This window comes from Diadema setosum, chromosome 17 (genome assembly GCF_964275005.1).
Source record: "Diadema setosum chromosome 17, eeDiaSeto1, whole genome shotgun sequence".
Classification (NCBI taxonomy): domain Eukaryota; kingdom Metazoa; phylum Echinodermata; class Echinoidea; order Diadematoida; family Diadematidae; genus Diadema; species Diadema setosum.
In genome coordinates, this window is record NC_092701.1 from 28,463,021 (window position 1) to 28,599,390 (window position 136,370).

At 41.0% G+C, this 136,370-nt stretch overlaps 1 protein-coding gene across 1 annotated transcript; it reads left to right on the forward strand.

The window, feature by feature from the left end:
* The first annotated feature begins 29,628 nt into the window (after window positions 1–29,628).
* LOC140240948 (LIM domain transcription factor LMO4-like) lies at window positions 29,629–121,267 on the forward strand. Its single transcript, XM_072320720.1, has 4 exons — window positions 29,629–30,070; window positions 63,448–63,721; window positions 105,008–105,269; window positions 120,614–121,267. Exons 1-4 carry the CDS (start codon window positions 29,998–30,000, stop codon window positions 120,620–120,622), a joined length of 618 nt encoding a protein of 205 aa, XP_072176821.1. The 5' UTR covers window positions 29,629–29,997; the 3' UTR covers window positions 120,623–121,267.
* The last annotated feature ends 15,103 nt before the right edge of the window (window positions 121,268–136,370 follow it).

Consider the following 136,370-nt stretch of genomic DNA (forward strand, 5'->3'; position numbering starts at 1 on the left):
AGGATGGGGGAATGGTGGGGAGGAGAACCGGAGTATACAAGACTCGATGCACTTGATTTTTTTTTTTTTTTTGCCTTTCTCAGCGTAATATTATTCTGGTTTTTAGATCAGATTAAAAGATTCACCAGGCTGAGCTTGATAACCTTCGTGGTGTTATGAGAAGGGAAAAGGTGAAAGGTGAAAGTTTGATCTACTCAAGCTGGTTTTGTGAGATTCATATTGTTTGTTTTCACAATTACAATTTACACAGCAATCGTTTCTTCTATCTGAACAGCAGTCGTGGGAAGAAAGAAGACGAAGAAGAAGAAGATAACCCTTTTTTCATTATCAAATTGCCAACCTCTCTCCTCACGTCATTATTAAGAAAAATTTGCTAGTATCCATTAAGGAGATCAAGGGACGGTCCATTATCTCTCACACAACCTCAGGCTTCGGTATTCCTCCGCGCGCCAGCCAACATCAGAGATTTAATCTGCATAAAGGGGGTGTGTGCCATCTGCAATTGCCTAAATTAATTGACAATTTTTTAACCTTCATTACGGCTGCAGACAAGAAAGCCTCTCTGCTAGATTACCCCGGAGATGGATCCAAAAGAAAACAAAGCCGCGGTTTCCAATCTTGTCTTCTGTCGACGGGCGAGCGTCACAGGCTCCGTTCACCGTGTGTGCGCCGTATGAAGAAAGAAGCGCGCGCAAGGGCGCCTCTCGTCACACAGCCGAAGGGTGCGCGGGGTAGTTATACGGTCGACCTGTCGGAGGACAATTTGAGAACGATTGAGCTTAATTGGTTTCGCAAGACTGTTGGAGGCGCTGCGATAATATCTGACTGCCTATCGGTGATCGTTAAAAAAGAAAACCGCGATATCGATATTGGTTGCCGAGTGAGTGTATGTGAGTGTGTGCGTGTGTGTGTGTGTATGTGTGTGTGTGTTTTCTCTCACGCACTAAAGCGTGTTGCGCTCGAAGGACCACGCATAAACATAGGTGTTGTATTCAAGCCGGTAATCTGATAGTAGAGGTTGCCTGAACGTGGTCGAGAAGTGTTAAATAACGCCAGATAGTCTTCCATAAAAAGATTTTTTTTTTTTCAAATGACTTAAGTTAACTGAAGGTCATCGCGAAATATTTACATGATATCCACCCACATTTAAACCACATTTTGATAGATTTCATAAATATCTATTATAATTTATGTTACTACACTCCGAATCACGTTTTGTAACCTCACTCTTCAACTTATGCGTCTTATCCCAACGTAGTACTGCGATAAAACCTTTAAGCTTTTGTATTTTAAAAGTATCGATTTGGTGATCTATCATATTGTTTCTTGTTTTCTCTCTATCTTCGTTTCGTCACGAGTGTCCTAAATTCATTACTTAATGCTAATTATTTTTAACAAGCAATTTTATCGTCATATTTCTCGTTGTCGGCATATTAAGTCTGCTGTCTCATTCCAGACATTGTAATCATTTGACATACATTGTGGATTAGGGTTTGAGCCTTCTTTCCGCGTAATACGCCGAAGCCCAGGGTAAGAGTCATTACTCATCGCGATAGCGAAGTTACGCGGCACAGTGTCACTTTAAGTCGAGGCATACATCTTAAAGATATTACATGCTTTCAAACAATTCCCTGATTTGATTGCCTCGGTGCCGTGTCTGGAGTGGAGTGACTGACTGACGTTTCTTTTAATCTTTTGCAATGTCTCGCACTGGGCCGCGATCACATTCAGTAAAGGAAGAAGCAAGGTAGAGAAGGGGGAAAAAAAAAAACCCTCACCAATCGCCACCAGCAATGAAAACTTTCGCTAATACAATTATGACTGAGAGAGCAGAACCCGGTTTCTTGTTCACATGCGAAAATTAATCCCCTTTGTACGGGCGTAAATCACCCGCGATCTAAGGTGGATGTTAAGATGTTATGCATGTCATACGTCCTTCACGACGCTACCGCCACACTGGCAAGTGATGCTCTATCGTGTAGATTGTTTCTGCATTGTAGTTATTTAATGGTGTTCATGGGTGGTGGTGGTGATGGTGGTATTGTTGGTGTTAATGACAATGATAATGATTATAATGATATGAGACTAATGACATTGATGATGATGATGACGATAATAATAATGATAATGATGATAATGATAATAATAATAATTGTGATGGATTCGTATGCAATCTCTTCAGATGGACACGTTGTTGTAATAAAGAACAAAGAAATCCTCGGTTTAACGTGATGTGGGTTCTTTATTCTGTTACACAGCATGTATCGGCGATGTGTAACTGTGCATACTGCAAACTTGCGCTTGCTAGATATTTATATATATATATATATATATATATATATATATATATATATATATATATATATATATATATATATATTCAACAACTGTGTTGGAACAAACCCTTTGGAATGAGTGGTTCCTTGGATTGTTGGACTTCGTCAGATTGTCCAAGAAACCCAAACTATAAGCAAACTGCTGTGGCCAACTGCTGAGCAAACTGCTGCTCTTGTGGAACGACTGACCGGAACTCTTTGCTAACAGTCTATAATTCAGACCCTAATTTTGAGACTCGTAGTATACTGTATCATTCCATGACAATAATGATAATGATGAATATTAGTGATAATGATGAAATAATGATGCTGATGATGATGATGATAGTGATATTAAAATGCAATGTTGATAAGATAACGATGATGGTGATAAATAACAGCTACAGTTTTGGCAATGAAGCCTTTTTAATAGTGTGATGCTAATAATGATGTAATATTTTACACCAACTGCTAATGCTGTCACTTGTTATAAAAGGTCTCTTATGATGATTAAAAAGAAAAATGTTTTACCAGAGATACAGAGGCAGTCTTTTCCATTCAGCACATCAGGACATCTCGTTAGGGATTTATTTTCTATTCATTTTCTATTTCTATTCAGGGGGAGTTTATATTTCATATCGATATTAGATGGAATGCCAGCACTAAGACATCACAGACGGTAATTGAAGATGTCGCTGGAAGTTAGAGTTGGTCGGTGGAGAACCAAGTCAACGACTTAACAAAAGTATTTTCATTTCCAAACTTAAACTTGATCATCTAAATTGTCCCCGTATTCCCTTAACCCCTCACGACCTCCCCCCCCCCCCCACGTTCTCTCTGCTGTATATCGACTAAAGACTTTCAGGGGTGTTTCAGTCAAACAACTTTACAGTGCTGTTCCCAAAGTCTGATCTACGCAATATGTCTGATATTTTCCATAGTTCTGTTTGAGCTACACTAAATGTAACTTGACAATTTTCATTTTTTTTTTTCACTTTGATCTACATCAAATGTCTGGTATCACACACAAGATCTGACCGTCACATGATTTGCGATGAATTTAGACCATCGTTTTGGACTTTATATGGACATTGTATTATCGATTTCAAACAAAGGTTTGCGTGGGGGGGGGGGGCATTATGGACTGTGTACATAGGTAATGTAACACAACATTGTAACACATTGTAAGATAAATTCATCCATTGATCATTAGAAAGAGGATCTAAAAATCAATTCTTCTACAAATTGTAAACGTCTTTGGGTAAAAAAACAAACAAACAAATAATTAAGGAGTTTTATCTTAGCCCATACTCTACGTACAAATGCTCATTTGTCAACTTGCACTAAAATTTAAGTGTATTGTTCAGTAGGAAGATACTTAACCCGAGACGTAAGATCTCGTTGAGGTGTTGTGCATCACCACGGGAGGCTGCTAACAATATTCCGGGTAAATATCGTTTGGCTTTTGCTTCCATTTCTTGTTCTTGATGCATCAAGTTGATGCTTTTTTAAAGAGCTAAAAAAGACTGAGGTAATAATGACGATGATTAAACAGCTATTGGTAGGAAAGACAACGTTAACCATTAACATGATTAAGATTATAATATAAGAGTATTAATGGCATCATGGTTGCCATCTTTTCAATCATTACCATGAATGCAGGTTGTTGAAAAGTAGATGACGCAATCACCATGCGCATGAGAGTAATAGGGTGTCTGAACTTTATGCTACAATGATGCATCCTATTTCCTTCAAGAAGGAAGAACAAAGGAAGAAAGCAAAAGAAAGTTAAGATAACAACCTTCTTTCTTACAAATGCGCTGGATTTACCGAATGATCTGCTTTCAGAATTTGTTGCTGAGTATGACAAAAGTGCGAGCGTGTGTTTATGTTTACTGATCCATTTGGAACATCATTATTTCTGTGAACCTAGGTTGGAGGCTGCACTGACAAAATTCAACACAAGACACATTTAATTCGACGCAACGAAAAAGAAAAAGAAAGAAAGAAAAAAGATGTAAGTATTAATCCGCACATAGAACAGAAGCTGAAAGGAAGCTTGAGGTAGTAAGATGGCACACCTGTCGTTAGGGGGAATGCTTCGGATCTCTGCCGTAGATGTTTCTGCCTCAATGTCACGAAACTACCTTGCTTAGCCTCCGAGTCACATCACCGTCCTCCTCGGTCATACAAGATTTTTCCTTCTTTCCCTCCGTCAGTTCTGAACAGGACCGATCACGTATCTCCTCTCGTCCAGGTGAAATTTCTAATTGCGAACATGTCAAGGCATATGTGATGACGGCAAGATATTAAAATTAGTATTTTTTCCCCCTTTGGTCGACGATATTACGGAAGGCTCTTTCTTTATTTCTCCCTTCACCCCGCAATATGAAATTGCATTTTGACATAATTTCTACCCGACGATGTAGTATGCTTATACATCGATATGTGGAAACTACTTAAGCGTTGCACTTCAATTAACTCCAAGTCGGACGCGTTGGTTACTTAACAAAATTGAATGTGTCCCGGTGACGGAACGAGGAGGGAGCGGCTGAGGGTTGTGAATCTTTGTTGCCCGGGTAATGAATCTTTGTCGAGGCGAGGTATGCGTTATTGCATGCTGATACATGTGGTAGGTTGATGGCTGGAAAGTTAGCTCGACATGGGATGGATGCGTGCGCACGTTGGCTATGGTTCATGTATACCTGTGTGCGTCTGTGTATGTGTTGTGAGAGTGCGGAGCTGGGGGGGGGGGGGGTGGCGCACCCATTCTTGCATCGTGGGTTCATGTTCTTGCGTGGTCATGTTGGGTCGCACTTTACAAGAATTGGCTAAAATCTATTACTATTTTCATTTTTCATGGCCTTTCAACAAAATGTTTATGAATTAGTTGTGGTATTTTGTGAAAACGTGGACGTGTTTTTAGTTAGTTTGATATTCTAAGCAGTGCTGCAGTTCAATGGCGTGTAACTCTACAGGGCGAGTAAAAAAACAACAACAACACACCAACTTACACTTAGATAATGACAATTTATTCTAAACACCAGTCATGAACGAACGATTGTCGCACATGGTCAGCTGATTGTTTGAAAGAGTGATTTACCTCGAATTATTTAACATAATTTTTGTGTGGTATGTGTTCATGAGATGAACAGGAGGCACTATTTGTAGAGACGGTGATGGTATATCTTGTCGATGACGCTGACAAAAAAGAAAAAGAAAAAGATAATTTGAAAAAAAAAAACCCCGAGAATGTTGGTGGTCAAAATGATCACAAAGACCAGATGGTCACAGCGAGAAAAGACGTTAACGGCAATAATGAAAGTGATCATATTATAATGTCGACGATCATGGCGTTGATAACATTAATAGAGTATCAGAAGTTAATGTTACCATCCTGTGCATCTCTTACTAAGTATATGGTTTCCCTCGAGTCGACAGTGAACCGCCACACAAGCCTTCTCTTTTTATATAGATCTTTTAGTGCCCGTTATTAGATTAGATGAAGGTCTTTTCTATTTTCTAAGGCGAGTCATTCATCTTATCTTGCTCTTTCGGCGGAGGGTCAATTAATACTTCAAAACAACATTTTTTATGAAGAATGATGACAAGGCCAAGGCAGGCAAAGTACTCGACAATTAATATGAACTATGAGAGCTGAGATAATTGAACGCGTGACATCGCATGGGCTGATCGTGACGTTGACGGGTTTATGCCGGAAATGAGCGGGATTAGGTAACGTTGAGTAATGAGGAGTGTGATGAAGCATATGAAGCAACTCACTGAAATTTGAATTTATCGAGCTAAGAGTAGAACAAAGCAAAAATAAGATAATTATTTTTAGTCGTTTGAATGCAATCTGTGAGTTAAAATCACTTTATGGCTGACTAGTTTGACTTGAACTCTCTTGACATTTTAAGCGCAGTCATAGCAACACAATCTGTAGTTAGAATTACATCAACACCATTCCATGAAAAATATATCTTCTTGTTGTTTTTATTTTTTGGGCCAATATTACAGGCTATTATCTATTATTCATGTGTATGTGCGTGCATAACACTAATGTATTGCAAATAAAAGAAATACATTTTTGGTACGGTAACCATGATAACTGGTTTTGGTGGAGGCTAGGATGGTGCGAATCTTCACAACTTGATGTCGAGCTCACATTGAGAGCCAACACGTACCCCGCCTTAAAATTAATTCTCCTTCAAGCCTCCACAATGACTTATCTATTCCCTTCCATTCGTGAACCTGCCGCTTCATCAGGTGTGTCTCTGTTTATGTCTGTATGTATTTTTGTCTATGGCCTTCGGAATCCATCTATCTACTGAGTATCTATAAAACACGTCGTACCTATCCAAAACGATGACGGCCACACCAGCTGTACGTTAAATACTAAAAAGCACATCTACAAATTGTGGCTACCACAGAAATTGTCGAGCTTTGCTTTATTCAACTGTATGGCGAGTCTCTAGTGTATAACAAAGAAAAGAAAACACAAACATATTCCAGCAGACAAATGTTTTGAGAAATTGTTGCCATGTTTAATAAATCTGCGAACGAATATCCATATGATGATAAACGGTTTACTGAATGGGTTATTTTGGTAATAATTTATTAATCTCAGTAAGTTGTTTTTGTTATTAGATTTGGAGTCGTTTTGGTTATGTAGGCCTATATTTAAAGAGACATTAAGCACCTAGGCTATATCATACATGATATGATGTAAAGTGATGTGAAGTTTTCCAAAGTCTGTAAGAGCGTTATATAGATGTAATGATTGTATATTGCATTGTATTGTTATGCTTAAACATAGCTCTGTGCAGTCAAATACAGGCATTCACTCTTTTTGAAAGCATTTAGCGTTCATTTTCTGGTCTAATTTCTTTTCATAATTTTAGATTCACACCATATCAGAGATTTTGGTAAGCATTTAGGATCATTCAGGTAATATTTCTTCATAAACTGGAAACGTGGTTGAACATTAATTTTCTTGTTCTAGATGCATCGTGGAATTCTAAATTATATTTTGTACATTGTCGTTACTCTCAACTTCATTGTACTTGAACATGTTGAAGGCAAGATATTATTAAAGCAGGGAGGCGAAAATGCACTGTGACAGTTTTTTGTCAGTTGTTAAACTCTGTACAAACGTATTTGTCAAATTGTAACTGTTAATCTCAGCCTGATTCAGAGCCTGGCATTTATACCAAGAGTGTCGTTTCCCTGCCAGCAACCATGGATAGCCCGGTGGTAGTGTCGCTGCCCGGAAAGCAGTATATAGGTGACATGTTTCAACTTCATTTTCCCCATTTTTTTCCCATTTGAAAAAAATATTTCTCTATCTCAACATCATCAATAACATATATGCACATTGTACGTGAAAATAAAGAATTTCAACACAAGTAATCAATAAAAAAGGGGTACAGTATTTGAATCCCACTAGTTCTTTTTCACGACATGTTTGTTGAACTATACATTTCTTGTACTTGTGTGAGACTTACAAGACGGCGTAAACATCCCACATACGTCTTCCTTCTTTCTCACAAGAAAATAAGGAAGAAATAAGAACATTATAAACTACATTCTGAGAATCACACTGAAGATCTCTGTCTCCTACGTGCAGATTTCATGAAATTAAAGAGAGAGAGAGAAAAAGAAAAGAATCTTGTTATTGTCAGTACTCTTTCCATCTGTCTTTCCATCCTTCCTGCTGATCCTTGGTGATCCTTCAAGGAACACTGAGCAAGGACAAATCTCAACCTTTCATGAAATGAAGATGACATTCAAAGTGTTTTCATTCGTCCATATTAGATTGGCTTTGTTGTTTTGTTTTTTTCCAGTCGAGTAATTCATAAGGCGAAGTAACATTTATGTATAATGCAATGCCCTTGTTGTGGGATCGGGCGAATCGAGCGTCGGACGGTTGGCCAGAGCTAAGGGCCCGGGGTATAGTGATTCTTGCCATTTCAGTCTTTACTTTGCAAGAATGATTTTGTTGTCTCGGTTTCCATGCGCACAACACGATTTTTTTCCTTTCTTCTCTTTAGATGCTGACGTTTAATACCAGGCAAGATAAAGATGAGCGTGTCGTGCCCCTTTTGGCGGGAAAACGAATCGGGTCGCATGACCTTCTTGAAAAAAGATGCGGATCGTGTCAAGCGATACCATGGTGATATTTGCTTTATCAAATCGGCGTGAGACATGTGGAATAGATATGTCTCTCTCGCGGAGCAATCCAAGCAAAACGGTCTCCAGAGAGAAAACGAATTACGGCATTCTACTATCGATAACGGCAAAGTAATTACGCACATGCGCTTGCGTCCTCGAGGAGAAATTGATACGTTTTGTTTTTTATCCACACTTATTTTGAGATGGTTTTTTTTATTCCTAATAATTATATACATATATATATATATATATATATATATACATATATATATATATATATATATATATATATATATATATATATGCACACACACGTACGATTCAGGACAAATATGTTGATTCAAATCTATCCTGATTTAATGACTTTTCATGAACTGATTCAGATTTTGACCTTCGAATTATGATTTCATTCACTCCTACAACGGCAGTTCTTCGCGAATAAGCTAAAGAGAAAGGGCAGCAATTCGTTTTCTTGCCAGAAAAGAAATTTACAGTAAGAACATATTTAACCTCTATAAACAACTATGTCAACATTAAGAATTAGAGTTGAAAGTAACATGCGTTCCGAAAGGAATTCGACAAAACTTTAGAGTATATTCGATTATTATTTTTTTTTTCTGTCAGGAATTTAACCTTCAAGGTTTGATTTCTTTTGAGAGGGTTAAACTTTGGATGCAGCTTTAATGGACCAAGTGTGCATAAACAATAAACAATCTGCCAAAACCATGATGTCATTACGTTTATCACAAGGATAATGATAGTCAGCGTAATGGGTATTGTGATTGAGATTTGAGAATGATACCTTTTATCATTAAAACTATAGGGAGCCCATTTTGTTTAATACCCGAAAGTGCACCCTGTGGTAACACCAGTCTTGCCTATGGCAAGAGAAGAATGATATATGCTGTTTGTTTATATTCGCACTGAATTGAAAACGTTTGCTAGCTATAATTATTCAGACATGTCAGACATTCGACATGATTTCATCTAATGTGATGGAACCAACAATTTCATGTACCACAAATATTGGAGAAAGAAATTGTGATAGTCTTAACCCCCAAGATTGCCTCACATGGTGAAAGCAAAGGTCATGTGGGCATGATAGAACTTGCCTCAAGACGTGTGGTTATTATCAAGTCATGAGCTAGAGAATGGTTGTAGTGCGCACATTCTTTTGAAAATCAAAATGCCTCAGCAGATGTTCGAACTTTCAAAAAGGAATCGTAAGCGTTGCTTAACATCCTCCCTGCAAATTCATATGCGTTTGTGTGTGAAAAAATTAATGTCGCTATCAGTTTGCGTGAGAAGAAAAATCATATCATAGATCAATATCATCTCGGTCACCATGATAACGTGACAGAATCTAGGAATAGGAGATGTAGTTATATAAAGGATTGTGGTCGTGATCCGGTTATCACATCTTCTGCAACCTTACAAAGTGCTTTCTCTGACCAGGATGAGAATTATGCACTGAAGATACAACACAGCACCGCTGGCTTGGTATAAGGGTCGACTATATACGTTTGAAGGTTGCTTTGCTCAGAAGAAACCTGGCTCAGGAACGTCGCTGGTCCCGACGGTTGCCCGTATCTTCCGTACGGGAGAGCTAACATCGCTGGGGCTTTTTTTTTTCTTCACGGTCCGGTGTTCGGCAAACAGAGAACGTACGTCATAGCGGGTATTTACTCTCTATGTTTTTAGCAATCCGCCTAACTGTGCAGATTCCCTCAAATTGAGTTTTTCCTTTCAAATAAAGAAAGAAGAAGAAGAAGAAAAAAAATCTCTCAAACATTACAGACGACATCTTCGTCCCCAAGAGCTGGTTCCAATATTCCGTTTAATATTCATCGCGACAAACGTAGGGAAATGTCATATTCGCTCACAGTTCGCTTGTCTTCACGATTAAAGTGGATGGAGCGGAATCGAAGGTCCTACATTCCACGTGGTATGAGTGATACTCGATCGACGCGGGAAAATGAAAAAAGGAACGTTATACTGCACATCGCAGTCGCAGGTAAAAAAAAAAAGTCAATAAAAAATCAACAACACATACAATACTGTCATTGATTCATAATACAATGTACCTCCATTTTATTTCCCGCGTGATATTTTCTCCTTTATGTGTCAGCTTCTCAGGATGCTCTGAAAGTTAGAATCTCGTGTTTGGAATGTCCTTCTATTGAATACATGTACTAGTATTGGGATTTTCCCATGGTGTATAGGATTAGATAGCATATGTGTGTTACTTACACTCATATCTCTGCCTAATCTTTAAGGCTCGGTTACAGTTCAGACACTTGGAAGCGTTGCAGCAATGTTTCTCTGGTTCATTTCTTTCTTTTTATTTAACACTAGCAAGTGTCCCACCAGTTCAAGCAGGAAGGAATGAATTTGAAAAATTGACCTATTGATTTATATATATATATATATACATATATATATATATATATATATATATATTATCAATAAACTGCCGAATCTGATAAGTATTTGTCCATTACTTCGAACCTCGAGTTATGTCGGAACATGATTTCTTTAAATGTAGTCCTGAGTACTTTTGCTACGTCTTATTGTAAGTGTAAGACTTTGTAGAACATTCATTTTAAAAAGTGATTTGCCAAATTTTACGTATCAGCGTGTTTTCTTCATTACACGAAATGTTTATAATCTATTTTTATGTATGTTGGTGGTTGGTTCTTTTTTTTCTTCTTCTTGTTGCACAGATGTTTTAATCAGGGCAGGCATCTTTCACTTCGGAAAATAATGAATAAAATCAAGGAACGTTGCTCACGATACGTAGAAGTGAGGAAGTAATGGAGAAACGCCATCCTTTTGAAGACCGACAGTTGATGACAATGTCTGATGGTTGTTAAGGTACCGCCATTTCATCCGCTAACGCGCATACTATTGACTGGCCTCGGTATATATATTTGAAAACTCATACTTTATGACAACTGTGTTATCTATTTAAGGTAATTTAGCCCTCCGCGCTGGAGAACATACTCGAGGAGAGACGAAGAGTACGAAATGACCTGGCTTTCAATTGAAACCTTAATGAAAATGCATCTTAGAGATCAGAGAGAATAATTCCGAGATCCTCCTGCACGGCTGATACTTCCTCATACCTGGCAAAGGGAATCTCCAGCAATAATTCGCCGCCCTGGTCTGCTGCGAAGACAAGAGAAGAAGACTAAGAAGATTCGACTCGCCGCTCACGCCGTAGATTGCCTCTGCACTTTCTATGGAGAGTGTCATGATCTATTGGATTAATCACCGTCGACTTGGTATGTGCTTTAGCTCCAACTCGACATGAGATGCGGGAATGAATTGGATAGTCAATGCCGGTGTCTCACTGGTGCGATTGTATACGAGTGCATCCAGGAGCGAGAATGGACAGTGTGGTAGACCTTTTTCTTTGCCAGCCTAAATTGGAATAAAAGCCCATTTGCTGACGCTTTGTTCCTTCCTTGTCAGTCACCTCACGGGATTCGAGTTCAGCAAGATATATGCCGTTGCTCGCACAGAAGGCTATAATAACTGAGATATCTACAAACTGGAGAGGGGATGTATAGGGGGAAGCAGTGTCCGATTTCGCTCCATGACTGTGATGGCTTACCCCCAGTATTGTCATCTTCAAACATTTTTTTTTTTTTTTTTTGCAAGAAGAAAACATGCGGAGCACTATAGTTTATCGTTTTATGCTTGTACCGGGTTTCAAAACGACAACATCAAAACAACATCAAAAGAGAGGGAATATAACATTGTGTGTGTGTGTGTGTGTTTTGCGTGTGTGAAACAGCCAAACGCATCTACAAACAAACAGAGATAAGGGGCATAGATTGAGAACGACATATCGTCAGAAAACAGAAATCAGATAGGAGAGACGAGAGAAAAAGTTCTTTAAAAACCCCAAACTAAACAAAAATATACAAAAAAAGATCTACCTGACAGAGCTTTTTTTTTTTCTTCTTTTTTTTTTTTTTTTTTTTTTTTTTTACTGCAGCCCTTACAAACAATCTCAAGGATTCATAACAAATTTCATGACAAGGATTCCCAAAACTGTTGAATTTGACTGTAGAGAACATGTGATGTTTATCCATCGCATTCCGTATATCTGCCTCTGCACGGTCCTGGGACCTATTTCCCGAGCGTCAGTCGTTGTAAGACAAAATAGTCCTTTAATATAATCTGCTGATGAATGGCTGAGACAAAACAGTCCGCCAATATGTTTTAAATGATGCGCATGCAAATGAAATATTCCATGACCTTGAAATGCAACAAACCTGAATGTGCCATGACTTCCAAACGTCTACATGGCATCGACATCATGAAGCTTCCATTGGAGAAAAGGAGAGAGAAAAAGGACTTGTGATCGACAACGATTACTGGCATCGTTCATCTACAGCTGATGTGAAACTACAGGGGGGCCGAAAATATAGACTGGACAAGCTTATGACATTGACCAAAGTTTAAATTCTATCACAGTTGAAGATCTTCTGAAGGAGAAATTACACCTTATATATATATGTATATATATATATATATATATATATATATATATATATATATATATAATAAAGCATGTATGTGTATGTGTGTGTGTGTGTGTGTGTGTGTGTGCTCGCGCGTTACGTATACTTGTACAGCTGTTAACCTGTGGTTTTGGGAAACTGGTGTAGGCAACATATCGTACGAAGTGGCCAATATATCACTTGTCAAAAGCCCTGGAAAACTGAAAGCGATGGCTTCTGACGAAGCTGATGAAGATGAACTAAACAAGAAGAAAAGGAAAATAAAGTTTAAATGGAACTGAAAAAAAAAATGGCTTCGCCTACCAGGAATCTTCCTCCAACTTCACCCAGCTTCTTTCAACTTTATTATAGTGATTCCTTCGAAGAGAGAGAACCTCTATAACTTCTTATCGATAACAAGACTCTCTGACTTGGGGTAATTAGATTGATTTTGCCATAGATACACTGTATTTGAAATTTTATAAGACGAGTAGAATCTGCTGGTACAATTGATGATGATGATGATGATGATGATGATGATGATGATGATGATAATGATGATGATGATGATGATGATTGATAATGATGATGGCTTCTTGTATAGCGTTGGTATCTGCCTTTGAAGGGCGCTCATGACGCTTGATCTAGAATGTCTCAACTCCAGCTGTTTGTATGACTTTTTGCAGTCGAAGCACCCGACAGCCGGCAGTGTTGCGCATCCTCTGTAAATTTTCGCTCGCGCAAGAAAACTTCGATCAGATTTCAGCAACATGATTGAGCAGTATATCACCTTCTGTTCTCGTCGTGACCATTATATGGTCCAGAGGGATCTAAACCTCAAACTGTCCGTATAGTTATGGAAGACACCAATAACACCTAAAAGGACATTGCTTTTCAGTGTTTAAACAAAAAGCACAACCATCATGACCGCTCTTGGAACTAGCGACAGAGGAGGCATTGTACTGTAAAGTAACTGTAACGAAACCTAATACCAGCCACAAGCAGTACTAATGCTTCGTTTAACATCCATTAGGATAAATTCTTTATGAGAGTGTGGATAAAAGTGTATACGGAGTGTGGATTTGGTGGCGTTTACGTATGGCCTACCATGGCAACAGCTACGACAAGCTCATAAAACCAGATTCATGAATGGTATTATGGGACATTTCTTGAAATTGCCATGTTTTGTAATCAGTTGTGACAGGAAAATGATATATACATTATATGTGAGGCCATCAAAGAAAAGGAGCGATAATGGAACGGACAGACGGAAACACAATATATTTGCAATGACGTATTATCTCATCTATCAATTTGAAGAAAACTAATAGATCATAGTCTGCGCACAAGACGCAGAGACCTAGATTTTCTCGAACTTCAGTAGTGTCGAGGTACGAGATCTGTGGCAATGGATTTTCAACAAGGAGCTCATGAAAATTCAAAATGATATACAGATTCAATCAACGTTAATGCTTTCCAAAGTATGAACCAAACCAGTGTCACTAAAACCCAATATCACTGTAGGCCATGTCCAAATAAGAACATGAAGAGTTGGCACTTTACGAAAAATCCTTTTCAAGATATAATCATGCTGGCACGAAAAAAAATAAAGATGCAATGCGCTCCTACAATCAACTTTTGTTGTTGTTGTTCTCAAAACTTTGATTTTAAATATAATTTTGATATCATACAGTGATTTCTTTTCTTTATACATGTAACCGAAATGTTTGCATTAATTCACATATAACTCCACACTGTTAATTCAGAATATCGTGTTCCAGGATGATTTTAGGCAGGATAGTCAGTTACTAGAAAGGCGATCTTTCATCGAGGTACGCCCGAATGTTACCTTCCAACGATTTTATTCTTCAGCCTTATACATCTACATAAGCAAATCGGTACGTCTATATCATGGACCCTACGTAGGGTCCATGCCTATATTAAGGTATGCCATACTACCCTCCTACTAAAATTTTCATGGCTTGGTGGCGTGACTGACCTGCAGCAACTTCGACAAATGTCAAAACTAATAGATATGCTAGCATGTGAACCAAAGCTGATTAAGCGAAGTTTTAGGAAAAAACAGATACATGTGTTTGAAAACTTTTACATATTATAGCATCGAGTGTTTACGCGTCCTCATATACATTCTTTCATTGATCAAATTGAAATTCTTCACATACATCATTCAAAATATCTTTTCATTATATCAGTTGATATCTAGCTAAAGCCCCCTTTGACTCCATTTTATATCAGTTGATAATACAAAGCGATATTTATGGAGTAATTTTACAGCTTTACTGCAACTTTAGGAATGCAAGACCAAGGTTTACCAGTGACAGACAGCGTTAACTAAAATAGACAGTGCAGTATCAATAATGTATTTGACGCTCAAGGCCAAGAAGTAATATGATAATCGTTTGATTGACGTAACGTCAATTATTGTATCATGACTACTCTTTGGTTGCCGCCAAAAGTTTGGAGCAAAGGGGCGGAACGAGGAACTAGAGAGGAAGAGCCAGAGGGGTGGGTATCAAGTCGGGGTCATTTTACCGTTTTCTCCTCGACCAGTTGCCGCCAGTGGCTCGGTTTACGTTGAAGGCACAAAGAAAAGACCACGGATCTACTTCGCTTTTCATAGAGCCAAGGCGACTCTTAATTACCGAAGCAGTAAATGTGTTTATTACTTGTTCTGCTCTTCATACTCAATGGAAGAATTCGAATCAGAAAAAGTTAAACGGGCAAGATGAGACGCATATTATGTTTACCCAGTCCAATTCATATCCGTTTCCATTGGCGGGGTGCTGAAAAAGTTTGCCGTTGATTGGAATTAGGCAATTACAGCGAGAGAGTGATCCTCCGAATGAATTTTCTATCTGACAATGCGAAAATCTGGTTCTATATTACCTTAGCACACTACAATGAAATAACACTCCAAAGAAGAAAAACTGAATTATCCCTTTTACTAACTTTGCTCATTTATATCAGCAAAACATGCTCACGAGTTTCATTGGTCGCAAGATGATGACTGTATCTTCGAGATAAAGTTAACGAAACGTCCACAACTACGTTAAATTTTAGTAACAGACATTCATTACTTTACCTCTTTCCAGTCATTCTCGTTGTAAAAAAAAAGAAAACTGAATAAACTGCATTTTCTTCGATCAAACAGCATTAAAGAGTTTGATCAAGTGGATCGGGGTAAGACTTTGTATACATAACTCTTTGTATGTACAATTGTATGTGATCAAGCAGCATAAGTGATTGGAATACTAACCGCATTTGTGCGTGTGTGTGTGTGTATGTGTGTGTGTGTGTGTACTTGTTCCCTGTGAATATGATTTTGAATTCATCGAAGGAAATTCGAATAAAGACAAAAAGACATTTTACATAAATTCTAGTTGCGGTACATGAAACAGTTCCTTATGTGAATGCGTGTTTTCTTCAATTTTTTAATTCTTTTTTGTTATTTTCAGATACAGAGTGGCAAATTAAGAACTTATATCCACTGTTTGGCTTAATCACTAAAATATTAAGTATAAGTTATTCTGTTCAGAGCATATTTACACAGCAATCTTTTGAGGGCATGGCCAGATTTTGTTCACTCAAGGTGATTTTGTGAGGTACCAAGGTGAACGCCACTGTCATGATCTGTTGTTTTCACTCGAGCCCAAGTCCATCAAACTGTGACTTTGGAGGGCTTACATAAGATTGTTTTATTTTAATCTTTGCTGACACCTGCAATACGTGTTTGATTCAGCTTTAACGGAAGCCCGGTTTTAACATTCTACTAAAAACGGTACATTCAACCCAAGGCAAAGGCAAGAATGATGATTACTACCTCCCCCCCCCCCCTTCCCTCTCTCTCCATTCTGTAAGAACATCCATGGAAAGAAGTCATGAAACATCTTAGCATGGCAGGCAATCATCCAACTCATTAATTGCCCCACCCTTTTTGCTTTATTCTAATTTACCTTCTGTTCCCTCTATATTTGTTAGTTGATTGGATGTCGTCGTTTCAACACGTAAGTTAGTTAAACTCAAAAGAATAATCTCGAAAAGCGTTTTCAGTCCAGGGAAGAAGGCCTGCGAAGAAAAAAAAAAATGAAATTAACACGACGGAAAGAAAATGAAGGGGAAGAGGAACAAAATACAAGGATGAGGAGCCGGAGTACATCGTGTCCCCTGTCAAGACCTTAATTTCCATATACATTCGTAATCAACTTAAGAGCAAACTCTGCTGGTTGCTGAAATGAAGGGTGGGGAGACAGCGTAGAGAAGACAGAGATAATTGAATGATCTGTGTACGTTGGCTGAATACGGGGAGAGGTAATAATGGCGAGTGATATGAAGTCGGGGTTTTTCTTGAAGCACTCTTAATTTCCTGGATCGATGTCTGGACCCAGCTGTCTTCGGAAAAGAAGGAGGTAGAGAATGGGAGAGAGGGAGAGGGAGAGGGGAGAGTGGGCGAGAGAGGAGCGGGGATATGAGGGGAGGAAAAGACCCCCTTGCATCCTCTCAGTAATATTGGATGGGGAATGTAGCTCGCTCCTCTCCGTATCACGTGCGTGTGCGTTCACCAGTGTCATTTTACAGTGGAGTCACGCGTATCCGACTCAACCGCCGACCATCTCCCTATACTGATGAGTCTGTACCAGTGCGAGTTGTCTTTCTTCTTCTTCTTCTTCTTTTTCATTTGATGAATCCAGCATCGGCAATACCTTCGTTAAGTTGGCCTGACAGTTGGGGCAAGTTGGCCAAGCATGCAATGTAGGGAACAAGGAAAAAAAAAGAAGTAGGATCGACAAGTTTTAGTTGATACTCTCTTACGAGATGGCAACTAATGAATTCGTTATTGGCGTTGGGATATCGGGTATGCCACGCTAGCACTTATAATTTTTGCAATATTTACGATGTCTGTACGTTATTGCCGACCGGCCCGCTGTTTTCATAGCCTTTACAAACCCGTCAACTTAATTACTTTTGGTGTGATTGCAGAATGTGGTAAATAATGAGGATCTCTCATTTCATGGCGAGTGTATTAACAATCGACCAGTCGTACGTCGTCATCAATCAAAAAGAGTGATGTTTTCCCGGGCCCGTCATTAAATCGGAGTTAGTCTCAGCTGCCCAGTCGCGTGTCGCATGTCACGATTGTCGCGCAACGGGACACCACCTAAATTAAACCTGCACCGATTGTCCCTGTTTTCCCGGCTCCTTGCACCCCGACCTGGCTCAGTTCTGCCTGCCTGAGATGAAGGAGGGGAAAAAATATCAAGGGATAATATTAGCCTCGTCTTCGATTTTGCATGCATGACATGCTGGAAATTTGGGAATGGGTTGGATCCCTGCAGCAAAGAGAGGCCATGCCTTGGCAGTCCCGCTGCACCATCTTGCACAATCGAAACTGCATTGGCGCTCGCGGCTACGTAACACGAGCGCGCGCAAAATGTGTGCGTTGAAAGTCGAACGTATTTCTCTCGCCAGCAAATAAAATGAGTATCGATCGTTGAGAATCGGTATTTCGCGAGCGCTCCCCTCCTCGTTCGAGGAAATAATTGTTATCGGACCTCGCCAGAGAAAAAGGACAGTAAGGGAAGTATGAAAAGCTATGTGTGACAATACTCGAATTTCGTTACATTGTCTCACTCTTGGCATATATGTTTTTAGAGTTCCGTATCGTTTTCGAAGAATGTTGTAGTATATTCTCTCATATTTTATACAAATTGACTTTTAATGATACTTTGTAAACATAGGTATCAGCAAAAGGTATACACTGATACACAGGAGCACTCACAAAGTTTCGTGCACTGACTATTCATATTACTTTTTGTATAAAGACGCACTAACGCTCTCTGCTCTCTGGATTTAATTGGCGAAGTGCCAATGCGTAAAGTACCCGCGACAAAGTTTGCTCGTTACTGCAAAGGCCCGTGGATTGTACGTCTACATAGAAAAAAAATAATACCATTTTGGCTTCTCGTAGCATGAAGGTGACAGGGCCTCTTTCGAAAAAAAAAAAGCCCAGCAACAATATAAAGTCACAAGAAGAATACGAATCGAACAGGGAGTGCAATATTCATACCTGCTTCGCCGTAGCACGCCAGACGTGCGCCCGCGGCGCGCGCGCCAAAAGAGCGATCTTCAATTTCTTCCTCTGCGCGGCAAGCCAAGGGAGCTCTGCTGCATATTATCACCTAGTATGGCGAACAAATTGAAAGAATCCACATGGATTCCTTTGTGCACTTATTTGGGGGTTCTTCCAGAAGGCAAACAAGCTCATTCCTTATCCCTTACTATCTTTCAGGGCTTAAACTCAAGCAAACAAAAATGGGGATATGGTGATATTCGGTAGAGTACAACATTAGTTTTTAGTACAAGATGATTCTAAAGGCTCCTTGAAGGGCCTTTCGTTAGTTTTTACTTGTGCCATATTTACTACACACTTGCTGGCCCATTGTGAACTGCTATAATGATGAAGAACTTACATATCTTTCATTCATATCAAATCTAGATTCCTGAAGCCAGTTAAGAACATAGTAGACCTAAATTTCATACGATGCTGCAGTAGCACAGAAAGAAACAAGAAATTTGTATCAGAGTCAGGGCATCTTGGGGGGGGGGGGGGGTTCATCTGGCTCTTGACCCGATGAAATGATGCCTGATGATGAATGCTTGAGGGGATTATGTTCCACAGGGACAAGCCGCGGATGCTGAAAGAACAAGGTTTCCTTTTAAGTTGAAGTAATTGGTTGGCATCCACTTCCAAAATCTGGCAAAGACGCCTCCAGGAGTGTGATGATTGCAAAGGAACATCTTCATCTGATTAATGAACCTGAATGTGTCATGTGTCACCTCCACCTGCGCGATATCCAATGTTGTGTCCGTGAGCATGGTGAATATAGGCTCATCGAGTGGCTGAGTGAATCAGAGAAAACAGTGGTCCACCAACCGTTTCCATGGAAACACCTCGCTGTAGAGCTAATGGGTCCAAGTTGATGTCACATCAGTGGTAAATGATGATGACCGAGCCGGTGAAGAGACAGCGTTGTGATCGTAAGTGTCTAGGAGCAATTAATCAAGGCAGCATGATGCATTTGAAAATAGGTGTCGATTGCAGATGAAACCTCCGTTACTAGGGTGGCGGCCTCCTTCTACCATCACGGTTGTCATGAAAAGTGGTCCATTAGACCTAGGAGGTACGTCCTCGCCTAGTATCTCATGGAAAGTGCTCCATTAGACCACGGATGTACTCATCCAGTTCCTCCTTGATAAGACTCGATCACGAGCATGGTCTCGTCATTGTCATTGGTTCTTGCAGGGCAGGCGGAGGGGGGGGGGGGGGGCGGGGGCCTCGGGCCCCTTTTTTGCATGATACATAGGAATATATAGGGTCTAACCAATTGGACCTCCCCTACTTTTTTTTTAAACCCTGGAAGTGGCACTAGAAAAATGCGGTTAAGACCTTTTTCCCTTGTCAGCTGATTAAACACGGAAGTGGCACCAGAAATATATACGAAAACTGCCTCCCCCACTTTCAAAAACGCAGCGCCGGTCCTGTCTTGTACATAACTCATGACTGTAATGGGAAGAATATTGCGGGGAAAGTGCACTGTAGGTATAAACCTGCTGGCCTGTACGACTGCGAGGAGGCGCAATCCAAACCTGGATCATTCACTGCTGATCTACTTTCAATCAGCGAGGTGCATTGATTCACTTAGAAATAGTTTGTCGACAGTCGAATGCGAGTGACAACTCGAAAGAAACGGCTAGAGCACTTACAGCATTTCAGGACTATGTCGGTGATAAGAGTCGAAGCCATCAACTGTTCCTGGTCTTCCCTTTGTTCCTATATGGCACGCCAAGCCCGATCTATGGGCTTGACTTAGCATCACTAGTCACCTGGGGCGAACTATATGGGTGTCTGGAGGTAACATTCACTCTTTTTCCTGGGTGGGTCAGGGATGGATAACGTCACCGGATTTGTACCCCGCTCTTAAGTGACAAAAGGGAAGCTTTTCTACATGTCAATCACTTGTGGAACGGTCACGAACTGGAGCTCCATGTTTACATCCTTACCTAGGAACAGCCGAGGAACAGAGCATTACTTGTCTCCTGATGAAGGGAAAGGCATTGAGGATTACTGATGATTGCCCGATGGCTTTCCCGGCTGATCTCATTGGTCGTTTAATCGGAGACGTCTGGAGTAAAGAGCAGACACGACATCATCTAGACGAGCTCTTCACTCATGTGGCTGGACTCTGGGGCTGGACAAGAGTGATACATGGCTAAGCTCCAAACAGGCAACTGTTATCACCGGGATACAGGCAGGGTCTCGGCAGACTTGGTCTCAAGGCTTAGTCGGAACTCGACTATTTCTGACATGCGGACGTGAAATCGTGTGCCAGGTTTTGAAAACAACAAGAACAACATAAACCCCTCGTACTTGGTCAGATGAAGTCGCGTCGTTTTTTCCTCGGGGGGGGGGGGGGGGGGAGGGACCACTCCCTTTGGACAAGATCCCAGTGACTTCTCGGTTAAAAACGGGAGATGGCACAACCTGTTGTCGTTTGATGGATCAAGGAGGTACTTGCATGGCCCCAGCTCTTTGCCTCTGACAACAGAGGGGGTCACACTAACTTTCCATCTACTAGTATCTGCAAATTTGCTTCTTGTGAGCTGTTTAAACTCTATGCCCTCTGTGTTTATTTTGTGGTAGTGTATTCTGACCCTCCCGAACTTCCCAGCCGCATGGCTGATGAGGACTTCACGGATGATAATCACCAGAGACCCTCTAAACAGGTGGGTTAGGGTCACACGTTTGACGATGCTTCGGGATGGATTTTTGCTGAAGTTCACCATGTCAACACTCTTTAGAGTACGATGAAAGTTTGCCAGGAAGTGTTGTCAAGCAAGCGCTCATGTTTTCTGATGAGAAGACGGTATTGAATTGCTGAATGGTCAAAAATACCTCTGTTCGACACATTGAAGAACATCACCGGCAGCTTCCCTTTCTAGATGAATTCGAGAAGGAAAGATGTTCTCTGGATCTTCATTGATGTTTGGAGGTGGGAAGGAAAAACTCATCCTCGTGATCGTCCACAAGACAGGATATCATCCGAACAAATTCACGAGCAAATGTGAGTCTACAGTTCACCATAATATGATAGATTATTTCAGATGTGACGATCAGGAAGAAATGAATGTTTTCATATTTTAAGCTTATTTGAAATGACCTTACATTTGTATGGTAAAGACGTAGAACGTCAGTATTTTCGAGTTGATCATGATTCCTTTCCGGTCATTCACACACACACACACACACACACACACACACACCACTTATAACCATATGCATTAAATTCACATACATGCAATCGCACATTCAAAGTGATGTAAATGTTAAGTTGGGGCATATCAAGAGAGTATAATAAAGTGAGGAAGTGGTTAAACACTGTACCTACCTATATGTGACGATACTATAATGTCTAAGCTGGAGTGATTGCTGAATGAATGAATTAATAATGTTTTTCCTCATTGGACGGGCATGGTATAGATCAAAGTAAATTGAAATTTATTAATTTGTAACTGAAGACAAAGGGTCGGTATGTATACATCTTCAGATAAGTCGCTGCATCCTGCATTTCAGATTACAAACGGCAAAGTTGTTTCGGTCGTTCCTGAGGTATATGATCATGATTTGGTTTCACTGATGTAACTTATTTTTCTTGTAATTTTTGCTGTTGCATCCTGTCTTGAGTTATATACGGCAACGATTTTCAGTTTTGTTTTTCATCCCATTGCGAGCCTCACAGCGTGCACACTCGGTCTGATTTGGGGGCCTCTCTCTCTTTTCCTAATCAATCAAGGTGTCATTAAATCTCCTTTCTGTTCTGTTTTTAGCACCAACGTCGTAACTCCTATCAGTCACAGCTACGTGCTTCTGTTCTGAAATTTTATTCCGTATTTAGGAAGTAATGACAATGTAGTTCCTCCATGCGTTTATGGCTTCATTAAAACCGCACGACGTCATGGCCATTAGAAACTTTAATGCCCCCCTGCTCATATTATTGTCCGTCCGGGGGATTCCGATTCTCATGCAACGATGCCACTCCAGTTTCCACTACGAAACGTGTTTGTCAGGCAAGGTTCTATATGTTTCTTGGAGATTCAAAGAGGAAGTCATGAGGATTTTTTTTTTTCTGTCTTTGTCAAATATAGCAAATAAAGTAGAATGCTAGACGAAGATAATCAATGTTTGGGTGGTATACGGCGTGTTTGTCGAAGTGGAGTTCTCATTAATCAACATTTCCGATATCCGTTACGTAGTAGTGGTATAGTTGTTGCGGAAAAGACAAGAAAACTTGTCATCTAAAAGTATCAATAATAGTGGTAGTAGTAGTAGTAGTATAGTTGTTGCGGAAATGACAAGAAAACTTGTATCAATAAAAGTATCAATAATAGTTGTAGTAGTAGTAGTAGAAGTAGTGGAAACAATTCGGTTAGCAGGACTCGGGGGCGGATCCATGAATTCTGTAAAGAGGGGGCGCCTTTACAAAATCAAAGGGGTCGCATGCACCCTCTCCATTTTTTCTTTTTACTTCTTTTGTTAAAAAAAATTAAAAAAAATAAAGGGGAGGCCCACGCCCGGTGCGCTGCCCCCTGGATCCTCCACTGGGACTGACATTATGGATGGTAGATAAAGAAACAGCAGTTACAGTAGGCCTATAATAGTCTTTGTTGTCACTGTTACTGACAGCGACATCAGTTGTAGTATCATCGATAAAAGTCAGTTAAAGAGAAGTTGTATCAGTAGTAGAAACGATGCAATCGTCACAGTTGCCTGTATTTTCCTCGAGTTCCTTTGTGTGTGTGTGTGTGTGTGTGTGTGTGTGTGTTTGTTTGTTTGTTTGTCTATTTGTCATCACGTGATAAACTGTCATGACAGTCATGTGGTTTTTCAACTCATATTTTCCTATAATATACATATAGTGCTATGTTACCGAATCCCGATTCTTTATTTTCCAACCCTATTATGCTTTTCCGAACTGTTGACATACTATGTTAGGCATACTAGATTTGCATCACTATAAATGAGTGAATTGATTTGATTTGTGTGCGGAAATTTGCATCTCTATAAATGAGTGAAGTGATTTTGATTTGCGTGCGAAGCGACTCCGCCACAAACCTGAAGAAACCGTAAACGTTTGTTAACGATGATTTTCTGGTGCATAAGATAACATCACTACCACACCTGCCTATTTCGTTTGGAATAATTCATATAACAAACTGTATAACACCCTGCTTTCTGTCCATATATTTTCATTTAATTTCCATTTTACAACAATAACGTGATTACCTCTAACCTTTAAAGTCTCCAATCCTACCCTCACCATCATCGTCTCCAAACAAGGTAAAAGTTTCTCAAGAGATCCGCCTCCTTTCTCCCTTACCCTCTCATCTCCAGCTTCTATGTCTCCCTCAACGTCATCATTTCTCATTTGCCTTTCGCTGGTGTCCTCGTCGTGTCTCTGTTCTACGTCATACACGTTTATATAATTATGTTTGTATATATATATATATTCATAGTTTTGACTTTCTCTTCTTCTTTCTCCATGGCTATGGGTATATGTTCATAAACACCTTTGGTGAGTGCATTCTGCATCACTCTCTTTGAACACCTCTCCTTGCATGCCTTTTTTTTTTTTAAGATTCCGCTCCTAAGTCTCTCTCGCTTCTTTAAATGTTTGCATTCTTTTCCGTCTCCCCTCTCTCTCTCTCCCCCTTTATGTTCTTCTTTCTGGCTGTCTGTCTCTCTTTCTCTTTCTCCTTCTATGTATCTATATAATGTATTCTTATTCCCATCCCTCTCTTTTTGCATATATGTTTGTATATTTGCGTATCTTTTTTGTTTGCACCTTCTCAATATAATATGCATCATTTATTCTTATATGTTTCTCTTTTCTTTCTTTTTCAATTTCTCTCCGTCAACATCGGTCTTTGACATGCCTTCCCTTTATATTTTCTATCTCTCCATTTTGATTTTTTTTTTTTGGTCAATATTGCTCCTTTCCTCCTTCCGACAACCACAATGGAAAAATGCACTTATGGCCCGGAAGTGATGCAAAACCTGTTAAACATACCACATGTCCAGGTATAACCTACATTCATCATGTTCATAGCCTTATACTTACATTTCTATACATATGTTTGTTTGTTGTTGTTGTTGTTTGTTTGTTTGTTTGGTTTTTTTTTTTTTGGTTTTTTTTTTTGATAGGGGGAAGCTTCTCTTATCCGTTTCAGTAGACATATTGTACGGTCCTGCACCTCGTCAAGCAAATTTGCTTTTTGTGACAGCACCTGGGACAAATTTAGTTGTATTCTGTGGTAGGAGAAAATAGTACAGTAATTTTAGGCAACGTAATGATAAACAAACGATTCTTTCTTTTACTTGAAAAATTTGCTTGAAAAAAAATTAAGTGCGTACATTAGACGTTTTCTTGTATCTCTTTGAATTTATCATTGTATACTTCATCTATGTATTATCTATTTACGTTAATATGTAATTTGCTCTTTAAGATCACTGCACTTTCTTTCCATTCTTGTATCATATAAGAAACCTGCAGAAATAAATGAAATGAAATGAAATGAGAATATTCTTTGGTCACATTAAGGAAACAATGTCATCCACGTGGTGTGTTGTGCTTGAAGTTATGTCTATGATGACATTGATACCACAGGCCTATTGAAATGGGCATTTTCTGATATGCATTGCTTGGTTTATTTTTTTTTATTTTTGGTTTTTTTATAATTTCTTCATTCATTTATCAAAATATCATTTTTTTTTTGGTTTGTAGTCATTCATTTAATGCTTTATATAATATACCTTGGATACCAATGGCACAGAAAACATTATAGCTTTATACACATTATCAAAAATCTCTGACGCAGAAAACGTTAATAAAACGCTTAAATGGGAATTATTCTCTGTCAACAGAAACGTATCAGTTGTGTCAAAGCAAATCACATTGTTTAAAATATTATCATAGATGAGCTGAAATTCTTCACTAGCAAATTTCACATGTTCCACGAATGTGCAAATCAAAAAATCTGAAACGCATGAAACGTTCAAAGTTGAATGTCCCTTTGATAGAGTTTTCCTCCCATTCTTTCACAACGTATCTTTATTCCATATTCAAATGACCGGCGCCTCTGTTTGGCGTTAGAAAGGTGATTCGTCCCATCTCTCGTACACATTATCAAACCAAGGGATGAATCCAAGTGTGCATGTGCGTGTGTGTGTGTGTGTGTGTGTTCTCACTGTGTAGATTGTGTGATTGAGTGTATGTGTGTGTGTGTGTGTGTGTGTGCGTTTTGTGTACACGTAACATGAGCGTTGCCGCGCCGCGCGTGGTGGGTGTATGGACGGCGATCAATTTTATTCTCCTGCGCGTTTCTCCTCGAAATCATGGAAAAGCATTGCGAGATCGCAAAATTTTCCTCCCAATTGAATTCCATTTCAAAGAGCAAACATTGGGAGAGCAAATGAGGAGAAAACGTCTTTTCAGCACGATTTGACAAGTCAGAGAAATTGAGAACGGCAAAAGATAGAGAAAGAGAGAGATGGAGGGCGGAGGGGGGGTTAACTAAGATGGCAGAAAGGGGGGAATGTGTGTCATTGTTGGCCGCTCAAATACCAGCTAAGCAAATTGCATTAGAGTGGTCGGAGATGAGCGAGGGATCGCGAGGTACTTTCGCTGTTATCCCAGCACGTCTGCGACGTCCTTTTCGTCGTGGCGCGGGGGGAAAATGCGTTCGCGCTGCGCAGCTGAGCTCGTTCATGCAGCACTAAGTGACTTGGGATATATCAGTACCTAACGAATCGTGGAAAGGGGCAAAATGGCAATGCGGGACGCGTTAGTCTTGGGCATCGGAGAACCATCGAGTCGGTCTGCTCACCCACAGTCATCGCAGCCAGCCACGAAATGGTGGCTCTAGATCTCAAAACAGCTTCCTCATGAAATAGTCCAGATCAGAATTGTGATGCATAGGTGTTGAACCGGGTGGGGTTTTCGTATAGAATGAAATCTGTAAGTTGCCACGGACCCACTTAGTGATGAATGTCTGTCGACAATGAGACTAGGTACGGTACTTGAGCTAGGGAGTAGTTATTAGAAGTCTAGGGACGGTTGGTAATTGATTAGGTTGGTGATAGGGTGGAAGTAAAGTGGGTATGGGAGCCTTGTGGTTGCTCCCTCGTTAGTTATTGTTGCTTCAGCCTTTCGCCCGTGCAAACAGATTGGTCGATATGAGGCAAATTATTATGCTGCAAGCACCACAACTCCACTCAGAACCTTCAATGTTACCCAGCTTCTGTGCTTGCTGAAGCAACAGACCCATCCACAACTCCAAGGGCAGGCTACTTTCGCCTAGGTTGATCGTCACGGCAATTATTCCACGATGTTATTCGGCCACCCTCATAAGCAATGCCTCCCAAGAATAATACACAGGAGGCTCATGATCAACAAAAATACTTGGGTAGCCACGACAAAACCTACTCACTGAAGGGGTTATAAATGTCCCCATATGTCCGTCGACGGAGATCCACATATATCATAAAATATAACAGGACCGCGTCCGATTTGCCACAGCCACAAACACGAATCCCCTTTAAAATGGGACAATGCCACGCAAATCTAAGTGAACGGCAGCAACAAAAGGTGGGTTTTTAAACAACCACATTTATTCGCGAACAGAAAGCCCCCCATTATAGTGCGCAAACCGCAAACAAATGATTGTTCCCGCCAACCAAGTTCATTACTGCATGTCGCACCCCGTGCGCGCTTCCCACTTACCTAAATCCCTGGACGCTGCTCAGTACTACGAGGTTGCGATGCGCACGCATATGGGTGAGCAGACGACCAAAATCACTTGTATGTGCATAGTCAGACGTATTGGCCAATACGTCCGTCTACAGTGTGTGCAGACTACACACGCAGTGTAAACAAACGGTACATTACTCCCGAGCAATTTGTCCCGATGCACGCAGATCACAGTGAGTAATACCAGCGACCGGGTTAGACACTACACGTCGTGCTCGCGAACGCACTGTTTCGCCAAATAAACGGAATAAGCCCGAAATACTTCTACTCCGGTTGACCTGGAGGTTTGTTGTATTCACGTCTGCTCTTGGATGTAGAGAATAGTCAGTGGATGAATTGTCCGATTGAGTTACAACCATTTTGGAAGCAAGGCAGCTGTGCACGTCAGCACACTTTGAACGGATCATAGCTTTGCCTACCGCCCCTCTCGTGCCGCATGACTCTGCTCTCGCGTATTCGCTGATAGCAGCTCTCGTACGTAGCAGCAGAGCTCCGGACTTCACATCGCTTCCTTTTCCCGTGCTTTTGTACACATCCTGTCTTCACCCGTATATCCACGTGTTGGGAAACGAACGCCTGTTTTTCCAGTGAGTGGACTGTGTGACACGACAGGATCGCACTCTTGTTTTCTTACCGATACTAGGATAAATTCCATAATTATCGCGACTTGGAATTATACGTCGCTACGAAATGGTGGCAGTGCAGTAGCTGATAATATTTTATTCGCGTTTGCCTTGCTGAGGACTCTGCGTGATAGTCAGGCGTAGTCCACAACCTGCTCACACGCCTACATTTCACTTGTATCTTGAGTTGTAGCTTGTGTTGCGGCTAGTATTCTGACAAATTAAGAAAGGTTGTGACACGCGAAACCCCACTGTAAGCCGAAAATATTACCAACATTTTTGTTTTTCCAGCGAAGATCAGAAATTAACCTGGAGCAGAGCTCAAAATACAACATCTGTTCAATATCACATGCGCTCATGTATACGCTCAACCTTTATTCCGCGTGGAGAGCAGTTGTGATGTGAACGAGAGCCAATTTCAATTCATCGGCTGAATTCAGCTAATGAGCTCGCATCAGTTGATAAATGAAACTAACTTAATGAGATTGTTGTTGACAAAGTGTTGCTCGCATGATTCTGTTATTCAATTTAATTTGATGCAAGTTAATTACTACCAGTGATTTTTTCCCTTCATTTTTTCCAGCTCTTTTACTTTAATCAAGTCAACTTGATTGCGGTGTATGTCATTAGCGCAGCCCTCCGAAATTGGTAAACACTCCGCTTCAATTTTGTGGTGCAGCGAACGTAGGGAGAGCGAGAGGAGGGGTTGTATATTCTCGGCCTATTGTATTGGCCGCGAAGGTTTGGTTACGCAGACCGAGTCTAATTCATTACGGACCCATTCAATCCGGTGGTGTAGAGGAGTACAGTGTCGGAACATTTCGCTCGGGCCCGTCTTCTCTCCTTCACTTAACCCGGGCATCGCGGATCACCGTAGCCGTAAAAATACATCTATCAGTACAACAGCCACAGCTAGATCAGTCTTTTTCGGCGGTGAGGACGACACGGAGAAGCAGGAGGAGGTGAGAGACAGGCAAGGATAGCTGAGGATAGGTAGAGAGAAAAAAAAAAGAGAAGAAAAACCAGGCAGAGACTCAGTGGGGGTGGCTCTATTACACTTACAAGCAATATTTTAGCGCAAGAAGCTGTTCCCCCAACCCTCTAGCTAACCCAATCAAATACATCTTAGGCGAGAAGGAAAGAAATTACATCGACAATTGTACTCAATTTCATCTCCGGTCTTCGCGAAATGAGAACGTCTCTTTGAAAGACGGGAGAGAGAGGAAAAAAACTGCTTTCAGAGAAAGAAAGGAGAAAGGCCGACTCGTCCTGGTGCATAACGCCTCTTGTCAAAGCAGAATTCCGTCTCGGACTTTACTGACGAGCAGGGCAGAAAAAGCGAGGTAATTACGTAGTTACTGCTACATCAAGCGGGCGACGGTGCGAGAACGTGAATAGTTTATTATACCCGTGCTTCAATAATAGCCCATCCCCGCACCTGTGCATACAAGAGACCCTGGTAGAGACGGTAAGCAGCGGACTGTGTCCCTAGATGAGCCCCCAAAACTCTTCATCGGCCACAATCATGTCGCACTCACAGGACAGAGCCCAAATCATCGATAAAGGTAAGTGCTGTTCCTCTCACACCCCATCTACGCTCTCTGAGGTTAGACCTAATTGATTTTTATAATTTCAAGTGCTCCCCGTAATGGATTTCCCCTAACCCTCAATGGGTCCGCAATCGTATTAAAACCTTCACGATTATCTTCCCACCTAACACTTTTTTCTTTTCTTTTTTTCTTCGGAGGCGTGAAACTTTCGTCAGTCTATTCTCTTTCCCGTCATCGTCTCTCTGTGTTTGATTGTGTGCGAGTGTGTGTGAGAGTGCGGAGTATTGATCAGATAAAAACCGGCACACCGGTGTCTTAAAAGCTCTCGCACTTGATGAATTAGTTGATTGAAGAACGCAGAAATTGCACGCGCGGTTTTTCTAATCAGCAATTTATCTGAGGAGAGCACTTTCCTCTAAACATGCTAAATTTGGCACCTGCCCGGAATGAGAAGTGGCGATCGGTCAGTTGGAACACAATGAGATATTAGCGAAACATTATTGTCATTTTTTTTTTTAATCTTCTTAAGGTATTATGCGAGCTGCAGGCTGTGGGTTCCTTTGCAAGTAGTAGTATATTCAGTCAGACCCGATAATTTATCCTCTGAAGGCAGAATACGTGAATATTTGCTCGGGGTGGTTCGTCTCCTGTTGCAGTTTACGAAGAGCAAACATACATCAACTTTCGAAGGTGCGTTCGTCACCTTATAGCGTTTTTGGGGGTTTTTTCACACCACGTGCACAATTGGTGGACAAAAACAGGAAACCTTTCAGTTGCGTAATCTATTTCTTCTTTTTCTTCTTCTTTGGTATTTCATGTAACATACATCGACTAAGATTGTTATTGGTGGTTGAAATGTGGCAGCGGTAATGCACCTCCGCAGGCACACGTGCGGAGGGGTTATATACGAGAGATGGAGAGTTAGAGTTTGATAACATGTGACGCTGAAGCTAGATTCGTTCACAGTGACAGAGCCACATCACACCGTGATGTTTGTATTTTGAAATCATTCAAAATGGTTTGTGAAAATAGCATCGCGCTTTATACTTGTACGAGATAAACGACCTAGGATTCATCTCAGTCTTGAGTTTAGTCGTTATTCCTTCATCACTCGAGAAATGTTTGAGTGCATGGAAGACTCATATTCGATAGCTAATGGATGTGGATGTAGTTACAAACACGGTGCGTCTCTATGGGCATGCATCAACGTATGAACATGATTCAGAAAACGCAGTGATATATTAAAAATGATGTATATATGCTGTTGCGCTAATGTGAATCTGACGTAAGATATGATCATTGTTAATTCATCAGAAGGCTCGCTATTTGCCCCGTAATGATTATCTTTGCTTTTGATGAATACGACTGGGGTAGATATGAATGTGCGTGCATTCACTGGTCCCATTTGTGTCATATTCGTATCAAATAGATATTTAAGTATTCTGATATTTCCAAATGAGCGTGCTTCCTCTCTCTCTCTCTCTGTGACCTCAACGCATTAACTGGGGCATTGCTGAAGTGATTGTTAGGCAGTGCTACTTTAAGTCAACTCTCGAATGAGCTTGTATCAAATTGAAATTATCGTGAAGAGCCTGTAGCAGCAATATTGCTCGCAAATGTATCAATTTCGAACACAAGAGATCTTAGCTCAACCCCAAGCAGTCAACTCTTTAAATCCATCATAAGAATTATGCTTTACTCTCTGACAGTAGGGTGATTTAGTGACGTTTTAAACTGCCAGATGCGAGGGAATTTCATGTCGAGATACAATTTAGGCCCTTGCGTGTTTAAAGCACCCCGAATATTTCGATGCGAATGATATCGTCGTCACTGAAATTCCACATGCAGATAGAATTTCGAATTAGGAGTAAGAACACGCACGATATAAATAATTACAGTGCCTTCTGAATGAACCTGAATCGTTCCGTCTTCACTGTGTACCACTAATATAGCGTAGACAGATTAAAGACGAGGGCATTCATTTCTTTCTTTTTTTTTCAGGGTCTTGGTTTTTCCTCAGAGTGCTAGTTTGTTAATCATTCATAAGAGGGTTCCTTTCTTTTCAGTTTGCTTCTGTGGGTTTTCTTCTTTTTTCTCCTTCTTCTTTTTCTCATTCTTTAAAGAAGTGTGACAAATCAGTCAAATTTGTAGCCACGCGGGATTTTCTGCTGTGTACGTGACAAATGTGTATCATTCCCGAGGCTGGCCAGTACGAGCTGCACCGTTCGCGGCACACGTGGGAGCAGACGATGTGCGATGTGTAATTGCGTTATTTCTCATGTGTCGTAAACCCGATGACGTGCTCTGTATTAACTCGCCCATGACTGGTGGCAAATATGCTGCATTAGATGTCAATGGCATTTCTGAAGAAGTGGCCCTGTGCGGATTAATAGAACACCCCCTCCGACGTGTTTGCAGATAACATTTCATTGACAGAGATGGGGGAAACTAATGGAATCATGGTCCAGGGGTATGTGCGTCTCCTAGATTGTTCTGCGACTTAAATACATTCTGTAGAACCGGCTTTGGGTGTTGAAGGTGATGAAATTCAAGAAAATTATTCAGTATACTGTATATCTGCACAGAATTCCAACGTTTAATTCACAATTTAGGACTACACATGAAACAAAAGATTAAAATCATAAGTAGGCCTATCATTCATTTTTACCTGTATAGGAAAAGAAGCAGTGATTTAGATTTTAGAATGTCTATTCCAAAATAATGAGGGGATAAGATGCAATACTGACCTTTTCTTCCTATACACCCTCTGATAGTATGCGGCTGTTAGAAATCGAACAATACTGTTAATTATGGAGAAAACCTGCCGGCCTAGATAATTCCTAAAACCCACTCTTTGCTCTCTACTCTTTTTCTGCGTCTTGTCACTCCCGCCCCATTTTATATTTGACTCACTTGGCTCTATTTTCGTGGGTGTACGCCCATGGAATTTGACCATCGCAACTAGAAGAATCCTCCATTACCAGCGAGATGATTGTATTCATTGTGTTTATGGAGCCGAAGAGGATTCGTAGTCCAATTACCCCCCAAACAACCAAACGCCGTATTGTTCAAAACTATCCCGTGAACCCCCAAACAATGCCCGAACTTCTCACACTCACGGTGATTCCATCAGCATCCCTCCTCGTCTTCTTGGAACCACCTCTCAATTAGAGAGAAACATTTGGTGGGGCAGAAAGCGTTCAACAAAATAACAATGCCAACCTTTACCGTTTCAGTGCGAAGGGGGTGACAAGAATATGAACGGGCACAATAGGGGTGAACAGGAAATTAAGAAGAGGGAGAAAGGGGGGGGGGATGATGAGAGAGGAAGGTAAATCTACGTTCCAACACTAATGAGGACCGCTACCCTTCGTAATGGGCGTACGCCTCCCTTCACCTCATTAGCAGGGCGCGAAATCGCCGCGAGGTGTTCCTAATGTGATTGTCTCGTGGCCGCTCGACCCCGAGCAATTAGCGAGTTCTGTTATTATCCCGGCGCTATGGGAGCTCCGTCGGGTCCTGCGGTTCCAAACAGGGGAGGCCCCGTGTCACTACTGTTTATGTGGCGCTTCGAAATGGCGTTCTCCATCGGTAGCTGCGTAGTGTTCAACTTCACCGAGTGAGGGTCTGGTCTGACACGGGAACGGGATGTCCCCGTGGCGGCACCCGCTTACCGACAAGGAACATCAGGCTTTACCACTACTATTGTTTGTAGCGAACCTTTTCAAAGGCAGTGACATGGGCCAGAAATTGTCTAAGAAACTCATTCCACCTATGAAATGAAGAAGAACACCGAAAAAAAATATTTTCCTGTAACTCGGACAGTGAAACAAGTAGAGCATGCGATTGTATGGTTTGTTAACGTAGGCAGTAAAACACAATATGCCCAGTGAGATTACAATAATAGTGACCAGTGATTTGTTGTAGAGTCGCCATTATTCCTGAACAAGACCGAGAAAGACTCGAGTGAACACGACGGAGCCACTATTTTGTCGTAAACATCCCTTCCATCAATGCGCTTTAGCTGAAGCTAGCTAAAGCTCTCGTCCTAGCTCGCTCTCCCTTCATCACGCACCCAGACCCACCTCAGAAACAAGACGCGCGAAGCCGTCCCAGATGCCACTGCGACTGTAGCCATTACTTTTATTCGAGCTATTATAACCCCAGGCAGCGAAGTGATGGAAGATGGAGAATGTAGTGGATCGATAGAGACAGTCAACATAATCCGTTAATGACACATAATGAGGATTGCATTGCCGATGATACTCAATAATACTTATTCTGTTTCAGTAATCAGCCTCTTCGTGGTCGATAGTTAATTTCGAGTGCTAAACAAATTCGTTCCAACTTTTTTTTTCTCTTCTTCTCCGTCATAATTTGGGTGCGAATGCATGGAGTGAACTTCAAGAACGGAAGTAATGCGAGCGATGACGGAGTGTTTGTGTGCCTGTATATTATGATGTATTGGACTTTATGACTCAATAACATTGATCATGGTTGGAGTTGGAGAGAGACATAGTTACTTGTACTTGAATTCTCGATACGTAATCCGTCTTTCCGCGACTATTCATTTTGACTCGGAAAGAAATGAAAGAGTATCTCTTGCTGTGGGTAAGGTGTACACGACAAAACAGTGCAGAATAACGAATATTTAAGATATTCTCTCTTTCAATTGGTCCGGATATCTACTCAGCAGATGAAAAGAAGAAAAAATAGCGTGATGTCACCTGCCTCGTTTGAGAGACAGGACTCTTCAGGAATGGAATTGTGGGAAGATTTGTCATTCGCCATAAGAGTGACATACAAAAGTGAAAATAAGAAAAGACCACACCACAGTCCGACACACACTTAACAACAACAACAACAAGGACAACAAAAGGGGGGAAAGATGAGTGACGAGGTCTAGAAGGGATGACATATTGGTGGTGTAACTATTTGCACGAGACAACGAGATACTTGAGCACTGTCGCCTTGTTTGAGTGACGTCTCGGCAGGTCTCACTAGTCTTTGTTCAAGACGGAAGCAGAAGCTAGTCTCGGTCTCATTTCTGTTTTGGTTCAACTCCCCTGTTAAGGCTGCATTTCTTATTGACGGGTATAATAAATCCTTTCAAATAGCATTTTGTCTGCATTCTAAACACAGTAATTGGTTCCCGCTACTCTCCAAACGCGTCAAGCTCATTGGTCAGAACATTTTTCCCGTCGATCGTCTTGACGACATGAAGTCAGACAATAAAGGATTCGAGTTTAAGATACCAGTTAACCGTTACCCACACCTCCGCTCTCCACCTTTTGAGAGGTGCGGAGGTAAAAAGCGGAGGAGGGGAGGGGGTCGAGGGCTGAGTGCAAGTGTAAGAATAACCAATTAGTTGATAGGCTTAGGAGTTAAGACTGATTGACAGTCATGGTCAAGGTTCTTCATTAGTGTTCTGTGCACCCTGCCCGCTGTTGTCAATTAACAACCTTTGTGCGTTACCTCCCTAGGCTAGTCTTACATCAGTGCTTACAGTATAGTATGTGGCATACTGGAAGAAAAGGATAACGATTCACACAGCAAAAGCACACTCTAAATGTAAACTATTTATGATGTGTTGCTCCTGCCGTGGCAGTTTATGTTATTGTGATTATCATATTAATTACTATCAACCGTTGTTGTTTAGCGTTAAAGACCAGTGAGAACTGCATGGGCATCTTTATGTTATGCTCTTTTGTGTTGGCCATGCATATAGACGGCAAGTGAGGAACAATTTGAAGAATTGAGAAAAAAACAAAACAAACAAATCTGCTACAACATTTAACACTTGCAATAAATGCAAAACCAGTGGATCTTTGTCAATTCCGAGTTCTAATTTTTCCTCTTAGGGGAATAGATGGATGTTTGATCTTAATGTCAGCCGGTTTCGAAACAAACCCACGCAATCTGCTCAATGAGTAATTCAACTTCCAATAACTACGTGACAGAATGATGACTTTAAACTCTTATAAAGTAGTTTGCTGAAAGTTCTTAAGATGTTAAGAAGCTCATCATGTCCTGATAATAAAATGTATGACGTATTCTTGAAAACAACCGGCGTACGTGACAGAAAACTGGTGACAAGAATTACATGGAAACATTGAGAATCATAGAGTGACATCGTTCTCGACATGGTTATTTCACTCCAGTTACCGTTGAGGGCGACAAATAGTGTTATTACTGTCGCTCGTCGACACAGTCAATTACACCCTTGTCAGAAATCATCGAAAAGTTTCGATTCCCGCGCGGTGGTATAATTTCCGACAGATTAGGTCACAAGATTAACATCGAGAAAGTGTGTCTCAATTAGGCCCCATGATGATCGCCAAACGACGGTGAAAGCGACAATGACGCAACTAAACATCCATATCTCTCGATGCGGTATACCCGAAGGAATTCCCTATTTACGCAAGTTTTCGTCTCGGGATACTCAAAATTGTATGTTTAATCACCTTGGAATTTCATTGAAGTCTCATCAAAATGTTATCCCTTTATTCTGCGCATTTTTTTTTTCTTTCAAAGATTGTAAGATTCGGCGATGGCAATGCCTCCCGATTTCCCACCATATTTCGCTTCAAAATGTCATGTGCCGAGTTTCCGTGTACACATTCTGCCGTTAGATAAAGAGAGATCTTATGTCACCTCCTCCTTTTATGAAACGTTCTGTTCCTAGCTTCGTGGTTTCATACCATTTTATTGTGAGGTTTTTGCTATGTCAATATTATCTTATGTAGCTACAAAATGAATCAACATTGTACTCGGAACTTATAAAGAGCAAAACACGGCCGTTATTTGTAATAGTTTGGTGTTTGTTTTTTCTCAGTCCCACAATATTAACATTATAGATAGATGAAATAAACGGAAAAAACAAGCGCAAACAGGGAAGTAAGTAAAGCGTTGAGTCAGTGAGGTAGGCGATTTTCATTTGAAAACTACTTATACACGACGTATAGAGCTGTATAAAAGTGAAGTAAGAAGGAAACTATGGAAGGAGAAGAAGAAGAAGAAGAAGAAGAAGAAGAAGAAGACGACCCAACCCCAACCCAAAACAAAGCCGAACTTATGAAAGTAACTGAATCTTTGTTGCCATACAAAACCCCAAGAGGATTGTGAAATGAGTGCTCGTGAGACCCAATAAGAAGAGCCTATTGCTGCTTATTTCCTTGCTCTTCAACAGGGGCTCAAACCAAATTGGACCCCTTCGAAAGCTAAATAACCGACCCGTATTGCACAATTCCTTTAAAAAAGTGTGATGAGCGAGAAAATGTTGAAGGCATTGGGAGGACATTGTGTTTGATGACCTTAGAATCGCCAAGGGAAGTCAGATTTTTTTCTTTTTTTGTCTCATAATGGAGGATTTTCTTTTCACTGCAAAACTGAGAGAAATGGTTTGCGCCAAATATTCAGGAAGTACCATTAAATTACCATTGGACAATGTTGGAAGCACATGACGCATCACGCATGTATAAAATGCACGCTCGTTTCTTTTGAGGTATTTGATTAAGTTGCTCTTCTATTATTGGACGGTCCCAGGAGGTGAGTTGAAATGATATCTTTGATTAGTTTCTCCTCTCATACTGCCAACTGTGCCATCATTGAGTTATGCTCTACTTGTGACGTATTCAGCACTCTTACTTTGTCACTTCGTGCAATCGTTTAATATTATTCATGGATATGGAGCGCCGAAAATTGTCAGTTTTCTTTCCACGTCATTAAAATTCTCTCTTTTTTTAGGGGGGGGGGGATGGAGTGTCCTAGTCTTTATTTACTGTAGACGAATACAGTATCAATCTGACTTGACCAGACAAAATACGACAGGGAAACAAAGTAGAACTCTGTCATCATTCATACAATTATTTACATAACAGGGTTTATGGAACAAAGGGATGGGATCCTTAAACTGGTAACTGCTTTATGGTGGAGGGGGGAGGGAACAATACGATAGATTTCCAGTTAATTTATTCGGACCCCGGAAAAAATCCAACCTTTACTCTGGGAGCAAAGGATGAGCATGATAGTGACATGGATTTAGTTTTTCATTTCTGTTTAAAAAAAAAAAATCCTATCGAAGTATTTATACAGTAAGATTTCACACCCGATGTTTGGAGACATAATTCGTCAACCAGACAAATTCCGTGACCTTTGCTAAGGGTTATGCGATCTTTTTGTTACAGCTATTGAGCCACCTTGATAAAGCTATTATTATGCCTCTCAGTTTTACCTGAGGATTCGTTTTGCCTCTTCGAGCACTCCTGAAAATCTCTCGCAGTTAGAGTGAAATATCAAAGTGCTGAATAGTTTACCTTAGCGATATTCCATGGGCGCTGTGGACACGGGATTAATATTAACCGATAACTGAATTAAACACAACTTTTAACGCATAAGTAAGGCCTACACAGATGAGTTTATTCAACACATAAATTACTAAAGCGTGGTTTTCCGCTCTAAATATTAATGGTTAAAACTTACCTGATTTCCAATATTACCAATACTTTACAGACGATGATCTTGACTTCATATCATTCCCAGTCATTGTTTGTTATCCCATGAAATTGTCTTTGCATGAAAGCGTCTGCGCTTGTTTCAGTAGGTGTTAGATGAAGGACTTGTAGAAGCATGCAGTTTGAATATGGATGCATACAACACACAAAAGAAGTTGTACACATAGAATACTATAAGAGCGAAACATCTTTGCGTTAGTTGCGCAGAGTATCAAAATACAAAAGTAAACGTACACATTGCAGCGTGTAGTGGAGTAAATTACAGTATTTTGGACAGTGTACGCATGAGCACCCAAACAGGTGTAATACAAGGCCTTTTTGGAGTGTCTCCTTTTCACTTACCAGAGTTTCCATTATATTTGAATAAAAAAGTAGTGCGTGTTGAGAATTCAGCGCTGTCTGATATATATATATATATATATATATATATATATATATATATATATATATATACATACATATACATACACACATTTGGTTAGTATTAATGGTTCTTTTGTAACGTAGCTTTCATAAATACATGTTGTTACTCAATACTGCGTAAAATCAGTTTTGCGTAACACAATCGCACGCGTATTTGAAATGTGATTATGGCAGGAGATTAAATGTACACGAACAAAGTCGTGAATCTGCTATGCGAAGATTTGTGCACTTCCATCAAACCAGGGAAACGTGATCTTTGTCAATAAGAACTGAGTAAATATGGAATGGAACGGACTTGAGAGAAAAGAGTAATAGGGTTGCTCAAGGATAACGAGAAAGCTGAATGTACAGCGCATGTATTTCTTCTCCCGCTCTAATGCATACTTAAGCCTTACCGATGCTCACGGATCTTAGGTTTGTAAGCTATGGATAGCGCGGGGAAAAAGGTTTCTAATTCGATATTCATATTATTTCATCTCTCTGTGGCTAAACAGCCAGCTTGGTCTCCGCCATTTTTCCAATCTCTATAATGGCGGCCTGAAATTCTAGACGCGTTATTGCAGTGAGTTTCGCATTACACTTAAAACCGTAAACAAGTACTACAATAATTGCCCCACTTTAGGCACTGCGCTCCGCGCATTTTGCCTGGATTTGTCGGATATTTAGCCAATTTCCCCGAAGCGGAAATTAAGAAATGCATTGCACTTCTTTAGTTTTCCAACTTTTCTTCTTTTTTTTGGGGGGGGGGGGGGGCGGTGAAGACTTTTCTACCATTCCATGCTTCTTCCACATTCCCATTGCGATTGGAGAGTGGAATATTTCAACTCGCAGGGATCTCCCCGACTTCTTCTTCTATCGTATAGTTCCCGAAAAAGGTTGTTCACTCGCTGTGAGGCATTTTCTATTATTTTTTATTTGTTTTGTTTTTTCAAAGACCTGGAATGCAAATAACCCGTTAAGTGGCATGGAATGCAATGTGGACCGAAGTGCATTAACCACCCATTAACCACCGCAATCCAGATCACTAGCTTCTTATTCCGTTTGTAATTGTAACCGAACGCAAAGGCACTTAGGCAAATATTAATATGAAAGTGATATTCCAATTACCGGTGAAAATGTCTCGCTCACGTATCTTCGTCCGCCTTCCTCCCTCGTTGCCCCCCTCCGTCACGGCCTTCCGTCCTTCGGCCCTCCACCGCCGTGGGTCTATTCGTCTTCGTGACATCCATTTGAGGATACCGTTGTATTGCAAACCGCGGCGGGCTTTCCCATCCTCCTCGCTCATCTGGCTGCGCGTTTTGAAGTGCCGAGGATTGCATTGAGAAAAGCTCGCCTATTTGCATTTCCATTCATATTGGCGACATCGACGAGTGTACATTTTTCATCAGTATAGTCTGCAGAAGAATCATAAAGTAGGTTTCTGTGTGTGTGTGTGTGTGTGTGTGTACGCAATTTTGTGTTGTAAAATTCCAGGAGTTCCATCCAAACTGCCATACGTAAATTGAGAACAAGCATTTGCTTGACAAAAATGTAACATGTCACACAAGATGTGGATGTTTATGGATATATAGATATATTTACTATATATATATATATATATATATATATATATATATATATATGTATATATATATATATATATATATATATATATATATACATATAAATATATATTCACGTTCATGCGTGTGTGTGTGTTTGTATTCGTTTCATTGTAAAAATGATGTGACATCATACTGAATGCCATTAAAATATCATAAAGAAACTATTGTGGATTTCAAAAGGTTAGAAATCATATTAAAAGCCTGCCTCTCTTCGAGCTCCCCCACCCCGCCGCCCCCCGTTCCCTGGAGGTTTTGCACTCGTACCACTTTACTGGGGACACAACAGAGTAAACAATTTCCTCAATTTACGGGATTTTCTCCCCGTTTTAGAAATGTTGGTCGTATTTCCCCTCCAACAATGCGCCTCCCTTTCCAAATCCCCGTCTGGTAGATAATGCACACTGTCAATTTTCCAATCAGCAAGAGTTATCCTTTGACATCCAAAGTGTCTCGATGGGCATCGCGTTCCAAATAACGTCCTTATGTGGAGATTTTGGGACATATTCAAACGAAGTGATAGGGGGAGAGACAATGAGGGAAGAGATATGGGAAAGAGGTAGAAAGGGAGGGAGGGGAAGAAGTCACTCGATACATAGAAATAGTGGTAGTTAGATAATTTCTCTGAGGTACAGGATAGCTTAGGATTCTAATGGGTTTGCCCGAGTTTAAAGGGATGGTATAGTATTGGTGGAGATGAGGATTTGGCTTTTAACTGTTCGCGAGATACCAAGAAACCACTAATGAAATACTTCAGAGCATACCATTCTAAGAGGAATTCAAAGTTTATTTGATGAAAATCTGTTTTGGAATGGCTGAGACATCCAAAAACAAAGTAAAACAAAGCGATTGTGATAAAAAGTTGAGTCCCACCTTTTATTAGGTTTTCTCTGTTTTGGGTATCTCAGCCATTTCAAAACCAATTTTCATCAAATAAACTTTGAATTGCCTTTAGAATTATGTGCTCTTACATAGAGGGATTTCTAATTATCTAAAAAAAAAAAAAAAAACAATCATTGAAAAACGTTGGAAACGAAGCCTCACCTAAACCGAAACTGTACCATCCCTGTAAAGTAGGACAGCGTTACGTTATATTGACGTTCCCAGAGACGGATCCATGATTCCCTTTCCTTTGTGTGTATGTGTGTGTGTGTGTGTGTGTGTGTGTGACTTGTTTCTTTTTGTTTTTGGCTTGTTCAGCTCTTTCTATGGTTCCGTATTGACAGTTTGTGTTGTCGACTACGTAATAAGCATTTTCGCTTCTCTTTTCGTTACCCTTTTATAGTTAAGAGGGATAGAGCTGGCCGGATGTCTGGTGTACAGATGTAACCCCCCCCCCAAAAAAAAAAAAAAAAAAAAAAAAAAACACACACACACAAACAAACAAACAAACAAACAAACAAACAGAAACGAAACAAAACAAAACAAAACACACACGCGCGCGCACATATATATAGTGTAAGTGTATACATTTAAGCGTTTAAATATTACGTATTCAGCGACCTTCGCTGATATTCTTCTGACCCTTTTATTTGTACAGGGAACAGCGTTTCTCCTTTTTCGTTTGATTGTTCCTTACATGAATTCGTATGAACAACACGTACAGATCTTGCAGATCTAGAACGATAAAATTGTGAACATAATCCGCTTAAGCCTTACTTGCTTACCGAAGCGATTCAAAGTGAATGAAAATAAGCACAAATATTTCAATGAACAAAGAAATCCGGAAGCATCAAAGCATTACGATCTATGTCTTTTTTACTTTATAAACTGATAATCCCTCTCCCATCATTTTTGTTTTTGGCGCGTAATCGCTTTACAGAAAATGTTTCTCAGCTGACATACCTTCTGTTACTTTTGGACTGGCAAATATACCCCCACAAAGTCTTGAGTAATTCTACGACATTGAAAAAAATAGTATATTTGTACTCTCTATTCCTGTCGCGTTAAAGGGGATGGCTAGTAAATGATCAGTGGGAATCAGTGGGAATGCTGGGGGATGATTGTTCCAATTCTTGTGGGATTCATTTAAGAGTACATCATGTATCTATTGTTGTGTGAAAATTATTTGCTTCAGAATGGTCTCATATTCAAGTAATGTGTAGTTTAATGTTTCCAGGTTAGCATGCCTATACAGTGACGGGGCGATTAAATTGCACATTATTTGAATATAAGACCATTCTGAAGCAAATAATTTTCACACAACAGTAGATATATAATATACTCTTAAATGAATCCCACAAGGATTGGAACAATCATCCCCCAGCATTCCCACTGATTCCCACTGATCAGTTACTAGCCACCCCCTTTAAATGTGTCTCTCCTGATCGGCATTTTTGGCCGAGAATGACCTGCCCGTCCGTCCTGCATCGTGGGGTCACGTGAGAGTAGGCCGAATATTAGCCTTCTGCTCGATAACTTTAGCCTCAATCTGCTCCATTCATCGTAGGAAGGAAAGTTGTAGCTTTTCCATTCATCCAGGTCGTTTGGCTACAAAAACTGAGTCGTCAGTGTAATTGCATTCCGAGAGGTGCGATGTAGCCTTGCGTCCAGTCTTTTTTTTTTTCTTTTGGTGATTTTCGTTTTCCACCAGTTGCAATCATTTCACGTGAATCATGTCTTCAAAAACATGTCTGTCTGTCGGTCACGTCCCGATTTGATGATTTTTATGATATGTAGGGATAGATTCTTAAATGATGTAGATATCAAGGAATACATTATACACTATCAAGTTTAGTTTCTCTGATCTGCGAGCTTGTGGCATGCTGACAACACTAATTGACATTGCTGCCAACGTCACCGACAAGGCAAAAAATAAAACAAAACATAAAAAGCCACACACACTAGTTTATATGTGGATCGAGTGAATGCAGCATTAATAGGAGCACACATCAGTGAAAGTTAGGGAAAAAATCAGACAATCCGTTCAGGAGTTATGATTTTTCTTTATGTATATCTGCTCAGTCACTGCTGGATGAGAAGACTACTACAACTTGTGATGTCACATGTGTTGAACGGTAATAAAAAGAAAATATTTAAAAATGCAACATATTTTCACATTTCTCGCATAATAAAAGAACACTTGATTTGCCTCTTTCAGAAGGCAGGGGGACTAATTTCCCTTAACATAATGTCACCGACAAGTTGAGGAAATGTGCACATTTTTTTTTTTCAAGAAATAAAAGTTAGTAAAATTCTCTCTATATTTTCCTACGCATGTGACATACTGTATATAAGTGTATCACGGGTCTTCTCATCCAGCAGTGACTGCGCAGATACTTTAAAAATTCATAACTTCTGACCGGATCGTCCCATTTCCCCCAGACTTTACTCTGATGTGTTCTACTAACAATGCTGCATTCACTCAATCCACATGTATAATAGAAGAAGGACTTGTCCTTTGATCAAATTGTGACGAGTCAAAACGCCATATTTTCATCTGTGTCAGAATTCGTTAGCAGCGATGAAAAAATCAAACAAAATGATAAACACGTAAAGATGCATTGAGCCATGGGCAACCCAGTTTATGACTAAAGACGTAGACAATGTGTGCCCTCGCTGATACCACAGAACCATTTAATTTGTCCTTAGCTATAATCCATTATTCAGAATCATATATTTTTAGCACGTTTTTCTTTTCTTCATCGTGTCCATGACCATCGCAACTTTTTGTCAGAAATCTGCTGATTGATCTTTGGTACTGATATTACAATTATTTTCAGTGAATGGCCACACAGTAAATACGTATGCATCTTACACGATGCTCCCGGATGCTAATACGCACAAGTCATCGTGGTTTATATTGTCATAAAAAATGGAAATACTTTAAAAACATTGACGTAATAACAATGTACATGACTTCCGACACGACCCTAATCATACTTACAGCAGTCGACTACACTGACATCATCCAGTACACATTCACTTGACGCCAATGTGAGAGCAAATGCTAGTTTTACCATAGTATCTGTTTTTTCATTTTGTTATAATAGGCTACATTTTTTATATCGTATTGTCACCTTTTTGCAGCGGGTTTGAGCTCTTTGTTTACTTGCGCTACTTGTTTTGCAGCATGGTGCGACGTATAGGAAAATCCCCCAGTCGCCAATGGTTGGTGAGGCGAGGTGACGTGTATGGAACGCCGTCAGACGCACCGCGTTATTCCCGAATATTTCTACGCAGTATGTATCAAATATCTGGCAAACATTGCCTGCCATACTTGCCGTTAAAGGCGATGTCCACAGTTGTTGTTTTCCCCTTTTTGGGTTTTGATGTTGTTTTGAAAGAAGTACTCAAATCCTTGAGTTCTTACGAGGACGGTGACTTCTATAGAACGATCTTCAACAGGAACATGCGAGAGAGCGAGAGAGAGAAACAAAAAATAAAGGCTATCGTCCTCTGTCAATAAACCATGATAGCTATCCTCAGTGGGCCGCGCTCGCTCTCACACTGAGCCGAACAGGCAACCACGTGGAACGGTCCTGGAGTCTCGTAGGACCCTGCACATGCGCAATAAATAACATCCATCATTTATGTCGTTGACGCGCGGGTCATCAGAAACCCAAATACGGTCATGTAATTTGGCGAAAGTAAACCCGCGGGAACGAGTACTGGATAATTTACAACCATTTGACTTTGCTAGACCCCGGGCCCCCGGCGCAGGAGAAAGAAAAGAGAAACTTAGAGGTATGGTGAGGTAGAAGAAAAGAACTTGAAGTAGAAGATGTCGGCAAAGTTGGCTTAGTCTCCTTCACTGTCACCGAGGCGTTATATAGTTTATTGGTAGCCATTTGTCGTCTGCTACCACAGTGTAGCGCGCGCGCGCACCGTGAACCAAAGCTCGCACCGTGCTATCACACCCTGGAGTATAATCGTACAGAAGGATGAAAATTCGGATGTCTTCTCGGGTTCGCTTGTCACATCACATTTCCAAGTGCAGCAGTGTAAGCAAGTTATGCCCTCCGTAGACGAATGGTTAGAAACGCACAACAAATCCAGCAGAGATGCGAAATTTTGATCATATTGTCGACTTCAATATACAAAAGCCGACATTAGGCCTATACTGAGTCTGTGCTCATTCAGCTAAATAAAGACGAGTGGAACAGTTTGCATTTCCGTTGCCCTCAAGTTATTACACTTGTATTTATGTCAGTGTGCGTAGGTGCTGTTGATGTCTATATTGATACAGTCCCTTCGTCTTCTTTATGTAAATGACACGGAGAAAAAAGACAACAGCAACGACAACTGAGCGAAGGGGATTCAGTTCCATTAGACATTGTGTCTCGAAAGGTAGAAAGTAATCGTTCTAATTGAGAGGTTGCCACGCCGTCAGTGTGCCATTTCCCATCTCATTCTTGCCCCGCGGTCAAAAGTTGGTGAAGACGAAGAAACGGCGGTATTTTAAAATATTTATGGAATTGGACTAATGGCGCTGGGGTGTATTATTACAAACAGAGTTAATGTACCTTTCTCTCGGCGTGCCGGGGCTTCAGTTCGTGTACATCGCATGGCGATACACGGGCTTTTAGCTCCGTGCCAGCAGGATCTCCTAGTCTGCTTTGATAGACCGTGATATGAGCTACATGGCTGAACTTGAGCTTGCGAGCACGCCCAGGCGCGATGATTTTCACTGAACAAAATATTATATGCGACTCTGTAGAAGCTTTCCAACTTTTATCCAAAATTAGAATTGTAAGTCTTTTCGCATAACCAATTTTATCACTCATTGCTATGACAGTAGAAAGCTAAAAGAGGCAATTACGTTTTGAGGGATTGTGTACCGCGTTCTCTGTTTATCTGTATGTACAATGTATGTAGTATGTATAATGCAATGTGCCTGTGTATGCTATTGTATACATAATATGATAATACAGTAATATGTATCAATTATATTGGTATAAATTTATATATACATATACGGCAGCAGTGATCATGTGATTTCGCTGATTCGACTTGAGACTAGCTCACAACCAGGCACAATGCATGTCAAATTTCGTCCAAACATCTCTCTGATCTAGTCGCCGACATGTCTATTTAGAGTCGCACCATTCACATTCACATCTATGTCATCCATTGTGAACCACCTATTTCTTCAAAGCATGTCAACCCAACAGCTGCTCTTCTTTTTCCCCCTTTTGGATGCCCTATTCAACTCACGCCCTCCTAAAAAAGCCGAACAAGTCTGGAGACAAAGCCGCATCTTGTATGTTTTTAGGTCATTTGACGTCCGAGGATGAAGGGGTTAGCCATTGTCGGGGTTTTAAGTAGAAGATTGAAGATTTTAAGGAAAGAGTTTGGTGGGGGAGACTACTACCCGGTACCGACAGAGAAGGGCAGACTACCAGCTAAATTGCATGGTTTAGGGAAATGCTCGTGAATGCGCGGGTTTGTGTCACGTGGACCAATTCCCTAATATCATTTATTAAATGAATTCGAACCGTCGCCACCTCGCAATAATGGACACTTACTTAATTCATCGAGTTCGGGTAAAGTGGATCTTCTTAAAGGGATAGCCTTACACCAGTAGGCAATAGTTTGGTTCTCTCCCTCCCTCTCTCTCTCTCGCTCTATCTCTCTCTCCCTCTTTCTATATCTCTTTCTTTTTTACACGTTTCTCCCTCTCTTTCCTTCCCTTCCTCTTTCTGTTCATCTGTTCCTCTTGTCATTCCTTCGTTTTCCTCCTTTATCCATTTTCTTCCTACTTTCCTTCGTCTTCCCTTTCCCACGTTCTGCATTTTATGTTTTGCGTATTGTCTTAAGCTGCAATAACAAGATGTGCAATGCAGATATTCTTTACTTGACTTTTTTTTTTCGCTTTTGCGTCTAAGACTAGAATTTCACATTATTCACCTTTTTTCCCCCTTTCTGAACAAGGTCAGGAATTTGTCGGTTCGAGACGAAAAACGAGAAAGATTGAAATACGTATGATTTCACACACACTGGCTGTGTCAACATCTTAGGTAGATGTCATGTGTAGAAATGCAGTGCGCCATGTCTATGTTACTACTAGTATGCCATGTGTGTATACAGTGTGCGTGCATGATGTAATGTGTGTATGTATGTATGTATGTATGTATGCTGTACATTAGCGGTGATTTCGGGCCACCAATTTCCACAAAAAAGGCTATCTTTTGATGGCCCGTTCGGGCAGCTAAAATTCAAGCTCAGTTTTTATATTTCTTTTTATATTGGGCCACATTTCAGATTTAGATTCTAGTTGCCCGAATGTAATATATATATATATGTGTGTGTGTGTGTGTGTGTGTCGTGTGTGTGTGTATGTATGTATCTGCCTATGTATTTCTATCTATTTGTTATGAATCAATCGTTTTAAAGATCGCTTGTCTTCCATATTGACATAACCTGAGCCACAAACACCCGAGTATCTATAATTCATAATATATTCATTACATTATGTAGCCCAGTGTACGCCTGTGTGTCGTACGTAACAGTATTCAGAGTCAACTGTCTGTAGTCATGACTCTGTTACAATAGCTCCAAAGTGTGGAGGGGGAAAAATGCTGTGGAATTCGTAAATGAATATTTAGGATTTGCGAACTGAAGTGAGACATACCTTTCTTGTAATTATGGATGCTTTTATAACAGTGTGATTCTCAGTCTGCCGGAGGTCAAATTGATTTTGGGTTATCATGAGATAACGCAGTTCAACGGTAATCTTAGTGTTTAGGAAGCAATCAACTCTATACACACAAACACACACACACACACACACACACACAAACACACACACTCTCTCTTTTACACACACACACACGCACACACACATTTTTTTGTGTGTGTGTGCCAAGCATGCATCAAATGTGACGTATCGCTAAATGTGTGCCGCGTTTCATTTCATTGCTTGTATAGTCCCATCTTGTAATGTTGGTGTTGTCATGTGGACAGTTGTTACTCGCACGGAGCCTCCAGACGTAATTTGCCACACAGCCATTCTTCTGATTAATCTGAGCCTTTTAAACTGATGAGAAGAGAGGGCAGGTGAAGAAGAAAAAAACCCACGAGTATTGCAAAATCATATCCTTATTAGAAGAGATCGATCTATACGGAAAACATGCTGTGTACTGAATAGGAGGCACATAGTACATCCAAAAAGACACGTGTACTCCCAAACACACACACACGCACACACACACACACACTTTCTCCTTCTCTTTCTCCTGTATGCCGAAACATGACGAATTGAACGAATGTCCCCGATATAGATAGCACAGATGCTGCTTCTGTGTATTTTTAGGTGGGGAGAGCTGTCGGTAACTCGGAAACAGAGGCGGAGCCTTTGCAATGCGACGCTGGAATTAGAATAAATGCAGTGAGATAACCCGGCCAGATTAATTTCTTTCTGCACTATTTACATTTCCCCAGCCCTGATGAGCATGGAATTCGTGATTACTCGCATTTCCCCATCGCTGTTCTTTCCTCTTTTCCTTCTTTCCCCTTGCTTTGCCGGAGTAATTTTCTCCTTGGACCAATTACTCCATTCGAGTAATCCCCGGCTTGGTTTCAAACAAACGGAGACCAATTCATCTAGGAGAGCTTATGCTAACAATCAAGTATTTTTGTATGGTATTGTTAGTCTACGCACTGTCATCAGAGTTTGAACAATGGTTCCTGATACAACAACAATAACAACAAAAGATACAAGAATACAAAAGACATAGTATGTATTCCGTTTTACTGTAATGGTGCAGATATATATCATACTTTAAATCCGCCTTTGTTAATAAAGCTAAACTTGACCTTGTTCGAAGGAAAATGTTATTCCGATCCATACGCTATTATACTGTAGTATTTCTATACGTACCTTTGAAAACAAATAAGTCAACATGAACTCTTGTATGACTGATTTCTTGCATGAGGCGATACGTGTTTGCCCTTCATGTGATGGGGCGGGCGGCTTGATGAATAAAATGTTGCCGTATTGACATTGGATTTCACGCAAATACATTAACATTACCCAAACAAATAGTGTGCCACGAAAACTAAGTTCCACCAGTAAAGCGGAATATCTCTGCTTGACTTGAAGATATAGTAAGCAAGTGGAAATCACTCGAGAGAGATGAATATTGATGCACAAAGGAGAAAGCAGAGAAGATGAAGACGAGTTATAGGATTAGAGTGGAGGAAATGCCAGTTGATGAAAAAGCGGGAGAGAAAAAAAAAACAATAAAAGAGAAAAGAAGAAGCCTGTGATTCAACGCATGAAACATCGTGTTTTCAGTCACCCTCAAATATTAAGTGATTGCAAGGCATATTTCCAATATATGGCAAGACGGCTCGTCTTAATTTTAATTGAACTTTTGGATGGCAGAGCACAGCGACAGCGAAAGAAAGAGACTGGGAGATGGGAAGAAAGAAACTGAAGAGAGATGGGGGAAAGTAGGGAGAGTGAGAAAGAGTGAGCGAGAACTTGGAGGAAGACACAAGTACTTCGTTTGAGCTTACTCTCTAGTCCGTCGCAATCCATTTTCTTTGCCATCTGATTCATTTTGGGTGTGCTGCTATGGCCCTATGAAATCTCGTCCGCTGCATACATGCGTCTTGCCTTTTAATCAACCCGCGCTCTCCGATTTGACGCGAATCCAAAACATTACGCCGAGAAATTTTCATTAGCTAGGGCTTGCTGTCTGCGCCTCCTGCTCAGCGAGATTATTAAAGTGTCCAACCCCAGTTTATTGATTGGGGAAGAAAATGAGAAGGACGAAAAAAAAAAATGGTGACGTTCCAGACGCGACGAAAAAGGCGGGAAATCCAGTTGATTAAATTTACTAGATTGTGAACGGAGACGAGGTTGAGATACTCTTGACATTAAACGCGCTGGATGAAAATGATACATCGCGCGCTTTTCGTGAATCAGGGGGGAAAGAGATGCCATGGAATCTTCGTTTTCTTTCTCAGCGTAGATAATACAGTGGGTTCTCGCTCCCCCTTACCGAATGCGTCGATAAATTAGAGCAAAATGTCATGATACACCCTCCCTTCTCTCCAGTTTAGCTATTCAGCATGGAGTTTCAGACCAATGCGAAGCGGCAATCTTCAATAAGTGCACCCGAAATGAAAGGGGCTTTTAAAACCGAAGGGAAATCTGCAGTCATGACCGCAAGTTCCACGGGCTCTGTACTGCACCCATTCTTTCTTCTAACGTTTCTCTCTCCCAATATCTCTCCCTCTCACCCTCTCTCTCTCTCTTCCTCCCTTTGCCTTATGCGTTCTTATTGGTGTTTTATATGCTTTTATATTCTATATTTTTCTCTTTGTGCCTTGACACGCCCGTGTGGTTTACCCGTCTTATCACGTGGAGTATCTTCCCTTTAGAGATTGAATATTGTGGCACACTCTTTCGATTTGTCTGAACGGACATGTGTGTGAGTCTCTGTCCCGATGTCTCCTCAGCGCCATTCATAAGGCTTGGTTACCGTGACATTCCGCAAGATCATTTGTATTCTCTCAGGTTCTTGTGGGTGCTTCAGATTCTCTTCCCGAAAAACCCGCCACGACCCACTATACGCCATTCGATCGTCTGTAGATCTTTACCCCCTTGCGTCTCATCCCTCCCTCCACTATACAGACCTTCTGTGAATTCTCAACTTTTCCGGCTTAGTTGGTATTCCTTTCGAGTGTGTTAGCTCTTGGTAAACCCTGGTCAGCTCAACCTCCGCTCTTTGGATGTTAATACCAGCAGTGTTACGCGCACTCTGTGGTGCGATATGTACTCTACCGCCATACGTCGCAGTCGTGTTACTTTGCCTCTGAAATGCACCTGATTAGACCGATCATCCCTCTCTCTTTTGTAAATTAGAATCCGATATTCACCCACTTTCACTTACCCCATCAGCAATTTGCAGGAAAGCTTTCGTGAACTTACGACAAAAGCTCTTTAACCGTCAAAATTGTGACGGCTGGCACCCGATCGTGCTCCGCCGCGAACTTGCCGCGTTCGGCAAAAGTGATTTGAATCCGACTTTGTTCCTTATCAGCCGTTAAAACATCACCGTGTATTAGAGAACATGTAATCACTTCTTCCATTTACAATATTACGAAGTGCATTAGCAGGTTTGGAGGTATGCACCGAGTTGAAGTAGGCGAAAGATGGAGAGAGAGGGAGAGGGAGAGGGGGGAACAAAACCCAAGTACCCCACAACACTTTAATAACGCGACGAAAATAATGTATCTGTAATTGGATCCCTGTGCACTTTCGCAAATTTCCCCTGTTAATACTCTAGTGTAGACGTGGAACATTTCGCGATTGGTAGATGGAAGGAGAGGGGAAGAGAGGGGGAGAGAGGGGGAGAGAGGGAAAGAGCTGCCAATCTCCCAGAAATTTTCCTCTTAATAGTTCTCACTCATTTATCAACGTACACTATCGGGCACATGTTCAAATAAATGTACTTCGCGCCGTCCCGGACAGTGCATTATCCCTTCTCGTCTTTCAACAATTTTGAATCAGGAAATATATCTGCCACGGCCCGGGAACGCTCGCGTTGATGCGCTCTAGCCTCTCGTCTTGCTGAGATGTCTCATACATTTCCTCTTGCTCCCACTCGCTAACACATGTCAATGCTGTACTCTCCTACCCTCTCAATTTCTTCCTCTCTCCCTCCCCCCCCCCCCCACACTTACATCCCTCTCCCTCTCTCTCGGTAGCTCTCAATTCTTCCATTATTTTCGTGCCTTCGCGCCGCGTTTCTTTGGCCTGTTCATTCTGATAACGCGATCATGCCTCGGCGCGGTTTAATCAACCCCGTCGTTTCGTAATGAAATTAAACCCATGAACAACATGTTTCAGGTTAGCTTCGCCGCTCCATGCATCAATCGCATGTGTGGCTGCCATGCAAGCATTTTGGAAACAAATCATGGACTAGAAGCCAGCCTCCATTCCAGACACTCCGATTCGACCGCAGAGGGGGGGGGGGGGGGGGGGGGAAGAGAGTTAGGGAGATACACAGAGAAAAGAAAAAAATAATATTATGTTATGATGATTGCTGTATTGTCTTTTTTTTCCCTTCGCTCAAGTCAGCCCCACTTCGCAGAACGCGGGTCAATATTCGTTGCCATAGCGACGCATGACCACAGAACCGATTCTCAGTTTGAGTCGCGACGTAAGTGTATCTTATATAATACCCCCGGTATTATATAAGTACATATGTTTTTGCATGCGAAATAAAGGCAGAGGGAGAGATAGATGAGTAGATGACATTAGTTGGAGCATTAATAACTCCCTTGCGTATGTGCTGTTGATCCAGTAGATGAATCAAGGGGCTACAACACATGGCCAATTTACGTGTGGCTTCGCCGAGTTAAATACCGAGTAACTGACGGGCGATGAGTACGTGTAACCTTCAGACCTGTAGAGGGCGACCTACTTAGCACATCGGAATTAAAGTTCGACGAGGTGAACACTTGACCCATGAAATGGACGGAGTCGTCTCGGTCGTAATGATCAAATATCTGTCAATATTTGAATAGGACAACAATGAAAGAGAATGACATCAACATTGTGGATGATATTCAAGTGGAGCTATTTACGTCGCTCGAAATGATCTTGGAGGCCCCCGTGCTATATCGCGCGTATTCTTATTTTGGGTAGGGCAAAACGCGTGTGACATCGAAAGGATCCTTCTGAGGTTTGGTTAGGATTATTAAAAGACGGACCACTGGCTACCTAAAGGCTGGTTCTCCTGACATACCATCGTCTTAGTTCTTTGCCCCCAACCGTTGTCTTCATTCCGATAACGTTGTCGTGGAGGCCGAAAAGAGAATACAGCATAGATTAAAATGTCAATCTAACTATTTGAAGTGGAATGTTTAGTGTACTTCTTTAGTTTAAAGATTAAGTTCTGTAGAATTATTTTTCCTTCGGCAATGATTTAGTGTCGTAACTTTGGTTGTAATCCACTGTTTGTTTATTTATTTGTTTGTTTGTTTGTTTGTTTGTTTGTTTGTTGTTTATGTGCATGTATATGTGTGGTGTGGTCTGGTACCTCTGTTGTATGGATGGAGGGGAGGTAGAAGAGAGACTGGTATGGGGGTATTTCTGTTTCGTGGTTTCTCTTGAGAACTGTTCATCACACAATTCTCATTCCGACGGGGATCTGTCCGCAAGTTTTCATTTATACATGGCGAGGGTTCGGGGAGGGTCAGGGCACGTGTCGAGAGACACCCCCTCGGATAGTCCCCCGCACAACTCAACTCCCAGTCCTCTCTCCATCCAAGGGTTCATTTTCTGTCATCCGCGGTGCGTCTAACCAACTGGTCATTCTTACCGTGAAAAAGACAAAAACAAAACTAAACTAAAAACCTAGTCCATCAAACTTTCCAACGATCCCATCGAAGCAAAATTACTGGGAATTCAATTTTCTAAAACATGGCAACACGTAGTCATGGGATGATTTGGTGTCTTAGAATTAGCTGCTTCAAGATGCAAGATGAAGGGGTCAAACTTCAAGATGCAAGATGAAGGGGTCAAACTTCAACATATTTTGGTAGTCACTGTTACCATGGCAACGTACGAGCGTTCATGTTTGAATTATTACGTAAGGTAACACGTGCACCATTCGTTTCGTATTATAGCTTTCATTACAGGGGGGAGTTGTTACTCTAGACAATGCACACTTGAATACGTCAAATCCTTATACGTGTAGATCATTACACGTTTAGCGTCCAAATAGAAGATGCAAACTTGAGGTAAATACTGATTGTAAAGCACCTACTTCTAGATGGATTGGGCGTCATGTCGTATTCTGTTTTAAAGTGTCGTACTGTGACTGGCTTTCTTTCCTTTGTATCGCAGACATGTGTTCTTAACAAATACGATTTAGATTGTGACAATGAAACCAACATAATGAGAACGGAATGACGAGAATGTAACGCCTAAACTAGCATGCACATGACGAGTCCTTGATAATGTCGACGCATTTCACAATTTAATCTTGTCTCAATGTGTGTAATTCAAGCAGAACTTACTTGTGCATTATTGATGCTAAGAAGTGATGACAAACAGCCCAAAATTGGAAGCTCGTGGAAGAGGGGAGGGGGAGGGGGAGGGGGAGGGGGGATCGCCAATTCTGTGTCACATCGTTTCACATATCGCTACATTAAGTCACGAACAAATAATGTGATGAAGATGTCCTCACTCATTCCGCGAGATGCTTACTTACGATGGGTTCGACACCAAATATATCACCAAACCCTTCGAGCTGTTTTGACGTGTGTGTAGTGAATCTCTGTCGGCCGTTGTCCGGCTCTTCCATCCCGGAATGGTATTTGACTCATTTCATTTCGCTCTGTCATGTTCCATCAAGATTAATGTGCTCCTGGTTGGCGTGCAATCATTTCGGCTTTCGCACTCCGTAAGCTTCTTGGAGGTAATGTTCTGTATTATACATATTTGCGTGAGTGAGTGAGTGATACGGATAGAGAAGAGAGACAGACATTCAGACGGACAAACAGACCAACAGACGAGACAGGCAGTAAGAGAAATGTATATATGTATTATGCTTAATATCAGTAAGCCTACATTGAACAGATTAGATGGGTATACAATTGCCAACAATGCCCGCGAAGATAGAAAGTGAGACAGCCGAAAAACAAGCAAACGGGGGGAGGGGGGAGGGAGGAGGAGGTTGGGGGTTGAGGGGGCAACGTACAGAAAAGAAAAGACCGTCAGTGAATTGTTCATGATATTCCTCCCCAAAATTTGTTCTTTAATATGCACGTGTAAGTAAGTACTCATTTCACAAGCGACGCAAATTATTGCCCCACTGCCTCGCCTGCGTTATTGCGTTTGTGTTGATGGCTGTTCTAGACGCCATTTTCCCACGCTCTGCCCTTCATCTTCTTTACGCTCTTCTCTATTTTTTTTTTCTCGCTCTCCATCTTCCATTCGGGAATAGTCTTGGAATGAATTTTGTGACAATTACTGTGGTAATATTAAAGTGACTGTACCGGGGAAAAAAGGCAAATATGGCAGAAATGCAATTACGCGTTCCATAATGTTCTAACTCTTGTAACGAATACCACGCGAGTGTGCGGAGTGAAGTGTTGTATATTGCAAACCGCTCGTCAACGCGGATGACAGACTGCCAAGTTGGAATCATTTTCGCCTTCGACGAGAACGCAGAGGAGAGATGGCAACAAAAACAACAATAACACCAAAGCAGAGTTTGACCAAGGTTCACTAGATTATGTAGCTCCTGACTTCAAAACACTCGGTTGGAGATCTTAACACTAATTACTTACCATGCCATTTGCTTCCTTCACGGACAGTCGCGCACAAATGAACTTGGAATATTGCTCGCTCTCCCGCTTCTCCTTCCCCCTTTCCACCGCCTCCCTACCACCCCTTCCGTCACACGTGGAAAGAACTATTAATGGAAAAGCCGGTCTGGTTGCGCACGCTGGCTATGAAGATGTATATACACGTACGTTATAATGGGCGAAATTGGGTGGCGCTAATGATCGATCAAGTTTGCGCAACATTGCTGGGAGCGCCAGGGAAGACTATTAGTATGGGACGCCATGCGGAACAAATTACAATGATGTGAAATTAATTGAATGGAAATACATCAGGTAATAAGTGCTATGATTTTTTTTTCCTCCCTCATATCCTCCGTTTCGTTTCTTCGGGGGGGGGGGGGGGGAGAGAGAAGTAAGGTCGGAGGATAGGGCTCGAGATACTTTTCCCGCCTTTTTGAGGCGCTTTTGCAGGAGTGTACTCTGTGGTGTTTCTATAGTCTTGATCGAACATTGTGCAGCTTAGGAATGAGCGTATAGAAGAAAACCGGGAAGAAGCACTTTGGATGAGTTAGACAGTGACAAAGAAAGAAGGAGGAGTGTGTGTGTGTGTGTGTGTGTGTGTGTGTGTGTGTGTGTGTGTGTGTGTGTGTACATGCATCTGCATCATGATAGTCGCCAAATTCTTGTTCATGTTTCGCGAATATTCAGAACTTGTCTTAACGTGGTCAAGGATGTAGACGCCAGTGGCGGTTAAAAGGCAGACACTTATTTCGACCGTTTTTACATCAGCCACAAAATCGTCTCATATCGTACCTTCACCTCCCTCGTAAGCACTCGCGTACTATGCTCGAAACAAATCACGAGTATGCTCTACTATAGCAAGGTGAATTGCTCGTTACAGCGTCTTGTGAGATTTTCCTCCCTTTCCCGTAACGCTGAAGTATCAAACGTGATAGGTTTATGAAGAAATGCCGACTGGTCGTCCATCCAATTTTCGATCGCCGAAAAACAACTCGCCCAATATATGTTATTCCGTCTCCGTTTATGCGGCGATTAAATAGAGCGGTCAAACAATCAAATTCATGTGATTACTTTTTGTTCCTTGTTGCGACAGGGTCAAATCATTTCGTTCACATACATTTGGAATATGTCTGCCGCTATATGCAGTGTATCCCGAACTGGAGTAATTTTCAGATGACATTGCTCTTAAAAAAATGACAACCGCAATTTTTGAATCACATATATTTATTTATATATTTTTTCTCTCTCTCCTTTAAAAAAAAATCAACAAATCGTATTTTTTGTTCTTGTCTGCAGGGAAACATGATTAAAATACAAAATCAGGCCAAAGGAATGAGACTTACTTCGGATACATAAAGGCAAATAGAAGAGGAGGGAGCGTAATTTCACTATACCCAGAAATGTGTACGAAGATAGAAAATAAGAAACTTCAGTCTTATGGAATAACAATATTCATGATGGAATGCATGCCTTGCCATTAGAAGAAATCCTGCAGGAAGAAACTGAAAGGGGAAAAATTCTTTTAGTTTTTGTAGACCCATTGAGAGTCTAATCGTGGTATCGTGAGATTTTATATGTAACGGTTCGTTTGTATTCATGTGTTATTACAAACAACCAACATAAGATATAGCATCCTATCTCTTAGTGAAAAAAAAAAAAGATCGAGGGAATACTCATTACTGTAAATTATTTAATTTCCCAAGATTCCTCTGGTTTTATTGTTGGTATGTCGCTAACCATAATTGTTACGTGAAAATTTCTGAACAAGTCCGTGCTTTCTTTTTCCTTCCCGTTGCATATGACTTAAACGCAGATATGTATACCATTATGTTCACCAACTGTGTGGAGGTATTTTTTAAGTGATAATAATACAAAAGAAGAAGGAAAAGGGGATGACGATGAAGAACACATGGAGGAAGAAAATAGAGAAGAGGGAAATATCTGTCCTACACATTAAATTACGCGGAAGAGGTGGGAGATATTATGCACGTTTTGCAAAAAGATGAATTTGTGATTGCTTTATATATTTTTCTCGAGCATCGCTATGTCTCTCTCCCTTTTTTCATCTTGCCTTCAATGATCAATACCGGATGATTGTAACGTGCCACGCATACCAATCACTCCCCGTAGAATCACTTTCCCTCCCAAAAGGCGGGGAAACTGGCAAAAGGCGCTGATATCACGAACCAACAAAATGTTAATATTTTTTTTTCTCTCGTACAATTGCAATTTTGAATACTTCATGCGCGAGATGAGATTTCTGCTGAGGAAGGGGGGACGGGTGTCGTTGGTGTGAACTGGATGGGAGGGAGGGTGTTCAGTGAGAATCATCCTGCGTGGGTTTGTGCTTTGTTGCAATGGAAGCAACACCACTCGTTACACCGCACAGAGAAAAACAAGCGCATGCATTTTTTAGGACCGTTTCTTATTTAAGCGGTTGTGGAATAGTGCTTCGTCCATTTGGGCAATTTCTTCTTTCAGCAGGCAGTAGCACCTACCTTTACAAATCGTGTGAACCCCTTTTGCGTTTGTTACGCTACGTTTGAAATTAGCCTTTGGAATTTAGCTTCTGTAACATCCCCCTTTCTTCCCACCCATTTTTTTTCACTGCTTGCTGGTGCAATTCTGATAGAAAAGGTTAAATGCTTTGTGTCCGCTTTATCCCCCAGTAAATTCCGTGATCTAAAGGAGTCAGAATAGCCATTTTCTTGTTCTAGGTATATACCGACTCGGAGTTAAGTCACACATGATGATATGCAGTCACCCATTTAGACTTGTCAGATTACGCTATTTGGACATCTCTACAACAGTAATTCTCTTTTTTCCCCTTCCTTCCTTTCTTTCTTTCTTTCTTTCTTTATAGAATGTAAGCCTGGACGAGCTTTTAGCAGAGCGTTCCTTTAAATCCACCGCATACAGGAGAGAATATATATATAAATACCGCACGTAAAAAGGAAAGCTAGTGTATCTTTTCGCTGTTCGTATAGTATAGGATGTTAGTACGTACATCAACTGAGGGGGAACAATAAAATGTACTGCGAGTGTATTTCAGGGAGAAAAAAAAAAAGAACTGTCACTCCCTTTTTAAGAATACCGTAGCTATTAGTCTCTATTCTTACCGTTATCCAGGGCGGTTGCCATAACATACGATATCAATGAAAGAATGAAAGGGAACTATTAAGGTCTGTCATTGACAATGTCCGCGCGGAAAAGCGCTCTATTGTGGAGGTAATATAATACCACCGTCACTACACAACGTAGCTCCTTATGTGATGTCATGATTTTTTTTTCCCGACTTGGTCGAACATTATTATACAAGCGATATCTTTCAACACAAGCGTCCAATCTGAGAGTGGACACATTACTTTGTATCTGTTGATTCCTCTACATCTGTAATGTAAGGGGTAAGAGGTATGGGTTTTCACAATCATCTAAAAACAAGGCTGCAGCTGTTTCTTCCGTTTCTTTTCGTGTATCTATTTCATTGTTTGTTTGCTTGTTTTTGTTTTTCCTTTCTATAATCTGAACGGGTGACCCGCTAAAACTGTATATCCAAAAAAAGTGGACGCTACAAGGTGCTATGTACATGCGAACGCGTTCACACTGTCTTTGTCGTCGAATGACCATAAAATTAGCGTGAATGTCGAGAAATGACATCTTGTTCATTTTCATCGTGGCTGCTCGGATCATCATCCGTAATTATGATTTTTCATTTGGAATGATTATATTATGTTACTTGTGAAATTCAATATCACGTTTTGGCATAACAAAGAGATGCTGAATGAAGAGAAAATTCGACGTTTTCTCGTATTCTTTCTCGTTATTATTGAGGGACCATGACAAAGTTGAAGCATCTAACACTCACAGTCGCATGGATACATGAAAACATCAATCAGTGAAATGGGGACCATGATTGAAACGTTGTCTTGTGCACTTACCAACCCTTCCACCTGCCTTTATTTGGTTACAGTGAAACAAAACAAAGCAAACGAAAGACGTCGTGCAAATATAGTCCCTAACTGCTCTCAGCGTAACCACAAAAATTCTCCGTTGCCAAAGGAAGAGACTCGAAACATTTTCCACAGTGTTGATATTACACTTTGCCAACAATTCATATGGCAAGTACCCAACTTGCATAGTGTTCTTCGTTGCTACAGCGGTGTGCAGTCCGACATGTATGAGGATATTCTTCTGACCATCAAGTCGCGGCGAACGATCGGTGTTAGACACCTACGCCGCGCTCACCGTCGCTTTTCATCCAATATTTGCCTTCAAAAATTAACAGCCAAAAAAAGAAATCACGATAAATCAAATTTCTCTGGACTGCGACTGAAGGGGATAAAATCAATTGAAGAAATTGGTTGTCAAACAGACCCGGAGGGAGGGAGATGGGGGGGGGGGTTGGGCAGGAGATGATAAGTAGAAGGGGTGGGCAGAGTCGGGGTATGGATAAATGAAGTCCTGACGCAAATAGAAGTGTTCACAACGTATTACGACTTCATCAAACCAAGCGATATCAGCGCGAGTAATGGCGTTCTGATGCGGGGTTGAGGCTAGGCCAATAATGTGCTGCCTTCTTGCCCTCTCTCCTTCTCTCTCTCTTTCTCTCCCTTATTCTCACGCTCTCTTCCTCCTTTACTCTGTGTGTGTAAGTGTGTGTGTGTGTGTGTGTGTGTGTGTGTGTGTGTTGTGTGTATCCTCTTCTCTATTCCTTACCCTCTCTGTCTCTCTCTCTCTCTCTTTCTCACATGTTTTTTTTTAGGTCTCTTTTCCTCCCTCTCGCCAAGCAGAGATGAAAAAAAAAACTGTAATTCACTGTGTCTATGGCACGCACACGCGTTTTCACTGCACCAAGTCTCCAATCAAGTTTCGCACAACATCGTTGCCGCTTTAGCGTTTCTCTTTCAGAACTAATCTCTTGAAAATAAGCTCATCAAATAACGATCAATATTTCTTATTACCCGCCGAATATCCGGGCGGTATTCCCGTTCCTCTTGCCATCTTTGAGAATGGCGGGAAGAGATATGCTTCAGTCCACAATAATCTTGAAGAAATCGTGGGTAGTTTTTGTTTTGTGACATATATTAATTTTCAAAGGAGAACGACGGTAATCGGTTCAATCAGTTGGGTAATCCTGCTGCGATTGGGAAATAAATTAGCTCCAAAGCCACCCTGATGCAGGGTGCGAGTGGAGAAAAGCTGAGTACATTACATCCTTGCTTTGGCGTGTATCTATTAAGTCCTTATCATTGCATTCGATCGGGGGAGACCAATGTTCGCCATGACAATGCAACACGACTTATTATGTCTCGCATGCCGGCCGCGTGAGGCGAGGAGGAATTATTTCAGCAACTATTTCTGAGCGACGGATACTGAACTGTGAAGGTTTGCCTTTATAGTCGGTGTAAGAGAGGGGAAAAAATCCCCAGCAAAACAAAATGGCAGAGAATATCAAAACGCGATGTTGTAGCCGATTCTAAACATTGAGGATGATTTCCGCGCACGACTCCGGCTTTAATGTATTGACTGTCATGCGCGCGTGGCGCAAAAATTTCATTAGATCCTCACACCGGTGTATATTTCAAATCTCATTATCTTTGTTTTCTCGGTTTCAGCGCAATGCGTGGCGGAAAGATGAAACTAATCTAGCAATCTCTCACCGCGTGTCCCTGGAGTCCGCGCTTTAACATGTTATTAATCAAGCCTCATGAATATTCCAATGAGCGGCCGATGAATATTTATGTGGTAGTGCTGGAAATGTTACTCCGCATCGTGCCACATATCTCGCCCTTCAGTGAGGTCGCACCTTGGCACGTTAAATTAACTTTCTGCTTGTCCATACTGCATTAATACCAGCCCTTCCCCTGGGCTCCCCCGCAACCGTTACCTCTTGTTAATGATGTATCAGTGAAACGCGCAGGTCGTGGCGAAGAGAAGAAGAAAGAAGATAAAAGCTTATTAATGTGTTCATAAATATTCGCACACTCACAAGCCTTTCTCGAGTCTGAGTATACATAGCTCACCATGTTGTGCCTACGCATATAGGAGGGCAGAACGCGGGTTGGAGAATCTGTTTAACATAAACAGAGAGAAAACAAAAAATTGAACATTCAAAATGCGCACTTGAGATTGTGTCGGCCTGGTCGTGTCGCTTTTGATATGAAATTATTTATTTGTGTACCAAATTCAGACATATACAAACATATTTATGCAATTATAGATAAACATTATGAAGACAGAAAAGTATGATAAAGCAACATGAAAGGTACAGCCCTGATATGCAGACTTAATTGTTCTTCCTGTGGGTTCCCAAAGTGATTGTACAGACTTAACATCAACAATAACAACCATAACAACAATGACAATAAATGCTCTGGCGATACTAATGAGAAGGTTATCTTTCGGACATATGCTTCAGTCCATAGTAATCTTGAAGAAATCGTGGGTAGTTTTGTTTCGTAAAGATATTAGATTTTGAAAGGAGAACGTATACCGGAAGCGGAAATATACAGATATCATTTGTTTGTGAAAGATGATTTTATCCTATGACATTGTATACAACAACCTAGGTACCATTCTCCTCTTGCCCCGCCCCTCCCCTCCCTGTCCCCCCCCCCCCCCCCCACCCACAGAGCATACAGCCACCCCTCGCCTTTTAATGCACAGAGAACCGTCCTTTTTCTCCTGGAGTACCAGAACAGCAATGTTCTTTATGTGCGTTCTCGATTAACCCCCCTACTTAAAGAGATCTTGTTACCCAAATACCCGTGTATAAGGTCATCTCGTGGTGCATTTTCTCCCTCCTTTTAGTCATTTTTGGGGCTTCTTCCTGCTCTAGACTGCCAGAAATTACATGCATAGCCTCTGAAAAGATGCTCCACTTACCCTGACTCAATTATGTAATTAGACTCTCTTATGAGGGAGCCACATGAAAAATCAATGCTGTACAGACGGCAGTGCAGTAGAGAGACAAATACGTAGACAGACAGACAAAATGATAAGCACACATTAGAAGTAATATGTCGGTGTAATTCAAAAGAAAATGCAGACGAGCTCCATAACACGATCACGACCGCTAAAATGCTCCGGTCGGTTCGAGTTTCCTCCTGTATGCGTAAACTGCCTTAATGAAATATGGAATAAGCCCATTTATCACGTGGATAACGTCATTTACTAAAAGCATTAGGCGAAATGCATTATTACGTTCTAGCTTTTAGCGTTTCCATGCACTATATTTGATTACATTTAGTACTTACTCCTATTCATTTGAAGTGAATATTCCCCCCTTTTATCAGTCGGAGCCGCATCAGAAAAGAATGAAAAATATTCCCCCAGCAAAGTAAGAGGACACTGGGCCGTTGAGTACTTGATCTATCCTCAACGTAAAATAATCCCATCTCGCATGAAGTTATCGATTTGAGTCAAGAGAAAACGCATTTTCGTCCTGACTGCCGACGACTCCTGATGTCGCATGAGCTAAATATAAGATGGAATGAGAAGTGAAGAAGAAAAATATATATGGAGAGGAAATCTGAATGCATTTTCTCATTCTTTTCGTTCCCTTTTTTGTTTCCCCACACAGCAAACAACATGGACAACTCCAAGGAGAACCGACCAACGACGACGCCAAATAACAACAATAACAACAGCAACAACAACAATAACAACAACAACGCGGTAAGATGCTGCGCCGGTTGCGGCGGTAAGATCATCGACCGCTTCCTGCTGCACGCGGTCGACCGGTTTTGGCACACGGGCTGCCTGAAGTGTTCGTGCTGCAACGTCCAGTTGGGGGACATTGGTCACTCGTGTTTCTCGAAGGCGGGCATGATCCTGTGCAAGAAAGATTACCTCAGGTAAGTGAGAGACGCTAGAAAATAGCTGCAGCGACAGCGGTAATTGAACGCACATTTTTGCTGTTGTCGTGTGTGAGGAATTATTATTGTTATTATTATTATTTTTTTTTTATTTATTATTATTTTTTTTTTTTTGCGGTGCCGTCAATTTATGAGCACGTGCAATGATGACCACGATGTGATTGATGTTGGGGAAAAAGCCAAAGTGAATAATAATGTGTGCAAATTGTCATATTGTCGCTTTTGAATTGATGAATGATTGATTGAATGATTGAATGAATGAATGAATAAAATATGCCCCAGCATTATAGAAATTGAATAAGGCATGGATGAATGGTTGGGTGGAAAGATGAGTTGAGGTACTCAAACATAGAATCATTCTTTAGGGAAATGAGCTGTCAATTGGTGAAGAGAGACAGAGGGAGTGAGAAGTAAGATGCAGAAGTCGGTGTGTTCAAACAAATGACCAGCATTTCGGTAACGAGTCCGAATAAGGAATTAACGCAATGTGTTTGACTCGATGTCATGACGCAGTTAATGATCCGTATGTCATGTTACAGAGTTAGGGATCGTCTTAAAAATGTCACACTCTTCCCGCAGTGTTAACGTAAGAATGTACACTTCCATGTAAAGTCTTTACTAGTTTTTCCTTATGTGGTCTTATATGATAAATTGCTATGATGACCTCGTCTAATTAGAATTACATTTCGTATAACAGATATATCGCAATATGGTAGCCCTCTCCAACCTGTCAAAATGAATGTACGCTTTGGGTCAGGCATGTTAAGTTTTGTTTTCAGCGCGTACAGCGGGAAAAAACAAACAAACATGAAGTTACTAACCACAAGAGTCTCTCGCTCTACTGACCTATTTTACCTGCCGCATCAACCATATGACGCCGATCATTTTCTCGCAATAATCGATCGACATAACCAAAAGAACAAACAGCAAAAAATAAACGAAAGAAAAAAAGAAAATGTGCGATACAATCGATCACCTCGAAGCAACTTGCAAATAGAGCGCGGGCGAAAAGAAGACAAGCACATCGGCGCGCATTGGCGTGCTCGTTCTCTCGAAGACAGGGAGCCGGCTTGGGCATTATCCCTCTCAAGTTCAAATGGTCTCATTTCCTGTCCCGCTCATCTATCAACTACTCCTTCCCTCATCCATCGCAGATGAGCGCCATAGTTGGCAGGATTTAGTCTCGCGCGACAGACTCTTATTGTGGTCGATTAGGCGATGCTGTCGTTGGGCCATTGTGTCGGGCGGTCACATTTTCGTCTCGAAACGACTTGTGCCCGCAGTCTACTGGGTGCGCCAAGAGGACATTCTGTCATTCTAACATGCGATGAATGAATTCAAAGAGTATGACAGGCGATTTGATACATTATTCCGCCGGGATTCGATCGGCAGTTGAAGCCAAGAAGAACCTTCTATTATTGTTAGTATACGTATAATTTGGCAATTTGTCATACAAGCATGCGTATGTATAGGAGCTCTTCGAGAAAATGAAAAACAATAAAGATTCCCCTGAGACAAAAAAAAAATAACAACGTTGGGATACGTAATGAAATTGTCCGGGATCGTGTTCAAGTAATCTCCGTATCAGAGAAAAAGATTTCGCATTTCGGATAACCATGTATCTTAACAATATATGTCGTTTACGGATTGGAAAAGTGATGAAATTTGAACATTATATAGGTTTACGTGTCAGTTCAAGCTGCATAGTATCAAGAAAATTTTCAGAGTGAAAATATTAAAGAAGTAATTTAACATGTTGCACACAAGGCCCAAGATCGTGATTGCACCAAAGTGAAATGCATCCCTAAAACAAAGTCGTTCACACAATTTAAGAATCACAAAAGTATAATCTGCCATGAATGTATATGAATCAATTACCGTCCCATGTCCTTTACTGTTCCCAGGGAGGACGTGAAAAAAAAAATCAAGACAACATCAAACAAAATATGCTATAGACATGAAGAAGGTGCATGCCGGCAAAAGAAAGATTATAACGTCGCACTGTCTTAGGAAGTATTCCTCGTCCTCTTGATTGTTCGAGTTCCAATATTATCGCAATATATTATATTCTGAAATATGCATAGACTTTTTTTATTACAAGAACTGACCCACTTCAAGCCGATAATAGAAGCGTTAAGGTCCTTCTTCCACTGAAAAAATTACAAGAACAACAACAACACAAGTCAAAGAAAAGATAAATAGATCAAAGTTTCAGGCAGTTGGTTGCTACATCATAAGAGCCAAGTATTCGGCGATCACTGGAGATCATCGCCGGGCCCGATAAAACTCTCATGACTCTGAAAAAATGTGTTTAACATCAAGAACCGCCAGGATCGAGAACGCGTCGATTGCCTATCTGTCAAACGTCTTACCCTTTTAATCTAATGCACTATTTAATCAATCAAGTTAAGGGAGGCGCAGTCGGAACACCAGTTATTCGGCTGCTCCTGATGACGAAGAAAGCTGCTAAGACACTTGTGCGTCTTCGCTTGAAGAGGGAGTCGGGTAGATCAAATATGAGTGGTCTTGTCTGGTGTGTTAGCTCTGGTAGAAGCAGTGCGTGCATCCCCTTCTCTCTAACCTCCCCCCCCCCCTCCCCCCCCCCCCCTCCCCCACCTTCCTCTACATATGCCGAATCTTATATTCTGTATAGGACCCTCTGTATCATCCCACTGAAAGTACCATACTCAACAACGACAACAGCAACAACCGAAAGAAAGAAAGAGAAAGAGGGAGAGAGGAGATAAAAACGCCGCGGAGAATGCATTTGGCAGATCAATTGGTGATGCGTGCGGCAGCTCAAGAAGTTCGCGCGGAGAAAGAAGAGCGAAAGCGCCCCGTTAGCATAGTGACATTGATCCCAAACCAACCTCACGTTCTTCCTCCATCATCAAGAAGAAACATCGACGCCGCAGCAGCGAAAGTATGTCAAACCAGTCCTTCCAAAATTGGTGGATGTGAAAACATGCTCCCCCCAAGTTTGAAGTGATTTAAAAAGCAATCACGCTAATGATACATATCTTCCTTCACGTATTTCACGATGTGAAGCCCATTTTCAAGTTGTAATGTAATATTGTGTGATTTCCTCGTGTTTGTTTGTGGTGCGTGTCTCGGTCTGTCTTGCAGTTTTTGATTCAATCAAGTAATCTAATAATATACGTGAAAAATTAGGTTAGAAGTCTGGTATGAATGAGCTGAACATGAATACGACCAGTCTTGAAGAGTTTTAAACACTCCTTCTCGACAGCATGAGAGATTTTCCAGGGGGTATTTGTCCTAGACCCCATGAAAGTAGATCGCAGTGGCAGGGAGGGTGTTTGAGCAGTAACAAGGATCCGCACGTTTACCAATGTCATATACCATTACCAGTTGGAGTAGAGTGCCGTCGTAAGAATACAATGCGAAATTTTCGTGCGTTATCTTTCCTTCTCTTTTAGTTTACTCATATTGTTTATTTCTATTCAGTTGTAACCTCAGCAAACAGAACTGGGATTCCTGCACACTTTGGCTCAGGCATGTGTTTCTATGTCTTCAACGTGACATTGTCATAGGCTTCTTTCGTCAACAAAACCAGTGCTTCTGCTAGCGCTGTTGTCCTAAAAAGACAAAACAAAAACAAAACAAAAACAAAGGAGAGACGGCACAGACACATTGTTTCCGTTGCCTAATGTTTCAAGTAAGCTCAATGTAGCAGTGTTGACTAAACCATTCACTCTGGGCGTTTTAATGTACAAAGACTCGTGTATGGTCAGCGAGGTGCTTCAACTTGGCAATCACGACCTGCACCAGATAAGTTTGTTGTTCTGCCAGAAATCGTCTACATGTCTTTGAATATAATATGTGTTTGTATTTTTTATGTGGACGTGCGTGTCCGTTTCAATCAGAACAACAACTTTTGCTGCCGTTATCAGGAGCGAGAAAAATATTCATTGCGAAAAACCTGAAAAACCCAACTTGAACCAAGGGGCGTACTTAGCTCGATCCCTTCCCCCTCCACCTGCACCCATTTAGCTGCGGAGCCCAAGCTCAGTGCGCTCTCCCACAGCACCCCTCACTTATCGGCCGCAATAATGGTACCCTTTACCTCGACGAGGGCTTTTTCGCCCTACTTGTCTGGCCATTAGCCACGTACTCCTAATGGATCCATCAAAGGCTGGAGAAAAAAAGGGGGAAGAATGGGAGACGGGAAAGAAGACAAGGGGAGGGGAGAGGGGTATGCGAAGCTTTCTCTATTCTTTGCGTCACTTGGAATGTAAACACTCCTCCTTGGCGAGTCCTCTCGTCATACCAAGCTCTTTTCCCAACTGTTATTTATGTTCCCATATGCTGTTCCATCTCCATCCTTTCTCTTTTCATCCCCCCTCTCCCTCCCTCCCGATCTCCTTTTTACCTCTCCCTCTTCCCCTTGTCTTCCGCGGACTCCTCCCGCGTCCCTCCGTGTTGTTATCATCGTGATATGTAACCTAGTGTTGGGTCATCCTCCCTCCTATTGATTTCCTGGCCATTATCATAATTGCGATGCATTACCTCGAGTTAATAAAAACCCCATAAGGAGTTCTGAAGAGCCTCAAAGTTGGCATGTTGCTCGAGGGGGGCATTTTTGCAGCTCTCTGGATATGTACGCGACTACTTGTGTACATTTTCTTAATGGGTTAGGAGGAAGGCGACCATTCATTCCCCCAATTTTTTCTCTCGTTTTTTAGCGACTCTCCTTCCACTCTCGCCTCTTATCTCCCCTCTCTTTGCTCGAAATGAACCGATATTCGAAGAACCCATTCTTTATCCTCATATTATGACGTGAGCTCGTTAAGTTGCCATTAGGCTGGAATCGTAACGATTCACTTCTCCTGGTAGCGGGGAACATGTCCCGCAGGACCTCTCCCGCCTTGTATCTTGCCCTCTCCCCTGGCGACCCGTTCCCGCGCTGCCCGACAGATACATGAAATGCCTACAGCGACTCATCGTCATCTTCTTCTTTTATACATCTGCCAACCCAACTCCATACCATGAGGTGAATTTCTTTCGATTCTTTCTTTCTCTCCTTCTTTTCTTATTTTGCCCTGCATGTCGGAAGGTCGGTCTAACTCTGCTCCTTTTTTATATCGCCAAATATGCTTGAAGATGGAGGCCGCTCCATTCGTCTCAACTTAGAGACGAGATTAGCTGGCAGGTTTTCCCTATAAACCCTAGTAGGATCTCTGCACCGACATAGAGCGTTTTTCCCCCACAGACAATGATAGATTGCCCGACAGAGATTGTAAAATGAATAAGCACATTTATGTAAGGCCTCGGATTATACATGCCTTCTATTTCTTCTGTCTAGATGGATAGAGCGAGGGGGAGAAAGGGAGACAGCGAAAGAGCTAAAGAATGAGAGACAGGCAGACGCATTTCGACTATTGTAAGAGTTAATGTCAAAAGAGAATCTCTTCAGAGCAGATGACATAAATGCATTTTAGAGTGGCTCGTGGGCCATATGTTTCGCAAATGAAAATATACTACTGAAGTTTAATGGTATGAGTTATGACAAATGCAGCGTTATCGAAAATGGGCTGTCAGAGCGACTCGAGAGTGTCTTCGATTGTTGCCCGCCGAAGTGGCTGGTCTAAAAAGAGAGAAGCCTAGAGAGGCGAGAGGCAAAAAATAGGGCGGAGGAAGAACGTAGTTCCATTAATGGTTCTGTGTTTGTACGTTTGATGCATTACTACGACACGTTTTTCCATTTGAAGCGTCACCATCACTCAGCGTGGCCAATAATATCGTGGTTGCATTTATCATTTAATTGGCTGTCGTATCTTTAAAAGGATTACGCCGCGACAAACGTGAATTTGATAATAATGATACACAGATAGGGAGACGTACACACATATACACACACACACACACACACACACACACACACACACGCACACACACACACGCACACACACACACGCACACACACGCACGCACACATACACACACACAGTGCTTACTCTATCCATTCTCCTGCCATCACTCTGCATAAACACACGCACATCTTGGCGAACACACCTTTTCTTCTCCCTTTCAGTGCCTGCTTCCCCCCTTAATGGTTGCATTGCGCATTACTGGCGTGGTATCCCCACTTTACGCTGTCAGAACTCATTCCCCGCCACATAAACATGCGTTAATATTCCGTTTGCCCGCTTTCATACTTAATGGTTAGCTTTCTTCTTGTATTACCTGAACAAGCGCCGGAAAAGCTCTTAGCGATGAAGGCTATATTGGAAGAGAGAAGAATAAGAAGAAGAAGGAGAAGAAGAAGAAGAAAAAAAAAACCGTACCAGTGACAGACTGGTCGCAAGATTATCAGAGCAAACGAAAACGCCTTTTATTCACGTGACAGTTGTGTAGGTGGGTGCCGGCGCTATAGGTGAATCTTCACTTTTAGGTCGAATCGCACTTGTACTTAATCTCATCAATGAGAAAATGCGCAAACTTGTCTACCCTCCCCCCCCCCACCCTCACCCCATCACTATCTCGGTATAAGAATATCTAGGCGGTCATATCTGTAAAATGACTGTGGTTGCTGGAACTAGCCACAAGTTGGCATTTTTGCCCCTGTGATGGCAGTATACAGGGATTGAGTTTTACCATCCTCCGGGTAACAAGAAGGTAAAACGATCTGTCCAAGAATTTTTGATGAAGAATTAAAAAAAAAGACGGGCATACGGACAACTCTGTCAAAGAGAGAACAAGGCGTTAATGAAAGAACGTGTGATGTTCTCACTCCCACCCTCCTCCCCCCCCCCCTCTCTCTCTCTCTCTCTCTTTGTTTATCTGTCTTTTGGTTTGCCTTTGTTGCCCTGGAAACTATTTCTGGGTCTTTCATGCAAATATGACCGACATACTTCACGGTTTTATATGATACGATAAACATGAACCCTGAAACATCCATTTTAGGCCATTCGGGTTTTATTTTTTTTTCCTTTCGTACCACATTCTAGGAGGCAATCAAAACGTGAAAAGAACAAAATGAAACCCTCGCGACTGAATTTGAAAAAAAAGTGAAACCCATCTCTTTGAATACATGGAATATGTCTTTGAAAGAGTATTGTTGATGTGATATGAATTGCCTTCTACGTAGAGAGTGTCCCTGCCATTCACGACGAAGTATGGTTATATGAAGGCATGATAAATACACAACTCAGCAAGAATGAGGTGATCAAATAAAAAGCGTCTGGTTTTGGACATACGATCGTCGACAGAAGGAATTGCTCTGAAAAAAAAAAACCCACAAAAACATAAGCAGTAAGAATAAAAAAAAAATGTCGCCATTAGATTCCAGCAGCGAGCACACAACGGCTGCCGAACCCACCGGCGCGCCATGCAGAACACTTTATCGATTCAGCAAATGGCCGAACCCCCTCTAGGCTTGCGAGAAAGCATCCCTTCCCCCAACCAACACCCATTCCTCTCATTGATTGTTAGCCACTTACTTAAAAACCCTGGATCTAAAAATCACTTAATTTCTTATCTTTTAAGCCCGTTCCATTAAATACATGAATACATATACCCGCTCCTCTCCGGCCCTCCCTTATTTTAATGGTATCTGATCTCTGGGGCTGCAGGGAGGAGGGTTGGCATGGTAGGAGGAGGGGGGGGGGAGGGAACGGGTGGCGGGAAAACATAAATGTGTTGAGCAATTTGTGAGCGGAGACTAAAAGAGAATGCGGATTTGAAAGTAAATGAGACATTTCTTCACGAAATGGCAATCGATTAAGAAGGAGGCATTTTTGTTTTGAAGGGGGGGGGGGGATGAAAGTGACAAATGATTCGATATACCGTAGAAGCTGTGAAAGATATTTCTCTTCAGTATAAGCTAGAAACATCAAGAAAACGAAAGAGAACAAAAGAAAAGCGTTAAACGAAAAAGGAGACGGAGAAAAGAGTTTGTGGCTTACAGTGTAGACAGATTGCAAGCAAATTTCTCAAAGCAATTATTTTGGTAGTGGGAATGTGATTTACTATCTAGCAAATGTAGACCAAACAATTTTTTTTTTTACAAAATCATATTGGAAACGTATACACTCGTTTGTTAGGAGGATGAACCCATTACTAGTGTGTGAAAAGACTTAAGGTCTATATCACATATTTTGTATTGATAAAAAACTGCACTGCTTGTCCTATGTCAAATTGGGGCTCATCACACACGTTTGTTTATTTGGGATCGTAAGTATTATGATCTTGTCTTGATATAATCTGCAAACATCCCAGCTGTATTTTTTCTATTAGTTCACCAAATTATGGTAATTACGATGGTATAGAAACGATGATGATAACGACGATGATGATAGTAATGATAGTAATGGTGGAGATGATGATGATAAATAATAATAATAGTAAGGATAACAAGAATGCCAATGATATAGATTTATGGCACTTATGAGATGCTTAAACTTACAACTAAAGCAAACAATTAATGAAATACATGATGTCCACCTCCTTTGGCCGACCAACAATTGAGGATTGGCATAGTGTCATTTTTGTATTACAATAGTCATGATTCTCCCAGTTTCGTGAATCCCAAAAGATACTACCCTATACGGACATTGTTTATGTGCTGATAAAAAGGAAGGTTTTCAACGAGTACACAAATATCACTCCAAAATTCGTACATAGTTGCTGGTTTTCAGCGGGAATTTTCTCCAGTAACAATTAAGGTCAATAAAAAGTAGTTGTGCTTCTAAACTTGGAAGTAATTTGAATCATTTCGGATTTACGGTCACTGAGGCAAAGTTTGTTATTGAATTACCAGGTCTGATTGTCCTCAAGGCGGTTATCAAGTTTCAGAGCCGCATCAGCTTTTCCGTTTTGAGTCAGAATTATGTTGATATGATTGTGATAAGCATAAATATCGTTGCATGCTGAATGTCCTCGTGATAATCAATGATCATTGAAAGTAGTTTGTTGTAGAAAAGACTGTACATAAGTAGACCAGTGACAGAATCTTGCGGAATGCCGCAGGTCTGTGAAAATGTTTCCGAAGGCGTGTCACTGATGGGCACACGTTGGTTTGTGGAGATGTGAGCATTTCCAGTGAAGGAGAGGTCCAGTGATGAGATGGTCGTTCTCAAGAACGACCCGGAGTAATGTCGTGTTCGATGGTGTCGAAGGCAGCCATGCAGTCTAGGAGGGTAAGCACAGCTTCGTTGCCGTTGTCGACTGCCGGCAGAAGATTATTTCAGACTTCAACAGAAGAATGCTGTTCCTGTGGAATAAGCGTTTCGGTAGGCAGATACGGGGTCTTTCAAGGTGGTCCGTTAGTTGAGGCGTCACAATCCTTGCCGAAGTTCTTCCAAGGAAAGGCAGATTTACTGTTGGCCTGTGTAGTTGTTCAGTCTATTGGGATCTAGTTTTAGGATTCTTAAGAAGAGGAAGGATGAGCGATGTATTTAATGACTTTGGGACATGACTACACGCCAAGGAGAGCTTAAACATTGCAATGACGACGGTCATGAGTTCATCTTGGATGATCTTCAGAAGCCATGAAGGAATTGGATCTAATTTACAGGATTTAGATGGCAGAGAATTAATGAGGGTCTGGACTTCCGAATCCGACACCAGACAGAATCCAGAGAGTGGGTAGTCAGAAGGTTGTGGAGCAAAAGATGCAGTGGTCATGGTTGGTGGCGAGGGAAGAGGGTCTCGCTGCAGGAAGATGTGGTGTTTGGTATACCTTATCCGCGGAGGAACTTTGCGAACATGTTGGCAAGTTCAGTGTCCGATGAGTGATCTGAAAGGACTGATGACTGATCTGGTGACGAGATTGACCTCACAAGGGCAAACAGATTTCTGTTGTCAGCGTCTGCAGTAAGAGTAAGAGTTATTTATATTATCTATGAACTAAAACATGCTCACACACACACACACACACACACACGCAGCAAAGAAAAACATGGCATTTGAAGCTGAAATAATCCTAGCATCACAGATAGTCTTGCAAGAATGTCAAATTTTTAAAGCATAAAAACAGTGTTTTGGATTACAGCACATAGCTAAAACTGCACACAATCGCTTGATTAGTTGGTGTATGATCCAAGGTAGATGTGGAAGACTTAGAAAAGCGATTTAGTTCCACCGCGGCGTATATGTGACTTTTACAAAAGATGCGGGAGGAAGAAGGAGAAAACTTGCGGAAAGAAGAGAAGAAACCACCCAGGATTAACCCTTTCGTTACCCACCGACTACCTACAATGTTATGTATGTGCTCAGGTGGTGGTTTTCAGAGGGTTAAGGGGAGAAAGCCCAGGATGAGAGAAGAGCGTTGGAAGCGCTCGCTGTCGAGACTTGTGTGATAATGCAAGCGATCTGTCACGGCTAGGGAGAGACGGAGAGACAGACATTGCGCGGGGAGAGGGAAAAAAAAAGCCGAGGCAAATCGCGCCGACGACGTCAAGGTTTATCGAACGCGACTCACTGACCATCAGACGTGCGTATGGTCGCCATGTCAATGGCCGTCTGACCACCAGACTCGCAGCAAACCCGCCAATTGCTATTCGTAATCTGACAAGGCGGCTCGGGAGCAGGGGTGGGGGGGGGGAGGGAGGATGGGGGATGAGGGATGAGGGAAGTGGGTGAATTTTGTGGGCAGCAGCCTAGCAGCGACGTCAATGGAAGAGGGTTATATTTCTCGAAAATATATCCCTCTCCTAAACCCAAGCACTTCCAATTGCCCGCTACCATCCCGTCACTGTATGAGCGAGTAAAATGAATGACAAACAAGAAATGGAGATGTTATTATGCCGTGCCTTTTTTTTTCAGGTCTTTGTCTAAAGACGGAGACGAAGAAAAATCATGGTCATGAACGCTATACTCCCCAGATAAAAGATAGAGACAATGGTACATGCACAATGTGTAAGAAAAGACATTATTTACTTCTTTATCGACGAGATGACAATGAGATGTCGTGAATCTTGTAATCCTAAAGGCGATTTTAATTGCTCCAATTTTAGTGTTGAGCTTCATGGAATCCATCGTTCACGTGTCATTGAAATTGGAATTGCATGCATTTTCAAAGTTGCGGCTCGTTTATCAAACTTTTTTTTTCTCTTCGTCTGCTTCACTATCTTCTTCTTTTTTTTAGGTTCATTGTTCACTTTTCCTTACTGTCTTCTATGTGTTTCTGTTCTCATATGGTGAAAAAACACAGAAAGAGAGAACTTCAATACAAAATTATAAATAAGACAGATTATTATGAAAAGATGTGTTATATGAATATATTTCAATGTATACAATTTTATATACAGTCCATGTACACATTTTCTGCATTGTAAGTTTCTGAGTCGATTGTATTAGTTGTCCCTAGTATGCAAGCTCTGCTTTTTAGTGTACTCCTCATTTTTTCTTTAATCCTCAGAGCATGAGCAATACGACAAGTTTGGCTTGAAATATCTATATATGATTTTTTATTTGTCAGTTACCTCAAATATTCATTGTGCAATCAACTGCAGGTATCGGGCAATCAAGGTCATTTGTAATTTTGTATATCATGTTATGTATAGTGGAAGAAGAAAGTGGAATTGATTTTAATTGAATTGAATAATATATTATCTGTACATATTACCCACTTTTCTGTATTTATTAGCGTCTTCTTCTTTTCTTTCTCTTCTTTGTTTTTATGTATGGCATATACATGGCGAGCCGTTCGCCATTAGAATGCGAAGCTCACATTATTGAACCCTGTGAGTATGACGACTCGTCCTTGTTCATTAAGAACTTGGAAGCAGAGAAAAATTGGTTACGCCAGAGGTTAAACAAACCTTCCGGTAACCCGATAGTTTGTCGTGAGGAACAATCCAACACCGGGACGGGTTTCCATTTCTCGCCTTCAGGGCGAACCTCGCCAGTCTTGTCAGTCATTTTTCCTTCCAAAACAATATCTCTCTAACCCCCCCCCCCCCCGTCCCTTCACCTTCATCATCATTGTCGTCATCGCCATAAACAAATAAATCGCGCTCGCGACAGCACCTCGTAAATGCAGCCAGTGCCTTCGAGCTGGTATCGTGCTACTCGCAACTAATGACACAAAGTCGTGGCCTTACCATGCTGGGATTCACCCCTCCCGGAGCACACGCAGCTCATATCTACGGAAGACGAAGTCGGGGGGAAAGTCAGACCGCCGCCGACATTCACATCGGGTTATTTCTCATCTAACGTGACTTTATTTCTTTTGTCGTCCGAAGTTCTTTGATCAAAGTTCGTAGTTATTAAAAAGACGGAGAAGGGTAAAAGCGAAAGCCGCCTGGGACCCTCCTAGTTATGCCGCTCGCGTATTGGTTCTCCCATCCAAGCGCCAGTCAGGAAAGAGGAAAATGAGCACGAGGAGGTTGACTAGGCCACTCGATTTTGTGGTGGTTTTCTTTTACTTTGTTTAGCTATCGGAGTGACATTTGAACATCAGTACGCAGAGCACGTCAATACCTGTACGAAAATCAGCGTGCTCCATGAATATTCAGCCCCACGCGCGCACATCACCCTCCAACTATTGCGTTTCCGTCGATAAGCGCGCGGCGAGGGCCCGACCGCGTGCGAACTCAAGATCTTCTCATTTAATGAAGGAGCCTATTAACGGATCCTGCCGATAAAACAGTTCCGCTTTCGCTCGCCTGTTAACTCACAAATCTCCTTCTCAGGGGCTTGTTGTTGATGGTAATGCCTATTAATGCAGCCCCAGGGATTGCTGATTGAGAGATCAGGGTGGGCTAATGGCGTCTTTATCCAGTGCTGAATCGACAGGTCTCTTTCCCGCTGCCCCTTTCCAGATCCTCCACTCGGCACTTACTCCCGCGATCGTTATGAAAATAAAATACAGAGAGAGTAGACGAGAGAGGCAAGGGGGTAGAGAAAGAGAGGGTGAGAAAGAAGGGAAGAGGGAGAAGAGAGAGCGAGATGGAGCTCCAACTTTAGCTTCTAATATATCAATGCTTTTATATGTTGCACCATCAGCCCCCTTCTAATGGCACATTCGCCCGAATAAACAAGTACAAAATAGAGCGTCGTCACTCGTATTAATGCAATGTAAGCTGGCGATCTGATCATTTCGATGACAGAGTTAATGGACTTTCGCCGATCATCTTCAGTATGATAAGAACTCGATGTCTTGTGGAGAAAGCTTCTGCATTTTTAAGTGCATTTTATCGTTTGCTGCGTGTTTTTCATCGCCAAACCCCATTTGCATGAAGCAGAGCCGAGTTTATCGGCTGCGAGCCCATTAAAGGCGCATCTTCCAATATGGTGACTTTTTATTATTTCGTTACACTCCTGATTTCCCTCGCCATGGTTATTTATCATTGTCTCTTCGTCTCCTGCATCCACCGATTATGACGCCTATTTCCTGACTACAAGGTCTTTCCCAAGGGACCACCATGTAGTGGACGATCTCAAAGTGAAGATGGAGCTACATTACTCTCCTCGTGGCAGCGCCTTGTGTGAAAGACTCTAGTTGTGTGAACGACTCCATTTGTGTGAACAAGCACAAAATAAAGAAGTTGAAACGATTTTTCCTTCCTCCTTGAATTAAAAAAAAAAATGATAAAAATCCCAACGGTGTCCATAATGTTTGTATCGTGTGGATCCGTTTCCCAATTACGCCTCTTCCGAGTGCTATAAAGGTGTATTCATAACCGTATTTGCAGCTAAAGGAGACGACTTAACTGCGCCGTTATTGAAATCATTCACGCGGCAAAAGTTGACGCTTGACGCGTTAAAGATGATGGACGTTCATACAATAATGTAACACTGTGCTGTAGTTGTCATTGGTGTGCGTAGTACCCGCAGTGGCAGTAGTAGGCCTACTTCTTGTTCTTCCTTTACTACTTCTCCATATTTTACTCCTTCTTCTTCTTCTTCTTCTTCTTCTTCTTCTTCTTCTTCTTCTTCTTCTTCTTCTTCTTCTTCTTCTTCTACTACTACTACTTCTATTACTACTACTACTACTACTACTACTACTACTACTACTACTACTACTTCTATTACTACTACTACTACTACTACTACTACTACTACTACTACTACTACTACTACTATTACTACTACTACCACTACTACTACTACTACTACTACTACTACTACTACTACTACTACTAATAATAATAATAATAATAATAATAATAATAATTATCATTATTGTTATCATTATTATAATCTTCATCATCATCTTCAGCAGAAATAGAAGTAATAGTTGGGAAAGGGATCTACACGAGACAAACATTAATGGACACCTTTTGGGATTTTTTTTTCAACGAGCACGCAAAAAATAATCTCTTTTTCAACTTCTTTATTTTGTGCTTGTTTACATCATCATCTTCAGTAGTAATAGAAGTAGTAGTAGTAGTAGTAGTAGAAGTGGTATAAAGTAACTATTAAAGTAGTGATGGGTATAAACCTATTACGATTCCTGTCTTTGTACGTTAGGTATGCGTTATATATATTCGTTGTTTTTCTTTCGTGTGGAGTTTTGGTAGTAGTGACAGGGAAGATGAACGTGATTGTGACATTCCTCTTAAGCCCCGGTTCTATATCCACAGGCTGCAGAGATGCCATCTTGCAGGCCGAGTATGCCACATGACGAGGCGTGACTCTCCTCCGTTTCTTCACAGTCGTAGAGCTCCCGATCCCTGTACAAGCTTTTAGCTCCATGCTCATAATAACCCCGCCTCTGGCGAGGCTCATTTCTAAGATACATTTTTCCTCTCTCTCTCTCTCTATCTCCTTCCCACTCTTACCGTGCAACAATTTTATCAACGCTTGTGTTGTCTGTCTGATTTATGGAACTTGGTCATCCAGGAGAATGGTAGGATTCGGCCTCCATTACGAACCAAGAGGGATTTTCTTCTTCGTTTTCTTCTTCTTCTTGTTCACATCAATGGGGTCACATGGGAAGAACGGCGGGGTGATATCGTAGTCAGGGGTAGCTAGATATTTACTCTAAGGCTTATATCGTTCCCGTTTGTAGATTCCAAAATGCAGAAGAGGTACAAAAGTTCGAGCGTGAGTGTCAAGGGATTAAGAGCGTATTGCTACAGATTTTCGTGAGGAGCGGTGTTTCCATTCTCGTCAGCCTCGTGCCGCCGGCATGTTTGTTCGTCGTTACGTCGGGAAAGCGACGACGATATTTGTCGCATCGTTCCGTCTGACGAGAGGACAAACGACTTGATAAAGGCGTCCCAGAACGAGCACGTTCCGGCGGCAAAGTACCAGTAACATGTGCGGTGTGGCAAGAGATAGGCGATGTAGCTAGCAGGCAGTACTGTCAACAGCGGGGCAAGTACGACTGCCCCATCCGACCCGGCAAAATATGAGCGGGCCGAGCCAGACAGTGGAAGAGCCCGTTTGCCATTCTACGGCCGAAATATGCAACCGTGTTGGGGGCTGAGAAGGTTCGTCGCACTCTGAGATAGCTATCGAAACTTGCCTGATTGGTGTGGTGGCATCGTCTTGCGTCCGCAATCGTCGCCATCGCCGTGTTTAATTGCGAGATATTATGCAATCAGCCCGATCAGCACGCATTGGAGATGACCCCGTGGAGGGTGAAGACTACCAGACCTCTACACTTCCCCCCCCCCTTTTTTTTTTCTTGCACATTCTTCCCGATCAAACGTCTCTCTAAGATTCGATGCAGAATCTTGGCCACTAATACGATGGGCGGGATTGCTATTATCCGGTAAGGAATAATGTATGAAGGATGAAAAAGAATTGAACCAGACACGGACGTGAATATTCCATCATCGAATTTAGACATGTTATCAGTCATATCAAGTGGCAGAAGTCGGTTTAAAAAAAAAAGATTGGTATGAAGAAAGTGAGTAGAGGATGAAGAAACGAGCAATGTTGCTAAACTACATGGGGGATTTTCGTCCTATCCCAGCTTTCTCGGGAACGCAGGCGTTCCCTTTCCCCTTCTGTTACCTGAAAAGGTTGTTAGCCTCCCCTCAAGAGATGGCTGCACCCTTTTATCAAGTCTAATCTCTCCACGACACATTAGACCGACTTTTATGGGATGCTAATTCCGACGAAACGGCTGCGCGCCTCGCTGCGCCGAGCGATGATCGCAAAATGCGATGCACTGCGATAATCCGCTTTTGTCCCCGCATGCATATTCACCAGAAAGTCAAATCTGCTCCATGCACCATGGATGGAAAGTATTTGGAAGATTTTGAAAAAAAAAGGAGGGTCTTATTTGAAATGTGTTTCCTCTCCTTCTCTCTCTTCTCCGCTCCTTCTGTTATTCTCTGTAGAAAATGCTGCAAAAGGAGATGTCCTTTTTTTCTCTCTCTTGCTCGTTTTCAATTACGTGAACAAGGCGATAATAGGATGTGCGATAACATCGAGCATTTAGATCATTCTCATGACACTGAGAAAGAGGAGGAGAGAGAGAGGGAGAAAGAGTGGGGAATGTGTGACTAAAGGGTTACACAACTGCAAAGGACTGCAGTGGCGCAAAGCGTAGTATAATAAAGAACATCGAAGGAGTGTTAAGAGCAGGAATATTGTTTTGAGGTATGCGGCCAACCTCACTCGCGGTGATCTTCCGGGGAAACGCCAAAGTGCTGCAAACTCGAAGAGATACCTAATCCCACCGAGGAAGTTGAGCCAGATGAACTCTTGCGGAGACCACTTAGACACATGAGATTCCTTTAAGATTACGAAAATGCATTTCTGTTAGGTGTTGCTTTTTTTTCCGTGCTTCATCAAACGAGTTGGAAAGTGTTGGAACTTAAGAGTTGATGCCATCTTACGAGGCAAAGTATGTGACTTTCGTTTCAAAGCGCAGTGATTTGAATGAAATCCCGGCCCCAAGGGAAGATAAATGTAGTATATATATTATCTATATATATATATATATATATATATATATATATATATATATATATATATATATATATATATGATACATATATATATATGTGTATACTAAAGTTGCTTGTCATGTCGATGGAATGATAAAAAGATAAATAGATAGACATTCATGCATTCTCCTGTCATTACGCAGTTTGTGTAACTGCGCTTACCAATCCACTCCTTCCATTATTGAAGCTGAAATAAGTCAAGCATAAAAAAGCAATTACAACTACAGCAATAATGGAAAGTGTCGCGAAAGCGTCAAATGAATGATGACAATATCAAAAACTAGAAAAAGTGATGTGACAGTGCGCCAACCCAGCTAATCTCTGAATAAGTTATCAGGGGGAATAAATTGAATATCTGAAAGTGTCCCCTGAAAGGATTTTTTTTCAACCATGAGTAAGGTGCTCATTTCATGCATAATTGATTATTTTCAATCAGCAATATTGAATCAATGAAGGCTAATAGGCTATATACTGTATATATCGTATAATGCAATTCTATAGCAAATACCCAGTGAAGGTGCTGCTTCAACATCCGTTTGATGTTCGTAGGTATAGAAATCAAATTAAATTGCCATAAGCCCTATATATATATATATATATATATATATATATATATATATATATATATATATATATATATATTATATATATCTTTTTCTTCGGAAAGTTTCATTTATGTTTCCTCACATTCAGTGTGTCGCGGTAAATGTTTCAGCTGACACTAAACTGCCTCTCTATTCCCCTCCCTCCATCAAGCTTCACATTATCTGGCACATTTAAGTCCCCCCCCCCCCCCTCTTTATTGCAAACTGTAGGCATTGTGCACACATACCCACTATGGTGGGGGAAAAGAGTCCGGGGGAGGGAGGGGATGGGATAATGTAACTGAATGTGGTGGCTTTAATGATGTAATGATTTCAGGAAAAAAAAAATATCGCCCATGGTTTGCCAAACACAATTTGCGTCGACAACGACAAAACACGCGGAGTTTCACAGGTTGCGAGCGCGTCTGTCAAGCGTAACACCCACTATTTTTTTCTCCGAAAGCATGCAGGTCTTCCTAACCAGACGGGCCTGTTGGGCTTGCAGGAGGGTCATGAGGCACGTTGGCGCGGGAATACTCGCAGCGAGGATCCAACGTATAAATGACACACGGTCCATCGCCTTCTCCTTGCTCATTTCATCTCTAAAGTAATGCGCATCCCTCGAGACTGTCGTTTCTTTTTTTTCTTATTCTCTATTTATTAGTTTCCACAAAGCGTTAGTGTTTCCCGTGTGTGGGAAGTTGACCACTCCCTTCCCCCTTACCCCTCTTCCTCATTTCCTTTTACAATACGAACAGACAGTGTCATGCTATCCCCGGGTGAATATCATGTCATGGTTGACCTATTCTTTTTGTGTCGTACCAGAACAAAACAAAAACACCCATTTACTCTACCCCTCCCCCCCCCAAAAAAAAAAAAAAAAAAACGAAATAAAGGACGAAGTGAGCTGGGGCCGGGAGGGTATCTCTTCTAGAAATGTTATTGCGCGTTTTAAATTTCATGAACCTGCAATTCATGGCCACTCTGGATAGGGCGAGAAAGCACGATGGCATAAACTCGACGTTCTGTCCGTGGACGTTTCCCTCCCCCTACCTTGTTCTTCCTGCCACCGCTTTTTTTCCCCTGATCAATTTTACGCTCAGATTGTCAGAAATAATTTTGTCCACAAAGAAACTCATCATCGATGCATATCAAATTACACTCATTAACTCGGAGGACGTGGAGAAAGAGACATTTTTCCGCCGGGTTTTAGTCGTGCATGAGGACTAATTTCCTTACTGTGCACGCTGTTCCCTTAGGGGTATCATTGCATTTTAAAAAAGAAATACATTCTTCTATTACATGATGCACAGCTCTCGCCGTGCTATTACACTGTTCTCCCAACCATTTCTTCAACGATAACCTGAATATTTTCAATCGCCATTCACTGCTGCTGTTCGTAAAAGTTTCTTTTCTTCTTCTTCTTTTTAATCTATCACTTGTACTTTTAATGTGCTCTTACATAAAATATGTTACGGTCGTAGCATATTCAGTCACTTGAAATCTGCTTGTTTAAAGACAGCTTTTGTTATTTTATTATATGTATTCTACCCCCTGTGCTGAATAAACAAAATAAATTAATATCAGAAAGGTTGAAAGTAAACCAATATTCAGATAAGAATACAGCCAACGTTTACCTTAAGAGGTAATTAAGGTCGTGGTGTTGGATTCAAACATTATTCATTATCTTCTTCTCCCTTGAGTACTAAACTAAACTAAGTTAAGAAAAAACGATGATAAAGTGAAACAATAAAATGTATTAAATAAAAACGAAAGATGTGCATGTACCAAATATCAAATTCAACCGGGACCTGTTTGGTGTAACGCATTATAATGTCCAAAAGAGGATTTTTTTTTTCGCTTGTATGTACTTAAGTCACATCACCATCTGTCACGGGAGACAAGGCTGACAAGCCGCTATTTAAAAGAAAGTTCTTACCAAGGAGCTTGCCTTAAGTGCGCCGATGGACACGGCAAGGCCATCAAGTACGGTCCTGATGGCTGATGATTATGATTTTGAGAGCCGAGAAACAAAACAGGACAAAAACTTTAACAGCACAACAGAAAAAGAAAAAAAAATGATCGCATGCATCTCCAGCGGCATTAACACTGATGGCTAAAACGAACTGGATTGATGTCATTACAGAATGTAAATCGCCCTATCGTTCCCATCGCACGGTGTCTTCAAATCTTGCGTTAAGCTTGTGTGGCGCTAATGACAGTCGATTTGGTCCTCAACCCACACCACTCCACTCCCCCCCCCCCCATCTCTCTCTATCTCTCTCTGTCTCTTTCTCTGTCTCCCTTTGTACATAACGCTTTCGCCATTTAGCAATGCCGTCTTCATTATATCAGCCATATCTTGATAACGCTTTCAGCAGAAAGTTTTCTCCTCTGCAAACTCCAACGCAAGTCATTATTGTGTCGTCCAGCCGCCCATTTATGTAGAGACCCCCCACCGCACATACAAGGACCTCCATCCCACCGACAACATAATCCAGTACATCTTCTGAAGAGAGTGCCCCCGTACTTGAATAGTAAACAGGTGGATGGTGTATGTTGAGAGAGGCAGAAGACGACGAAGAAATATCTTTTGAGATAACCATCATCCCTCAACCCGTAGCAACATCATAATCTCGATAATGGCCACATTTATATCCCACGAAAATTGTTCCCCGGCTCTCATATTGCCGCAAAGAGGGCAGTCTTTACCCCGGAGAAGGTTACGCCGGTCATTAATAAGCCCCTAACGATGTTTGTTATGGATGCGTATTATATTAATGCGATAATTATGCGGCAGTATTATATGGGCGTCCCTAGCCCCGGCTCCTCGTCCATACTTATCGTGCAAAGTCGAGTCGTCAAAGAGGAGCGCATATTACATCCCTCGCTCCGGATCCCGTATTCTTCTTTCTAGCAGCATTAGGAGAAGATGGAAAATGTAGAGGGAATGGGAGGGGAAAAAAGCATCATTAACTTCATTCTTTCTTCGTTTAGAAGCTCCTTTGAGTCGCTGGTGCATTTATTACCACATTAACGTCTCGTGTATTATCCGTAGCCCAGACGGTCTGGACAAGCTATTCTTGAGTTTGTCGTCAGTTAGCCATTAATGGTTGCAGCTACTGTGTGATTGCATTTTAGAAGGAGTGCTTTCAGGTGTTTTTCTCCCTGTATCGCGAAGACACAACTTTTTTTTTTCTTCATTTAAGATTTAGCTATGTTATCAGTGTTTCCAGGTATTTTTAGCATGCAATGTACGTAGTTGCTTATGTATTTTCGGTTTTATGGAATCATAAGTTAAATCGTAAACGACAAGCCTTAATTTTACTGCCATAAACAGATGTGCACGCTCCCGAACATAGCGGCACATAGCACGAGCACTGATTAACGCCGATAATGTTTAAGAACAGCCTGAACTAAGATTCTTCGTTTCTTTTTTTCATCTTCCTTTTATATACGTTTTTGGTACATTTTGCTTGTTCGTATGTATGTTTGTTGCTGTTGTCCTTACTGTTTATAAATGATCATATACTTTATAAAACAAAATAGGAAACAACGAATATGTTAAAACTTCAGCTAAGTCAGTTTTCGCCCAAACCTAAACCTTCACCAAAGAGACCAATGTACGTTTACATACTTTTCGTGTATCAGTATCATATCGCAGTCACAAATCATTTGATTATGTATAGATGAAAGTCGTTTTTTTTCTTACGGAGCAGACTCAAAGTGCGTATAGTGTGCAGTTGCAAGAAGATCATATTATCGTATTCGTCTGTTTTCCTAAGTAAAATTACGAGCACGTTCTGTCATGCGATTAGAAATGGTTGCTATACCAACTTTGAGGACTGTGTTGCAAGCAGAAAACTTCCAGCTCAGGGAAGTATACCAGTAATGAGGATGAAACATTCGATAAAGTACCTGGACAGCATTAGATAAGAAAGTTTTAATTCCATAATGCAGGATGCGGGAGTGCAGGAAGCTTCAAATACCCCCCCCCCCTTCACTTTTTTTTTTAAAACCAAGATAAGATTGGCTAGAGCGAGCGAATTGGATAGGAGGTAGTCGAACCCAATGTAATACTGACTGTCAAACAAGCCAATCTGATAACTACAATACCCACTGTAAACGATTCATTTAAAAGTACCCTGACCTTTTCATGCTGCCCAGTAATTCCCGAGATGGGGGTTGGAGATAGCAGTTTTACAGAAGATGGGTTAACAGACGTATAGGAAGAAGGAGTAATAATGCCCTCCAAAAAGCGAGGCGCAATTTAACAAGGTGTGTCGAGACTTTAATTTGATTTATTTGGCCTCTCTTTTTTAGCATATCATTCTCTCTCCTTATAGCTCTCCCTCTCTCCCCCTTTTTAGTTCTTTATCTACCTACCTCCCCCTCCTGTACACCTGTCTTTGCCACTTTCTCCTTCTTCCTCTTTCCAGCTCTCTCACTTTTGTCTTTCTCTCCTTGTCTTTCTTTCTCTTCGTCCTTCGTATTTTCTCTTATCTGTTTTGCATTTGTTCCCCATCTCGAATTGGCATAGTGTATGGGCGTCAGAGTGAGCGAGTGTCTTATTAAAGCGATTGAGTGGAGTGCGCTAAATGAACAGGGGCAATAGCGAGGTATGTCGCGAAGGAACAACATTAATAGACATGGGACTCTCCGGGCCACGCAACCCACACACCTGCTCGCTCGGCAGTCCACTTCAGTGACTAGTATACGCGCTGACGCTCTTTATTAGCGCACACCCCCAAAATTGGACCGAGCACATCCCTACCCACTACATGGTCGGGCGCGCATGTTAATAGCTCTAGCGACGCGTTTGATTCCTTTAGAGATTTGCAACCATCCATCGCTCATATTTCAAGCAACCCAGGCCTCCCTTGCCTCACCATCCCCCTACCCCTTGCTTGTCTCTCTCCCTCTTCTTTTTTTTTCTCCCCTGCTCTTCCTATTTTCGATCTTTAATGAAACCCCGAGATCCCCCCATTCAACCTATCTCCTGGGTAAGGTTTAATATCTCGCGAACAATGATTGTACGGAAACTGTGAAGTTGTTTCGATTTGGATTTGATGAAAGAGCGGATCTATGGGGAACTTGTACAATTTCCGCGTGGCTACGAGATTGAACACGGTGTAATATAGAGGGCTTCGACGCTTATAGATGGATAGGCTGTCGGTGCCCGAGCAGCCTGTCAGCTGATAGTGAATGAAAAATTGTGAAATCCCGCTGTGGCTTCTGAAATGCTCCGTATCCATGAAATGCTCCCTACATCAGGGTGCCAATAGAGAGTTTAATATCCACATTAATCGGCTTTTTTCCTTAAATTTTTATCGTTTGGTGGAAGCTATACAGCCAATTCTATATCCTAACCCAAATTTAACCGAAGACCCTCTCATCGATTGTCATGCTTGGCTGGAAGATGGTTCTCTGGGGGGATTTGTAACCATGGTAACCGCGTTTAGGTACATCGTTTAATTCGCATTTACCGATTTTATGACAGTTTATATTGCATTTTCACGCCACCCATTACCAAACTGAATCCAGTGTTACCACAGTGTATTTCTGTATTCCTGCATGCCATCACGCGCTAGTTAAGTCGACTCGCCCAGTCGAGTCCATTAATACCATTCTAACCTAAATTAATCACGCAAAGGCGGGATTGTCATCGGCAACGAGTGAATTTTGTCGAGTCCCGTGAAATAATGATCAAATAATATATTTCTGCTTTGATGGGTAGGCCCTGTACTTTCATCAAGTTCGCCGCGGCATTTACCCAGCCAGTTGATACTAATTTTGTCTTTTTTAATACGATAATGATGATATGTATCCGTCCATGTAGATGATTGGGTATCAATCTAGATTCCTTTAATTTTTTATGCCAGATCCGAATTGGATTTTATTTGTATGGATGCCGTACATCATTGTGGGTAAATATCTCGCATGGCAGCATGCAACTGAATCTTTTGCTGTTTGTACACGAAGGGAGTAATGCCCAGCTGTTCAGCAGTGTGATCATATTTGTATTATTGTTTGTATGATTTTTGATTCGTTGATATATCGGTCTTTTTTATTGTAGTAATTCAGCGCAAATGCGCAGGAGACTCGGATGATTACGGCGTCATAAAACTCTTCACTCTATAGAGGCAACTGATATTGTGCCCTGAAATGAAAAAAAGAAAGAAAGAAGTTGGTACAATTGTGTTCAGGAGAATTATAGAGTATAAAGAATGAATGAGTGACTAGATAAATGAGTAAGTGAATAGATAGACATACAGATAGATCAATTACTGAATGAATAAAATAGATGAATAGATGAAAGAATAAATAGATTAATAAATAAATGAGTAAGTGAATGAACAGATGAATAGATAAATGGATAGATTTTTTTTTTTGGCAATACTTTAGTTTCCCGCATTACACAAGGGATGTCTTTTAACCCCTCCAATTCACTCGGTGCATACTTCAGCGTTTGATGCTTTGCTAAAACAAGGGGCCCCAACGGTGTGACGAAATTCTATTTTCTTAACTGCAATTTAAGCTTCCCATCTAAGGATCAACCCCGTCCACCGTGCTGTATATCTGAGAGTTGTAATAATACTCAAGAGCCTATTTCATTTTACTCGTATTTTTTTCCCTCCGTCAAATAACAATATGAAACCTGGTCTCTATAACATCTGCTTGCTTTCATATCAATATCCAGCAGAGCGGTCCAATTCACATATCAAAGTTAGATCTGGATCATATCACCTTCAACTTAGCGTTGATGTTGATATGTCTGACATGGGCGTAATTAGCGAATAGAGGAAGACAACCCGTTCACACTGATACATGTATGTATGTTTAGTGTGACATAATTATGTGGCCATTAGAGATGAAAGCTTCCACTTTCGACGTATATATGGATTGATTGCTGAAATAAGTTTTTTTTTTTTCATAATGTCTATTCAGGGATTAATTTGTTTGTTAAGTTCCTTTGTATCTTTTTCATGGCTGACGCGGGTCTCGATTACATCAGGAGGGACGCTAATAATGTTATGAATCACATGTTTCGCCAAACTTTCTTGTCTAGAAATGAACGAGAGTGCAGAGTATGTGTGCGTGCTCGATTAAAATGTGTCCATAATATAAGGCTAAGATTTAACATAATGACGGAGGAAGTATCGCATTACACGGCCAAGACAAGAGGCTGCCTCTAAGCGTCATCCAGAAAAATAACTGACTTTCATGAATACAAACACAAAATTATCGCACAAAGACACCCCTTGACTCAAACCCCATGTGACTTCGGCTTGAGTCATCCGTGATTCAATCATCATTTCCGTCCGTGTCGAACATTGAGCAAGAATGATCGTTGGCACTCTTATCCGGACAATTACCCCTGGCAAGTGTACCTCGGATAACTATCACGGGCTAATTACCTTCATGAATACCCCCCCCCCCCCCTCTCCTCCCACTGCCCCGGGGTCATATCGTCACATTATTTACCCCCAACCCTGACAATGCACCATGTGTTAGTTAATATATCCCATACCCCCAACAACACATCATTTCTTGATATGGGGAGGAACATATTGTTGATATTGTCTTTTAGGTCATCGTCCGGGCAAAATTGTCCGTATATTGACGGAGAGTATTACATTTTTTTTTTCTCGAATGGGTGATAGATGCAAAAAAAAATGTAGTTAGGCAGTTCAACTCTTCATCACCCAAATGTTTTTTTTTTTTTTGTATGTTCATTTTGTTCCGTTTGTTTGTTTGTTTGTTTGCACTCGTATTCAACTTGAAGGGAAATATTTGCAGACAATCTTCGCAACTTCTACCTGTGCGGTTATTTGCACAGAATGTTTTGTTCCATGTGTGTGAGCGTTTGAGCGGGTATTATATTCGACCAGTTATTATTAGTGATGAAAAATACGTTATGAGAGTTCCCCATTTACCTTGTATACCCACTGCCCCCCCCCCCCCCCCCCGCAGCTGCGTGTAGTTCACTTAGCGGATATCAAGTTGCTTCATTTTTTTATTCAGATCTGTTATGCTTATTTCCTGCGTACGAGTTACTAGATTAAAATTGTTATTATGTTGATTATTTTTTAAACAGTGGTCAATCATAACTTCAATTTTAAAGTCCATGCATTATCACAGATGTGTAGAAACAAAAAGAAATTCAGCTTTCTTGATACCAAATTTTGTCATTTTATTCCGTCTCAAGCAGTAACAACAATATTCAAACATTGCAAAATCAAATACTGAAATATTGAATCGTCTGTCCTGTTCACTTGTGACACATACGTGTGTGTTAAAAAAACAACAACCCAGAAACTGTCTTCATGATAGAATAATACGCTCCCTGAGAATGAGACTTCTTTTACAATGTGAACAGACCTTCCATCTGCCTTATGGCTGCCGTGGTGAGTAGAGAGGAATTTCTTACTCAACTGTAAGTGAAGATGGTTGACAAACGACTGATATCATGTTATCTATCGTCACAGCCGCTATTAAACTGGAGTCGCCTTTTTCCCCAGCCGATGAGTGAGTGCGAACCTCTAGTTCCGCGGCGTGCGATGTGTATTTACCAATCGGTGTATAACGCACTGATAGTATTTACATCAGGGCAGGCCTTTGGCACGCAAGAAATTGAACTTCGGAGGAGGAGGAGGAGGAGGAGGAGGAGGAGGAGGAGGAGGAGGAGTAGGGTGGAAGGAGTGAAAGGGGAGGGGATAGAGGGCAGGATACAGTGCTTGAGGTTAACCCCCTCTCTTTTTTCATAATGATCCCGTATTGAATTTTTGAGGACTTTCCCCCTTAGTGCTTGTACACTACGGTAGATTCCCGATAAGGCGCAGTAGATGTTGCTTTATCGAGACACGGTCTTTACTCGGTTATATTTGGATATGTTGTGTGTTGTTTTAGAATGTTGAAATGTCGACTTGCAGTAAGGATTTACCAATGATCCTGTACTCTATGCAGCAGCCGTTGATGGGTTTGAAATACACTAATTCAGTAGAATTCAAGTCACAGGATAAAAAGCAGTGGTTTTCATAACCATGAGCGTCATTGTATTTAATGTACGCTTGAGAGTGTGAGGCAATCCGACCATACTTCACGCCCCTTCCCCCTTTTTTAAGGTTAACAATCTTTCTGTAGTATAATGTCACATTATGGGTTTTACAAGTATCTTTTCTGACGACCGTATGCTCAGTATAAATAATCACGTCGCGATATGAATAAAGATTTTCGTTCTTCACACCACGTACAACCCAATCCTTCAATTAACCCCTAACGATGACGCAAATTGCTTGTTATTATTATTGCTGTTGTTTGTCTCTCTCTTTCGTCTTCTTCAAATGATTCGCCAACATGGTTTGCTCTTCATATATTCTTTGCTCTCTCCGACATCCGCACTTTAACCCCTCCCCCGCTCACCCTGTCGCACTTGTTACGCCCCTCTCTCTCTCGCGAGGTTATCCCCATTGCCACTTAATGCACCCCGAAATAAACCTCATCGCAAAGATGCCATTACAGCGCGTCTAATTGTTGTTGTAAGTCTTTGGTATTATGACAGAGAGAAAAGAAGGGGGGAATGGACGCGAGGGAATTTTTTCCACCGATGCTTTTCCCATAACCCGATGTTTTATTCACGCCGGCCTGCCAATATCTATAACGCGACTGAATGAGTCTCTCCGTTAGCACTGCCTGAAAGTCATGCAGCAATAAGAGACAACTAGAACAAAGAAAACGAACAGACTAAGGAGAGAAAAGAACAACAAAAAAAGTTAGAAAGGAGTCTGGGAAGGAAGCATTATTTTTCTTACCGATATCGAAGCCAGCCTCGGCTTAGAGAGAAATGTGGGAACTATGGCCGCATCAACATTGCGTTCGATACCTGGGCTATTCCATGCACATCAAACACAAGATGGCGCTAGGATCCCTTCACTTTTAAATATAGCGGCTGGTGTCTTGTTTACACAGATCATGCCTCTTTGTTTTTCCCGGGCCCGAACGATGTGACCTGTAATGTCACGATGATGATGCCCGCTGCTTGGCCTGGTACCCCGTCCTCACGAATGATGCAGGGTTGATTTTAAGGGCTGATGTATTAAATATGTAACTGGAAATGAAATGGTTCCCAGGAAGAGAGAGATGAATCTTCCAGCAATCCTAGCGAATGACTTAAGACATGTAAGAAGAAAAAAGTATTTTCATTGCGATCTCTGATGATAATGATCGTTTCTATACGTTCAGACACTTAATTAGTCTCAAAACAGAATGCCATACTAGTATGCCACAAAACTTTGTGTCATATTGTGCTATAATATCATTTGATATTCAGAGTTAATCTTTAACGTTGTACAAACGAATGTTCCAACATTTGAATGTCCTGTCATTTATCTTAAAAATGACGCAGACGCTTTGTAAACTACTTTTTTTTTTAATGGAATGAGTAAACTTTCTAGTTCAGTAGTAAATGAAATTATTAAAGTACTGACGCATGATAATTGGTGCAGATGTATATTAACAGCAAATCCTTGTTTGCATTACTCTCAGGCTTTTGGGTTTGTTTGTTTGTATGTTTATTTTTCAAACAATATTTTCTAGGTGATTCGATTACTGAAATGTCAGTGTCCGTCATGTGTGCTGTCTTCTGTTAGACTTTTCTTCGATATGAAAGGGACATGTTTTTGATATTTTTAGTTGCCCTCCACCCAAAATGTAGGCTATTCTGTCGATATAGTCAGGCGCTTGTTACTTGTCTCAATGTATTGTGTTTTGAAAATGGGTGTCTCGAGTGATAATACGCGGCTTGCTCCCTCTGAAGAACACCCCTCCCTTGCCCCGTTAAATTCATTGCACATGTTTGCTATACATCAGGGAGGGCGAAATTCGCAAAGTGCACTCACGAGATTTGAGGAGTCTAGCCTCTATACGAGCCGTTGACGAATATTGTTAGTGTCAGGGTTACGATTATAATCACGCTGCATCTATGGAATGGGGTATTTAATAAATAAAAAAACAGGGGGAATCGGGTTCCGTGTTTTACGCCAATAAACAAGCTTAGCAGAGTTCAGCGAATTCTAAGCAAGCCACGGAGAGTTCTATGGAGGACTACATTATTATGCAATTGTTTCTTAAGATGTGTCTGGTTTTGCAGAACAGCACTAGACCAAGTTTACAGTGAGTGAGGAATGACCGCGTTTTCCCAATGCTAACAGAGGTCGAGGACAACATGTAGCGCGCGAGAATTGATCACCCACACCTGAAAGTGAGACTACACTTGGCAGTGATTCATTCGTCAATGCTATATCAGATTCGCGATGTGGACGCACCGTGACGTCACTAATTACGTATAATTTGAATTTAACGTCGCGCCTCGACAAAACGGTGCCTGCGGGGAAGAAAGTAAGACGTTTTCAGCGCGCGCCCATCAATTAGCATCGACTGCATTCGTGCGGACACTTTTAATGGCAAATTTGATTTTACTATTAGACACTTTCGATATAAACAGACGTCTGTGACGAAGTGCGGTACGCGTGCGTCTCTGAAACGACTTCGATCGCCTGCTCAAAATGAACGTTTCATCAAAAATTGATCCTCGCCACTTTCCCCATGACGGCCTGGAGAGAGTGGAATAGCTGACAGAACCAGTGTGTAAGATCCTCACATAGGGACATAGACAAACATCGCTCACACACTCATACACTCCTGCAATGAAAACGAATGAGAGATTTTGGTTGAGTGATTGGTAAACGTGAAGTTAAAATTTAGAAGTTTCCCCGCAGTCGCGTGTGTGCACTGTACAAGCGTTTGGCACAAGCCAGGTTTATTGAATCCTCATGCGCCCCTGCTGTTTTATATCGCAGGCAAATCGGCCCAAATTAATTTGATTTGAAAGTCATCTGGCTGTGTTATTACTGTCATGATAATAATTATTATTGTAATTAATATACTCGTTATCATCATAATGTTTGTTTTTGTCATCATCGTTGTTGTTTTTATTTTATTCATAGGGTATTATTTTGTGGTGACGATGGCAGTGAAGAAGGACATGGGTCTTCCTAAGATTTCACACCAGTTCATCTGGCACATGAGTTAGATAAACTGCCGTGCAAACCCCCTCTGTACATTGTTGAACTGCATCCCGTATAGTATAGTCGAAATACAGTAACATCGTGTCTTCCTTTTCTTTTAACATCTTTATATAATCACTACCAAGGTGGGGACAAAAAGTGAAATAAAATCACATGACTTTTCCAATACTTGTCCCGCTTGAGAATAATTTCAGCCTGTGTATGTACTCTTTCTTTTATTTCGTCGACAAGATGTTCAATAGAACCATTCCTCAAGTTGGTCGATTTTGATTCGTGGAGAAGAACGCTCTCTCTCTCTCTCTCTCTCTCGTGGCCTGCACCTCCATATTTCGAATCATATGGCTGCAGATGTCTTCGAAATGTGACAGCGCTTTTTGCACTTGACAGAAATCCATTGGTCCCATGCCAACCTATTGATTTATCCCAGGCTCTCTTCTCTAATAGACGGATGTCATTGTACGTATTGTACTTACTTCTCCTGCTCGCGTTTCCCGTGTTCGCGGTTCAAAGGGGATCCACAAAGCGTCTTTCACCTGTCTCGTCCGGTCCGCCAATTTTGTTGCCTCCATCCATCCCCCCATGTTTCAGCTCGCCTCCTGAGGAACGTCGACATAACCACCAACTTCAATTTGTCTCCATTTGAATACGCCGTGGCGCTTTCTACTTCTCTCGCCTTTGCAGGCTAATGCAGCGAGACCCCTCGGGCGATCGAAGGCTATACTGGGGGGATTGCACCATTATTGGTCCGAGTTGCTGACTGCCCCCTTACGACAGGCGGGCGGGCAGGAGATGGACGGGGGTGAAATAACCGATGAGCAATGCGGGGAACGCGTTCATGCGCGCATAACGCGATACTACACGGGCAACAGTGCGCGCAGGCGACGGCACACGGACGACAGTTTAAAACGACTCAGTTGCACTCGATGTTCGCCAATCTCTATCAGGCGTTAGACCGTGAACGTATTGGCAAATGTTGCTACTCTGCCACTTTTTTTCTTCTGTCTGTCTCTCTTCTCTCGTTGACGTCCTCATCCCCTCCTCCGTTTGTTTCGTCATTAACTTCAGCTTGCGCGCACTTCTATGCGCGTATATAACCTTCTTTCATCTCCTGGTTCCTGTCAATGTCAAACTGTTTCCCCTCTCTCCTCTGATTCTCTGGTATGTGAGTCTCTCCCCCTCCCCCGCCAGTCATTACTCCCCCCCCCCTCTAACTTTCTCTTTTCTTCTTCTTTAATCCCTTTTTCATATTTCCACTTTCAGTTTTCCTGTCCTGTTCTTTTTATCTCTAACTCTCCCACTTTGACACTCTTTTCTCTTCTATATGTCTGTCTCTTACCTTGCCTCTGTGTCTCTTTTCTCTCTTTCTTCCATCCCTTTTCTCCGTTTCGTGTTTCTTCCCCGTTTCGCTCTCTGACTGCTATCTCTAACGCGGGGCTGACGCTGATTTTGTTCACCCCGTGAGGTGTCGTGAAAGTACACCTGCGCACGCCAAGATTCATCAAGAAGGAGCGGATTATCTAAGCCTCTAATTCGAAGTACATGCGACAGCGAAAAAAAAAAGAAAAAGAAGGAAAACAGAAAAATGTGTTTCTCTTTTCACTACAGGAGATAAATGCTATCGTTAGGGTTCAAGCCAGATCAATTTATATTTCCTCCACCCTGCAAAATTCCCTCAGATTTCCCCTCCCCCTTGATCCCCTCTCCCTATGGGAACACTATGTTCCTCAGTATGCTGGAGTTATTACCACTCGTGGTGATGTCTCCTCAGCCAGGCAAGGAGGTGAGAAGTCGATTGGCTACCGTGCCAGATTTCACAAAAATGCATATACTCTTGACATTAATTCGAGTAAATTCTCTTATTTGGGCGACCACCATCGAAAATAATGTGATAAAAACGCCATGCGTGAAGCATTAAAGCGCTGCAAACACCATTGGCGGTGCACAGACAGAAGGTAAGCGGTTTTGAGCTCTTGTCTTCCATTTACACTTGTACTACAACATTCCATTCTATACAGCGATGTCGTGTGAGCACGGGTCACTCTTAACCTGCCTTTATTTCAGACGCTCAGAAACGTCGGAAACCATCAAAAATGGTATAAGAAGCTTAAAAAAAGTAAATATTTCTTCAGTTCGTTATTTGAAATTGGCAGAGAGATCCGATAAGTTTTCTCATCGTAAGAAGTCGCCGATTGTCATCCATCAGAAAAAGCATTACATAGGAGGACAAAGGGAGGTGTCTGTTAGCAAAAACTCCATAATCATATAAAAAGGAACCACTCGATTGACACATGAATCCCGCCTTGTAAACTAAGAAGCCTGGAAGTGCGGGCCAACGTTCGATTCATTGACGTAGAATCGAAGCCTACAGTGATTGTGACCTGGGAGGTGAGACCTCCCTGTTGTGACTCGAGTATTATAGTGTGTATATGGGTTCGACAATAAAGATTCTGAAATAACAAATTTAAATACAGTCATGTGGTTTACAAAGCGACGCAGCATGGCGAGCTTGTATCTGAATTTTTAGGCTGCCCGGCGTCAACATCTATGGTCAAGACAAAAGCCCTTTTGCGTCTTACACTGCGAGGATACGAGTTGTTTGTAGTCTGTTCAAAGGGCTTGGTTTTAATAGTTGTAGGTTGTAGGTTGTAGGTATATAATCACCTAAACCCCACTAAACAACATCAAAATAATAATAAATGAATAAATGCATAACTTAGTATAGAGATTAATAAATCAATGGAGAAAGCGATAAATAGATGAATAAAAGATGAATACATAAATAAATCAATGAACAGAAAAGAAAAGAGAAACAAACACAAAAACACCACTTACAGAGTGTATCAATTGTTAATCACTACTACTACGTTGTGTCATGATAATACACATGTCGTTAACTCAAACCATCCCTGCTTGTGTATATTTTCCTCTGTTGGGGGTTTGTCTTTCTTTCCATCTATGTGTGTCGTCCGTTTTTCTGTTTTGTCATTATTAACTGTCTGTCAGTTGTTGGAGTGTTGTCTGTCTATTTATCTGTCTGTCTGTCTATCTGTCTGTCTGTTGGGGCATGAGCTCCTGATGACTGCCAAGGCTTGTCTTGTCAGTTATAGTCTCCATCGCCCGTCTCGTATTGCTTGCCACATCTTGACTCGTCTTGAACCTGATGGCCGGGTTGTCTCTCCAAAGCCCGCAGCGCGCAGGATTTTTGAAGCCCGCTCGGCTGCGTGCGTCTTGCGGAATCGAAGTTGCGTCCCTTCATCATTCTTCGTTGAACTGGATTTCTGTCGACAAAATACGGATGTGATCAGTGTATAGTCTACCGTTCAGTCTTCTTGATATTAATATGTGAGAAACACAAACATTAGATTGTGAATGATGAATCGCAGAAATACATGAATGAAATAAATCTATACAGTTATATCAGTCACATCTACCCTGAGAATATATTTAGTCGTTATTATAATATCACTTTCAATTCCCCAGTCCAAGTGATTACAAACTTCCTTTGAAATATGTAAAAAAACAACAACACAGAACTATCTAATGAGATAATAAGAGAGGAAAATATGAAGATTCTCCTCCCACGCACATTGAAGTGTATGACTTCCAAATGAAAGGTATCCCTTTTGATATGTAGGCGAATAGAACGTTCCTCACGTGTATCCACTTGAATCTACTTTGCAGTTGTCAATAGGATTTTTTTCATCGTTGGCGTTATGTTGCTTTTTGTGATTATTTGTATGATGTCATTATTGTTTTTATTTTGATCGTTATTGTCATTGTCATATAGATGTCTTATCAATAAATCAGGGACAAAGAGGAGGAGGAGGAAGAAGGAGAGAAAAAATCGAAGCAAGGGGGAGTGGGAGAATAAAACGTGCATGGACGGAGCCCTGAACTATAGTTATATCTAAAGCTATACTCTTTATGATATTCATACAGTCTATTCATTGATTCCATTGTGTACATTGCTAATATTTCGCATGAACAATCATAGGACACATATGATGATGTTGCTACAGTACTCTGAACTGTACACCTTGTATTGCCAGATGAAAAGTCAGGCAAGATCAAAGGCGTAGCAATACGAAATATATCTTTACAGCTGGAGGGAGAAAGGAGAAGAACAAGAGAGAAGGTGAAGGAGAAAGTTTCAAAAGAGATAATCTCGTTCTTAATACAATGCTTTTTATAGCATCTTGTGTGGGGGGATGCCTTTAAAAGAGAGAGATGAAGGGATAGACAGAGAACGGGAGGGGAAGATTGAGAGAGAAAAACAAAACAGAACAAGAGGATAAGATTATCAGACATAGACACAGCAAAACCGATTGTTGGAGATTTATGAACATTTAACCATAAATGTTTTTGACAGCCGAGTTTCCGATTTGTCAACATGTCAGGACCTGAGTCATTTTTCCGAGTCTACTTTTAGTACCGTGTTTAGACCGAGAGATTCTTACAATTTCGAGAGATTCTTACATTTTCGAGAGAGAGAGCGAGAGAAAAAAAAATGCCCCCCATATCAAGGGACAGAATCCCATTGGGGATTATCGATAGAATCAACCTCGTGTTTACAATCAGATAGAGCAATCACGGTAATTGCTTCACAATTTGCCGCATAATATGATTTTTTACTCTTTTTTTTTTCTCTCTCACTGACAAAGAACAGCGTTCAATGATTATTCCTCTGATTTATCACACTGTCGCCAATAGAAAACAGCGCACGATATCGCTCCGTTCTTTGTTCTATGTCATTGTGAACAACAACCAACTCTTTTGTAGGTCATAGCATCATCAAACAGATTATCGTGATCACTCAAATATCTGATGGGCGCAATGCATTATATGTGTGTGAACACTTTCTTAATACTAATACCATGCTGTTAATGATTATTGCATATATATATATATGATATATATATATTATATATATATATATATATATATATATATATATATATATATATATATATATATATATATATATATAATAATGAGAGAAGATAAGCCAAGCAAGTTTTAAAGTTTAGAGTTTACTTTGGTGGTCATGTTTTTGTGTTCAGCAGCTCTTAAAAAGAGCATAGAAATTACGAAAACTGGAGCAGGCCAAAAAGCTGGCTCGCAAAAGCAGATGCATGGTCGATGTTGATGAAGAAAAAAACAACAGCAACAACAAAGCAAAACAAAACGACAATCTTGAAAAGAGAAAGAGTAAACTTTATGACCCAACAGGAAATCAGAGCAAGCGTCGCCTGCTTTCAGATAACAAAATATTGGCGCCACTTTTTTTTCCGTCTGCTAACAAAATCAGAATGCTAAAAAGGGTTTGGTACAGAGACAGGCGATGCAGTTTAAATCACCGTACCCGCGGGCAATATGCTGTTCACGAATGACGATTTTGCATGAGCATCACCGCCCCCCCCCCCCCCCAAAAAAAAAAAAATGTGGCGAGGAAAGGAGAAAAAGGCAGGAAAACGGCGAAGAAAAAGATAAAACAGGGTCGATCGGGTGAAGAAATGTATTCGTAGTTGATTGAGAGGGGATGCAGCTGAAGTTAGTGCCGAAATTATCGCTCCGTACATCCTGTTCATCTGTTGCATGTGAAGCGAGTGGGCCTGTCCGAGACTGGTGCGCACGCTTCGATCGATTTTGTCCCCTTAGGGCCACCATACATTTCAATTGGAGGTGTCGTGTGGTTGTCAAGCGCGCGGGCCTCATCATTAGAGATTGCTTTATCGCCGTGTTGGACAGAGTGAGGGTCGTAACTTGCAGGCCAATGGTGATCATACAAAACGCACGCACACATGCACGCACACACACTCACACACTTGCACAGACATGCACACAGACTCTGTATCACACACACAAAGAATCATCTTTATTTCACCTGTCAATCTCCTTTTGTGAGCTGACAGTCGCCTTATTAGATTTGGCAAGGAATATCTTAATATTCTCCTCCTCAATTTTTCCCAAACACGTTATCGAATCAGTCGTTTTCGCAGTTTTTGAAGTCGAAAACGTGTGATTACGACATCGGAGTTTGCCAATGCTGTCATCTGCTCTTTCTTTAATGACAGGAGCTTCAGTTCCATCCGTGACGAGTCCAAAGGAGTAAGAATGAAGCAACAGGATGGCTTGAATATGTTGGCTTATATACACGTCAACGTGTCACGTCCGTTCGCATCCACCACCCCCACCCCCGCCCCTCACGCTCCGCCTCGACAATCCATTGCAAAGTAAAAAGAGGGGAGATGGATCGAGCAATAAGTTACTTTTCAATTGCACATGTTTTAACGAGTACGAGAGCAGCGAAAACCATAGCAACGCAGCTGTTTCATAAGCGCGTTTGTGTAATTTCCCCCTCCTTCCTGACGCATTATGGGAAGAAATTGCGCTCCGATGATGTTGAGGGGAAGGGGGGGGGGGGATGGGAGGCGGAGAGGAAAGGGGGGAAGAGGAAGAGGATGGATGAGAAGACGTAACCATTAAACCCGGCCATCGCTTCAAAAATTTAGCATTTTAATCATCGTAATTTACACTAATGGCTAATAGGCTGCTGTTGTCTCTTTTTTTTTTGTTGTCGGGCATGCATCGACTTTAAGATTAAAAAAAAAAAAAGACCAACGAAAAATGAGACACAACATTCGCGGGTTGGCTAAATGGAAAAGGGAGGAAAATAGCTGGAAGGTGAGAGGTGAGAACGAGACGTGTGCGTTTGAAAGTGATTTATTTAGGGGTTGTTCGAGTGTCAGCTCGTGTTGTATTTTTTCTTCCTTCTCCCCGTATAAGTGGTACTTCCCATGGGATGGTTATTCTCCCTTTGATATTTTCAACATTTAGTAGGACACGTCTTCGATGGCAAACTCGTCATGTGTCATTATCTCAGGGGAATGTTTCTCGCATCAGACTGGTAAATGTCTTTTAAGATGGCAAAAGGCTGTGTGTTTGTGTCTCTTTGTATACACCGGTGTTATATGAAAACAGGTTGGACATGGGGAAAACATATTCTATTAGGAACGGGGTACATTTTTTTTTTTCTTTGGGGATTCTTTATATGAATAGGGAATTCTTTATATGAATAGGGGATTCTTTATATGAATAGATGTTCTTCGTTTTACGTTTATGTTTCGTTTTCCGTGGTGTTGCATTACTAATTATTGATATAGCTCTGCGCAAAGTTGGTCGATTTCATACTTAAGGCTCTCATTCTTACACCTTTTGATTGATTTCAGGTTGATTGATTGCTTTACTTGTTGTTATAAAATAGCATGCACCAAATATGGATGATAATTGACAATTCTATTGGCCTAAATTCATATGATATCTATATGACTCGATACACTTATGTTTAAAACATCAGTTTTGAACAAATATCTTGAGGATTCGTATCGCTTCAAGATTGTTTCATATCAGTAATGGTCTGTTTGTTTACTCGGTTGCTGTTTTTTTCACTTAGAACCTATAGTTGCATTGTTTTCAAGCTGATAAGTTTTCTGACTAACCAATAATTTCCTATTGGTGTTATTGATCAATATTGTTGGTAAACGCTAATGAGAACTCTTTGAGTACCGCGTGCACATCATGTTTGGTGATACCAAAGTTTGTATTCAGTGCGCAAATTGCACTTGTTTAATATAGAATAACAAAGGAAAGGAACCGCAAACACACAACACATGTATGCACATAACAACCAAGCGAAGAATATAAAACATAAATGATTAAAAAAAATCACAGCAAAAAAAAGAAAGAAAACAAACAAACACAGTATTAAGTAGTAACAAACGGTGATGGAAATATGAATACCGCTGTGCATGCATGCGCTTGGTATAGGCATAGTCCTATGCTTACTTCGTAGATTCCTTCTTCCTTTTTATTTTTCTTCCACTTGTTGTTTCTTCTTCTTTTTTTCTTCTTCTTCTTTTTCGCAGTGGCTATTATCTAAAGAGAGATGCCATTTAATCGATTCCAAACCGATTTGGCTTTGGATAGCAGAGCGGGTCTTTTTTTGTTTTATTTTGTTTTTGGGGTTCTTTTTTTATGATACCCAGGCGTTGTATCGATCGGATAAGTGACAGAGTGCGCTCACGGAATGGTGGCTGATGGCCGACGGAATTGTCCGTGAGTGCTGGTCTTGAAGAAACACCACATTTTAACTCATCACTCGTAGGTGACTTACAAGAAGGGGAAAAAAAGAAAATGACTAGACAACTCTTTTCAGAACCTCCATGCGCACTCATACAAAGACACACATACACACCACAGACAGACACACTCGTCAAAGGAAAATTTATGGAATAGGAGGGGGCACGTGGAAGACTTTTTGGTGAATTCAGTGGTGTCGAATGGGGAATAATGAAGTGTGGTTGATAGTGATTTGGACGCCAAGATAAGGAACTTGGCGACAAAAGAGAACAGCTCAAGCAAAAAGCCACACACTCGAGCCGCGGCACCGTGTCATAATCTCGTCCTTAACCACTCGCCCACATCAAACTTTACCCAAGTGTTAGGATCGAAGCCATGTCTATTGTGGGCGTAAGAATGTTAAACGTGGAGGCTATTGTACATTGCATATGCAAAGCATATTATTATATACAGACATCAAGAATTAAACGCGTCAGAACTACGAATACTGGACGATTTCTGTAAAAAGGAGAGACTTCTTCTTCAACGGGGACGATACGAACCTATGGGATCAAAGCAACAATGAGCTAATAACCAGATTATTCTCACTCTGGAATGGAAATGATCCCAAGATATGGCTGGCAAAATGTAAACCAAAAATGTCGAACTTCTTCTTTAAATTAAACATGTCTTCTGAAGGGGCTCCTACGCCTGGAACCCGGGACATTCAGACAGTGCAGCTAGTGTGTTCCCTCTTGTCAAAAAAGTTCGCCCTGTCGCTATCTTAGAGTAAGATAGTAAAAGTAACGTGCTCGGCATTCGATGAACTCCCTTTTCGGTGATTCCGTGAACTTCCAGCAAATTGTTTTGACTGGAGGAAGCCAATGGGATCAGCGGATGCTGGCGTAAAGGTCATTAAAGATGTCAACGCAGACCCAAGGGACGTGAGAATATCGAACTACTCACGTCAAAACAGACGAAAAAAAAAAACCTGAAAACGGTGAAAGAGTCATTTTAGTTCCATGTTCTATCTCTTGATTGATTCTTCGTTTCGTTTTCCTCGAAGCGTTTATGCGGACTCTTTTTTTTTTCTGTCTGTACTGCGCAAGCGTCTGTGTTTGTTTGTGTCTAGCGACGCATTAATGCCAGAATCATGAGGAATTTCCTTACGAACTATTTTCCACGCTTTTGGTCTGTAGGTGGTAAATCGTATCAGCTGATTGGTGACGAAACGTGCAACATTATGCATATTGCCCCGATCACTTCAAAATGTACAGTATTTTCTGATTCAACTGGAAAATATTTCTGCAAGAGGAACTACGCATAAATGAATTATCACTAGTGGCGTTAATGCATATTATGATTGTGTCTTGTAACAGTTGCTGTGAGTTTTTTTTTTCTTTTTGTTTGTATATTTATTCATTTTTACCATGGCGTGAAGGCGTTTTCATACATCGGTTCGATGTCGTATGTGTTCAGAAAAATAATAACATAATGATGTGTCTCCTGTGCCATTTCTTTGGAGCACATGAATATAAGGCGGGCAGTATGTTGTAAAACGATTCTTTACTCGTCGTTCTAACTTTAAAAAGTACACCGAACCTGAGTAAAAGTTTTTGTTGAGGTGCCTGGCTTTGTCTGCGTCCTCTCTGTGGGAAGTGTTTTCACCTGCTATCCCTTGCCCATATTAGGCATTTTTCTTGTTGTTCTCATAGTCTGTCTTGTTCTTGTTGCTTCATTAGCTGGTCCATAGAAGGTACTTTATGTTGATTTGATTGTTCGGTTACAATCTAGTCCCCGGTATTTTCTTCTCGACCTAGTTGCGATTGACGAACCCTAAGTCATGTAAGTTGGAAGGCCTGGATGGACTCGTGAGCACCTGAACACGAATATTTCCTTTGTATTATAACCCGACGGCGTAGTTTTGCTCTCCGACCTCATGCGATCGGTGGCAAAGTTTCGATCGCTCTCTGCGTGCCAGAAGCTGGGAAAGCGGCAAAAAATAACCGGTGTTTCCGGTACAGGTTTTTCTTCTATATTTGCATGTGTGTTTCTCTCTCTCTCTCTCTCTCCCTCCTTTTCCCGTCTGCCGTTAGACCGCCAGACAAAAGTAATGGAGGATGCTACATGTAGCAGATGACAACAAACCATTCAGCTCAAATCACAGTCAGGCACGGCCATTATAGGCGTCTTTCAGTTTCACCTATGTACAGGAAGCGATTATAAAAGCGATCATTGAAGCACGCTCACTATTTTTCCCACACTCTCTTTCACACGGTGTATCTGTTGTTGTTGTTTTTGTGTGTGTGTGCGTGTGTGTGTGTGTGTTTTGACGCAGCGCTACACTAACTACTCATGATTTCATACACCTAACTCCGTGTACGCTCTACTTCAATCGATATCATAATACCTCTCGTCTGCTCATGCGACGTGCTATTCTCCATTTCATCCCACTTTTGAGCTTTGAATCATCACTGACACATCCTCTTTATGAGGGAGCCGCTTTTCAAAAGATGAACTATGAAAGTTAACAGATCTTTCGGTGTATTGTCCCATCGTATTTGAAACCTGACAAGCAGCTGTGACGTGTTGTGAGTGGAAAGTGTGAGCGTGTTTTTTTTAAAAGATTGAAACAAAATGCTACTCTGAACTTACTGTTGCTTTATTTAATGGCATTGCATTTCCAGATGCACCTGACGCTTATTATTTTAGTCTCTCCACATCAGTGTATAACTTCATTCATACCGTCTTTTTGCCTCCTAGTTTGTATAGAAGTGTTAAAATGTGAGTGACGAAAAATTAGCGTTATAAGGAGGAGTGCGATCAAAGTGCGTTCACCAATTTAGAAACAAACTGTCACTGCAGTACTCTCCCACCAATTGTCAGCGTTGTAGACGACGTACGGACGCAGGAAGGCGACTCACCTTTTACTATACTTGACACGCGCATTGCTACTACACTGTATGACGAAGTATATGGATTAAGGGCATTAAACCTTAGCACTGTATTATCAATGCTGATAATTCGGATGTCGCATTATGTCATGACCTTCACTCGCTATAGATCTATTATTTATGTTATCACCACCATGCAATCGAATTTTGATACATATGTATATGTGTGTTCCGAGGACATTATTACTTCGCATTGAAAATAGCGCGACAAGCAATGCGTGTCGAAAGTATAACACTGGTCAGACTGGAGTACAAAGAAATAAAAAGATAGTGCAAAATAAGTGATGTGGATGGTGGCGATGACGACAAAGATGTACTATAGTCATGATGCAATTCGTGAAGACGATACGAGAATGGTGGCGATCATAGAATGATGATGATGATGATGACGATGATGGAGAAGATTTTCGGAACAGTATGAAGGCAGCGAACTTTTGCATAATGATAAGATGTTTGAAAACGTATATCATTTTAGTGTAGTGATGTAACAATTCTTAAAATAGCAATGATGACGATGATGAGAATGATGATGATGAGGAGGAGGATGGTGATGGTATGATAGTATCAGAAAGGAAGATGAGGAGGATGGTAACAATGTCGACAGGGATTATTATTAATGTATACGTTCTCTTCTTTCTTTCTTCCATGGCAGATTATTCGGCACGAGCGGGGCATGCACGGCGTGCGGTCAACAGATCCCTGCCAGCGAGCTGGTGATGCGTACCCAGAACCGAGTCTACCACCTCAAGTGCTTCGCCTGTAGTTCCTGCCACATACAGCTCGTGCCCGGCGACCGCTACACGCTGGTCAACGGCAGTATCGTCTGCGAGAACGACCACGGGAAGCTGTTCAAGGCGGCGGCGCACCACGGTATGGCACCGGGCCACGCCCCTGGTCTCAGACCTGGGAACAGGGTAAGAACCACAGCTTTTTTTCTCTCTCTCTCCTTCTCATGTACGCGCCGAACAAATATATAAACGGCTATATCTCACTTTGTCTCTTTCTTTTTGCTTTATCTTTCTCTCCCCCACCCCTTCAAGACACCCCCCCCCCCCAAAAAAAAAAAAAAAAAAAGAGAGCAGCAAGGGTTTCTACTTACAGTCCTCTAGCTTGAAATTGTCTGGTTTTTGTCTACAGCTTCACTCAAAATCTTTTTCATGGCATTGCTTTGACCGGGCATTAGCAAACAGCAATATAAGATCATGAAACTGAAGGTATGCCTACATAAATATCCCATCTTTGAATACTGCCCAGATGTAATTATATGAGAAGGCATTTAAGTAAAGTATGTGCATTCATTGACAAATATCGCTAGGAAATGAAGAAGGTATATTCTATTATGGTGAAAAGAAAACTTGTCAATGGCACATGATTTGCTGAAGAAAATACTGATTTTATGGTAAAAACTTCAGAAAAGAAACGCATGTCAGTATCTTATAGCTGGTAAAGCAAACGTTATTTCGATTTTAACGTTGCTTGTAGTATGATCTTCAATTGTTCTGCGAATACCTCTGACCTAAACACCGTTTTGATGATATGCTTGACAGTTCAGGGCATATGTCGAATAATGAATCAATGCTTGCAAATACGAAAAAATATAAACTAGTGTTTGGCGGATGACGAATCGGATGAGAGCAAACGATTTTCCGCCGATGCCTCGTGCATTCCACCTCGCCTTCATGCTACCTGTTGTTTTCCTCCCAAACGAAATTCGCCATTTTACCCACCTTTATTACCTTCGTGATATGAAGCGCGCTGTACTTGGACGCTGATTGTACACTTTGAACACCCTTATGTTAGGAGTCGGGTTTCCAGTAAAAGCATACACATTATCATAACCTTTCTAACCGTGAAACGCTCCTACAGAAAGTAGAAGAAGAAGGAGAAGAAGAAGTGCGGGAGGAGGACCAAAAAAAAAAAAAAAAAGCATCGCCGTTAACGACCGCCTGATGCCTGTGAAAGTAGGAGACAAACAAAAAACAAAAAACGCACAACATGTACCAATCTAGTCGTGAGTGACTGTGCGCGTTAGCCCCTGGCCGTATTAGGCGCTACCTGTCAGCCAGCTCTCGGGTGCGTTCCCCGAGGCATTGCCACTAGAACCTCGGCTTGCCAATCTCGCGTGTAAATCCCTGCTAAAAAATCTTCGCACCATGAGGCTTTCGAGAGCGTCCGTCCCGGACCATTATTGGCAGATCGGAATTTATGAGCGAGCTCTCACCATCTCCCTTTCTCCACCTCCTTGCTTCCCATCAATCTCTTTCACACTACCCCCCCCCCCCCCCCCCCATTACCGGTTCTGTTTCGTGGCAGCAGCGACACGGCCATACATGTACAAAAAGTGAGAACAGTGTTTTCTCTATGCCGTAACATTTCATCCATGCGTACTTCAACATTTCTTACGAAGCGTTTGAACTATTTCGATTTTGGATCAAATGTGTGGGATGGATGTCTTTACTTCCCTTCATTGTGCATCAAATCTGCTAAAGATGCAAAGTAAAGGATTATCGGGTCCTCGCTTGTCATGATAGATAATGCTTCAGGCGTTATGAGCACTTAATTTGTCAGTTGTGTTGGTGGTAACGAACTGGGCAAGGTATCGCAACCGTGCTACTTTCCTTTCCTCGTCGAATTAGTTCGTGAATAGTTTATGTTTGTCATATGCGTTTTCGTGCCTTTGATGCGTTTAGCTCCGGATATTGTTTGCATCGAAAATACATCCATTATCTGATTACGATGTTTGGTTTGCTTTTTTTACTCTGCCTTTCACCTGTTCACCAATACAAAATCTAAAAGAAAAACCTCTCAAAATGTGGCATAGCTTTAGTAATGCAATTTATCGCATCCTCACGAAATCATTACAGTATGTTGTAATCGTGTGTGTCGAACTCTTGTGATGCAAGTAGTCACATGTCCACATGTATATGCAGGTGAGATAAAGACGAAACAACCTGCTCGGAGACAAAGCTTTGCTATGAAGCACATGGATAGATCGTAGACGAAGAGGGTTTTTTTCTCCACCAAGTTCAAACCTTTTATAAGCCACTTTGGAGCTTGTGCTTCAATTTCATCACTGATTTTTATTTGTTTTGTTTCGGGGAGGTTTTTCATCTTCATAATGATTTTTTCTTGTCTGCACAGACAAAAACACATGACTAGGAGAATTTCTGCAATAAGCCACTTGAGACATTAAAAACTATGGCCAGTCCATTTTGAGAAACACAAATATATTGCGGTAAAAATTCACAACAACCCAGTATAGGAACGTGATGACTTCATACCAAGCGAATACATAGAAGAAAGGCAGAGCATCCATCGTATCATATTTGTGATGTTTTATCTCGACAACCATGGTGAGACATCCTAGATTCCTATCAATTACTGATTCTCTACTACACCGTATACTCACTAGTTCATGGTGTTACCGCAAGACCTGTTTTCGCATCACTGACAATGACGTATTTTGTTTTGTTTTCTAGTTGTTTTGCTGTTTTGTTTTCTTTTGTTTTTGTGTGTTTTTTTTGGGGGGGATGAGTGTCTGATCACACTTTCTCTCCCCCCCCCCCCCTCCTCCTCCTTCTACGTTACTCTAAATTGCCCTCTTGGTGTCCCCTATCCTAACATTTCCTCTAGTACTCAATGACATCCTGCATAAATCCGACAACACTCGTGTTCCTATTGCGCGCAGCGCGGACCATTTCAAGATTGCCTTGGTAAAGACCCTTCTCCTGACTGGATACAACTTTTTTAGTGTTGCAGTTTTCACGAGTTCACTTGAGCGCTGGCTGCTGCCCCCATCGCTGTCTTCTCCCGAAACTCGATCTTCATCGGCGACTCCCGAACCCCCTCGTCAGATTTCAGAGCTGGTATAGCTCATTTTTCATTCGAAAGGCAGATGAGTACTTTATGTCCTTCTCGGCCATTTACCCTCGAGATATTCCTATTATCGCTGGGGAAAAAAGTAGTCTTATGGGCAGCGCTAAGACAATAAATTGTCGACCGGGTATTACTCAAGCTATTACGCCCTAATGGTCGACCGTTTGAGGACGCACGGACAGGCGGGTTATGGGCGAAGTATGAGACGCCGTGCTGTACAATTTCACACCTCGCCTGCTCGCGTTTCCATGGCAACAGATCTATTAGTCACCTGTGGTGTTTCAAAATACTGGAGTGCTGTGTCAACTCTCCGCGCGGGAGAAGAGGGAGAGTATTTTCTTGAAGATCGAAATTATGTAGGGGGCTTTTTGCGTGTATGTCTGGAGGCGGTTTTCATTTCGTGCTCCGTCTGGGCATGCAGCTATGTGTTACTGTTCTTGCCACATTTTTGAAGTGCATCTAGATGATGAATCGTGGAATATGACAGCTGGGATCAGCGTTAAAAAAAAAGAGAAAAAAAAAAACACAGAAAGGAACGTAAATCACTCGCCTGACAAAAACAAATGTACAATTTTCGTAAATGAGATGACAGTATAGGGAAAAGAGGAAAACACAACGTGAATAAAGATGGAGTGAACGGTACTAAGCTGCGATGAGATATATCTGTTTCATTTCTTAGTATTTGACATTGTTGTAAACCTGAAGTCACGCGATGAAGTGCTATGGCCCAAACGCTGGGTCACTGTACATAATAGAATATATCTAGCAGCATTATTAACAGAGGAAAAGCAATCCACGGATGACCTACCTACCAAATCTAATCATATTTGCTATGGGACCTACACTTTCCAAGTTTTTGTCTTCAAATATCATCATTATTACACTTTGTCAGTTGATAAGAATCATCGCAAACGATGTGTGTTATTTTATAATGAAACATAATTTCAATTACGAGCGATATACTTACACTGATTTATCTATAATCCAGAGCCACTATACAATGGCCTGCACTCATGCTTGGTAAACGTTTCAGCAACCGTTAATTCTGACCAATTGTAATTATAGACCAAAAAAAAAAAACACACACACAAAAGGGGAAAAATCGTTATCTGCTCGGTATCCATGCAACTGCAAACTTAAATAGAATGACATTAAAATTTCTTTCAAATTTCCGTCAAATAACCCAATTTATCGTAGCTAACTTAAACATGACTGCTAGGGAACCCTTCCGGGAATGATTGGTTTTCCCTTTTAGTGCATGGCCAGGAGACAATAGTAGCTGTAACTGGTGCAACGTGACCCGGTCATTATTTCTTGTTATAGTGCATCTTCAGTCTCGCGCTTCCGATGCGAAATTCCCTGCACGCGCAAAATTAGAACATTCGACCTGCCGAGTGTGTATTTGTTATTGGAAGCTAGATAATTAATTGGAACGCAACATGAAGGAACGTGGGCGAATACCCCCAGGACTACGCGGGGAGTTTCGGTGGTTTTGAATGTTACACCCCTCATCTGAACACAAGCGAGCGATAGACGAGTTGACGGGTGTGAGGTTAGGGATGGGGAATTCTGTAGCTAAATGTACACTGCATGCAACCCAAAATAAGGACTTTTTTGCGAAATATGACGCAACGATTATTATTGATTCGTGAAATAGAAATATGGTATGTAGCACTTATATGTCATTGCCACTTGCTGGAAATTCTCGCAATATTTTGATTTGTCATGTGAAGCGGATTTGGTATGTCGTAGCAAAGGTTTCACATAGTATTGCAAGTTGAAAATTGCATGACCTTCAGGTTGCAGTTACCACTTTTTGCTTCGCAGCCGATACCAAATACCTCTGCACATGTGGTTTGTCGGGCGATTAAGGATGTTCAGAAAATACGCTGCTATGTTACAAAAATGACGAATGATTATGGCATATTTGTAGTCAGTTCACTTTTCCACGTCATTGTTCCAGACGACATCGCGTGGCATAGCCCGACTTCAAAACGAGAATTTGCGACCCGATTTCTTCAGGCTGCGACGAGAGACATCGTCGCGTTACCCGAAACATTCCAGGAAGACACTAGCGACTATATACCGTTAGGACTCAAATCAATTAGGCGGATTGCCGAGTGACCTGAGGTGACCCTTGGCAGACGATAGCCGTGACCAAACAAGCGGTGATATCGTAGGGGCGCGACAAGGGATAATGGCAGGGAGAGTCACAGATTAGAGAGGCGAAAATGGGGGGGGGGGGGTGAGGGAGGGGAGGATGCAGGAAGAAAGGTAGAGGAACGCGATCATCGGCTGGACCGCGCGGAATGCGTCGATTTTAACGAAGACGAGGAGGATGTCCGATTCGACACACATCTTAGTTAGTCTCAGTTCGAGGATTCCAGGTTTGTCATCGGATGGTGACTTCACGATATGGCTCTCGTTGTGCCCAAGCCACGGCAAATCCAAAAGATTTTATCCGGTTTGTTTGTTTTTTGTGTGTAGTGTTGTTGTTGTTTTTCTCTTTATTGATAATGGATTGGAGCAAAATTGGCCGACCAATTCGTGTAAGGCTAGAAAATGCCATGCACGGCTCGCCTGCAAGCTAGCGGTATACCATGACGTACAAACGTCCCCAAACGCTTTGACAATAAATGATAAGAAGTTGGAATGTTGAGATAACTTCCTTTTTTATGGCTGGTGGTCTCCCTTACGTCGTCTATTTTGATTACAAGCCTTCGTCAAATTATCCGCCATTTTACTCTTCTCAAAGTCGCTTCCGTATCGTACCACTGTCATTACTGCGCAAAATATCAATCATACAACATCGGTCCAAAAAGGACAAAAAAAAATCCTATTTAGTCAAGACTGTATAACATCAGCGACAGCGAGGGAAATTACAAATTTTGCGTCTTTTAATTGGATGAGGGAAACAGCCGCTGTCAAATTTCACGAGAAAAAAAAAGAAAAGAAATAAGTTCAATTCGAATCGAGTTCTCCTGGGCGATCTCACCAAGTCGTTTTGCGTGTCTCCCTCTCCATTTCAGCCAGAGCATGGCTACCATCCCATGTCGCTCATTAGGCCTATAGCCATGGATATACATTTTAAATGCCCCGCGTCCACCAGAGATGTCTTTTTCGCAGCTCAGCCCAATCCGCATCGTTCAATCTTGACTCGCGCCTCTTGCACGGGCTGTCCCGCGACACCAACAAATTAGCCCGAATGTGCGGGCACCCGATAGCGCGCCAAAAGCACCCATTAATCTACGACAGTAGCGAAATTTTGACAAATTACTGGGAAGAAAGAGAAGAAAAAAAAATCAGCACGAAAGAGAAAGGTTGAGAGACAGATAAAGGAAAAAGAGAAACAATGATGGAATAGCGAAGAAAAGAAAGAGAGAATGAGAGAGATGGGGACGAAGAGAGCAAATACGCATTACGAATGAAAGGAACCGTAGTTGTAATGGTTAACGGTAGCTGATTGATCGCATGGCAGTGAGTTAAGTTTGATAATTGGAGATCGCTGGGAATCGAATGGGCCGGATGATTACGGCAACGCCAATGATAATGATAATTAGCAACGCGCGCACTGCATCAGTTCGCCACTGTAGGATCCAGAAGGGTAGTTGCCAGATATACCGCCGCTCTTGCTTGTTATCGTTATCTTAGTCGTTTTTTAATCACAGTCTGCGAGCTATTAAACACCTATTCAGACGTCTATCTGGCCGTGATTACTCCGTCTAGAGTTAAGAGTGATCTATTCCATGTTTGGAACATTAATATCATGCATTCAACATGGAGTGATACAGCTCTGATGGGGAGGAATCAGAATGGGAGTTTTATATAGAGTGGCACCGACTATGCAGTTTGAAAGCGATTGACGAAACCTTAATGTTCCTCGTTGTTGGGGCGAGATGGTAGCTTCTTACCGTGACGAAATCACTTGCCAAACCAATACCTAAATTGTCATATGAATATTTTTGAATAGTTTTACCACTTGGGCTTGAATCAATGCGATGAAGACATATTCTTCGTTTTGCCTTGTTATTATGTTTGTTTGTGTGTTTGTTTGGATGTTTGTGTGTTTGTTTGTTTTTGGTCGATTTATGATTTTAAATTTACATGTACATTCCGTGAGCACTGTTAAGTTAAACTGATGAGAGAGTTCCCTAATAAAGGAAAATTTTGGTGTGGATTGATAGCGCCGACGTTAAAGAAACAGATATTTTAGCGATCTCGTACAAACAGTGGCATAATCATGACCATTTTGAATGATGGTAAGTCTTGCACACGCAGTCCCGTTTGGCACGTGAAAATGAACGCCTTATTCGAGAGACTTTTCGCGTCACTGTTAAGTAGTCTTCATTAAATTTTGCTTTATAATTATACCGACAGGCAAGATATTTCCATGTTTGATCTAAATTATCCAATCCTTTTTACGTCAAACATGTGTAGGTGCATATACTAAAGTGATCGAAATTTGTCCAGACATGCAAGTTCGAATCCTTAGAGAAAATTCTTACACTTGAGACGTTTTCGGAACAAAGGACTAATATTCTGGCGCGTTGCAGTTTTTCGAAAGAGACGGCTACTATTTTGAGGTTGCACGTTAGATGACCTGCCTATATTAGATTAACTGAATTCTCATTTCGTATATGAATTAGGATAGAATCTCGTTATCCGTGGCTGATGTAATGATATTTCTTGTGGTATTTTTCTCTCTGTAGTATATATTATTTCATAGTGAAGGCGTTTCATTATTCCTCGGATTATGGGAAAATTGGGTCAGCTGATTGCGGCATATATAATTCTACTCTGAAGACGAGATTACAGAGTAGGGCACCAAGTTTATCTATGTATAATCTGTCAATGAACCCCACCCCCTCCCCCACCCCCCCCCCCCCCCTCAGCCCGCCCTGATGGCGTGGCACACATTTTAGACTTCTCTCCCACTTACAACTTAAATTTAAATCCACCAATCTTTCCCTGCTTTCGTTTCTCTCAGCTTTATTTATATTATGCTTTGTTCATTGTATACTAGTACTTATGTCAGCTCCCCTAAAGACCAACTATAATACGCCAAACAGGGGATAATGTAGGTTTTTACAGTATCACATTCAACTTCAAAATAAGAGATCGTAAAGATGATTGAGGTAAAGGTTACAGAGATGATGATTACAGTGATCAACAATAACACTTGATAACAAAAGTAATACAAGGTGGGAGGATAATTCAGATGATAAGTATTCGTATATTAAGAGTTAAGATGATAAAAGCGTGTGGTTTTATTGATTTAGAGCATCCCCATTGCGCGTGGCAAGTAGCCTATATACTTGCCCTAAACTGAACTGATACATCAACAACTACATCACGACTCTACACGACGTGTGATTTGGTTAATTATTTGCAAGCAATATTACAACGAAATCTAAGACTTAAAATCTTCGACTGTAGTAAAAGAATGGCATAGAGAAAGTGGTAATGAGAAAGTACCATAATCGAGCACACATGGCTAATTACGAGTGTACGTTTTGAATGTCATATACCTCCTTCACGTCATAATCTTTGCTTGTAGGTTTACCCTCAAATGATCTCTTCACACTACACACCTGTGTCACGGACGAAAAAGAAAAGTTGGTCTAATTTTAATGATCTCAGCAAGGCAACAGGCTCAAATTCAATGCATTTTCTCTCTCTCCTGATTTTAGGTTCGCGTAGTTCCTTTCCGCCATGCTTTTTTATTTCGACCGTTTAGTGTCATTTTGAGGGAGTTATGAAGTTTTGTGTAAAGACGGGTTTGGCAGCTCGTTCTCTCCAAGCTAGGTTTCGGGGGGGGGGGGGGATGGACGGCAATTAGTAGTTGTTAAATAAACTGGTGACAGGGTCGCACAGACGGCATACCGTCCCCTTTCTTCCACTTCCTCCCTGCGGACAGCACCCGGCCATGACCCTGATCGAGCTCGGAGAGAAACCAGCGCCTATTGTGCCCTTCTTGATTTCTAGAATGACCACGGAAAAAAGACACAAAAAGAAGAAAAGTGGTGTTGAATTGAGATAACAAAAAGAGGGGGAGGAGAGAATAGTCTAGCTTCGAGTCGTTAGTTTTAATCATCGTAATGACAGAGTTAGCATTACCATTTCAGCAGTTTTAGAACTTATGTGAACAGTGTGACATTGTGGTTACGGGTCTACATTCGCAGACGACAGATTCAAAGTTCAAGTCCTGCTCGAGGGGCGTACATGTCGAGCACAATGTTTTACAGGCGTCGTCCGTAGTGACCGAGGTCTTTAACTTCATATATCTGGCAATGCTAGAACAGTGATAGCGACAGGGTCCTTTGTCAGTGCAGTGTATACAATGCAGATGCTTACCGAGACAAGTAACACCATTATTTTCCACATGATGAGGTCAAAGGCTACCATTGAAATTAGGGAATGGCGTACACTGAATGTCGACGTAGAGGGAGTTTTCCTCTCTCCGACAGACTGTTATCGTCAGACCAGAAGTCGATAAACATGTTTTGCTCTGTTATTGTGTTCTGTAGTGTGATGATGTGATATGTAGGTCTATGCATCTTGGTACGAGGAAAAGAAGAAAAAAGATTGGACAGCTATACATTTCTACAGCTAGCATCATAGCTACAAAAACATAAGTTCCCATATCCGACACTAGTATGCTGTCCCGAACAGTTATAACTTGAAGTGGTTACAAATGAAACTGGACGTTTCGTTGTTTGTGTGAGAATGGAAGATTGTCCCAGATATTCACCGAAGACGTATTGCTCATTGTCTGATTACTACAGATGTGTGATATCTTGTAACTTCGAAAACATATAATAACATGACATGTTTGCGGACAATACGGACAATCCTTCCGGAAAGATATTCCCGAAAGATATTCCAGAGAGATGTTTCCGAAAGATATTCCCAAATAAAACGTTGCCGTTCCTGGCACTGTAAGTCACTCAGATCCCAAATACCGTGAGTGAATCAATTTGCACAACATGGAAGACTGAGGAAGTGCACTCATTTCTGCAGTCATGGCAGTGTCCGCGTATATCATTGTCCCACACCGATTGTTCTCGCTCGAAAGTTCGCTTTTCAGCAATACCAACGGCAAACTTTGATTTGCTCTCGTGAAATTTAAAAAGAAAAGAGAAAAAGAAAAAGAAAAAAACAAACAGTGGGCAATTAAAACCGCCGTCTTCCTGGACAGGCTCTGTAACAGGGAGTCATGCGGAAATTGCTGCAACGTAAGATAAATGTTGCATCCGTTAATATCTTTGGCGTAGCTCGGTTATTGTTCCAGCCATCATGACATTTATCTCTTTTTTTTTTTTCGTGTTAAACAAGATTTTTTTCCCCTTTGGCAGTTTGGTGGTGGTGGTGGCTTGAATGACATTCGATTGAACTGGACTATGTCGGCGATTATCGAGCTAGCCTTTTACAAGGCAATCCGCACCGAGTTAGATTCACATATACCTCCGATTTACTTACAATCCTGGGGATAGGGTAGCTCTTAGGATAAAGCATTTGACCGTTGTTGCTCGACCAAAGATATATCATTCGTCCAAGTTTATGACTGAACGAGAAGTATATCTAGAGGCAGCGCTACTAATTCTGTTGTGCATGTGATAGTTTCGAATGATTTCTTTTTTGACACGACGAAAAGAGAAACATTTCAAGACTGAATTTGGCTTGTTTGTTTTTCAGGTCTCTCTTTCGAACGTGAAAATCAAGGTGTGTGTGGTAAAATGCGTGTATATATTATGAAGAGTGGCATGGAAGTTCATATTTGAACCGCACATACTGCCTACCTCGCTTTCCACGTTTTTATGTCAGGCATTTTTGCCCCACTATATTAGAAGGCAGTTGTGGGTTTGCAATCCTTATTCATGCTTGTACATGACAAGATGACAGCATCATTATTACTCTAAACGGGACCTGTCATCTTAGGCGACAATGTGCAAATGGAGTGGTGGTGATCTCATGGTCTAGTCACTACACACTGCTTTCGAGGAGTGAGTCCCGTGTTCAAACTTTGCCTCGGTATATAATATCGTCTTTGCGAAAGAGACGCCTTTGTCCACCACGCACATCTCAACCAATAATGACCTAGTGTATAAATGGGTATATACCCGGTATATGAGAATCTTACCGCAGATGTGGTTTGACGTTATAGCATTTGTGAGCCGTTTCTAGTGGCTGTCTAGATGATAATACTCTTGGGGGGGGGGTTGAGGTGATAGCAATGTATATTATGTGTGAACTGGAGTAGTGATGTTCTAAAGCGCTTTTTAGTACCTCGTCAAGGTTAAAGGGCGCTGTATAAAAACATGTTTATATACGGTCAAGATCAAAATACGATTTGTCTGTCTCCATGTTTAGAAGTTTAATGTCTATGGAGCAAAATCTCAAGCCGTTTGTGCAGTGATGAATTCCATTGTTGTGTGTAAAACAAAGAGAATAGACAATGTAGAGGAATTGAGGTGTAGTCGGAAGGGAGTGAACTACCGTCCAATCATTGGAATAGCACCCACAGTGTACAGGTTTACAGCTACATACTTTGATGACATGACCGGAATGACGCTAGAGCGACTCATACACAATCATACAGATCGTCCTGAATGGGATTAATGAAAGGACACACACGTGGTCGTATGGTGAGTGTGGTGGTGGACGATATTATGTTCTAGGGGGGTTAAGATTAAGGCCCGCTGCCGCTGAACAAACACTGGGAACTAGCAAGGCCAAGTGTGCACTGCTCCGACGCGGGCAGTGCTCGTTAATGTGAAAATTATTGGAGATGACAAGAAACCTTTGGAGCGAGTTTGAGGGATGAGGGGACAACAAGGGAGAGAGAAGGTGGAAGGAGAGGGTAAGAGGGGCGAGTTCAAAGCGCGTACAATGCAAGTGTCGTTTTGCTCGAAGGAATTTGAGTAATGATAATGTAATTATCTGCTTATCAATTATGCCGAGTGATGGGTGCGGATCGATAGTCCTTATTTTGACAGACTCGCCTCACGCAAGGCCGTAAATGTGGCGCGAAGTAATTGCGCCATTGCACACGATCCCACCCGATATGAGCAAATTTTGCTTGGAAATACAGGGGGGAAGGCCTGGACGAGATGGTGAGACAGAGAGTGGGGGAAGAAAGGGAGACGTAAATTAAGTGGGATGGGGAATGAAGCATTCAAAGAAAAGTTGAAAGATAACACAGTAAGACGAAAAAGACTACAACCCCTGTGTAGACGGCGTGCTCTGATAATCCCAATAGCTGGAGAGTGCTGGCACAGTTCTCAAGTTTTTATGCCATGCGCCCTAAGTGAGCAAGACTTTATTGGGCAGATCGGTTACCCCTGTACAAGAGTCTCATTCGATAACCTCTAGTACGTCGAAATGAAGTTTCCTTTTACAGTCCTGTTGGGTTTTCCTTTCTCTCATGCTCTTTATTTCTTGACGAATGCAATTGGGATATAGACTTTCATTAAAACTGAATTGCTTCCAAGAGTGAGGACGGACGGACGCACGCACGCACACGGTATCCTGTACTGTGAAAGCGTACTGGGTTTAAACACGGCAAACGCGGAATAATTAGTTTTTGAGGCGCGCGCAAGGGCAGGCCGATATTCTATCTATTGTTACCGCTTCAACTGAGTGGTAATAATTGCTTTTCGATTGCTTTTATTAGTATTAATTACACGATAACCATGGCGAAGTGGAGAGGTCTTTTTTTTTTTCCTCCGTCGCTTGTGGAATCTGGCGGATGCTATTAAATGGCTGGCGTAGAAGGAAGGACCGGAGCTAAGCTAGAAACGAAAATGAGACAAGGACAAAAAATGGAGAGCTCTATACTGAGAAAAGGGTGAAGTGTGCTCTATCATCTTATTGATTCGACCATATTAATTCCTCTTCTATTTCAATCTCCCTCCGCTAATGCTGCTTTCACGCCCCGTGTACAAAGAAGCGATTTGTTGCCTGCGTTTAAACAAGACTTGCGTCTAATAGCGTGGATCTATTGTGAAAACATAAAGCGGTCTCTTATCAATATACGGAACGCGAAACCGACAGGAATGAGCCAGTCTGCAAATAATTACATTGAAATCGTTTCAGAGTAGCGTATTAATATTTTCCCCGCCTCGTGCTAAATGTTTGCCCGCCAATATTTGCACGTGTATCCTGCTCGTAGGATCAGTGCGCGCGAATTCAAACCCCTCAAATCTCCCTCCTCCTCTCCACATCCCCACCCCACCCCCTTTCCCTTTTCCTTCTTTCTTCGTCTCTGTATATGGTCATTGTCAAATGAGCTTTAATTTCCGCACAAATACTACGTCGCAATCCAGTGGGCCATTTAGGAATCCGCAGTACCTTACTCCCGTCAAACCTCATGACATTTGTGGCAGGCATAACAGTTGGTTCGCCAACGGTAAGAGTTTAGCGAAGCATTCAGGGTTGTTACCGTATTATTTCAGGCCAAATAGGCTCGCACTGCTCTCAAGCAAGAAAATAAAAATAAAATCAAAAACAGACTGGTTGATGCTTAGTGTAATGGAGTCGAACAAGGGACTAAATTGGCTGGTTAGTATGTTTTGTTTTTGTTTTGTTTTTTGGCTGGAACGTAGGAAGACAGCAAGCAAAAGCGATACACGGATGAAAGATGGAAAGAAAATTAAAAGATGGCCACAATAGCGCAGCTGGCAGTACCCAGCTTTCTCAGAGTTAATGAGATGTTTAATAACTCTGAAATAGGAAATAGCTAAATCGTTTACCGTATTGGCGCTTACCCTTGTGTCTCATTATAGGACTATGTCATTACAGTTCAGCTAATTGGTCAACATACAGCGGAGGACATTTTGCCGCAGCCATTTTTTTTTCTTCTTATATTGTTTTTCGCCACACAGCGTGACTGCTCGCAGACGAGTTCTCGTCATTATCAATACAAATTAGGGCAAAATTGGGGCGATTGTTACCGAGTCGGCGAAATATTCTTGCTTCGTTAATCGGGCGAAATTCGGGGTAATTTTTCTCCATTTTTTTTTTCAAGCGACGCGAGCAATAAGCGAACATCGTGGGTTTAATTGGCAACAGAATGTCTCAAATGGCAAAAGCCAACTGTGGACATGTTGGAGTTTAAGTTCTGCGAGTTTTAACGTCCATAAATTTTTATCTTTTATCTTCCAAACACAGATAGATGTTCTTTAAATATTCTTATTTTTGTTTCCCTCGTAGTCGTCTTACTCGCGTTTCTCGAACTCCCACCTTCTTTCGCGCCACCCCTCCCAACACGGATCGCGCTACTTTACAGTCAGACGACTTCTTTTAATTAATCACACCTATAGTATCACCATCTCGCCGAGAGATTGGCAGTACCCGTATGATGCTCACAGCTTGCTAGATTGTCTGTGTATTATAATGACATTGGTGACTTTGCGGCAACGTACTATACTCCTCCAGTGCCATCTGAACGGCGGTCGGCCAAGCTAGAAAGCAACAGTGATGAAATTTAATTCTTTCGATGTGTTAGTTTTTATCTCTTTCATTTTCAAGATGTTCTATCTGTTTTGTTTTGTTTGTAGTCTATGGTTGAAATTTATGGTCATGTATTTTGACTATAGCTATGAATTTCATGCGTGTTCATTGCAGTGTGAAGACATGAATTTATATAATGATATAGTCCACCGATATAGTGGTATTACTGTGTCATGTTCGTTATGCTGCAATGGCTCAAAGAAAAAAATAATCGTAATCAGATTAAGATTTCTTCTATGCTTGTCATTTGCTCACATGGACAACGTGCGGATATTTTGTAATAATTCTTCATCTTGTATCTTTCTCATTTTGTGTAACGCGGTCCCCATTCTCAATTGGCGTATTTCTATATTGCACCACCCCTTTGCACAGAAGGATAACTCACAGAATTTGCTGACAACCGCTGAAAAGGGACTGAGAAAGGGGCAGTCGCTGAAGTAAAGCTATATTCTGGATTCATAATAATAAAATCTAATAACAATTGTCAACCACTTTGACAAAGTGCCTGCCCGTGTGATGGACGTCCACGAGGCTTCGAAAGCCAACGCAGACATTTATCAAATTGAAAAAGTAATTTCAGAGTTATTTTGCTCTTGTCGCGCGCAATTATTCGACGATGGATGACTGCACAGGCATAATCGTGCCTGTCAATTTACGGCGAAATCATGCCCCATGTTTTTTAATTAATTCGCGCGCCAAATTGGTTTGCCAATTACGTCACCCCTCGTACATGTGATCTTCGTTTATTGAAAATAAATCAGATATATGTGTATATATTATACGTAGATATGGATGTTTGGTTTGTCATTGCTCACTCTCTACCCTCATCTTTTTTCCTTTTTTCTCTCCCTTTCTTGTTCTACCACTACAGGTATGCTAATGAAATGCTTGAAGATTTCTCCAGCCTTCTAAAGCGGCCTGCCCCGGAACACGCACTCGTCGTACTGGCGGTCTTACTGGCAAAGCAAAAGAGTTACCGAGGAGTGTATATACTAACGCCACAAGGTGATGCTAAAGGGAACGAAACAGACTCACGCGCATGGGGAAATATGAAAATTGGATAATGGATCAGATACTGTGACCTTGTGACATATGACCCGGAAGTCGTTGCTATGGACGCTACGCGATGGCGCACTACCCACCGACGATCGATCGGCAACCGATAGTTGTGATCGGCTCGGCTTAGAACGAAACGGAGCGGGCGTGAAATTGATGTTGTCGTTGTTGATGTGTGTTCTTTTTCTGTCTCATCGTCGACGCGTACACCAAGAGCGATATCAAGTGTGGTGTAGTGACAGTGAAAAAAAAAAAAAAACAACGTTCAAATGCTAGCATCTGTCGACAGCCGTTTTGTTAAATAATTATGTCGTATGCATTGTATTCGCACAAGATTTCTCACGTGTACGATGATGCCGTACCATCCAGAGGACTGGAAATTAGCAAACGGATAAGAACTCAATTGACTGTTGAGGCGAGTGATTTTTTTTTTTCACAAATGAGACGCTGTATGGAATCCTCGTCTTTTTTACCGTCCTGTATACAAATGTTTTTTGTGTGATTCTATTTCTTTTTTTTGGGGGGGGGGGGGTGGCGATGTGGAAAGTTCGTGAACTATATTCTGTGATGTCAAAGAAAACCGCGAGAGACTTTGAAATATATATAGACATATATATATTATACATTTTAATTATTCTGCACTGAAATGGCAAGGTGAGCACTTTTATATGTCATTAAGGTGTTAGAGTGAGAGACTAATCTAGTTTCATTTGTGTCTTGCATGTTGTGGTGTATTACTAGCTTGATAGGCCACTTTTTGTCACTTCTCGTGGTTTAAATGTCTCTTCTGCTCTTTTTTTCCTTTATTTTTGTCTTCAATGTTACATACACACAGTCCGTTCATACACATTTCCCTCTGTCTTTGTAGCTTGCTGACAATCTGGTGACATTATAATATGAGGGTCAACGTTGGTGGCGCTTCCATGTTCCGCTTGCCGTGGCTTTTTATAGTGGCAGTTCGAATTAAACCGTGCAAAATCATGTGTGTTGGTCCATAAGTCCTCCTATAGGCACAATGCACTCAGTAAGAACAGCGCAGAAAGGCTGACAGTATCAGTCGATTAGTGTATTTGCGGGCGGGTGTAGGGGCTCCCGCCTGAACAAGCTTGTAATTGAAGTTTGGCCGTCCACGTCGCTCACCAGAACTTTATTAGCAACCGCAAACGTGTATTATGAAACCGAGGGATGAAACGGAGCATTGGTCGACTCAATGACAGTTTGTAATAACCAGCCGGCCGAGTCTATCTTGGGGTGTGACGCAGATGAACCTACCAAAAAGCAGAGAGAGAAGGAGAGATAGAGAGAAAGACAGGGCGATACAGGCATACAGACAGAAGGAAAAAAGAATGAACTCACATCAATCTCGAGAAGATTATTAATCGTCGGTTTTCCATGCTCGTCATGCATTCTGTAATATCAAAGGAGACTGGGGAAAATTAGGCAGCCCGAATCAAAATTAATAAATCACGTTTTTCTTCTCTGTGGGTAATGCACGCTTCATATCGAGACAGATCATTTATTAGAAGCCCTTGAGCTCATTTACAATCGTATCTAATTAGCCTGTCTAACCTTCGAACACTGGGAGGCTAATAAAAACAGCGAGTGGGTCGGGGGATGACAGTTCGGCCCAAGAGAATGTCGGGAGATGCGACATGGGAAGCGCTCCGTGCACCGCGCTGCGTTGAGGGGGCTCTTCCCCACACTCGATGTCGGAACGCGCGTGAAAATTGGGGGGTAGGGTTGATTTGCTAAGCTGCTCGCGGTTGGCAACGGCGGGTTAAGTGCGCTGTCCCCTGAAAATGGACTCGACTTAATTGATGGCTATGTGTATAGTCAGCTGTCGACAAGAAAGCTCGATGTTCATCATGTGAGAGATCTGTCCAACTCTCTCTCCGTCTTTCACTCTCTCTCTCTAACTTTCTCTTTTTTCCCCGTCCATTCCCTACCCCAACTTATTCACTAATGTGATCAGACCGTTTCCTTTGTCTATCGACCATCTCTTAAGTCTGTTATATTAGCCTCCAACAAGATCTTATGATTATATTCATCCCTAATGCACCGTCATTTTTTTTCTTTCTCTCTGCTGTTATTAACCCCTCTGTCTCATACGCTTTGCCCGTCTGCTGCTATTGATTCATACAGAATCCATCCCGTAATCCGTACATCTACCGATATGTAATCTAGCTATAGTAGGTCTTTATTCACATCGCATTCCCGTATCTTCTCAGCATGCAGACTGTTGTTGTTGTTGTCTTATTATGTCTTTCTAATGTCAGTATCCAATCGTCTTAACAACGCCTCAGAAGTGGGATTACACTATGAGTTAGGAGCTGATCTCCCCCCTACCCCAGACCCTCGCCCCCCGGCCCAACAACCCATCGTTACTGGCGAGACGTAACGGGGATTAAAGTCGGGGTATACCAACCTCACCGAGTTATGTCAAAATCGTAGTCACGCGTCTTTGCTCGATATGCTTTTTTGGAAGCTTACCTTAGGGAAAATACTGGCCATGTTTATTCAGCCTACGTAAATTGGAACGGGCAAGGTGGATATAGAAAGGGGAAAACTAGTAGAAGTATGTTTTGTTTTGTTTTTTGTTCTTTTTTAGAGGGAGAGAGTTGGGAAGAAAAGTTGTCCCTTTCTTCGTCACTTCGTTCTCGTAAATCTTCATGAAATCCCAGATATGATGCATTGCCTTTTTGGCGAAATCTTGAGAGGTTTTCGTCTTCTTTCCATTCTTTTAGTTTAGTTATTATCGCTGTCGACGGTAATTGCGCTCTGATGGCGGCATATTGGCGCCATTTATCATACGTTTCTCCCACGTTGAATAGGATCTAGTCTTGTGGGAGCACTACCCATAGTTTGCTCATAAATCCATTGTCTAGTACAACATTGATATCAACTGCATTTGACACGCTGAATTTAACATAGCTTTCACAATGTATTTTGTTTCATTTGTATTTTTTTCTCTTTTTTTTTTAAGTCAAACGCTGCTTGATTTCCTACACGATATTAATATAAAAGAATAATCAATGGATGGTACCTTCTGCAATCAATCATGATATTTCGCTGTATTTATGTTGATCTCTGCACGGGTAATTCCCCTGTTTCGTTGCAACTATAAAAGATGAACTGTTTGCAGGTCAGATTGGAAGTGTCGGAAAAAAGTTTCTCCTCTGACCGACTTTGGATGTCACCCGGTTATGTCATTGATATCATAATGCTCTGCGTCTTATGTGTTTTAGTTCTTTAATGCAACGTCATAATATTCAAGAAAGACACAGTTTATATCCCATCCTCTATCGTTTTGTATTGATTAGTGAATACTTAACCTGTGTAAAGTCCATTTAAAAAAACTGTATATTTTTTAACGATTCTTGATACAAGAAGGCGACATGGATTATTAGGTGATTCTTTTATCACTGTATGACAGCTTCAACGCACTGTGACTGTAGATACAGTTGGTCATCATGAGATTGTGTCAGATGTTCGATGAATACGATAAAAAGCATGTTAACCGCCAGTTTTACCAAACTTCGACCAAAAAAAGATATCTTGTGTGTGTGCGCGAGAGTGACATGTCTGCATCGTGAGTTAATTTACGATTACTGAACTAAAATCTTGCTGAGTCGATCAGTATTTTTGAGAAGTCAAAAGTTGAAATCACGCGTACGAGGCCACTTGGGGTGCAGTTTCGTCCGTCCGTGTTAATGGGGCGCTTCGGTGCCGACGTTGTTTCTTTCTCTCTCTCTCTCGCTCTCTCTCTCTCTCTCTCTCTCTCTCTTTAATGGCGACTGTTTTGATCAGTAACATTTTAAAGTAAGTCCATCGTCAGATAGAGCAAAACAAAACCTTTCCAGTGGTACCCGAGTTGTTGCATAACAAGGAATATTCTTCAAGCTATGATTAAAAATATCCCAAGTTGTCTTATTCTTCTCATTTTTTTTAGCACGTTTAATCGAGAATATCTCAAATTGACAAGAATTGAGTTGACTCGTTTTTCGATCACACTCTTCATTTGTAACGATCATTAATGAGTCTCTTCGATCAAACGTTATCGAGCGAGCAAACGTTATTACTGACCTATAGACAGTTACTTTGCATTTCGTCTGGAACAAGGTTGTAACTTTATTCAAACAACTGCTGCGTTATTGCTTTTGCTTTTAAGGATAGATATCGTGCCAGTCATTGAAGCTTCAACATGGTGATTATGAATTGTGAATATCATATTTTTTTCTTCACTCTGAATCCAAGTCTGAATCTGAAATACTGACATGCCTGCAGCTATAAAAAAAAAAAAAAAGACACTTTAGCGTAGAATTCGATGTCTTGACTGAGGTGAGATGAAGTTGTGGTCATCATGTAACTGTATCAACATGAATTTTCACCTGTGCTCGTGAAATAATGAGGTTGTAAATGTGCTATGTAAATAACACACAACTTTTTTTCACGAAACAAGACCTCTCCGTTTTGCATCCGACCGAACATCTTTTTCCCCTTCTTGTGTTTTTTTTCCCTGCCATAGAAAGTGGAAATGAATTATTCCTTTACTGTTTTCATTGTATGTTGACACATTCATTATGAAACATAAGAGAGTCGATGAGAGAAAGCCGCTTCGCTTCGTTTGAAAGACATACTGTTTACAAACTTTTAGGTATATTTATCACAACACCATTTTCGCGACTATTTTCATAATTATATTAGGGTACTGTTTTACCAGCGTTTAAAGAAACAAAACTGTGGTACTCACAGTTTGTACATTGTGAAACCCTGTCTGCATTATGGGAATGCATCGAGTTTCTTTTGCTTTAGTTTTTTTATGCGATCTACAAATTTGTATACGTATTTTCTGTACAGTCGTTCTTTGTAAACGCACCTGTTTACACGAAGATATTACCGAGATTATAATTATTGTTGAAATTGTGCTTTTCTTCTATTGTCGAATGGGGGAAAGTGTATGAAATGAAAAAAAAAAGAATTTGAAAAGAAGGAAATATTGAATATTGTGCACGTTCTTACCTGAACACTGGCTCCTTAGTTGTTTCTCTTTTCACTGTATTGCCTTCTGTAGCTTGTGAATGAATATGATATGTCATGCATGGTGTGATGTGATGTTTGCATGTATATATATATATATATATATATATATATATATATATATATATATATATATATATATTTATATTTATTTATTTATATATATATATACATATAATATTATATATATATATATATATATATATATGTATGTGTGTGTGTGTGTGTGTGTGTGTGTAGCAATAATAATGTCACAACAGAGGAATGCATTAAATGCCAATCTTGATTTTAATTAAAAATCCGAATTTTCGGGGGTCCTCCCCCTTCGTCAGGGATGACAGTGCGAATGAAGTTTCACAGTGATATTACGGTAATAGTGAGGTGTTAATACCCTACTAGCACTGCCAATACGCGGAGCAACTACAATTTATATATATATATATATATATATATATATATATATATATATATATATATATATATATATATATATATATATAAAATATATAACAGAACTCAAACTCATGCTGTCAATTCCTACGTATAATGATTTATGTAAATGATTTTCTAGGGAGTCAAAAGGGGCCTGAGCTTTTTTTTTTTTTTTTTGCTACACTGATTTTTTAGGGTAATGACTTCAAAGAAAAGATAACACTATGCATTTCACATGAAGCCCTAAAATGCAACACAATACAGGAAGATCTATGAAAAAAATTAAGTTTTCATCTACATTAGATCGGCAGTGCATCCGGGCAGATTTTGCTTTTTCATTTAATCATGATTATACTTAGGCTTCTTCTAGTTGCTCTAGGACAAGACATATACAATGATACCATTATTTTCTTTAATCTCAAAATAAACTTTAATTTTCTTTTACATGAACTTCGTGAGTTTTTATTTTCAGTGTCACTACCGGTTTCTTGTCAAAATGTCTTCTGTGGTCAACCCTCTCATTATGATAACTGAATTCTACTCTATTTATTTGAAAGCCCTCCTTCAGTATGACCACGAAAAGAAACATATATGTTTTAGAGGAAGGAGAGAGAGAGAGAGAGAGCGAGAGAGAGCGTGTGTACTGGGGTATATGCAGCTTACTTTATGCATAACATATTGTGTATGTTTTTTTTGTGATTAAATGAGATGTCACATTTCTCTCTAGCAGTGTTTGCAAGATGCATAGTATTATGTACGCCTATGTACGTGTGTGAGTGTGTGTGTGTGTGTGTGTGCGTGTGTCTGTGTGTCTGTGTCTGTGTGTGTGTATGCGAATACGTCTGTTCGCTTTTCCTTGGTCCTATGTGTGTGTGTGAACAAAGCAGGATATATCATTGCAGTGACGGCTGTGATATCCCGCAAATACACAATTAAACATTGTATCCTATTTGTACTGTCAACCCAAGCGACATCATGTAACTTGTTCATTTTACATATACAAACAAGAAAACCCTACATTAGTATATTCATAACAAGATTTGTCATTGGTCTGATCGGTACCACGTGACAACCATTGACATCACTGAGCTATTTTGAGTCTTTCACGGGAAATCCCCGAGCCTCTGAAGAAAGAAAAAAAAAATGTTGTAAATGCACCTCGTTCACTATACAATAAATGTCATAACAAATGGTTACGGTTCTAACCAATTTATATACACTCTAAATGTATAATCTGCCCTCCTGCAATTCTATATCAATTCGGCCTTCGGCCTATAGGGGAAATAAAAGTGCATTTTTTTCCCTTGCATATAATCAATAGCGTTCGAGATCGTGTACTAGTACATGATTTACATCATAAAATAAGTGTTTTTTGTGTGAACATAAAGATATATCTTTATATCTATTCTATCTATCTATGAATATAATAAAAAAATATGCATACATATAAATATATATATATATAATTATATATATATATATATATATATAGAGAGAGAGAGAGAGAGAGAGAGAGAGAGAGAGAGAGAGAGAGCTACATACCGTGAAAGTCCTACATTTTCACCCCTTTCCACCTTTCTGTGCAATTATAAATGCTCGTTCACTCTCCTGTTTTCTCTTACCCTCTTTGTCTCACTGGCCTCCCGCGCATAGTACGGCACTCATTTTTTCTTGTTCCTTATCCAGAAATTTCATTTTCAAAGAAAAAAAAATATATATATATTGCTTTCAAATCGATTTTGCAACCCACAAAAACCAACAGACAAACGAAAAAAAAGTAAAAGAGGGATGTATGCCTGGCTCGAAGTTATCTCCTTGCCGGATAAGTTGGCGGGGGGGGGGGGGAGGTTGGTTAGAGAGAGACCAAACCTGGCTTTCCATTTTCTTTAAGCCTTTCAAAGAACAACGTGGATGGATTATACTCGATGATTTCGCGGGAGACGACACAACCCATTTAGCTAATCCCGAACGCCTTAAGTAGCCCCATCTGGCGTTTAACGACCGCTTAATTTTTCATGAATCCTCGACTGCCAGTATTTCCCAAACGACTAGTACCACTCTAGTCTGTCGCGGGAGTATCCTTAGAGTGTATCGAAGTAAAGCCAGGCTACAGCATGTTAATGCTTTTGAAAAAAAAAAGCAGCGAAAGACCCATGAATATGGAGAAACAGGACGAAAGAAGAGTACTTCGAGATATCTTGTCCCCCTCATGTGTGAGGGGGAGGGGGATGGGGGAGGGGGGGAGGGGGTGATTGGAAGAGGTAGCTGGAAGGTAGCCACAGCGTCAACCCAACCAGAAACCAAATAAAAATTATCGTGTTTTCAAGGGTTTAATGGTACTGTAGAAGAATGAAGTGGAAGAAATGTATACAAGGAGCGTACACAAGAAACGTTGTAAGGATATTTTAATCCCATCAAGCCACACTTCAGATCCAGCCAAGAATATGTATTATTTGCCTTCATTATTATTATTTTTTATTTATTAATTTCTTCTTTTTTTTAAGATATGCTTATTGGAACCCGCGGGTGGTTAGAATCATTTGGTTTGTTTCGATTCCCCTGTGGAACGATTCCTGGCGGATTTTGCCTATATCCACGGAGCTTTGGAGTTTGTAGGTCGAGTGAAAGCTTGAACTACCAGAGACATCTCTTCGTATGCAGTAGGTGACGACCTTTTCAGCAACTGCGGCCAGATGCTACCGACGCTTGACGATTTCGCTTTGTGTATTGTTTCCACGTGCATGAAGCGAGCGCGGATGTCAAGTCTTGGTAACTGACCTCAATGTTATTCCGCGAACAGAATGTATTATGTATTAAGATTTGTTTCACACAGCCGCTACGGAAGCAGTTGGTAATTGTAAGCCCGCTCTTCAAGATGAAATAGATGTGGTTGGTTCGAATGTTTTCAGATCTTTTCAAGTTTTTATGGCAAAACAGCATTTGATATGACAATCAATAATGCGTGATGTCCGATATCCCTCGGTAGTGAATGTAGGGTCTGGGCAACTCTGCTCGAGATAGGAGAGGTAAATCGCCGTTGATGGCGGTCTACCTATTTCGAGGTGCGGCATTCAACTTTCACACTGCAGCTGTTGCTGCATGTATGCAGTTACGTACCGTTTTCAGTGCATCTTGCAATACTGATGTCGTTCTCTGCCGAAAAATATACCACCACACTCCCAATGCATACTTTCTTTCACAAACCACTACTTTACGTAAGCTCTTTACAAACTAAGAACTGTAAGCAATTATAGACACAGTTATGCGCTCTCTCTTTTTTTTTTTTTTTTTTTTTTTTTTTTACTTCTAGTGAGAAGAGTGTTTAACAATGTTTAACCAAAAGGATTGGTATTTGCGCCATTAAAAACAATTTTTATGTAATTCTTGGAAAGTGTGGTATCTTGATGGAGAGAACAATATAATCTACCCAAATTGTTTGCGGCGTTGAAGCAGAATGTCACGATTTCTGGAGACTACACGCGTGCGAACAAGAAAGGCGACGGGTAAATGTTGACTCGCTTAAATGGGGTGTTTTCTTTAGGACACATTTTTAGCCCTGTTAATTTGATTTATGTATACTCGCAGTACAAACGAATTAGGCACGTCGCGCGTTTATAAAGACACCGCAGCGATTCAGACGGGAGACTCGAGAAATTGGAGAAAGAAAAAAAAAGAACAAGAAAAAAAAAAAGGGATCCTGCCTATTTTAAGATATACACCGGTACAACAGAGACTAGGAATTAAACACAAATAAAAGAAGAATAAGAGGGAGAAAACGTCAGTATGAGGAAACTGAGTTGTACGATTATACGAACTCGATGTAGCGGCAAATATTGACGACAAGTATGCACAGTTCGTGGGTGAGAAACAATTAAGTTAGCATGGAAATGGTGGGCAAAGCAAGCGAGCGCTCGGCTCGTGTTCGGGGATGTATTAAAAACTGCCGCCAAAAAATTGAATAAAGATTGTCAAAAATGAGGCAGCAATAATCACTGTTTTCCCTGGCTACGCCAGACAAATCTAATAAATGAATTTTATGTCATACTTGCCGCTTGAATTTTGCATCGTTACTGGTGCGATTTTTTGAAACACAGGCTATTGCTTGCATGAGCACGTTGCATATTTTTTCTTTGTATTATTATTTTTTTTTAATTTGTAGGCTGAATATTTCATTTCTTTAGTATAAAATAAAACAATAAAAAGAGTCATGTTTAAAGACGAACGGCGAGCTAAACTAGTCGAAATGAAAATGATAAACATCAAAGACCGTTCTAATCTGATCAAAAGGCAGCTACATATATATTCGCCGGGTACGAATAAACAAGGAAATCTGAAAATTGTTGCATGAAAGAAAAATAAGATAAACTCCTACGGTGTTTACTTTTAACGATATTGCGAGTTGAATTTGTTATCAGTCTAAATACGAGCAACGCGGAAATTTGAGTTTGATATATACCTTCAGCAAGCTGCGTATGAGTGGCAGCACAACTTTATTGGACTGGTTCATAGATTTGATCATCATTCCCTGTAGATACACTTGTATAATTATCATGTACATTTCTGCGATTTCGCAGTAAATTTCTTTGTTTTTCCAAAGGAAATGCACATGAAAATTAGGGCAACAAATAAAAAATTCAAATCAACAACAATGTGATCCTTAAAATCATAGGTATTGCTGGTGAGATATGTCCTTAGCCATCTCAGTGCGCCCCCGTAAATGAATATCGTCATGAGATGATCAACGCTAAAAGGTCGCAGCCCAGAATTTTGGAAAAAGGAGTGGGAACAAAAATGTTGGGAAGAAAGAAGAACAAAAACAAGAACAAGGACATCTGCCAGATACTAACTCCCCACCCATAAGCACACACACACACACACACACACACACACACACACACACACACACACACACGCACGCACGAACACAAACGAACTTACAAATAAACAAACGAACGAACGAACACGCACAACCATGCGAATGATTTCACATTTTCTTTATATATCCCAAGTCAAGCATTATGAAATAAACGGTTGTCTACGTTAGATATGAACTTAATGTGCAAGTCCACGGTACAGTTTTGAGTCTGACCTAAGCAGCACTTTATATTGCCATAGCAACAACCATATTACTGTGATATTCATGATGTGATTATGGCTCTAAATGGACTGAGACATGACTGCAAGCGACATAATACCACGAAATACACCCATCAGCTAGACATTTATTTTAAAACACACTCTTAGGTCATTTAATAGCAAAAACGTTGCATTTTCAATTATTTCTGCTGCTCAAGTGTTATGTTGTCATAGCAACACAACTGGTGAACTTTCACACAACTAATTAAGGGAAAGAGGAATACATGTTTTAGCTGCTGAAGACCTAATATATCTCAAAACTTGTATTGTGTGCGAAACAGTCGTTGCATTTCTCAATGTTTAAGTTTAGAATTGTATGTGATAGAAAGAGGTAAGTTGAAATAGTTGCTTATTACTATAGGCAGCCGTTTAGCTGGCGTCATTTTAAGCTGGTTTCCTAAGAGGAAGTCCAGGTAAATCTTATGTTGGACACTGTCAGGACCTTTACTTAAGATTGACAATATACAAAGAAACTTGAAATTTGCTTCTTATAGTGACCCACTTTGGTCAATTTTAAGCATCTGCTGGCATAAAAACATAACTTGAGCTAAGGACTTCAATCGATCTAGGCACGTGCACGAATTCCTATGACGAAAATAGTTAAGACTGTCAATTCATGATCAATTCGAGAACTCGATTTATTTGACCCCAAAGACACGTGATATGGCGAAAATTTTATTCGTTTGTTGTTGTTTTTTAAGCAGAAAACTCAACAAGAAAACACAAACACAGCCAATAAATATTTAGCATGAGACCTGTCAGTCAAAATGTAGTTGCTATTGATTTTGAAGAACATCGATTTTTGAGAATGCCGTAATGATTCGAAAGATTAACACCTGTATTAATATGAGAAATGTCTTCGCCACACATTTCGCCGATTTACGTCATTAGGAATACATAACAAAACATTTGGTTTGGGGGCACTGCAATGCTATCGCAAACTGCTGCAGGAATCAGTTATATCTATATCTATATATATATCTATATCTATCTATATATATATATATATATATATATATATCCAATCTTATGTCGTGATCAATATTACCTGCCTAACAGAAACAAATATCTCTTTATTTGATGTTTTATAGTTATCTTTTTCATGAAAAAGGAGCATGAAGCCAATTTCGGATGAGTTTATTTGTTTGTTTGTTTGTTTGTTTGTTATGGGGTTGGGTTTGTGTTTGTTTGTTTAATGGTTCATTAGTTGGTTGTTTGGTTGGTTGGCTGGTTGTTGTCCATTTTATCACCACACGTGTGGTTATACTTCACGCACAGTATCGTAAAACTCTCTGGCGTCATCACCATAATCTGCTCTGATTATTCCCATCAGTAGTCATGACAGTTGCTGTATGACGATTCATTTAACAGCGCAATATTCCAATTCAAGCAATATTGAACACAACCCCGAAAAAAAAATACGATAATAAATGAATAGAATTATTGTACATAAGTAGATAAGTAGATAAATGACAAAAGAAATGAGAAACTAGATGAATAAGTAAAATCAAATTAATAGAGAAATTATAAAAAACAAGAAATTATATTCATTGTCTGTGTCATGATGTAGCTATGTGTGATAACTCCGATATATCAACACTTAATGGCTTGGCCACGCTCCATGGTTGTCTCAGTTGCTATATTCCCGCCAAGTAAAACATGCAAGAAATCTTCTTTCTTGCGTGATGAAGACAACCGGGGAAAAGTTATACAACTCGAAAATTGTGCGTTCTTCTTTCTTTCTTCCACGCGATCGCACGTAACCACGAACGCACGCAAGCACACACACACACACACACACACACGCACACACACTCACTAACAACAATATACAGAGACTTTCTCCAACCTCTTGGAATCTCTTTTCCCGCCCGACTCCAGCGAATTTCTGTGACATATCCCTGGCAGGTGTTCCGCGTCATCAATATCACGTCTCCTTCCCTCCATCGTCTGGGTTTTAAGTTCGTTCTTGTCTCATTTTCTTGCACTTTCTTCTCTTCTATTTTTCTCTCTCTCTCTCTTTCACATAACCAAACACACACGCACGCACACACACACACACACACACACACTTTCTTTTTTACCACCTCGACCACAGACCCAGGGTTATTTCCCTACATTTTCCACACGCAGAGGGGAAGAGTCTAAATTGAATTTTAAACGCATGCTTTCAGTCCCCGAGAAGGTTCTGAAGAATTCTTTCAATTTCCATAATGAACGCGCTTCCGTGAGCCACTCCGAAGTGTTTTGCCGTGTATAGAGTAACACGGACGCGGCGGTGCGGAAACACGTATTGATGTGTTACGTACGGATCCTTGTGAATAACACTTCTCCGTGTGCGTGTGGCGGTTTTTCTGGTTTATTTTCGCTGAGAGAACAAACTTGCGCCACCGTATAATATGTGTGTACTGTGCCTGTCACTGTCTCGTATGGAAATTGATTTTGAAATTCGTTCGAGCAAAATAGGGGGAGAGAATTAGCAAATGCAATTCGGCGGGTTCATTTTCGTCGTCCATGAAAGTAAGCGTGCATAATTATGGGTACCCCTGTGAAGAAAATACAGATGCGAAATTTATTGTCGTTTTGAAATGTTTTATTGTTTTAATTACATTTTAGTATTTTTGCTTCCTTTACTCACTTTCCTCCCGCTCCCTGTAGGCCTATACATTTATATTTGTATGATAATGATGATAATAATAAACCATTTGTATATCACCAAAAAAAAAAAATCGATTAATGTTTCTTTGAACATTGAAAGAAGGAACATAAAAAATAAAGGGAAATAGACATAAGAGAGAAAATGTGAAAAAAAAAACGAGATAAAAAGTGACAAATCTTGCTATGTCACGATCTAGACCTGTTTTTCCATTTCTGCTTTGTTGTTGTGTTATGATGTCTTCTATTCTTTGTCATGCTGAATCAAATTTGTTTTGTGTTTGTGTATGTAGACACGCCTGAAAGACCGAATGAATAATGATGGTAATTATAACTCTGACATACAGCGTAAAGCTTAGTCCACTGACATTTAAAATCTTGAAATCATTTACTGTGAGTGTCTGCTTGAGATGCGTGGGTAATATCAATTTTGTTCCGTAACTCTGCGGCTGCCAGTTGGAACGATCTTGCGAGATAAAAATTTGTTGATATTGTTAAGGTTTAGGCTTACTAAAGAAGTATGGACGGAAAGCGAAGGTTTTGTTTTTAACTGTGGTAGATAAGTATTGCCCAGTTTTTGCAAACACATAAATATCATGATTAAAATCTTGAAGTTAATTCCTTGCTTTACTGGCAACGAATGCAACTGTCTTAGAATTCGACTTTTATATGTTCATTATAAAATCGAGCAAACATGGCAAATGTGGCTGCAGAGTTTAGTATTCTTTGCAACTTTTTGATTTCATTATTCGGTAGACCATAATCAATGTATCATTACAAAAACCTAAGCAAGACACTAAGTGAGCATGATCAAAGTTAAGAAGAGCAGAAATCCTTCTTTGTTTAATGTATACATGTTAACGAATCGTTGCCCAGATTTGTAACAGTAGGCCCTTTATACAACACATCTGTGCAATTAATCATTTGTGTTTGTTTATCATTCATCTTTATCAATATGCGTATAAAATTTTCATTGTTGATTTTGATGCAAATGACATCACTGTTTTGGGTTTGCTTGTTATTTGTTGGTTTGTTTGTTTGTTTGTTTGTTTGTTGATGATTTCTCGAATAGAAAGTTCTACGAATGACGATGATAAAAGAATACTGAATGAAAATATCACTGATGATAAAAAGAATAATGATAATATATCTATTATACTACTGCTACTCGTAATAATAACAATGATAATGGTTATCATCGTCATAATCATGTCTATCTTATGTTTCTCCCATTTTTCATCATCATTGGTTGTGTTGTTTGTGTTATTTTGCATACCTGCGCGTATTCGTTTCTGCAAGTTTTCCCTTCACCCACATGGACAAGATTTTTAGACGCTATACTAGAATCGGTTAAACAAACCACACCGTGCATCAGTATTCCTAGAAAAATAGAATGACTTCTAACTGTATATCTGTGGCATGTCACTAAACATAATGATCAATACTATTAAAAAAATAAAAAATAAAACAACAAAAGACATCAACAAGTGAACTGACTGAAATTTACCAGGCTACATTCAAAGGTAGGCCTATTCCGGTGTAGGACTTACAAAATGAAACATAATTTTTGTATCTACACTGCAGCGAATGTCAGTAGACTGTGGTCCGGACAAGTAAGCATAACCATAATAAAAGAGATGTACTCTCTCAGATATTGGAAGTGGTCTGGCTCCTTTTCTTTCCTCAGTCATGTCCATGTACGACACTGCACATACTAAACTAATTATACATGTGAAGCCCTGCAGTCTTTCGTTCTCACATTTCGAGTAGATGTCCATGAATTCTATGAAAATTGTAACAACAATTGATTTCATTGCTTCCTCTATATCAATCTTTGATACCGCCGTTCTTCAACTCTTTCCATCATCTTGCCAACTTCTTATCTGTTTCATTCCCCACTCTTCTTTTTCTTTTTTTTTCTCTCTTTCTGCAACTATTCCTGTTCCTTTCTTTCTTTCTCTTTCGCTCCTCCTCTGAAATGTTCTGTGTTTCAGTCACTCTTCAAAGTCAATTTTCTCTACCCCCATTCTACTCATCATCTTATTAAAGCGCATGCACGTATTTTGGGACTTTATCGTCTACAGTATCTATTTTTCCTTCTTTTTTTTGTCCCCACCTTTGCTTTTTATGGGGGAAATAAGAATGTAATCGCTAATGCGCTTGGCTTCAATTTGTTGTCGAGTGCGTAATGTCACCATTAAGCACCCCGTAATCGGATTCTCGGATTAGCAACTTGGAATAATGTTTATGGAAGTAGACAAGGATTTTTTTTTCTCTTTAAAAAGCCGAAAGCAGAGTACATGGTTACCTTC

Excerpts from the sequence above, each read along its gene's own strand:
- LOC140240948 (XM_072320720.1), top strand. The coding sequence starts at position 29,998 with ATGAGCCCCCAAAACTCTTCATCGGCCACAATCATGTCGCACTCACAG. Across the intron at positions 30,071-63,447 it reads AGCCCAAATCATCGATAAAG|CAAACAACATGGACAACTCC; the intron begins GTAAGTGCTGTT and ends TTCCCCACACAG. Across the intron at positions 63,722-105,007 it reads TGCAAGAAAGATTACCTCAG|ATTATTCGGCACGAGCGGGG; the intron begins GTAAGTGAGAGA and ends CTTCCATGGCAG.